Source organism: Budorcas taxicolor, chromosome 3 (assembly GCF_023091745.1).
Source record: "Budorcas taxicolor isolate Tak-1 chromosome 3, Takin1.1, whole genome shotgun sequence".
NCBI classification, from domain to species: Eukaryota; Metazoa; Chordata; class Mammalia; order Artiodactyla; family Bovidae; genus Budorcas; species Budorcas taxicolor.
Window position 1 is genome coordinate 106,016,410 of NC_068912.1, and position 144,179 is coordinate 106,160,588.

The following is a 144,179-nucleotide window of genomic DNA, read 5'->3' on the forward strand; positions in this document are numbered from 1 at the left end:
TGCACCTCTGATTGGAACTTGAATCCATGGTCTTTTCATTAGAATCACTTACCTGGTGTCTGGACTTACTGAGGATCAGGTTCTTTGTGTCTCAGAGCAGAAAGAATTCAGTGAAAGACAACGTGATAGGTAAGAAATGGATTTGTTTAGAGAGAAGCACACCCCACACACAGTGATTGGGCCATCTCAGGAAGCAAGAGACCCTGAAATATGACATGGTTATTTTTTATGGGCTGGGTAATTTCATAGGCTCATGAGTGGGAGAATTATTCCAATTATTTGGGGAAAGGGGTGAGGAGTTACAGGAATTGGGCCAATACCCACTTTTTGATCTTTGATGGTCAGTCTCAGAACTCTCATGATGCCTGTGGGTGTTCATTTAGCTTTCTGATGTGTTAAAATGAGTGTATACTGAGGCACCAGGTCTAGCGGAAGTTGACTTGTCCACCATCTTGGACCTACTTGGGTCTAATCAGTTTATGTCACGGAGAAGGCAATGGCACCCCACTCCAGTACTCTTGCCTGGAAAATCCCATGGATGGAGAAGCCTGGTAGGCTGCAGCCCATGGGGTCGCTGGGAGTCGGACACGACTGAGCGACTTCACTTTCACTTTTCCCTTTCATGCATTGGAGAAGGAAATGGCAACCCACTCCAGTGTTCTCGCCTGGAGAATCCCAGGGACAGGGGAGCCTGGTGGGCTGCTGTCCGTGGGGTCGCACAGAGTCGGACACGACTGAAGCGACTTAGCAGCAGCAGCAGCAATTTATGTCATGTCCTCGGGACATTCTTTTAAAGTTTGTGCCCTGTTTCAACATCACTCTGCCCTTCTGGGTCCTTCTTTTGATCTAGCCCAGAGCTGTAACCAAGAAAACTGGGACTTTGCAGGAAGGCGCTGAAAATTAGCACAAAAATTGAGACACTGACTTTAAAAGATTGATTGGCACTCCTTCAGCAGCACAATTAAAAACCCTCCCACCTACACTGTCAGATAATGTACGTTATTGATAACCCCCATCTGTTCTGTTCACGAATTAAAGCTGATTTGAGGATGAGGTTAGTGTGTCCTTGCCTGAAGCCAAAATCCTTCATGGTAGCTCTGGAAATAGCCAGTTCTCAGTCATCCTGAAATTCTCTTTGTCCTCCAGGTCAGCCAGCCTCTTTTGTCTATGGCTGTGTGATAACCCCACCAGTAGGAATACTTTCCATGTCATTGTCTGCCTATGTAACCCTTTATGGGATAGCTCAATGTAGCTTTCTCTGCAAAGCCTTTCCTGGCCCCCACCCTGTATTCACTAGCCAATTTTTTCATGGTCTCATCTTTATTCAGCAGTTACATTTTAATTCCTGTGCACTAGACAAAAGTTATGATCAGAATTACCTGAAGAAATCCCTTAGGAAGATGTCACTTGAGAGACTGCTCTATTGTCTCCTGTGGAGCAAGGCAGCCAGTTTTTCTCGAGTATGGCAACAAATCACTGTTTATTTGCACATAAAATATTTCATTTAGGTATCAAAGTGTTTCCATGACTGTAATCACACTTGTTGTGGCAAAAAGCACACACAAAAGCTATGACAAACATAGACAGAGACATCACCTTATCGACAAAGGTTCATATAGCCAAAGGTATGGTTTTTCCAGTAGTCGTGTACAGATGTGAGAGCTGGACCATAAAGAAAGTTGAGTGCCCAAGTATTGATACTTTTGAATTATGGTTCTAGAGAAGACTCTTGAGAGTCCCTTGGACATCAAGGAGATCAAACTAGTCAATCCTAAAGGAAATCAAGCCTGAATATTCTTTGGAAGGACTGATGCGGAAGCGCCAATACTCTGGTCACCTGATGTGAAGAGCCAATTTACTGGAAAAATCCTAATGCTGGGAAAGATTGACGGCAGGAGAAGGAGGTGACAGAGGATGAGATGGTTGGATGGCATCACTGATTCAATGGACATGAATTTGAACAAACTCCAGGAGATAGTGCAGGACAGGGAAGCCTGGCATGCTGGGATCCAGGTCTCAAAGACTAGCATACATGGGGTCTCCAAGAGTTGGACACATCTAAGTGACTGAACAAAAAACACAGTTTGTGGAATCTGAGACTCACTGAGAGGACCACCTACCACCATCTCTCCAGGAAGCTATCTATCTGTCTAATCAGGGGGACACACTCATTGAGTGGAACAGCAGGTAGGTGCCTCCTTCCCTTCTTCCCTCCCTGCTAAGCCAGGATTCACATGTGGAAAATTCACATAAGTTGAGATGATATGACCCTTGTTCAGTATTATCTGTTTTTTTTTTTTTTTTTTTGACCACACAGCTTGCAGGATCTTAGTTCCTCAACCAGGGATCTGATGCCGAAACCTCAGCCTCTCTGTACACTGCTGCCTAATTGAATCTGGGAAACAGAGTTTTGGGTGAAGCAGAAAAGGATAGCTTTATTGCCTGGTCAGATGAAGAGGGACACAGTGGGCTAATGCCCTCAAAATCATGTGTCCCACTGGGGAAGATAGCAAGAAGTTTTATAGTATTGTTCAAAGATGGCATGATCAATTCCTGGACATTCTTCTGATGGGTTGGTGGTGAGTAAGTTGGAGTCAGCATCAACAACCTGCAGGTCCAACTGGTGTGGGGTCTCCATGCTGTGGGCAGCACGCCATCATTAATCAATAACTTGTCCCACCGGGAGGGGTTTCAGTAACTGCAAAACAGCTCAAAGATCTTCTTGTGCTGTTGATGGGGAAACAGGACCTTGCCCCAAGGCTGCTCTTGACTGTTTCTCCCTAGTCTTCTATCTCCTCTATCCTTAATTATGGCCTTCCCTGGTGGCCCGGCTGATAAAGAACCTGCCTGCCTATCCAGGAGACATGGGTTCCATCTCTGGGTCAGGAAGATACCCTGGAGTAGGAAACGGCAATCCACTCTGGTATTATTGCCATGGAAATCCCATGGGCAGAGGAGCCTGGCAGGCCACCGTTCATGGGGTTGCAATGAGTCGTCGGACAAGACCAAGCACTCGTGAACGCATGCACCGCCCTTCCCTAATTAACAACGTTGAATCTACCCACTGGAGCTCAGGGAAGGTCACGGAGGCTGAACGAAGGCCATCTCCTATAATCAAAGAAATGCGGCACGCAGAAAGACCTTGTGCCTAGGAGCCCCACAGGGCCCTGCACAGTATCAGATTGAATCCATGCCCTTGGCAGTGAAAGTGTAGGCTCCTAACCATTGGGCCTCCAGGGAATTCCCTGTATTGTTTTTGTAATTCCTTGTTCTGAAATTACCCATCCAGCTACCAAAACTGAGTGCCCCAGAAGCATTCAGGACAGATTCCCAAGAATTACCATAATGCTCTTACTCTTAGCACAGAGTAAGAATTAGTAAAAGTTGGATAAATTCAAACAATCTCCTTTATGTCCAGCCCCATCCTTGCCCACCTCTGAACAATTAATGCAAGGAGATTCCAGGCCACATATTTTAGACCAAAAGCAAGCAAAAAGGTCAGCCTCCCTCTCTACAGGGCAGCCCACAGCATCGCCCGTAACAGCACTGCCCTGTTTTTATTGCATCTAATCTAACCTCTTCAGCATGGAACTCAAGGTGACATCCCTGACCATTCTCCCTTCTGTTCCCTCCGCCACGGTTCCTTTTCTATATGGCTGCTTATGGTCTCCAGCCTGCCAAGCAGGCCCCACAAACTCAGACATTTTTAACCACCATGATCCCCCATGTGATTCCACCACACACACACAAGTGGAAACGGCCCTGCTGAATAGAGAACCAGTCCTGGCCACGTAATTTCAATATAGTTCTCTGTCTTTACTGATACACCACCGCACACATGAGGAAAACAGCGCTTTTCTAGAAAAGGTTGGAGTCCATCACATTTCAGATGTGGATGTAAACCCTGACGTAAGCAAGGGACTCTGGCAGTCGGAGCAGCTGCAGTAGTGCTCAGAGGAGTAATCCCTCTTTGTGGTAGGTTTTTGGGAAATGATCATCCCTTCCAAGTCCTTCACTTTGTTTTCCACTGTCTGAAGCTTTTTCAGAATCTTCTCTTGCAGACCCAAAGACAGGAAAATATTATTGTCTTGAAGTGTGAGATCACTCCCTTCTGGGTTGACCAGCAAAGCCTGAAAAAAATCTGAGCCTTTCTTGTAAAATTTGTAGAGTGTGATTGCAAACAACAGTATTTTCTAAAATAAAACAACAGAAGTTAAACGTTACTTGTTTATTCACATGAAATGGCACAGTCTACTGTAGATGCAAAAACAAAACTCTAATAGTAATAATAACCCCTCATTCCTAACAAAACATCCTCACACCTGTTCTGTCTTTTGATCTTTACTTACCACAAAGTGGAGAGGTAGGCAGGTCAGGGATTATTATTTGCATCTAATTAATAAAGATTATAATAGTAGATAATGTTTGCTGAAAGTTGGCTTCATGCAAGGCTCAGTGCTAGAAGTTTCCTTGCCTGTGCAGGACCTATTTATGTAGGGAAAAAAAAGAACCAGATAATCATTTAGATACCTTCCAGTTGGGACCCTGTCATTGTCCAAGGTCATACACTTGGAAATGGTAGAGCCACAGCTGGAATCTAGGAATTCTGATTCCCATGTGTATTCTCTTAGGACACGGCAGTCTGAAACACTGGATTTCTTGATAATGGAAATTTTTTTTTAAAAGATGCTAGGTCAGAGTCTAACTAGGAAAAGAAAAAAAAAATCACCTTTTCCCCTTATAATAACTAGCCTTGCTTATTGAGCACTGTTACGTGCTGTTTTATACATACAATCAGATCAGTTCAGTCTCTCAGTCGTGTCCGATTCTTTGCGACCCCATGAATCGCAGCATGCCAGGCCTCCCTGTCCATTCTCACAAAAAACCCCAAGGGGGCACTGTTATCAAACCCATTTCACAGATAAGGAAACGGGTTTAGAGCCTAAGGGATTGCTCTCAGCTCACTCAGGAAGTGGCGAAACCAAGAAACCCCTGTAGTCTGACTCCAGAGTTTATTAACCACTCTGTTGTACACCTCGTTTCCTTGGATGAAGTGCCTGGAGGGCTGCAAATTCATCTGATTGAACTTAGCAAAAACCAAACAAGAGCAGAACTGAGTAGCACAGATAAGAGTTTGGTGTTTTGTCTTCTCTTCTTCTATTAGCTAGCTGAAATGCAGAATATGAATATGTAGACACACAAATCCCTGTTAGGGATTTCAATCAGTTGGACTATATTAAATGAGATTTTGGAGAATGTAATTTGGAATGCTAAAAACTGAGTTCGAATCTCAGCTTGGCCAGCATTTACAATCTATGCCACCTTGGGTAGGTGATAAGCAAATTCCCTCACCCACAAAATGGAGTCAATAATCCCTGCCCTGCCTACCATGCAAGGCAAGTTTTCAAAGGTTGGGAGAAATGCAGGTGAGTGATTTCTCAAGAGGAGTGACACGAAAATAAGTGAATGCTACAAAATAATCCAATAATAACTTCTTTCAGCATTCACCAAGTAAACCAGTCACTCCTTAACAAAGTCCTCTTTAAACCCCATCTTCTTAAATTTAGGCTGAACGTCAATGCACCTGTTTCCTTGTTTGTCACATGGAAAGAAACTCTATCCATTTCATGGAATTGTTGAAATTCTCAAAAGATTTTAATTATATTATAAATATAGCTGTTATTGGTAATTAAACAGAAGTATATAAAATCCTAAATGTTTCTTGTAATTCCAGCCAGTTATACTCCTAAATCCCCAAAAGAGCACCTGTACTTTCATTGCAATGACTAAACAGACATATACATGCTTCCTCATCAGTTACAGAGCAAAGGCGCAGTAAGAACAGAGAGGCAAAACCCAAGATGCCAGTTATACTTGTGGTGCTATTCTATAGGAAGTACTCTACATGGTGTCGGGCACGTGGTTAGACACTCAAAGATGAACACCAATACATGATCAAAGAAATCTGGAGATAAGGCTGCCTTCTCATGTTATAAGCTTCTTTAATCTGTTTTATTATAAGCAAGCCAAAGATCATTGTGAGAAAGCATTTTTATGTCAAAAAGCTAACTGAAGGAAAAATGTTAAGAATAACCTAATTTCAACCAACTACAGAGACAAAAGGTGCACTCTCGCTCATCTGCATGGTCTTAGAACTGCGTGGCAGCAATATGGGCGAGAACCGACCAAATTTCACAATGCGTAACTACTTAAATTTCTCCATAACAAAAGAGTATAACCTGAATTGACTGAACACTTCGTTTCCATAAGGCATACATTCCCACTCCCAACAAAATCAAAAAGGAAATTCCCAGGATAACTTGCACAGCCGGAGCGAGGTTATCTAGTGGCCCCCAATTTGTTTCCTGAGGCACACTAGTCTCTCCCAGAAGAGTTGCTTGTAGATAATTCCATATCGAGCTCAGAGAGAGATAATCTATGATGGCGTCCCAGATAGAAGATGAAGATGACATTTTAATATACCAGCAGCTCCAGGAACTACATGTGCAGAGGCTTCAGGAACCTGGATATGAGTTAGGAAGAGTGGTCTGGGGGTCCAGGTGTTCTGGAGCCACTGTGAGCTGTTCTTTGTGATGTCACTGTTCTGGAGGTCAGCTTGCTTCCCACCCACCCACTGAACCTTCTCACTCAAAACCAACCAGGCAATGGCCTGAGTTTTCAGTTCAATCATATCACTTTATCTGATCTTTGACCAGTCCTAGAGCTGACACGGCACTGTTCAATAGAACTTTCGGCAATGATGTATCGCTCTTTCCAACGTGGAAGCCACTGGTCACTTGAAATGTGGAGAGTGTGGCCGAGGGAGTGAATTTTACATTTTATTTATTTTTAATTAAATTTAAGTAGACACATGTGGTTACCCTCTTCGTGTATAGTGCATTTCCAACAATCCACGGGATGGAGAGCTTATTTTCACATTTCAAATAAGAAAAGTGAGGTTAAGTGGAGATTTGAGGAGACAGGATTTGAAGAGGGACTTTCTAAAGAGCTGGGCTTCCATGGTGGCTCAGTGGAAAAGAATCTGCCTGCCAGTACAGGAGACATGGGTTTGATCTCTGGGCTGGAAAGATCCCCTGGAGCAGGAAATGGCAACCCACTCCAGTATTCTTGCCTGGGAAGATGCCATGGACAGAGGAGCCTGACAGGTTACAGACTACAGGGTCGCTAAGAGTCCAACACGACTACACACACACACACCCCCCCAAGCTAACAGTGTACTTGGTAAATGTGCAGGGAGGTTATTACTGGATCATTTTGTAGCATTTCCTTTTTTGGATGTCACTATTGCTTAGAAATTGCATCTTTGGGAAAGCTTTTGACATATTTGAGCCTCATTGTGCTCACCTACTTACATCTCCTTCCTAAGATTTATATAGGAACAAATGGTATAATTGCCTAAGCACTTTGTAAAGAGTAGCATGCTGTCCCATAACCTATATGCCATGTTATCAAATCCATTATTTACTGACTAGTACCTATGTACTTGACAAGGAGGTATGAAAAGATAAAATACAAGGTCTGTTCCAAAAAGGTAGTTCACACACAAGTGAATCATATACATTGTGAGATCAGTTATGAAGACAGCAAGAATCCAACAAAGGGCTTGTACCAAGAGGAGAGGAGGGGCATGGTAAAGAGAGAAAGGGGGAATTATGCAAACTTTTAGAAAAATATCGTCTGATGCTCTTCTGGTTTGTTCATCTGGTTGACTGAAAGAAAACATGGATAGGGATGGCTGGAAAATATAACTATTTTGTTCTTTTTAAAAAGTTGTTGAGTTTTGACTGTGCTAGGTCTTCGTTGCTTCTTGGGCTTTCCTCTAGTTCTGGTGAGCGGGGACTACTCTGTTGGGGGTGTGGGCTTCTCACTTGGTGGCTTCTCTTGCTGTGGAGGTGTGCGGGCTCACTAGCTGCGGCCCTATGCTCAGCAGTTAGGGTGCATGGGCTTAGTTGCCCCGTGGCATGTGGGATCTTCCTGGACCAGGGATCAAACCTGTGTCCCTTGCATTGGCAAGCAGATTCTTAACCACTAGACCATCAGGGAAGTCCTAACTGTCTTGTTCTTGCAGGAAGGGGAGGTACGGCAAGTTGCTCAGGTGTCAATGTGTGCCGTGTGCTTAGTTGCTCAGTCGTGTCCAGCTCTTGCAACCCCACAGACTGTAGCCTGCCAGGCTTTTCTGTCCACGGGATTCTCCAGGCAAGAATACTGGAGTGGGTTGCCATTTCCTGCTCCAGGGCATCTTCCCGACCCAGGAATCGAACCTGGGTCTCCTGCAGTGCAGGCAGACTCTTTACCAACTGAGCTACCAGGGTGTCAGGGATACATCTAGAACATGGAGTCTAGAATGCTGTTGGATATATAGTATTAAAACCATGTCAGGTCAAAATGACATACTGATTTAGGCATGACTGTTAATGATGTTAAACCTATAGTCTGCTTGTGACTGATCACAATGAGAATCTTTTCTAGAAAGGAACAAAAATTACTCAGGTAATTGTTTTACCATAACAAGTTAAACATAGGCCAGAAACCATTAAAGAATGGTAACCAGAAATTTTTTGGAGAAAAATATGGTTGTGACAACAGAATCATTACCCAAGACATCCTACACTAGATCTCCATTACATGGCACCTCGTATTTTACTTTCAAAACACTTGACATGATTAAGGTTATTTGTGCGGTTTGGGGTTTGATGTGTCTTCCGTGACTACTGTGAACTGAAGGAAGACAAGGACACGTTCATTTTATTCACTACTGCATGTTCATTGTGGGCTTCCCGGGTGGCTCAGAAGGTCAAGCGTCTGCCTGCAATGCAGGAGACCTGGGTTCAATCTCTGGGTCGGGAAGATCCCCTGAAGCAGGAAATGGCAACCCACTCCAGTACTCTTACCTGGAGAATCCCATGGACTGAGGATCCTGGCAGGCTACAGTCCGTGGGGTCGCAAAGAGTTGGGCACGTTCATTGGACATGTTCATTGTATTCACTGCTTGGTACATAGCAGGCATTCGAGTATTTTTACGTAAATACAAAGTCCCCTAGAAGAATTCCAAATATTTTTATAGCCTAAACTGTTTAATCATCAAGTGCCTATTCCATTGGTGTGCTTGTTTCTATAGAAGTTTTACAGAGTAGCTGTTAAAAGAGGATAGGCGTTTAGGAGTCTAATGGATCTGGCTTCAAATTTTGGCTGTACTATTAACAAACTTTGTTACTTTGGGCAGGTTACTTGAGGCTCAGTATCTTCACTGGTAAAGCAAGAGTAATTCCCCTTATAGGACTACTGTAATGAGAATTCGGTAATTTGTGTAGAAGGTAAAGGCAACTATTATTTATAGTGATGTTTATGATCAAATGCTAGGTATTGCAGACTTCAATAGTATCAGTTCAGTTCAGTCACTCAGTTGTGTCTGACTCTTTGTGACCCCATTAATCGCAGCATGCCAGGCCTCCCTGTCCATCACCAACTCCCAGAGTTCACCCAAACTCATGTGCATCAAGTCGGTGATGCCATCCAGCCATCTCATCCTCTGTCGTCCCCTTCTCCTCCTGCCTCCAATCCCTCCCAGCATCAGAGTCTTTTCCAATGAGTCAACTCTTTGCATGAGGTAGCCAAAGTATTGGAGTTTCAGCCTCAGCATTAGTCCTTCCAATGAACACCCAGGACTGGTCTCCTTTAGGATGGACTGGTTAGATCTCCTTGCAGTCCAAGGGACTCCCAAGAGTCTTTCCCCAACACCATAGTTCAAAAGCATCAATTCTTCAGCACTCAGCCTTCTTCACAGTCCAACTCTCACATCCATACATGACCACTGGAAAAACCATATAGAGCTCCTCAAAGAGAATCTAGTCTGAAAAACCCATTTATTGTTTGACTCCTCTTGGACTTCTGAACGCTGAGGAAGAATTGATCACAATGGAAGATATATCTCAGCCCTGCTTTAGTTATCATCCATCCATCCATCCATCCATCTCTCAGACATTTCCACAGTAGTGCCCTATTGACTCTGACTTAAAACACGCGGCAACTTGTGATTTATTTGGTACACACTTTCAAACCTTCACTAGGCTCTTCATTTTCTGTCAAATACCCAAAATCTAGAACATGGTTATAGACACTGAAATACTGGCTTTCTGCTGACCTATCTCATTTTCTAACCCTTTCCCTTTCCCTTACCTCTGGCTCTACTAGACTTGTCGCTAACACACCCAGCTGTTACACCACAAAGATTTGGCACAGAATTGGATCATCCCAACTTCTCGTTTCTCCAGGTTTAAACATTGCTTTCTTTACGGAAACTTTTTCTGTCCTTTTTGATTCCCCCAGTCTGGGCATCTTTCGTAGCACTTTTAATTATTTGCAGTTTTGTTTAATGTTTGTTGAACAGGTTACCTTCCTCGAAGAGGTTCAGGCCCCCAAATGCAGGCCATTACAGAGTATATTTCTGCAAGTGTAGACCAAGCAGGCCTGTTAGCACAGTGGACCACTCTTTGCAGGCTGTTTTACATACTAGGAGGCCATGTCCCAAGTCAGGAGTATAAAGCCACATGGTCTCACAGGCTACAATGGGTATAAAGAGAGGACAGAGCAACTTCTCTTTTAGAAGTTTCTTTCAGAAAGAAACATTGAGAGGATCCCCTGGCGGTCCAGTGGTTAGGACTCTGTGCTTCCACTGCTGAGTGGAAGCACTGCTGTGCTTCAATCCCTAGTTGGGGAAACTGCAAGTGGCCTGTGGTGCGGCAATAAAAAAAAAAGAAAATCCTTTTCAAAGGTCACATGTTATTCACAGAAACAGTAATTTCTGTTTTCCATCTCTTTCTCAAATGAGGAACTGTCAACACTGGACGCATAACTGGAGTTGAACCTGCATGACTCGGAGTTGGATGTGCACGACCTGGCTTTTACCTACGCTTCCAACTTTATTTCCCACTACTCACTTTCACAGAAAGTACGGCTTAATTACAAAACTGGAATTTCTGGTACTTTAAATGCCACCTGCGACTTTCCATCTTTCATCCTTCACGTTAAGTTCCCCTTCCTGTTATTTTCCCAGTCAGATGAGACGGGAAAGAAACTTAGCTCCACTTCTTCCTAACTTTTATCAGCTAGACACTGCATCCCTATCTTTTTAAGCTGTCAAATAAGAATACTAACAGTACTGACTTCATGGAGTTATGAAAATTCAACAATTTTATGTGAAGTACTAGAAAAAGTATAATTATCCTGCAATCTCACAGCACTTTCCACTTTGTATTCTAGGCCTCTGTTTCTAGAACTTTTCTGTGCCTATGAATCATCTGGAGATGTTACTGATTTTGGTCAAGAAGGTCTGGACTTGACATTCTACATTTTGAACAAGTTCCTAGATGACATCCATGCTGCCAGCCCACAGTTATTCTTTGATTCTTTGCAACCCCATGGACCGCAGCTCACCACGCTCCTCTATCCATAGGCTTCTCCAGGCAAGAATACTGGAATGGGTTGCCATGTCCTTCTCCAGATCTTCCTGACCCAAGGATTGAACCAGTGTCACTGAAGTCTCCTGCACTGGCAGATGGGGTTTTTTTTTTTACCACTAGCGCCACCTGGAAAGCCTACCCCAGCCCTCACATTGAAGCTCCATGATGGCAGACTCCTTAACAAATTCGTTGTTTTTATCTCCCCCAAATACCTGTAATTATCTTTAAGTATGTGTGTACTTAAGTGTTTGGTTAATGACTCTGTCCTTCAATGACTGTCCTTGCCAGTGCAGCTCAGAAGCAGGCAACCTGGGACGGAAGGGATAGGTTGGGGCTGAAATCCCTAGGAAGGCTCATCAAAACCTTTCTTCTCCATCATTGCCCCATTCGCTCTTTCACATATGTGCTCACAAACATGGAGAAACACAGAAGCAGGAGAATTCTGGGTAAAGTGCAAGAATCAAAGTGTCTGGCATTCTCGATTTCTACCTATTAATTTTAGGGGGCACAAACTCAGTGCTTCCAGGTCTGGAGGACTTGGAGGACAATCCCCAAAGAGATATCAAGTAAAAATGATAGTACTAAAAGCTTCAAAAATAACACTCTGACCTTCTGTATTATCATATAACTACACATGCTGGTTTTAACAGAACCTCATCTTTAATAAAGACCAAACGCTTCCCTGGCGATCCAGTGGTCAAGATTTTGCCTTCTAGTGCAGGGAGTGCAGGTTCAGTTCCTAGTCCAGGAGCTAAGATCCCACCTGCTTCTGAGCCAAAAAACCAAAACATAAAAAGCAGCATTAAAATGGTCCATATTGAAACATCTTTTAAAAAAAAAAAGATCAAAAGGAGCAACCCACTCCAACTAGAATAGAAAATGCTTCTAGGATCATATTCAAGCCAACTTTCCACTGGATTCTAAAACTAGGGTTTGGTACTACTGTCAGTGGACTCACTTGGTCCTTCCAGGGTGTAGGAGTTAGGAGCGGTTGAATGAATAGTCTTTTTCTTTCTTTTGGCCAAACCACACAGCATGTGGGATCTCGGTTCCCCAACCAGGGATCAAATCTGTGCCCCCTGCAGCAGGAGTGCAGAGCCCTAATTAAACCACTGGACCACTGGGGACTTACCCTTTTTGGATGGATACAGTTGAGTCTTAAGATTAGCAGCTTTCTCTTGGTCTGGTCTAAAAATCTCTAGAATGAGGAATTCTTAAGATGGGGCCACTGGTTATTTCTCATGCTCAGACCACAGGTAAAGGACCTTTTGAAATGGTCACTTACACCTCAACACTTCGTAAGGCAGGAAACTGAAGCCCAGCGGGGAAATGAGCTCAAGATCCCAAAGAACTCAGTCAGTAGTGACCTTAGCCTCTAAGAAGTTCCACTGTTTCTGCCACTTTTGCTTTCAACAGAATCTTGTTTGAGAATCTTGTATCCTATTAAGATCTGAGCCAAGAAATGACTTCAGCTTGGTGGTGGTGGTGGTAGTGGTGGGGTGCTTTAAACGCTTAGGGTGAGGAGATGGTGGAATAAAATTCTTTAAGAGCTGACAAAACAAGATTTAAGGGCCAGAGAAAAGATCTTAAAATTTTAACCAGAGGCATAAGGGGATTTTAGGAGTATCTGTATCATTTCATTTTTAAATAATGATGAAGTGACTTCAAAAGAACAGAGAAGGTGCTATATAAGAAAACACTGCTTTTCTTATTATACATGGATGTCCCACAGTCCACTGAAACTTTAACAGAGACCAAACTCATCTCCTGTTTCTATTCTCATCTCCCAAACTCCTTTTTAGTCTTGCCTCACTTGCTTGCATCCATCACTACAGAACCTTAAGTTTTCCTCAAAACATTTTCTCTACCCTCCAGTGCCTAATAATCCTCTTAAATTTCTCGATTTCATCTACTCGTCCCTCTGCCACTGTTTGCCTCTCACCAAGTTTGCCTCAATTACTTTAACAGTCTTAGATCTGTTTCCATTCTCAGCCCCTTAAATCACACTCATTTCAAGCAATCTACAGATTAATACGAATGTTGTTTAAAATTCTGTAAAGGCTCTCAGCTGCCTATGGACTCAGGTCCACAGTCCTGTGTTCAGCTCAGCTGCTCCAGCGCTCCCCCAGCCTATCACATTATTTGTAGGTGCCTAGAAACATGGCTTTATTATCTCCAAATGCGTTGAGCCCTTCACATTATGCCTGGCATATCCTCTCCTTTCTACCTGAAAAACTCCTGACCATCCTCTTCCAGGAGCTACCTTGACTCCCAGAGTTAATTACTCTATTACTCTCTCTCAGAATTTTCTTTCCACAAAATTTTTAAGACAACAGTCATTCAAAAGGAAGCTTGATCTGAATGGTTTGGTTAATAACCGGGGTAAAATATAAGTGCACATTTCAGAAAATACATGCACAATTCCAAGTCATGTGTGGCATGAAAACTCATTATGAGTAAACCAAAAAAATGGGTGAAAAATTGTAATTTATTGAAACTCAACTCAAAAAATATAAGATGCTGTAGTGTACAATATATTACACAAAGCACCCTCAGGCGCACATTCAAGTCAAGTAAGAACTCCATACCCCTTTCCCCAGCCCTCCCACCCTGGGGTCTTAGTATCTGTTCCATACACAATCATGCACACTTAATTTGGAAAAGGAAGCCCCGATATATTTTGATGTATTAATTAGCACCAAACAAGAATACAGTTCCATTTTTTAATAAACAAAACAAAAAACCCAATCAATAAACCAACTGGAGAGCTAATGGACTCAGCCAATACTGCTGACATAGATATTATACATTCATGTAAATACACAGCCTATTCTACCCTAAACGACGGTGTGGCTGGTTCTCAGCCTTTGTTCAAGTTGGCAATTGTCCCCATGTTGCAGTGCTGGAGCCAGTCTGTTTCTAAAACAAAATTGCTATTTAAGAACTTCCTACACAAAGCTCATCTGTCTTTTTTGTTGGAAATAAGTCTAAAATTGGTGTGGAAAACTTAGATCTTTCAAGGACAACCACTGGCCGAAGATAATGAAGCTGTTTTAAGGCAAGTTCTCCACAGTCTGTTAATGCTTTGTCCAATACGACCCTCAGGTTTTCCAAGGAGGGAACTGTTGTCGTCTCAGCTACTATTAAAGGTGGGATTGCAGTCAGGTTCTCATGAATTGAAGAGTCACTGGAAGAATGAGGTATGTCAACTTCAGGGTCATTGTCATTCACCATATTATTTGCCATAACACTCCCTGTTAAGTCATTACAGGGTTGTGAAGAATTACTTAATGTTAAGTGCTCTGAAGGCTCCCAATCATCAAAATCATCTTCTTTCTCTTCACTTTCCTGAATAAATTTCAGAAATGAAGATTCAAATCCCATAGGTTTATAAGTCTTCAAATCAAATGACCTGGACTGTGGATGCTTCCTGAAATTCTCTTTTGGAACATGGGTTGAATTTTTTACAGTGTTTTCTTGCCCTGAACTTTGCTGCCCAGTTTCTGAGTCTTTGATCCTTGGTAAAGGCAGCTGGAAACTTGTGAAATAAGTCCCACTCTCAGTCCCATCAGGATTAGGTATAGAATTTTCTATTTTACAAGGAGGAGGCTGAACTATATTACATTGTTCCAAAGAAGTGGTTTCTGAACTGTGGTTACATTTCAGAGTTCCCCTGTAGAGCAGAGAATCCGCATCAAAAACTGGGCTGCTCTCTGTACATCCTTTCTGGCCTCCATCCCTTTCGCCTGGATGAAGGGGGTCAGCGGTCTGGACAGGCACGCTAGTGTCACCTGGGGAATGGCTGTGCTGTGTGAGCTCTGACTCACAGCTTCTATCTTCTTCCTTCTTTATATAGGGCTCTGCTTCAGAAGGGGGCTCCTCCTTAATTTTGGTACCGTACTTAACACACATGACAAGGTTTTCCATCTGTTGCTCTAGGTAGGCACTACTCATCTGATGGGTGCGTTTGTAATGCCTCACTATGCTGCTCTCCAACTTCACCACGGACAAGCATCCTTGAACCATGCAGGGGTACTGTGTGTGCTCAGAATGCTCCACACACATATGGAGGGCTTCAGCTCTCGTTTTAAAACTAATTGGAGCTTTCTTGTCTTTGATTAAGCCACACTTTTTAGCCTTGGCATTAAACGATCTTCTGGTCGTCTGATGTTCATGCCCCTGAGGATGAGCTGTTTGACACACCTTTTCACTCCGTAGTAGCCTTTCATTTGCCACTTTCTGGCTTCTAAACAGATCATCGTAATAGTCCTTATGTCGGTAATATACATGTTGAGAATAATTACTGCGATGGGTGAAAATCTGGCCACAGCCATTAAGATCACAATGAATTTCATAGTCTGAATGTATTTCTCCTTCAATGTTATGCTGTTCCATCAAGTGGTGCTTCAACTTGCTGAATGTATAAAACACAGCAGGGCACTGAGGCTGGTTACAGGAAAATCTGGCCGCTGACTCAGCTTCAGAAAGCACTTTCGGCTCTTCAATGTGGTCTAGGTTATGAGAGTCACTACAGTGCTTCGCAAGAGCTTTGGAACACAGGAAGCGTTTGTTACATTCCTTATATTTGCAGGCAAATATCTTTTTACATTTGACAAGTTCCCTTTTGGTTCTCGCTTTGTCTTTCTCTAAACATAACTGCTCTTTGTTGTACTGATGTACAGTCCTGTAATGGCGAATCAAGCCTTTGAGATTGGTGAAGGAGGAGTTGCAAGTTTTATGAATACAATGGAATGGTTTGTGGTATTTATTCAAAATGTAGCAGAGATTTCCTTTAGCAACAGTTCTCCTGCTACCTCTGCCCTCTCTTCCTTCTCCTTCTTCTCTATGGCTGCCTATTGGTGATGAGAGATCAGATATTTTACTTTCTGTTTCTTCACAGGATGACTCCAAATCTGTTTCCGAACTGCACTCATCCTTTTTAGGATGACAGTGTGGCTTCTCAGAGTTACCACTGGGATCACCTCCAAGTTCTGCAGGACAATCAACTTTCAACCTCTCTACTGAGCATGGGCCTTCATGATCACATTTTTCATTATCTAATAGTTTTTGAGTTACTCTGTCGCTGCCAATTTGATGTTTATTTTTATAATGAATCCTAAGGTGTGTTTTTCTCGTAAATGACCTTTGGCAAATATGACACTGGAACGGGGAATACCGATGTTGAAACATGGTTAACTGAAGGACTTTTTCTTTTGAATAATTATGCTTTTTAAGATAATGCATTAACAAAGCCTCTCTAGTCACAAATTCATATTTGCATCCTTGAAGCTCGCAGAAAAAAGGCTTGGCTGCCAACTGCGCCAGGTACTGACTTGGCATATTTTCATCTTGATTCTGAAAATTAAGATCTGAGATTGTAGCTGAAACTGCTTGAAGAGACTTAGCACCACTGGATGGGTACCCCTGCAATGACCCTGAGAAAGATCCATGGGTTATTGAGTTTTTCAAGCTTAAATGTTTCAAGCGTAACAGAAGTTCCAACATGGTATCCTCTGTACAGGGCCTTTTAGATGCACAGATGGAGGCTTCTGAGGAATAGCCTTGATGTTCTCGTTTACATTTAGTATGGATGTTGTGATCCAGACCTTCATCCGGGGAGTCACTGTTTGTGTCTGAGCTGGGTTTAGGTTCTGTATCAAACTTTTCAGTCGCTGGATTGTGTTCATTACCCAAACAGGGAAAGAGATCCTTTGTCTTTACCTTTTTGGGTTTGAAATGGTATGGATGAACCTTCCTTAGGTGCTTCTGCATGCCTCTTGCGTTTTTGTATGTGGAACCACAGCCATCAAAACCACAGGTAAACTTAGTCCCATCAAAACAAACTGCTACATTGGAACATTTCTCCTTTAAACTGGAGGGCACAAAAACTTTTTCATGAGATAATAATATATCCTGCATGGTTTCAGAGTGATCCAGTGCGTCAATTAACTCTTCATTCATGGAAGCTGAAGAGCTATGACTTAACTGATCACTAGAATTACTGTCACTGTTTTCCTTCAGATTTTCTGTAGTTTCTATCTGAGAACTAGCTGATCCTGCACAGAAGAGAAGATCCTCTGGTAAACGTGACTTATCAGTTTGGTCAAGCAGATGGGGCTGATCAATACAATCCTGCTTTTCACCTGCTGCCGGCTCAAGTTTCACTGTTTTCTTCACATCTCCATTTGAACTTTCAACATTATGCATTGAGAGGTGATTCTGGTATTCAATTTTGGAGTAATAGAACTTTTTACAGCCAACGAAGCTGCATGTGTAAGATGCATCCCTAAAGTGTTGTGCCTCATGGTGGTAAAGCTGTCCCAAGTCACTGAAAACAATATTACAGCCATTTAATTCACATTTATAACGCAGATCATCATGTTTCTGTTTATGGTTAAGCAGTTCGTTCACTGATCCAAACCTAGCATAGCAATCTATAGATACACACATATAAGGCTGAGGACCACAATGCACTTGTTCATGCTCTCGCAGGTGAAAAGCAGACATGAAATGTCGTCGGCAGTAAGTACACTTCTCTCTTCTATTTTTCATATCTAAGTAGTGCTTGGCATTTTCGTCATTATTTTGGTGTTCAGCTTTAAGATGCACACTTAAGTATTTGAACTGCTTAAACACACGGGAACAGTCTGTGCCAGGACATGGGTACAAATCTCTGTCTTGCAGATGGCAATCTTCTAATTTGCTGAATGTGACATATTCATGCGACTCTACTTTGGCTTGTTCATTCAGTGATTGACCTTGCTCTAGGGCTGCAGAGGGGCTCTTGGGACAAATTCCCTTTTGAGAGCCTTTCAACAGTAATTTCTTTCTAGAGCGGTCCCTTCTGCTTGGTGGCATTTTAACATGTTCCATCACATGAGGAACAAATATTTCTTTTCTCTTGAATTTTTTAATACAAACCGGACAGGTGTAAATTCCATCTTCCATATGCATCTTAGAATGATGAAGAATCCTGGCCTCTATGCATTCTCGCTTACATAACAAACAGAAGAATTTATACTGAAGCCACCTCTGGTATCTTTCAGAAGAGCCGATGGGCTTCTTGTCTCTTTTCTCCTTTTGTTGATCTGTCATCTCTCTCCTTCTATACTGCTTGTCTTCTTTACCTTCCTCATAGTCACTGAGAAATGACTCTAAAACATCTGTGTCGTTAATAGACATTTCATAGCCACTTAGATCATCATCAGAATCTGAGGCTTCTTGTCCTAGAAGTTGGTGGCAGTGTCGTTTTAAAGTTTTCCAGTCCCAAAATTCAGGATCAAAAGGCCAGTGGGCTTTTAAAGCTAGTAAAAGCTCACATCGGAGAGAATTTGGAACTGGTGCATTTTCTTCATCAAATTTTTGATCTGGTTGGGAATACAGTTCTTCCAACATGTTAAATCCATCCAAACTGGGTTCAATTAAAAATTCTGTAAGTTGACAGGCTCGTCTAACTTCTAAATCTTCTGGCAAAAGACAAGCAATTGTTTTACAAACTGATGCCTTCATTTCTTCATCCTCACTTGTTCTGAGTTGAAGAGCTCTGACACACAGTAAAATCGACACCCCAAGACCAGCATCTTGTGCCTGTTAAGAAAAACAGGGAAGAAAAGGTTTTTTTTCCATTTGGAAAACTACATAAATTTGGAAACACTACATAAATTTCACTGATAAGATACGCACGTACACTCTTCTTAAAACTTATAAACAACAACAATGTACGTTTGTAGAGTATCCAACTTTATAAAGCACTGCATATTCTTATTATTTGGCCGCACTGTGCAGCATGCAGGATCTTAGTTCCCCAACCAGCTACAGAACCCATGTTCCCTGCAGCTGAACTGTGGAGTCTTAACCAATGGACCGCCAGGGAGTCCCAAAGCACTGCATATTAGAGCAGTCCTTAACCCTCAAGGAATCTACCCATATGCCAAATGTGTAAATTAGAAAGGCACATAAATTCAGAGGAGCTCAGAATAAATAAGGTCACTGAAAGATTAAAAAAAGAATTGTCTCAAGCTGGGTAGGAAGGATAGGGCTTAAATAAATGGGTTTAAGAGGAAATACATGTGTAAAAGGGAGTTTAAGACTGAATTCAATTTTAAAAATTCATGTATCATGAACAACTGGGTATTTTCAAAACCTCAAGGGTAAAATAAATGATTTTTCCATTTCCTCCCCCCAAAATCAGTACTTTATAGTTACAGGTGTACTGAATCTGTTTCCCACAGAAAAACAAAAGAAAATTTCTCTATAGCAGCAGGTTCTCAGAAATTAGTCAAAAATCATGAAAAAGACCTGGTTGCATATGATAAAAGGCAAGTGTATTTAAGATGATTCTTTCATGTGAGAGGCTGAAAGGATATGTGAAAATAATATGAACAAAGAAAAGCAGGATCTTATGGCAGAGTAGCTTAAAACACGGTATTGAAAAGCACAGAATTTTGAGCCAGACTCTGACTGCCTTTGAACCCCAGCTTCACAACAGTGACAAGTTCTTAACTCCTCTAAGCCTCAGTCCCCTTATCTGTAAAATGACAACTGTAGCGGCAGTATTAGATTTTCTCCTAATGTTGTTATAAAAATGAAGTAAGGTAACATAAAGTGATTAATACAATGTTGGCACATAGTACATATTCAACAGAATCCCATACAAAATACTTGAGGATAAATCCCACTGTTCAAACATCAATTTGCTAAGCAATTATTCTGTGTTGGGTACCATTCTAAATGCTGAGAACACAATGAAATAACTGCCATCAATATACAGAACCCTTATTAATCTTGGACATTATTCTGAATAAACTTTTTGCATAGATTATCCTCATTTGACTTCGCTATATCCCACGTGCCCTTGATACAATATGCCAAGTCACTTCTTCAGTTTCCTGTCTAAAACCTATCAAATTATTCATATCCATCAGTTTCTTCAAAATTCAGTTCCACATTCCACACCCTAATTCTAATTTATCCACCACTCCTTTAACAAGTAACTATCTGTTCAGAATGTATAATGGTAGTTTCGTGGGGTTTCTTTTGGAAAAGTATTCTTAGTGATTTCACAAATTTTACCATTTCAACTAGATGGGGCTGTTTAAGAAAGAACAGATCTGGATTCTTTGCTGTTTACCTCAGAGTCTTGAGAAAGGGGTTGAGTAACCTGTTAAGAACCTATGAAAGATTTTAAAACTTAATGGACTTTTTCTCCAAGTCCTCTGTGCTCTGACTTACAAATGATAACCATTGTATCTGACTTACAAATGATAACCATTATGCCATTTGTCAAGATACCCAGGGTCTAGATCCTTACAAGTCACACATTTCTAATCTTCAGCTTCTTCATTACTAAAGAGAAGGGAATAAAACTAGGCAAAATTTTGCAACATTATTTTAACTTGTATGTTCCACCAAAAAGAGCTCAATGGTCAAATAAACTGGCTTCAAGATTATCCCTCTTCTTATACCTTCCACTTCAAAGATAACCAACATCTATATCCATTCTTCTGTCATACTACTTTTAAAGCCTTGAGAGAAACTCCAGATTCTCTAAAGTCATCCCTTCCAATATGAGTTTCTCAAGTCACAGAATCAAAGTTTAACAACTCTTGAGCGCCTTTAATTGATTATCTGCTTTAAGCTCTTTATTTAGAGAAAACTAAAACCCAGAAAATAGGAGGCACTATACAAGGCCTGTCTTCTGAAGAGACCCAATGCCCACAAAAGCTTTTCAGCATCATTAATCTTTTCCTTCCCAAGGGCTATATAACTGGTTTCTATGCACTAAGATCATTTCACATCTTTCACAAAAACCAAATGCCTGATTGTATCTGGTTACAAAGTCACCCAGAATCATCAGTGTATCTCCAAGCTCCCCTTGCAGCTAGGTGACCGCATTTGTGAATGTGTTAGAAGTAACAGGGGAAAAGCTGTGTCACAGTGTGGTCTGCTCCCCGCTCTACTCGCTATCTGGAATGAAGACATTATAGCTGGGACTGGAATAGTTGGATCTTGGAACATGAGATGGAAGCTATGTGTTAACAGCAGATAAAAGGAGCCTGGGTTTCTGATATGTGGAGCTATAAGAGGATCCTTGGCCTGTCTAGCTGGGTTATCGATCTGTATAAGAGAGGGAAAAACTTTTTTCTTTTTTACATCACTATCATCTGGGATATCTCCATTCACAGTACAACCAGATCCCAAATGATAGAGGTCAGATCACCTCTCACTTTTAAAAACCTAAAGGTGTCTCCCTCAATTTGAAAGGAATTCCATCTCACTCCCGTTTCACCTACCAGGCCATAGCTTTTCTACCCTTTAGGACAAATATCGTAAGTAAAGACTACAGGGGGAAAATATCCTAGAGCAGGATGAAAACAAACGGGTTCTGGTTACACAAATGCACAGCAAGTTCCTTGGCACGTGTCAGAAACCCACCTTTTCCAATCCTCTAACATTTTCCCATTTTTGTGGTTCCCCGAGGTAAAAAGAAATCTAAAATGACCCCCTGACCTTCACTTTTGTATAATCTCCTCACTTTGAGTATAAGCAGAACCTATAAATACGGAATTATTCTTATGATTACGCTATGTTATATGGCAAAAGAGACCCTGCAGATGTAATTAAAGCCCCAAACCCACTGATCTTAAGACAAGTGGATTATCTGACCCAATCACTCAAGCTCTTTAAATCTAAGTCTAGAAGTCAGAGGTGAAGGAGGTCACATTTGAAGAGTTCCTTGTGCCTTTGCTGGCTTCAAAATGAAAGCATGAAAATGACAGTGGCTTCCAGGAGCTAAAAGCAGGCTGTGGCTGACAGCCAGCAAGAGAATGAAGATTTTAGCCCCACAACTGCAAGGAACTGAATTCTATTAACAATACGAATGAGCTTAGAAGTGGATTGTCTACAGAGCCTCCAGATAAAAACTCAGCTTGGCCAACACCTCAATTTTGGCCTTGTGATACTGAGCCGTGAGCCATGCCACACTGCGCTGGACTTCTGCCCTACACAACTGTGAGCTATTAAATGGGTGTTGACTTTAGGGCTAAGCTGTGATAATCTCTTATGCAGCAAGTAAAAAATCAGCCCTTCCTTAAAGATTAAACAAGCAAACCCTAAAGCCAAAACTTATAAAAGGCCAGTTGTACCACTGATTATTTTAAACAGGCAAGTTCTGTAATTACTTGAACATGCTCCAATGATAGGGACACAACTTCATTTGTAGTGATGAGAAATAATAATCGCCTAGCTTGTCTAAGTATGAATTTGCTTCTGAAAACTGTCTTACATTTTCCTGTCTTCACCAGAGAAGACTAGATACACAGTATTAAAACAGGATACGGATAGTACTAAAATAGGATACAGATAGTACTAAAACAGGGTACATTAAAGGAGATAGAACATATCAGTGATACAACCGTGCCTTGACTTTAGTATAAACAATCCTTGGATGTTGTCAAAGAAGCAACCCATAAAACATACCCATAAACCATCATAGATAGGGGTATACAGGGCTCTCTGTCTTTGAATAGACACTAAAAACAGAAACCAAGCGTAGCATAAGGCTCATCTAAATCTCCAGTCTTAGCATTAATTTATGGGGCCGAATTCAAAAAACAAGATTTTATACATAGCACTTCAGTTTAGGAAATATTTATTTCTTAAAAAACAAGACAAAACTTGCTTCCTAATTTGCACAGAAGCTTGCAATCTGTGTACAGTCCATTCCTCTAAAACGTAGAGAATCTATCACTCCATCATCAAGGAGTTAGTCATTCCATTATCAAGGAGCTGGAAAATACAATTATACTTTCTTCACTAATAATTATTATCCTAATTTGCCAACAAACATGTCTGTATATAATACAGAACACTATTCTAGGAAAACCAGACCTAGGTTAGGGTGACTGAGGGGACAATCAAGAAACAATCTTTCCTTCCTCCAGTGGTCTGTAATGTCAATCACTATTTTCCACGAAGAAAAACTGTAGATTCCTAGGAAATAAATCTGCAGAAACAGCTAGCTATGTCCAGTTCCATAATCTTACTAAACCCCATTATTTCTCATTTTCCCTTATTTAAAAAGAGTTGCCTGAGAAGTTGTCTCCCCACTTATTTCTTCCCTCCATAAACAATCAGCACAAAAAGCATAAATTACTCACTTCAGTTTGTATAACTCTAATCAGGCAAAATAAATGCTGCTGTGTTTTAGCTATGACACCAAACTGACGACAGCGCTCCAAAAAAGTATCTACAGAAGGGTCGATTCTTCTTTGCAGTTTACTCCAAAAGAGAGTCAATTCCCTATTTTAAAAAAAAAAGAGAGATTACGATAAAACATTTAAAGGAAGTGTATTGCTACCCCAGTTTTTCAGTTTGTGAAAGTAAGCTGATAGTAGTGTAACAAAATCTAGAAGAACAAACTATCTATATTCCCTATTTTTGCTGTTTAGTGGCCAAGTTATGTCCGACTCCCTTGTGACCCCATGAACTGTAGATTGCCAAGCAGCCCCGTCCATGGGATCTTCCAGGCAAGAACACTAGAATGGGTTGCCACCTCCCTTTCCGTATTCCCTATTGCTTCCTCTCAAACTGGTTAAATTGTTAAGAAGAATCCTCCTTGAAAATTTCCCCACTTTCTTCTTTGTGCCTGGGGAAAAATAAAAACAACAGGAGACTACTTCCTTTATGCTGACATTTTCAAAGACTTCTTTAGATCCCACCTTATCCTAAAAGGTTTTACTCCTTACGCTGGTAATTCTACTGACTGAATCAAGCCCTGTTCTAGTGGGCAGGGATCATCAGACAACACTATGCTGCTAACAAAGTGCATACAGCTATGACATAGTCTAATGGTATACTTCTCCACATTAATCTCATGAGAAATCCTTTTCCATCTCTAAAATGTCATAATGCTACTTAGGCCTGTATCTTGGAATGCTTAAATATTACTAATAAAATTAGTAAAATAACACTTTTGGAAATGGCTACAATAGAAGAATCCCACAAATATACAAAGAAAAGCTTGAAAAGGATAAGTTACATAAAAGCACTGAATGGGTTCAGAGAAAACTCTCAAGAAAAAGCACTAGAAACTCAAAATCATCCAGCACAGAAATGAGTTATAACGTGAATATGAAATGTGAATGCAAGGAAAGTTACTTAGCAAAACAGAAGAGAAATGTTATCATTTTCTCATATTTTTAAGGAGGTAACTGGCATTTGGATATGGTAAAATTCTTACATGGATACAAGATAGGCCAGCTATGAAAATAGCTACCAGGCAAGTAATTGGGATGACTGTTCATTTTTAAACTTACAAGACTTACACATATGTTTATCTTACTAACAAAACTTTAGAAAATGGAGAATTACATATGCTCAGAGATAAAAAGGAGTACCTACTGAAATATATGTACATGAAATCTATGCTATTTGAAAAGAAAAAATCATCAAAGCTAGTGAAATCTGATTATAAAGATAAAAGGGTAAAGAATATCTACTATCTAAAATTCATCAACTAGCTAGAAGTTTAAAGTTAGGCAAATTTGATAAAGTGATAAAAGGCACATTGAGAATTAAAAAGTCTCAAAATATTTTTTTAATAAGTAAGAATGCATGGGGTCTGATTTATTCCAAATTAAGTATTTCAAACTCTGGTTATCTTAACTCCAAATAACCATGATCAAAAAAGAGAATTTCTATCATGTATTTTATATCTGTATACATATTTCCACAGTTTCAATTCAACAATTTAAAACTTCTATTGCCGTCCCAAACATAAAACCATGCCTGAAACCATGACAACTAGTGGATTACTTACTAGTGAGAAAGTCACGATGTCGCTTTAACCATCCATTCAAACCTACATACCAGAATAATTAACTACTACCAGCAAATTATAGTCTCCTGGATCATACATGTACTAGGATAATACTTCTTTAACCACTATAATGATGTGATCTTTTAAAAGAGACAATCATTAAAGAATATACTGAAAATGATTCTACTTTATGGATACTTCCAGTGTTCAGATGATTTACTTCACCTTCAAATTAGGTCACTGCCTACCTCAAGATAACAAATTACATACAAATTTATAAAAAGGAAAGGAAATTTAAAGGAAAAACTGGCAGACATCTATCTACCAAGTAAGAACTTTAAACTATGTTTCTGCAAAGCAGGAGGCCCACGATGTCACATTGTGATCCAGAATTTAGACATTTTAGAAGCAAGGCAAAGATAACTGTGGAATTAAGGAATGACCATCCCCTAAAAAGGGCTCCTGGAAAGGCTGATTCTCATGACCTTTTTTCATCAAAAATTTCAGTTAAATATTAATAAAACATATGGATATCCTGGATCTCATCTTTGCCAGGTGCTAGGGACTGACTTGTAAATTGGACAACATACATAAAGACCCTGGTATATCCATCACAGTCTAGTTGAGAGAGAACAGACATGAAATTACATCTGAAGAAACATAGATACATAACACACAAGATTTAAGCTCAGAGATGCTACAAAAAAAGAGGTCAATGTATCAAACACTGACTGAAAGTTTAGAGTGGAGATTAAAGTTCAACTGTATGATTTTACTTTCAAAGTAGCAGTGGTAATTACCTATCTGTATGTACACTGTCTCATTCAAAACGGTTCCCTTTCTCACTCGCATGGCTACTCTAATTACATTACCACTGCCAAACATCTACAGGGAACTCAGCCCTTCCTTGACTTTTGTAGACAGCCAAAAATCTTTTGTGGTCAAGCTTAATGAATAAGCTAAGTGATATACCTTTTGAGATCAATAATATGGTAACTGCTATAAAGTAGTAAGATTTACTGCAATTTGTTAAGCCTCTCTGAAGGAAGTTTCTAAAAGAATAAAAAGTTTGGGCGACAGTTACATAGTTTACCTTTCAACTATCTTCAATGGTAACCAAGCTCAAGAATGACACTTTATAAATTCTAGTATATGTATTTAAAAATAAATGACTTTTTATTATCATATTCCAACTTTATTGTTGCCAATAAAATGCCAATTAATTTTTTTTTTCTTTTCTAGACAAATACTCCCATATAGCCTACTATCTTCAACACAGGAACATCTCGATCACAACAAAAGAATGTAATCTGTTTGAACAGAATTCCTGGGATTTATCTTCCTTAGTAAAATTCAGTTTTTATGTCATGGCTATTCTAACTCTACTATCTACTACCTTACCACTCGCTCCCCTCTCTCCAAATAGAAGGGTGAAAGACTACTTCAAAATTCTAAAATTTTATATTCTATTTCCCTCTGAAATGCTTGGAAGAAGCTTACTTTTAACAAAGTGTGAAGTGATTTAAGATTTTATTTCCTTTCCTTTACTCATTACAGCTCCTCAGGAGGCCAACAAGTGGGAAATCCCTGTTAATCCCTTCCTGCTGCAGGAGAAGAGCATTAATCCTAGACCCATTACGGAAACAAGGGAAGCTGTATCAAGAATATTACAAGAACCATGTGACTACAGTTTTAAAAACTCTTTATAATCTGTAACACATCCCCTACGTGATTTAATGTGATTTCTTTGCACTAAAAACCTAGCTGCAGCTAGCTGATATTACTCCTTATAGGCAAAGAAAGTAACTATAAAAGAAAAAAATGCCTATATTCATTATAGGCAAAGAAAATAACTATAACAAGAAAAAATGGGGGTTGCTCCACCAGCAGTAAATAAATACATCTGCTTTACTGAGGTTAAATCTCCAATTTCTTATGCATGAAAAGCAAACAAATTCCTCCACTTGATAGTGATCAAAAATCTCACTGCTCTGCTAAAATTTCTTTTTACATACATCATTTCTTTTGGTTGGCTAATAAAATGCCCACAATGATTATTACAAAATATAGTTAAGTCCTGCCCCACTATCTCCTCCCTCATGGGAGATGTAACTCTAGCATAGAGGAAGTGGCAGCAGAAGATTGCCATTTGAATTCTGGCCCTGTGTCAAGAAAACAACTCTATGAGGAGCCAAAACCCTGTGCTCCACTCTATGACTTTAGCCCTGAGACCGTGTGCAGATGAAGACTTCTAGAATTCCTTTGATCCTCCACTCCCTTATCTGCACAATGATTATTACGAGGACTGGGTGAGATAACCTATGGAACACAAATAATATTTCTATACAAATTAGTAAATAAAAAGAAATACAGTAACAATAAAAAATGCTAACAGCTATAAAACTTTACAAATATATACAGATGCTCCAGAGGGAGATCAATAAGGGCTGCTGCTGCTGCTGTTGCTGCTGCTGAGTCGCTTCAGTTGTGTCCAACTCTGTGCGACCCCATAGACGGCAGCCCACCAGGCTCCTCTGTCCCTGGGATTCTCCAGGCAAGAATACTGGAGTGGGTTGCCATTTCCTTCTCCAATGGATGAAAGTGAAAAGTGAAAGTGAAGTCGCTCAGTCGTGCCCGACTCTTAGCGACCCCATGGACTGGAGCCTACTAGGCTCCTCCATCCACGGGATTTTCCAGGCAAGAGTACTGGAGTGGGGTGCCATTGCCTTCTCCATAAGGGCTGAAGTTTACATATAAAAGGCTTTACTAGGTTTTCCTATAAACAAAATGCTTATTTCCAACTTCAAGCCATCCTTAAAAGCTCTTGTAATCAAGATGATGCAAATCCAACCAATCCATTCTTTGAATACTACTTCCTCTCTTAACACCCTGCTTAAATTCTGGTATACAGTGAGCATCCTCCTCTAATACCTTATAGTGTTATCCATACCACTAATCTGATACTTACTGACAGAGTGTTACATTTTAGAGGTTTGTCCTGCTGTCCTAAATAGCTTCAGTACAGTTAGGATGAAAGAACCATGGGCTACATTTATTGTTTCCTTTTTAGCAACTAAGTACTCTGTATGCAAACAAGACATAAACTGAATTAAAACCAAATAATGCAATTTTGCTGAACAGTACTAAAGTTGCAAAAAAGATTACTATTCAAAATGATTTCCCTCTCTAGTGCAAGTTTGACCTAGGAACCTAGATAATTAGTGTGTTTCCAAATATGAGGGTGAAAGTGACTACCAGAAGATGTGAAATAAATGTAAAGGATAACAAACTCACACCTATTTGGTTCATACTGCCATAATTTTATCTTCAAAGAAGAAGATTTATATAGAAGTTAACAAACAACCCTCCATGAAATAATCAAGAGGAGCTCAGACTTTTCACTCTGTCTTTATTTTTGGACTCAATATTTTTAATTAAATGGTTTAGCCTGTAAGTGAGATTTGATTGTCATGTCATCATTTAATCCACTTAAGACTTTAAGTTTAAAACAAACCAAAGTTTTACATAAACCCTAAATGCTATACTATGTACTAACAAATAAAGGGAATAAAAACTAAATATACTTACCAAGAACAATATACACTTGCAGTTTGGAGCTGCTGGGTAAGGTAAGTCGTACAAAGAACAAATGCTGTGTTATCCTGACCCTCAGATTCCAGATTACATATGATGTCTAGTATTTCCTTGCAGTCGACCTTTGCAATCTATCAAAAATGAGATGACTAAGTCAAAAAGAAAATGGTGACTTTTCTATAAACTTTGTTATATAACATGAAGCTTCTTTATGTAACGTTTTCTATCTTTGATAATTCATGAGGCAAGAATTAGAGGTGTTATCATTTTCTTCTACTAATGCCTGAGTCTGCTGGAATATTTCATACAAGAAATTATTAAACAGAAGAAAACAGACACTATGAGGAAGTTCCACTGCAGTCCCAACACAGATAAAAACATTTTTGTAGAGCTAAAAAAAAAAAAATTACTCATGAACACTGTTATTATATAAAAGAATCAAATTATGCAAAACTTCAGGTTATTTTCACCTGAAGTACCATCATCTTTTTTTTTCCTCTTGTTTTTTGTTTCTTTCTTGTTCAATTTTATTCAAGTCACTCAAGTTACAGAAAGAAAAATACCATGCTTACCCTTACTCCCAGTAGGGCTAAAGGAGGCCTGCTGAGAAACTATTTTAAATATAAATGCTATGGTAACATACAGTTTTCTCATATAATTAAGGAAAAAATATTTTGTATAAATAAGTTTTTCACACAACTAAAACACTTTCAGAAACACGTCTTTTATATTTATACTATTTATAGGAATCTTAAGACAAAAAACCAATCTCAGAGCAAATAAGTAGAATTTTCTGGGGGTCTTTTTGTATAGTGGTAAAACAGGAGATTAAGACTTCTAAAGAACCTTTCTCAGTCTATTTTATCCTCTTCCTGTCTTAACAAACAGGATATGAAGAACATAATCTATTTCATGACTGTGTCAGCACTATAAATGTCAATTATACTAGGCACCAACCACACAAAACAATGATACTTTCAGGACAAATGAGGTGTATTATCAAGGCAAATGAAGCATATAGTTTAGCTCATGTCTGGTGTTTCTAAGTCTCTTATTTCATGAGTTCAGGATTATGTACATCTTGTTCAAAATTCAGCATTTATCAGTGTCCAAAACATAAAGACACCTAGTAAATATGTGCTAAATGGAATAAATGAAATCCAGTCTAACCAGGGTAAACAGTTTATGTTTACCAAGTGAATCTTATTTCTGTGTTTTTTTAATGTTTTCAAGGACAATCCAATGACATAATAAGCAATGTAGTACAGTGGTTAAAAGCAATTATTGTAGAGCCAGACTGTATACATTCTCTCCCCAGGTCATAGCTACTAGCTGTGTGATCCTAGGTAAGTTATATAACCTCTCAGTAACTTACTGCCTCTTTCCTCATCTATCAAATGGGAATAATAGAGCCTCTCTCATAGTTATTGCAAGAAGTGTATGTTTCAGTACAGCATAGTGACTACAGTTAATAATACCATACTGCTTATACGAAATCTGCTAAGAGTGTATGTCAATTATATCTCAGTTTTTAAAGCTATGGTTCATGTGCCTATTAAAGTCAGAGTTAAAGCTTTTCATTAAAAGTAAATTATAAAAAATTGTTTTCATAAAACACATAAATTTTAAAAAGAAAAAAGAAAGTGAACCTTGGGATACTAGAAAGTAATTAAAAAGATCATTCTCAGATGCAAAAATCACTTGATGCAAATTTATATCTATTAAGTTTTGGAAGGAAAAGTTTAGTTGTTAAAGCCTAAAGATAATTAAATTCAGGTTGCAAGGAAAAAAATAAAATCATACATTATGAAAATGGAATTCCATGTCCTCTACCATAGCTGAATCAATCAGAAGGGTCATCCAGAGACGAAATGCCCAGAACAGAGCCCCTTAAAATTGCGCTGGCTGAAGGATCAAAATAAGGATTCCACAGCAAGTAACAAGAGTTGCTCCAGAGCCACCACCACCACCTACCCTCCACACCATGTTAAAGCTCATGTTGAAAACCAAGAACTCTAACATTCAATTTCTGCAGCAGTATAACATCTCCAAGCTGAAAAATAGCTCAAGAAGCTCTCTACTGCCAGGCATATACATTAGAATGGAAATAAATACAAGCTGCATTTCTAGAATATTTTTATTCGTTTCAAATAATTTTACTGTAATATCTCATTTTATCAACATGGTAAGATCTGTAAGATTGGCAAGGCAGGTGGTATTCTTACTCCACACAAAAAATGAGCCTAAGACAGACTGTTTCTTGTCTCAAGCCAACTGCGGTAAACAAAGTGAAAAACTAATCTCATGTCATTTTACTCCTAAAGGGAAATCCTTAAATTTTGAAAAGGTACATTTCAGAGATGTACAGGCTTTCATCCTTTGGAACCAAAGTGTTTAGAACAGTAACAGTGTCTAATAGGCCAGAACAGTCCCTCCTCTTCTCGCCTAACCAATCCTTCTCCTCCTCCAACATCCAACTGAAACTCTTTTTCCATTATCAAGTCTCCATTCATAGATTACTCTAGCATCCAGTGATCTGTTGCCTTGCCCTGAGTTCATAGCATGTTGTCAACACTTTTAATCGGGCTATTTTTAATTCTACTTTGAGTCAACCATTAAACTAGTGATTCATGTTGGCCTTCATCATTTGTTATTTCACCTTTTCGTATGATTTTACTTTGGCCCTCCAACTAGATGATGAACACTTTGAGGAGAAGAGCAGTCTTATAACTGATATCTAAAATCCTCTGTGCACTAAATCTGGTCAGAAGGAAAACGTATGTAACCTTCAGTCAAAGTACTGCTATTTACTAAATACTTACGTACTGTGCTACGTATTGGGGATACAAGTCATTTATGCCCTCATGTAACTCACAGTCAGGGATAATAAATAAGCAAGATTATAATTTATGTTAAAGACTACACTGGAGGTGTACAGCGTATTTTTCAAATACCTTTTGTCAGAAAAATCTAACTGAAATTTGGGGGGAGGGATTTGAAAACAACTTCTTGGATGAAGTCACAACTGATATGTGAATTAAAAGAATGAATAGGAATAAGCCATGAGAAAGAGTAGAGAGAAATAAGAAAACTGTTCCAGACAGGAAGAAAAAGACATGCAAGGGCCTAAAAGTGAGCATGGTACCGAAGGAACAGAAATATTTCAACATAGCAGAGTAACAGAGCAGCACTGCTGGAACATCAAAGGAGCAATTCCCAGGAAGAGAAGCACTTCTGTTCTTCCAGCGCTGCCGTGCCTTCTGAGTCTGCCACAGGCCACTGTGGCTGCCATGCCCCTGGCACTGCACTACCCTCTAGCAGTCTCTCAAACTGACTTCCAACTTTTCTCCAAAAGCTATACATTTCTTCAGTTGCTCAGCTGTGTCCAACATTTCTAGTAAATTTTAAATACTAACATTCTTTTAGTTTGTGTTCACTATTGCCATTTACCTTACATTTTAGAATATGCCTGATAATGACGTTTCTAACACAAGGTCCATAACACCCAAGCACACCCAAGCCTGTTAAGCCGCTTCAGTTGTGTCCGACTCTTTGTGACCCTATGGACTGTAGCCTGCCAGGCTTCTCTGTCCATGGGATTCTCCAGGCAAGAATACTGGAGTGGGTTGCCATTTCCTCCTCTGGGGACCTTCCCAACCAGGGATCGAACTTGCATCTCTTATGTTTCCTGCATTGGCAGGTTAAGTTCTTTACCACTAGCGCCACCTGGGAAGCCAAGCACATAATTTTAACACTTTTTTTTTTTTTTTTTTAATTAACTTGATAGTTTTACTTCCATTAAGGTTTTTATTGAGAAAGTAGCACTATTTTATGGTGGGCCTATTTAATAGTAGAATTATTTTAACCTTCTGATTAAGAACTCATTTGCCTCACACACACCTATCTAGGTTATTAACACTGGAACATTCCTCTAGTCTTACTTTCCACTTTCATTTTACTAAGTAATAAACAAATCTGATTGTGTCTGTTACCTGTCCCTCCTTACAGGCTCTAAATCCCCCAAAAGCAATACCATACCCTCATTTTGTACTTTTACCCACCCCCCCACCCCCCGCCAAATGCCTGCTTCAGCATCACTGTTTAACAAATAAACACCAGTTAACTTTTTTTCTTGGGGTGGAGGTAAAGAGAATCTTATTAGTATTTTGCCCAAAATAACTGCATTTTTTTGAATGTAGAGGAAATGTGGAAATATGACACAAAAATTAAGATGACATACTTTTTAACACCTCATTAGTAATATAGTTATATTACTTGTCCCAGCTACTGCAATAAAAAGCTTAAAAGCACACTAAAAACAAAATACACGCCACAAAATACTTATCAGCTAAAGTAAATTAAAACAAAGGTCACTGACAAGATTTTGAGAATTTCAATCAGTATCTAGAAATACTTTGTACCTGGAAAGGTACTGAAATAACTTTTTTATTCTTAAATATGAATCTTATTTCTGGGTTTACATTTTATAGCTATTAAGACAAGTATAACACATGCATCAAATAATAATTAAATCTTTGTTTACTATTTTTCTTATCCACCAGAATACATGCTTCAGGAGGGCAAAACTTTATTTCACTCACTACTGTATCTTCAGCGTACAACAGTGCCAGGCACATGAAGGAATATCAATAAATATTTGTTGGAATGAAAGATAACTACAAGCTAAACAAGTAAGTGACCACAAAATGGCAGGATAAGTGAGAAAGACTGAAAACAAGAAGTATAATGTACACTGGAGTAAGCAAGAAGGGTTTAAGAAAAATAGCTCTTCAGGGGATACCAGTGTCTAGATGAACAAACGTGTAAACGACCCCTCAAACGTTGCCAGAATGAGCAGACAAACAAATGTGAGAGTAGTCAATGGCATATGAGGGGAGGAGGATTATCTGATAAAACTGTAAAGAGTGATATTTACACTTAGCTGGCACTCAGTGAAACAAAGGCTGAATTAATAAGTAAGATTAGAGACTTAGGGTGGGCTTCCCTGGTAGCTCAGCTGGTAAAGAATCTGCCTGCAAAGAGGAGACCCTGGTTTGATTCCTGGGTTGGGAATCGAACCCAGTACTACCCACTCCAGTATTCTTGCCCTGGAAAATCCCCACGGACAATCCGCTGGCAGGCTACAGTCCATAGGGTTGCAGAGAGTCGGACACAGTTGAGCACACAGCACACAGAGACTTAGGACAGAGCTCGACTGCACACCAGAAGGTGTCATGAATGAGGCCATGCCGTAGAGTTGTGCAGTTTCACATTACACGAAGGTAACTAGCTAAGGAGGTTAACAGGGGCTAAAATTTAGTCAGCTTGCCAAGCCCTAAGTTCCAACATGTGGCACTTCCTCTTAGAAGCGAGACCTCTGAAAGGCAATCATGTGAGACAGGGGGACAGTGGAGCATGGTATATCTTGCTGATTTCCATGAAAGTACCTGTAGGCTAATGCTAGTGGAGACTCTAGGACATGGAATTTATCCTTTGTGTTTTATGGGGAATCAGAGGTTTTGCTGTTACTGTTTCTTCTGGATATATACCTGAAAGGGATGACTGGAATTCAGCATAGTTTTTAGTTTGATTAACTTATATTTATTAGATTTCTCCTGATTATAAAAATATTTATATTAGAAAACCTGAAAAACATAAAAATTAGCCTTAGACCTTACAACTAAATAATAACTAATATAAAAATATAGTGAATTTTAATCGAGTATTGTCTATATCACTAACTACATAGCATGGGTTCAATAGCTGACTACTGCAAATATGTACCTATTCTAGAGAAAGGTTGGATTATGCTGATTGTATATTTGTTCTTTTATCCTAATGTTCTGTTGTGACTTAAGAGGTTTTTAAAATCAGTCCACTAGACAGGAGAATGTAGAGACTGTCAAGGCAGAGACAGAGAAGTAAGATGTGAAGAAAAAAAAGCATTGTAAAAGTAATAATAATGATGATGATATTTCTAAACCTTATACAGCAAGACGTATGTCACGTTCCGCTCTACAATTTATATAAACTAAATTATTACATCTACACAACAGTCCTACAATGTAGAAAAACTACTGTTATCCCTATTGATAGATTACAAAACTTGAAGCACAGAGAGATTAAGTAACTTGACAAAAGTTTTATAGGTAGTACACATCCCTAGATCTACCCCAGATGATCTGGCTCTAGAGTCCATACTCTTGGCCACTTATGCTCTATTGAGATGGTTTAAGGGTAGAACTGACACTACACTATCACCAAATAGAAAGGAAACTATATTCCCAACTGTTTGCTCTTTGAAGGCAAGGAATATGGTGATTGTTTTATGTCTAGACATTTACTGAATTGAAATGAACTGACAGTGTGCAAAACCAGCTAAGAACTTAGAAGCATCTGAAAGACTACTCAGGCTCATTCATTATACACCATGTTTTCACCTTAAGCTTCTTCCAAACCCTGAATAGTCTCTTCAGATTTTTCCTTATCAAGATTTATGTCATAAAGTCTGATAAATTGTGCAGAAACATTATTAATGACATTTAAATATACCAGAATCAAAATTTTGTGGATAAAGGCTAATGCTGGAAACTGAGGTGAAAAAGACAAAAAAAAAAAAAAAAACACATAAGACTTTACCGTATGAATTTTATATATAATGGTTATATGCTTCCCTGCCAGCCCTGCTGCTGAATAAGGAATAAAAACGAAGAGTTGGACTTGACAACAATAATGTCTGAAAATTCTCCTATGGCAAAGCACTTAGAAATCCTGGATAAAACACAATTAATATGTTTCTTAAATACACAGTTGAAAACTCAAGAAAGAAGTGTGAATGGACAATTGCCTTAACTTGCTGGGTTGTTGATAATTTCACTAAGAGGCTTGGGTTTTACAAGTTGTGCTTAGATGATAAAGCTTGAACCTGAGGACAGGAAGTTGGCATTGAGCCCTTCAACATATGGTTGGAACCCCTGAAGAGCTAAAAACTCAGAGAAAGTACAGACTAAAAAAAGGGGAGAAACAGGGATATAACAGGAAAATATGTTTGTCCATCTCACCCTGGTTCTTATAGGACCAAAAAGTTTTTGGGAATTTTAATCTGTCCTCATTCAAACTAGAAGTCTGATACAATACTATTCTGTTTGTCTAAAAAAACCCAAACTGAGAAAAACAAAATAAAAAGAAGATTCTGGCTGGTAATATCTTTGAATCACCTGGTAGAAGCAAATGTAAAAATGATTTAAGAGATACATGCTAACCAGGGCCTATGAAAATTTTCAGACATAAAGCATTCCCTACCCCCCAACTATCCCACCAAAACTGATGCTCACAATCCCAAACTATAAAAAGCACAAATAAACAAACCACTCCAGAAATGTCACCACACACAATAAATGGCAGATTTAGACTCCTGAGAATTTCAGATAACAGAATACACAGCACAAAGACTGAAACCTAACATGGACTTTGGTTGGCTTTAAAAATGAAATAAGGAACTACGAATAAAACCACCATATGACCCAGCAATCCCACTCCTAGGCATATACCCTGAGGAAACCAAAACTGGAAGACACACACGTATCCCATTGTTCACTGCAGCACTATTTACAATAGCTAGAACATAGAAGCAACCTAGATGTCCACTGACAGATGAATGGATAAAGTTGTATATACACACAATGGAATATTACTCAGCCATAAAAAGGAACACATCTGAGTCAGTTCTAATGAGGTAGATGAACCTAGAACCTATTATACAGAGTGAAGTGAATCAGAAAGAGGAAGATAAATACCGTATTCTAACACATATATACAGAATCTAGAAAAATGGTACTGAAGAATTTATTTACAGGACAGGGGGACAGGGGAGGAGTAGGGTGAGATGTATGGAAAGAGTAACATGGAAGCTTACATTACCATATGTAAAACAGATAGCCAAGGGGAATTTGCTATATATCTCAGGAAACTCAAACAGGGGCTCTGTATCAATCTAGAGGGGTGGGATGGAAATGAGGGAGTTTCAAAAGGAAGGGGATACATGTATACCTATGGCTGACTCATGCTGAGGTTTGACAGAAAACAGCAAAATTCTATAAAGCAATTATCCTTCAATAAAAAATAATTTTTAAAATTAAATAAGGGCAATATGAGTTTGATAATAATTTGGGGAAAAGAGACAGAGACAAAAACACGTAGGAACCTTAAATGCACACTGTTAAGTGAAGGAAGTCAATCTGAAAAGGCTACATAATGTATGATTCCAACTACATGATATTCCAGAAAAGGTGAAACTATGGAGGCAGTAAAACGATCAGTGACTGTCAGGGGCATGAGAGGAAAGTGAGGGATGAATAGGCAGAGTACTTTAGGGCAGTGACACTATGCTGTATGACAATGCAATGGTAGATACAAGTCATTATAGGTTTGTCAAAACCCATAGAAGGTACAACACCAAGAGCGGGACCTAATATAAACTATGGATTTTAGTAAATAATAATGTATTGGCTCACCTATTGTTAACAAATTTAAGACATCAATGGCAAGATGTCAACAGGTGACTCTAGGGTTGAGGGAGTACATATGGGAACTCTGTACTTTCCACTCAATTCTTCTGTAAATCTAAAACTGCTCAAAAAAAAAATCTAATGATTAAAAACAATTTGATCATTTTAATAATTATTTGTCTTTTTAGTACTGATCTTCAAGAGTTCTATATATATTCAGGATTTAAGAATTCAGTTCAATTCTACATATATTCAATCCTATATATATTCTTGGGGCTGGTAAAAAAAAAATATATGGTTAGCAAATATTTTCTCCCATTCTGCAGATCAACTTTTCATGTTGTTGACTTGGACATACAAAGTTAGATAAAGTCCTACTTGTTTTTCCTTTTGTTACCTGTGTTATTGGTGTTGGATATAAGAAACAACAGCATGATCAAGGGTCTTAAAGATTAATTCTTGTATTTTCTTTGAAGATGATACAGTTTCAGCTAGTACATTTAAGTCTGTGATTCATTCTGAGTTAAATTCTGCACATGGTATTAAGGGTCAAACTTCATTCTGCTGCCAAGTAGATATCCATTTGTTAAAGAACCAACTATTGAAGACTATTTTTCCCCCCACTGAATCATCTTGGCAGCCATGTAGAAAATCAACTGGCCGTTAAGTGTGAAGGCTTATTTCTGGACTTTCAATTTCAGTCTATTGATTTTTTTTCCCCCTACACTTTTGCCAGGAAAACACTGTCTTGATTACTGACATTTTTAGTGACCTTTGAAATAAAGAAGAATGAGCCCTCCAACTGTTCTTTTACAAGACTGTTTGGGCTATCCAGGGCCCCCTGAATTTCCACATGAATTTTAGGATCATCTTGTCAATTTCTGCAAGAGAGAAAAACAGAATTTTGATAGAGGCAGCAGTGAATCTAAGGATCAATTTGGGGAGTACTGCCATCTTCAAACTATTCTTTTCTGGTCCATGAACATGGGATGTTGCTCCATTTACTTCTTTCAACAAATTTTTGAAGTCTTTAGTATACAAATGAGTCTTGTACTTTCTAAAAGATTTATTTCTAGATTTTTTATTCTTTTTGATGCTATTGTACATGGAATTGTTTTCCTAATTATATTTTCGTGTTTTTCATTGTTAGATGTATATAAATAAAAATCATTTTTGTATATTGATCTCAGAATCATTTATATATAGGATCGTGATACATGCAATCAGAAATACTTATACACCCTCCTTTTCAATCGAGATGCCTTTTAGCTATTCCCCTGCCTAACTGCTCCAGCTAAACTTCCCATACAATATTGAATAGAAGTAGCAAAAGCAGACATTCTTATTTTGTGCCTGATCTTATGGAAAACCACTCAATCTTTCATCATTCAGTATAAAGTTGGCCAAGGGTTTCCACAAATGCTCTTTATTGGGGCGAGGAAGTTTTCAGTGTATTCCTAGATTGCTGAATGTTTTTAACACTAAAGTGTGCAGGATCTTGTTAAATGCTTTTTCTGTCTCTTATGACAGAGACAAACATACCTCTTGTCCTTTATTCTATGGCACAGTATTTACATATAACCTACGGACATATAACCTTCCATATACTTTAAATCACCCCTAGATTGTTCATAATACCATCATGTCTGTCTCTCTGTGACCCTATGGACCGTAGCCCGGCAGGCTCCTCTGTCCAGGGGATTCTCCAGGCAAGAATACTGGAGTGGCTTGCCATTTCCTCCTCCAGGGGATCTTCCCCACCCAGGGATCAAACCAGTATCTCCTCAACTGCAGGTGAATTCTTTACCCTTGAGCCATCGTGGAAGCCCAACACAATGTAAAGGTTATGTGAACAGTTGTTGGAGCGCCTAGATTCAAGTTTTGCTTTTTGGAACTTTCTGGAAAATATCCCCCTGAATATTTTTAATCCATAGTTGGAGGCAGAACCTAAAGATACAGAGGGCAGACAGCAGTCCTTTATTTTACATTGCTGGGTTTTGTTGAGGATTTTTGCATCCATACTCATTACAGATATTGATCTATCTTTCTTCATCTGGTTTTAGTTGTCAGGATGATAATGGCCTCAGTGTATGAGTTTGGAAGCACCCCCTCCTCTTTTATTTTCTAGAAGACTTTGTGAAGGACTGGTGTAAATTCTTCTGTATGTGTTTTGTACAACTCACCAGTGAAGGCGTGGGTTTTTCTTTATGGGAAGTTTTAAAATTACCTTTTCAATCTCTTTACTAGTCATAAATATATATATTCAGTTTTTTTGTTGTTGTTGTTAGTTTTAGTAGCTTGTTTCATTCTAAGATCTGTCCATTTCATCTTAGCAGATCCAACGTCTTGGCGTACAGTCATTCAAGGACTACTCTTATAATCTTTATTCCTGCAATGTCAGTCGTCATGTCCTCTCGTTTGTTCCTGACTTTCGTAGTTTGAGTATTCTTTTTTCATGTTCAGTCTAACTAAAACTTTATCAATTTTGTTGATCTTTAAAAACAAAAGCAACTTTTATTGCTTTTTCGATTGATTTTATTTCATTTATTTACATTCTAATCACTGTCTAGTATTCTTGCCTGGAAAATCTCATGGGTGGAGTAGCCTGGTAGGCTGTAGTCCATGGGGTCGTGACAAGTGGGACACGACTGAGCGACTCACTTTCACTTTCATGCATTGGAGAAGGAAACGGCAACCCACTCCAGTGTTCTTGCCTGGAGAATCCCAGGGACGGGGGAGCCTGGTGGGCTGCGGTCTACGGGGTCGCACAGAGTCGAACATGACTGAAGTGACTTAGCGGCAGCAGCAGCAATCATTACCATCCTCCTTCCTTCTGCTTGCTTTGGGTTTAGTCTGCTCTTCTTTCCTGTCTTTTAGGGCAGATGGTTAAGTTATTAATTTGAGGTCTCTCTCTCTCTTTTTTTATTTTGGCCACACTATGTGGCTTGCAGGATCTCAGTTCCCCAACCAGGGAGTGAACCCGGGCCACAGCAGTGAAAGCCCAGAATCTCAACCACTAAGCCATCAGGGAACTCCCAGGATCTTTCTTCCTTTTTAAGACTGACATTTTACAACCATAAATTTCCCCTAAGTGCTGTTCAAGCTGCATCCCATAAATTTCAGTGTATTGTGTTTTTATCATTCATCCCAAACTGTTTTCTGATTTACCACTTTTTCCCTTCGATCAACCGCCTATTTTGAGGTGGTGTTTAATTTTCACATTATTTGTGAATTTCCCAAATTTCCTTCTGTTACTGATTTCTAATTTCATTCTTTTGTGGCCAGAGAACACACTGTATGACTTCAATCCTTTTAAATTTACCAAGGTTGTTTTATGGCCTAACATATTTCTATCCTAGAGAATGTTTCATGAGCAATTGAGAAAAATGTATATTCTGCTGCTCTTGGATATAGTATTCCACAGATGTCTGCTTGGTCTAGTTGGTTTACAGTAGTGCTCAAGCCTTCCATATCTGTGTTTAGTTGGTTTACCCGCTACTCAAAGTGGGGTATTAAAGTCTCCAACCTTTGTATTTACATTGTCTGTTTCACCCTCGACTCTGCTAGTTCATGTATTTTGGGCTCTTTTGTTCCTCACGGGCTCAGACAGTAAAGAATCCGCCTGCAATGTGGGAGACCTGGGTTCAATCCCTGGGTTGGGAAAAGGACATCTTTTTTGGATGTTAGTTCTACAAGGTCTTATAGGTCTTCATAGAACTGTTCAACTTGAGCTTCTTCAGTATTATTTGGTTGGGGCATAGCCTTGGGTTACTGTGATACTGAATGGTTTACCTTGGAAACGAAGAGAGATCATTCTGTTGTTTTTGAGACTGCACCCAAGAACTGCATTTCAGACTCTCTTGTTGACTATGAGGGCCACTACATTTCTTCCAAAGGATTCCTGCTCACCGTAGTAGATATAATGGTTATCTGAGTTAAATTCACCCATTCCAGTCCACTTTAGTTCACTGATTCCTAAAATGTCTATGTTCACTCTTGCCATCTCCTATTTGACCACTTCTAATTTACCTTCATTCATGGAGCTAACATTCCAGGCTCCTATGCAATACTGTTCTTTACAGCATCAGACTTTACCTCCATCACCAGTCACATTAACAATTGGGAGTTGTTTTTGCTTTGGCTGTCTCTTCATTCTTTCTGGAGTTATTTCTCCACTCTTCTCCAGCAGCATACTGGGTACCCTTAGAGGGCTTCCCTCATAGCTCAGTCGAATCTGCCTGCAATGCAGGAGACCCGAGTTCGATTCCTGGATCAGGAAGATCCTCTGGAGAAGGAAATGGCAACTCACTCCAGCATTCTTGCCTGGAGAATCCCATGGACAAAGGAGCCTGGCAGGCTACAGTCCATGGGATCACAAGAGTCAGACACGGCTTTACCACCAACCTGGGGAGTTCATCTTTCAGTTTCATATCTTTTTGCCTTTTCATACTGTTTCCCTGTGTATGGGCTACTTTTTTTAAAAAATAAGTAAATATTTAAAAAAATATATTGTGGCAACTCGAGAAATCAGAATCTTCCACCTCTTTAGGGTTTACTATTTGCTTAGTGATTTTCTTGGAATTCTGTAAAGCCTATATTCTGTCCTATGTGGTCTCTGCTTCATTAGCTTAATTCAACAAGCTAAATATGTTGCCTAAATGCCGTGAAAAGGTAAGTCTACTTCTTTTAAAAACACTGCTTTTGTTCACCGCTGCACTGCGTGCAGGCTTTCTCTAACTGTGGCAAGCTATTTTCCCTAGTTGCAGTGCATGGGCTTCTTACTGCAGTGGCTTCTCTTGTTGCGGAACATGGTCTCTAGAGCATGAAGGCTTCAGCTGTTGTGGTGTCTGGGCTTAGCTGCCCCAAGGTATGCGGAATCTTCCCAGACCAAGGAGTGAACCAGTGTCCCCCTACACTGGCAGGTGGATTCTTTACTACTGGACTACCAGTAGTCTTTCTGTTCTTGCCAAACAGCTGTGTGTGTGTGCTGGGGCATCCTTTCAGTATTACAGTAGGAAGTTAATAGCTCTGCCTTGCCCTTCATCTCCTACTTGTATGCAGCCTCTCAGTAAACAAGAGTGAGGGATTATAGCCTTCTCAAGTCATTCCTTGGCAGACACATAGCACTATACATTCGTGTTACCTTCCAGAGTACTAGGAATACATCAGAGGTTTTCAAAGTCCTCTATGGATATCCTTTATCTCAGCTTTTCTTTTTAAATTTGTCAGCCTTTTGTTACCTGAACTGGTAATTCCTCCTCAGACAAATGTCATGTTAAACAATTCCCAATGAATATTTCTGATAAGTGCCCTGGAACAGACCTTTTAGCAGAGTGGGCTCTGAATCAAATAAAAACAAATGCTGAGAGCAGAGGTTTTCAGAATGTTGCCAAATAGGTCAAAGAGTGACAATTCTGTGGAGACTGGCTTTTGCCGAGTTCCACATCATCTCATGCAAAGAGTTGACTCATTGGAAAAGACTCTGATGCTGGGAGGGATTGGGGGCAGGAGGAGAAGGGGACGACCGAGGATGAGATGGCTGGATGGCATCACGGACTCGATGGACACGAGTCTGAGTGAACTCCGGGAGTTGGTGATGGACAGGGAGGTCTGGTGTGCTGCAATTCATGGGGTCGCAAAGAGTCGGACACGACTGAGCGACTGAACTGAACTGAACAACCATTCTGCTTCCTCAGGTGGCTGCTAGGAAGCTTACTGGTTCAAGGTTCAAATGCCACCAAGCTCACTGTTCTGACATTCATGTGTTTTTCTTGAATAAAACTTTCTAGGATTATGGTAAGCCTTTAATTTCCAGAGGTCTAAAAAAGTGAATGCCCTCCACTCTCTGGTTTCTTATGCTAATAACTTGGAACTCAATTTCCAGCACCAGCCTTTCCCCAAATCTCACACTGTGTGAACACTGTCTGCTGTTGGTTCTCCCTTGTGTCTTGTTCATCTCTGTATTCCCAGTGCCTAGCACAGTCCCCAATGAATATATATTAAATGACTGGAAGGTATGCCTGTATTATTTCTTATAGTAACAAAGAGAATGTACTATTATCTCAAAATAAAATGTTTTAATAAAAAAAAAAAAGATCACCTCGGTTGTTGCAGAAAATAAATTCTGGGGCAAGAACAGATGTTAATAGAAGGCTTTCATGATAATCAGTGAATTAAACACCAATGGTACAAGAGGTAGTCACTGGCATAAAGAATGTGCATTTAGATGACTTATTTGTCTTGTTTAGTTATCGCCATGTTTAGGCTACCAAGGTAAACAGTATTCTGGCCAGTGACATTACTGTAATATTTTAACATTTACCTTCCTCAAGAATAATGGTTTTCAATCTAGTATTCTCCTGATCAGTTCTGGGGTATAAGGCAAGCAATTTGTTCCTAATGAAGTGAAGCGAAGTGAAGTCACTCAGTCGTGTCCAACTTTTCGAGACCCCATGGACTGTAGCCTACCAGGCTCCTCAGTCCATGGAATCTTTCAGGCAAGAGTATTGGAGTGGGTTGCCATTTTCTTCTCCATTGTTCCTAATAGGAGATCTTAAAAAACAAGCTGGTAAATATTTCTTTCAAAACAGAGACAAAGTGGATTTAAGGTTATCCATATAATGAGATTTCTCTCACTGGCATCCCTGAGTAGGAAAAAGGGAGGAGTTACTCTCAGCAAGTCTTCATGTCTAATAACCCTGAGTCTACTTTGGGAAAATTATTCATCAGGTTCATAGACATCACCTGAAAAAAAGGCTGTGCTTCTAAAAACCAGGTTTCTTTTAAACTGCAGCAATACCACAGACCAACACTATGCTATTGAGTTGGTCACTTGGATGTTTCTTGAAGAAATAAATGGTCACTGGTGCTTCTGATTAAATCCTATGGCTTAATCCTATGAGTATGTGACAGACACCTGAACTGTCCTACTGAATTCTTGAAAATGACTGTGTCTGACTAACCCTCCATAATGATCCCTACACTATAATCAAGTGTCAACCAAAATACCCACATGTACCCCATAAAAGTGGCTTCCCAAGTGGCTGAGTTGGTAAAGAATCTGCCTGCAATGCAGGAGATGTGGGTTCAATTCCTGGGTCGGGAAGATCCCTTGGAGAAAGAAATGGCACCCCACGCCAGTATTTTCGCCTGGAGAACCCCATGGGCAGAGGAGCCCGGCAGGCTACAGTCCATAGAGTCATAAGGAGTCAGACACGCCTGAAGCAACTGAGCACAACCATGAAAGTGACAGTAAAAGTGAGATCCAGATGCGCACTGAGTTCCAGGAAGAAGTTTCCTCAAAGTTATTCAAAAGAACTCTGGGGACTTCCCTGGCGATCAGTGCTAAGAATCCACCCTGAAACGTAGGGGACATGGGTTCGATCTCTGATGGGGAAGCTAAGATTCCACACACTGCAGAACAAAGAAAGATCCTGCATGTCACAACTAAGACCCACTGCAGCCAAGTAAATAAAATAGTTAAAAAGTAAATTAATAAAAGAACTCTGCTTTAGGGGATAAATATTTAAATTGGCAAATCTTCCACTTCTTCATACAATCTACCTTTAGTGTATTTTCTGAGTGTACATCTTATTCACCATATGACCATAAGGTTACATGAAGTAAATTATCCAGATTTTAATTACACACGTTATTATTCCTCATTCAGGATCCATCTTAATCTTATTTAAGCTACACCTGGAATTTCTATGCTCTTGTTTACTGTTTCTTCTATTCCCAAACTGAATTCCCAGTGGGTCCTGTTTAAATGTATTTGCTCTGTTTATCATTTATATACCTAGTGACTATGTTAATTCCCAACAGTGTTAGACCAGTGAGTAAATCAGGTCCTGTTTGTCTCTGTCTTTTCCTTTTCTCATCAAGAGAAGAAACAAGCCTCGTAACCACATCAGACACTGAAGATGTAGTTCATTCAAGGATCAAGACTGAACCCATACCTCATCTGTGCCAACAACTCTGCAGACAGATATCTTGCTCTTCATAGAAACAGAAGTGCTTCATGTTTAAAACAGCTTTATCCTTTATACTATATGTGGAAAACTTGATCTTTGCAAAGATTCTCTTTCTCAGTAATAAAAATATACAAATTCTGGCTTTGAAGCTGACTCCATCAATTAATCTTAATTGTGCCTGGCTAAATCTTCCCCAGCAGAGGTTTCCCATTACACACACCCATTATTGTGATACCCACAGGTGCCAACACGTAAGTACTTTTATTCCCAGCTGTTGCTGAAGTTAATTTGACTCTCCTCCTGAATCAGAAGATGGCAAACGTGTATGTAACTTTGTTGCCTTAGAACATATGCTGATTTTAAACTCCAATTAATGAACATCAAGTGATTCACTGGTCTTTTTCCAAAGCAAACTTTAAAGATTTATTTAATTGTGCTCTCACTTGCAAAAAATAGCATCACTGGATAAAAGACTAATTATGATGGTACCAGTGTTCCTTTAAAAATAATTTTATGAAGCGTGCCAAATGTTTTCACATCAACATACTTAACAAATTAACCCCAAACATTATAAAAATATTTAAAGTTGCACCTATACATAAATGTATAAACATGAATGAAATGAAATACCACCAAAACGTTTCCTATGAAAACATGACTCATCAGTGTTTACCAACTAGTAATAAGTTGTACGGTGTAAAAACAGCTGGCCAGACAGTCAGGAGATCTGAGTTCTAGCCTGGGCTTGGACTTAATAATTAGCTTAATGAAGGTAGGGCCTTGGAAACACTACCTCTTGGCCTCAGTCTCACCATTGATAAAACATGGAAGGTTAAACTAAATGATATTTAATGGTTGTAATACACTAGGAAATCTGAATCTTGCATAACAAAGGTCAGCAAACATTTTTTGTAAAGGGTGAGAGAAAGTATTTTCAATGCTGCTGGTCAAATGGTCTTGGTAACAGCTATTCAGCTCTGCTTCTGTGGAGCAAAGCTAGTCACAGATAATAAACCAATGGGTGTGACTGTGTTCCAGTAAAACAAAACAAACAGCAAGGTGGATCTGGTCCACAGGCCATAGTTTGCCAGTCCCTGTTGTAGAAAAACCAATTCATACTTCCAATAACCCAGTTCCTCATATTCTCAACAAATTTGTTGATATTTGTATAACCTCAGGAAGAAATCCTATTTTCTTTCCTTGTTATTAATAAACCAGGAAAGATTCGGCACAAAGTGTCCCATATTCTCCCTTCTTTGCCATCTTTGTCAGCAGCAGAACACTCTCTTTCTTCCAGACTCTCAAGGTCTCATGAATCTCTTGAAGGGATCTCTGTACGTTATCCTCTATTTTGGACCTGTCAGCAAGTCCCATTCTTTTTTCTCTTGCTAACTCCAATCTCTTCTCCTAAATCTATTTCTGTCTATGCTTCCTAAAACACTGTTTCAGTCATTTTACTTCCTATGTTCAAAACCATCCTAATTTCTACTGCATCAAAAGTTTGAATGCACTGCCGTTTCCGAGGCCTCACTTTTCCCTATCCAACAGGTCCTATTACTTCTCATAAGACCTCAACATCCACGCTTTTCCCCAGGCAAGGTGTTCTCTAGTGGTTCCCTACAAAGTGCACATTCATTTCTGTACCTTCACTATCACAGTTATCCCTAAACCATTCTTTTCACCTACATAAACCCCACCATTATTTCAAGGTCCAACTCAAGGACCAATTTTTATAAAGCCTTATAAAAGGCTCTACATCTCTCTACCAAGTTACTTCTACATAATCTCAAGGGAACTATCATATAGCTAAGTATCTTACTACTGTTTCTGGAAACCAAACAAGGCCATACACACACTTTTGTATTTGCCAATACCTAATACAATGCTAAAAACAAAACAGGTTTCAAATAAACAAAGTCTGAGAGATTACAGGAAAAGTTGTTATTATAGAAGAAGAATAAAATCCAAGGTCTAGCTATTTTGCTTCTTCTGAGTTCTTTTGGCATATATCAGGTGCTGAGACTAACCATTATTCCACCTTACTCTGATTAAGCTTCCCAACACATAATATTGCAGCTGTTATTAGAGGCAAGCAATCTTCCATCTCCTTACCCTTCCCAACATTTCAGTGACTCTGTAGTACAGTCTGAAGTCAGGGAACATGATACCTCCAGCTTTGTTGTTCTTTCTCAAGACTTTTTGCTACTTGAGATTTTTCATGTTTCCATACAATTTTAGAATTCTTTGTTCTAATTTATGAAAAGTGCCACTGGCACTTGATAGGGTTTGCACTGAAATCTGTAGACTGCCATGAGTATGGTCGTTTTAACAGTAGTAATTCTTCCAATCCAGGAACACAGTGTATCTTTCCATCTGTGTCACCTTCCATTTCTTTCATGAGTGTCTTATAGTTTTCCTTTTTTTTTTTTTTTTTGAATAAAACACTTTATTTCTTTAGGTCCATTTTAGATTCACAGCAAACTTGAGAGAAAGGTACAGAGATTTCCCACGTAGCCCCTATCACTGCCTCCCCGATTATCAGCGTTCCCCTACTGGAGCAATGACATTTGTTACAACTGATGAGACTACTTGACCAATCACAAGCACCCAGAGTCCATAGTTTACATTACAGTTCACTCTTGGTGTTGCCCATTCTACAGGTTTGCACAAAGACACAGTGACATGTTTTATACATTATGTTATAGTACTGTGGTATTACACATATATTACAGTATAATTATGATATATTATATTATCACACAGAGTAGTTTAATGCCCTAAAATTCCCACTTGCTCCACCTAATCTTCCCTCCCTTCCTTTTCAGACTGGGTTCTTCAATTGGTAATATGCATTTAAACTTCCTCCAAGTGTTTTTATGGCTCAAGAGTTCATGTATTTTTAACACTGAACAATATTCTATTTTTACCACAGTTTAATTATCCATTCACCTGTGTGCTTAGTCGCTCAGTCGTGTCCAACTCTTTGCAACCCCATGAACTGTAGCCCACCAGGCTCCTCTGTTCCTGGGATTCTCCAGGCAAGAATACTAGAGTGGGTTGCCATTGCCTACTCCAGGGGGGTCTTATATTTTTCTGAATACAGGTATTTTCCTCCATACTTAAACTCATTCCAAGGTACTTTATTCTTTTTCATGAGACTATAAATGAGATTGTTTCAATTTATCTGACAGTGTTACTATATAGAAAGTGCAAGAGATTTCTGTATATTTATTTTGTATCCTAAACTCATGATGAACTTTACTGAACTCACTGATGAGCTCTAGTAGTTTTTTGGTGGTGTCTTTGGAACTTTCTATGTAAAACATCATGTCATCTGCAGACAGTGACAATTTTACTTCTTCCTTTTCAATTTGGATTCTTTTTTTTGTCTGACTACTCTGCAATGTGGGAGACTTGGGTTCAATCCCTGGGTTGGGAAGATCCCCTGGAGAAGGGAAAGGCTACCCACTCCAGTATTCTGGCCTGGAGAATTCCATGGACTCTACAGTCCATGGGGCCGCAAAGAGTCAGACATGTCTGAGTGACTTTCACTTCCACTCTGGCTAGAACTTCCAATACTATGTTGAATCAAAGTGGTAAAAGTGAACATCCTCATTGTATTCCTGATCTTAGAAGAAATGTTTTCAGTTTTTCACCATTGAGTATGACGTTAGCTGTGGGCTTGTCAGATATGGCCTTTGTTATGTTGAGGCATGTACCCTCTATTCACACTTTTTGAGTTTTTTATTTTTTTTTAATCACAAACAGATTTTGAATTTTGTCAAAGCCTTTTTTGCATCTACTGAGATTAACGTAATTCTTATTCAATTTAATGTGCTGAGTTACACTGACCAATTTGCAGATGTGTGCGTGCTTAGTCGCTCAGTTATTCCTGACTCTCTGCGACCCCATGGACTGTAGCCCACCAGGCTCCTCTGTCCATGGAATTCTCCAGGCAAGAATACTGGAGTAGGTTGCCATGCCCTCCTCCAGGAGATCTTCTCAACCCAGGGATCAACCCCGGGGTCTCCTGCATTGCAGGTGGATTCTTTACCAGCTGAGCTAACAGGGAAGCCCAGATATCAAACCATAATCACATCCCTGGGATAAATCCCACTTGATCATAGTACATGATCCTTTATTGTTGAATTCACTTTGCTAATATTTCACTGGGAAGTTTTACATCTATGTTCATCAATAATATTAACCCATAATTTTCTTTTTTCATGGTATCTTTGTCTGGTTTTAGTATCAGGGTGATGCTGGCCTTGTGTAATGAATTTGAAGTATTTTTTCTTCTTAATTGTATTTATGTATTATTCTTGGCTGTGCCTAGGTTTTGTTGCTACACATGGGCTTCTCATTGTGGTGGCTTCTCTGTTGCAGAGCACAGGCTAAAGGGGACTGGGCTTCAGCAGTTGATGTATGCAGGCTTAGCTGCCCCAAGGTGTGTGCAATCTTCCCAGACCAGGGATCAAACCAGTGTCTTCTGCATTGCCAGGTGGATTCTTAACCACTGGACCACCAGGGAAGTCCTGAAGTATCCCTTCCTCTACAAGATTTTAGAATAGTTTGAGGACAGTTATTAAGTCTTCTCTAACGTTTGGAACATTCACCTGTGAAGCCATCTTGACCTGGAGTTTTGTTTTTTAGGAGTTTTAAAAACTACTGACAATTTCATTACTGGTAATTGGTCTGTTCCTATTTTCTATTTCTTCCTGGTTCAGTGTAGGGAGAGGTAAATTTCTAGGAATTTGTCCATTTTTTCCAGGTTATCCATTTATTGGCATATAGCTGTCTGCAGTAATTTCTTATGATCTTTTGTATTTCCCTGGTGCCAGCTGTGAGCTCTCTTCATTTCTGAAATGATTTGGGCCCCTATTTTTTCTTGATGAGTCTGGCTAAAAGACATCAAATTTTGTTTATCTTTTCAAAGAACCAGCTTGTTGAAAGTTTCAATGATCTTTCCTATTTTTTTTTTTCTCTTTCATTTATTCCTGCTCTGATTCCTTATGATTTCTTACCTTCTACACTTTGGGTTTTGTTTGCCAAGTTCCTTTAGGTGTAAAGTTAGGTTGTTTATTCGATATTTTTCTTGTTTCCTGAGGTAGGCTTGTATTGCTATAAAACTCCCCCTTAGAAGTGCTTTTGTAGTTGGCTTTAGTGATGTGGTAGGCAGGCACAAGGCACCAACCATAGCAGAATATGTTCAAGGAGAAAAACATTAAACAGCAAATTCAGAAAATTCATTTGAGAAATTATACTCAAAGGTGGGAGGAGAGAAACGAGGTGATAGCTGAAAGAAGCATTTCTTCCTAAAAAATGGAAGAAATAACAGCATAAGTGCTGCGAAGATGGTTACAAGCAGAGGGGAATTGATAACGCAGTAGAGAAAGGAGAGCTGCTGCAGCATCAGCCTTAGGGGACAAGAGCAGACGGGGTCTGACACAGAAGTCTAGGAGACTGCTGGCCTTTGTGGGGGGAAAGCATATATAGTTTATCCTCAGAACAGAAGAGAAGGTGTAAATACATAAATGCAGGTAGGTCAATAGATGCCATGGAAATTCTCTTCCAACATTCCCAATTTCCTCAGGGAAAGAGGAAGAAAGCTCATCAGTGGGGACAGAGATGGGACAGAAGGTACTGTAGTATAGGTTAAAAGAAAAAGTTAAGAGTATGAAATAGTAACCTCACAGAGAGTGGGAGAGTGAATAGACTAAAGAAACATAGTGTGACTCAAAGTAAATCAGTTGGCAGGTTTTTCCCCATCCAAACCACTAATGCAGGTAAAGATATAAAGGAGGTGGAGATGTAGGGATAATGAGGATACAGGTTAGTCAAATAAGTATAATTAAGGAAGAGACCAGCAGAGGAGTTGAGGGTATATGCAAAGGAGTGATAATAGTGACTGACTATGGAAAAGCAGGGTAAGGAGGGAAGTGAGTACATGAGAAGAGTGAAGGAGAGTGAAAAGCGGATAGGACCAATAGATTTATTGGTCCTGGCGGAGTCTTTATATTAAAGTCTAAAGATAGGGGCTTCCTTTGTAGCTCAATGGTAGAGAATTCACCTGCCAGTGCAAGAGACATGGGTTCCACCCCTGACCTGGGAGGGTCTCACGTGCCAAGGAACAGCTAAGCCTCACTCTTGAGCCCGTGTTCTAGAGGCTGGGAGGCGCAACTGCTGGAACCCGCGCGTCCTTCAGCCCCAGCTCTGCAACAAGAGAGGCCACCGCAACGAGAAACCCGAGGACCACAACTAGAGTAGCCCCCACTCTCAGCAACTAGAAAAATGCCCATGTAGCAACGAAGACCCAGCACAGCCAGAAAGAAACAAATAAACAAAACGATTAAACTGGAAAGACAGTTTCACTTGGAAAATAAGATATTTATAGCTGAAACTGTCATAAAAGTTTAAGAATCACTACAGCATAGAACCAGATCCTCGTGATTCCTTCATTTAACAAGAAAGTTCGGTGTAGAGGTAAAATGAGAATCCATATTAAGACCTGAATGGCAGGTAAGAGAATTAAAGGCAGATGATGAAATATCTATTATTTTTCTCTGTATAATTTATCAAAAGACTAATTCCAACTTTTCTAAGGAAAACAATAATTTAGGCCAAAAACAACAACAAAAAAAAACCGTTTGTCTGCTTAATTATTGTTCAAAGTGTACCCATAAGTTCTAAAGTCCTATACTTCTCTGCTTACAGAGTTAAATGTATAAAGTAACTTAAGCTAACTGCCATTATCTTTAGTTTATCTCTTGACGCCACTATTAATGTCTACATTTCCCAGAGAAATTTAGTTTAAGAAGAAAAAGTGACTTTCACATTTAAACATTTCAAAACAAACCATCAGCCAAATTTATAGGCATTTATCTGCATATTTTTAATTATCTACTTTTCAAATACACCTAAAAGACACAATTTTATATTCAATGTGCTGAACAGTTAAATATACAATTAAAATGGTACTTATCAGTAGCCTGACCAAAAAAAAGTCTTGGTTTTCATCTTGTCATGCAACAATTATTAAAATCTAATAAATTCATTGTATGAATGACAACAGCAGTTACTTGCTTTACCTACCTCCTTAATAGCATCTTCATTAGGAAGAATGGAACATAAGCATGTGATATAGGCTTGCTGAAAAGATGACACATTTGAAATTTCTTTAGATTCTGCACACAGTTTTGATAAAGCAGTAGCCTGGGGGATGCAGTTAGATTTCAACAAATGTTTTATTCGCATTTGCAGAAAGAAAGGTCCTTCTTGTGCAATCAATTTATTGACTAGAAAAAAGGAAAAATAAAACAGTTTGATAACACGCCACATAACATATCAAGGTTGTGAAGATGAAAGTTTGATATCTTTTGTTGTTGTTTGTTTTCAGCAGATAAAAGGTCAGTTGACATTACTGGAAGTTTATTCTGATCTCTGTACTCATTTAACAGAGCAAAGAGCAAAATAACGTTGCTAATTATTCCCATATTACTTAGCAATTTTATTTTGAACATCAAACCATTAAAAAAAAATTTTTTAACTCTATTTTTTAGCCATACCAAACGGCATGTGGGATCCCAGTTCCCTGGCCAAGGATTGAACCCGCGTCCCCCTGCATTGGAAGCATAGAGCCCCAAACACTGGACCACCAGGGAAATCCCACAAACACCAAACCTTTTAATAAAGCTACTACTAACATTTCACCAAAATTCATTCTTTCACTTTCTCCTCCCTCACATCCTGATAAGGATAGTAAGGAACAGTGAAATGAACTATAAACATAAGAACATGGAAAAATGAAGTATCCTGTGTAATATTAACAACTACCACTTAAACACTCATGAGGTACCAAGCTTTGAGTGTTTTCACACACCTCTCATTTATTCTTCACACCACCACCAAGGCAAGTATTGTTATCCCCGGTTTAAGGTTAGGAAAATCAATACTCAGAGAAATTAGGTAACTTGCCAAGGATTCCAAAGCCAGTGGTGGTCTTTCCTCTAAACCAGGCATTTCTCAAAGTGTGTTCCACCGAGCAAAAGACCTGAGAGATAGTCCTAGAAAAAAAAGGGATTCCTTGGTCAAATCTCTGAACAGTCCTGCAATGAAGAAAACTGTTCACTCTTACTGAAACCCAATGTTACCCAAACTGATTTGACCAGAGAACCCTTTTACACATATCATTAACACGACATAAAGTCCATGTTCCTGGTTCAGTACACACTTTGGAAAATGCTGCTCGGAGCGGTACTCACATTGATTTGTACAGTGTTGTGAACAAGCCCTTGATTTATAAATAGTAAACATTCAACATGTGTGTGGCACTGTTACACAGTATTATTTAAAGAACAGAGGTGGGAATGTGCATGTTAAGGTGAGTGGCAAGCGAGATGGTTCACCTAACACAGTGTTTCTGCAACTTGAAAGTGCTTCTGAATCACCAGGGAAATCCTATTAAAATGCAGATTCTAATTCAGCAGGTCTGGAATGGGATCTGAGATTGTGCTTTTCTAATAAGCCTCACAGATAATATCCCTGCTACTAGGCCTACAGGCCACATGTTGAACAGAAATCGTTAAAATTAATGATAAACCACCAGGGTTGGGGGAACCATTGGCCCAATCTTAACTATGTATGAGAATTAACTGCAGAGATTTTAAAATTTTCTCTTTTTAAAAAAAAAGGTAACATTATACATGCAAATGACACAAAAGTCAAAAGGCACACAAAAAGATGTATAGTTAAAAGTTGTCTCCCTTCTACTCTGACTCCAGTCTCTTAGTCTCCTTCCTCAAGAAACAATAATCATTTTTGTTTATCCTTCCAGTACAGTTCGGAAAAGGCAATGACACCGCACTGCAGTACTCTTGCCTGGAAAATCCCAGGGACAGGGGAGCCTGTGGGCTGCCGTCTATGGGGTCGCACAGAGTCAAACACGACTGAAGCGACTTAGCAGCAGCAGCCAGTACAGTTTGTTCATCCTTCTGAGTACAGAAGACCTATTTCTTTTCCTATTTAATATATCATACAGGTCATTCTATCACATCACTGTACACTGAGAGCTCAATACTTTTAACAAGTGTGTTTATTCCACTGTACAGATCAAATATAACTAATTTAACCAATCCCCTCCTGATAAACTTTCAAGTTGTTTCCAATCTTTGGCAACTGTCAATAATGCTACAATTTACATCCCTGTACAGAGACCATTTCACAATGCAAGGCTGTATCTATAGAAAAAATTCCTAGAAGTGAAACTGTTGCCAGGTGGATGTGCAGAGATTGTACCAATTTATACTCCCAGCACACATCGGTGGAAGGGGCTTGTTTCCTGTGGCACTTCAGAAAGGTCAGTATTCAGAGCTTCAACTCTGGAGATTCTGATTTAGTAGATGGAGCCTGGACCTGGGATATGTGTCTGTGTGTTCTGGCTTTAAATTCCACAGATACTTTAATACACAGTCAAGGTCAAAAGGCATGGACAGAAAATAGATCACTTGCATTTGGACTTCTTTTAGTCCCACAAGCACTAAATTCCACAAAACGAACTCACAATCATATCTCAAAGAGCTCCTCATTCCTTACTTCTATTTTCAGTAATGGTATTCTCTCAATTTTTTAAAAAAGTGAAATTCTGGCATTACCCTTCCTTGCCAACTCCTTTCCTAAGAAAATCAACTTAGTTACCGTGTCCTAGCAATTCTTTTAAAAATTCTCTCCAACCTAATTACTTCATGTTATTTCTTGCCACATCTGTCCCCTCCATCCTAAACCCCCTAATATCAGATTATGCTCCATTTATCTACTTTATCAAGTATATGCATTTTCACAAATCTCACACCTGAAAACAGGTATGTTAGCTATACCACTCAACCACTCTAAATTCCTGTAACATTTTACTTATTTTACCACACTTATTTTTCTCTTTACATATAGTAATAAATGATCAGAGTATATAAAGGTCAAGATCTTAGATTTTGGAATCAATTAACTGAGGCCAAATCATGACTCTCATACATACTAGTTGTGAGGCCCTTGGACAAATTAGACCTTCCTGAGTCTCAAGTTTCTTTAACTATGAAAAGACTGCCTCACAGAGATGAGGGATCATAAACGAAACACCAGAATGCAAGTAAGACATGGAACACAGTGGCCAGGCAGAATGAATGCTCAATACTACTTGCTTTTCTTTGACTCTGATATCTACATTATACTATCAGCAATTTGAGGACAAATACTGTGTCGTGTTAACTTTTGGATAAAACCATGTATTTAGAAACCAAATGGTTATCACTTTTAATCAATCAAAACCCTTTAAATATTTCCTCACCTGGGCTCAAATTCTGTCTCCACAATTTTAACTATATGGCCTTGCCCATGTGTAATCTCTTGCCTGTTGAACGGATTAAATGAGACGGAAAACACAGTGCCCATCACATAACGGGCACGCTATAAATCACAGCTATTACTTCTATGAGGTAAAACTACTTTACTCAATATATTACAGTCACAGTTAAACCACTATATCAATTTTTAACAGAGATCAAAGCTGCATTTTAAAAACACTTTGTTATGTTAAAAATCAATCCTTACTTAACTGTACTTTTAAAAAGGAATCCATCCATACACTTCAATATTTAAAACGACACAATAAAGTGTACACTAAGAAGTCTCACTCCCAATTGTGTTCCCTTCTGTGTTCATTTTTCAAACATTTTAATACAAAAAATGTTTAACCATATAGCCTCTCCTCCAGCTAGATTCAACAACTGAACCATTTTGCCATATTTCTTTGTCTAGTTTTTCTTTTTCTGAGCCCCTTAAAAGTAAGTTGTAAACATCATGACGGTTTACCTCCTATATACTTCAACATGTAATAAATTGTAACATTTAAGGTCCAGTGAAAAATTATCTTTGCCTTTTTTAACAGAAGAGTGCTGTTTGTTTGCTTATTTTACAGAAGGCTCAGGTGACACATGACAAGTCATACAATGGCTTTAGAGGTATGTGGTAGAAGGGAAACAACAGACTGGGGTGGGAAGAAAAACAACCAGGAAGAAGTAAGAGCTGGCGGGTTCCTTCTCTACTAGATTGAGGGGAGGAAGTTACTGCCTCTGAACAATTAGGATGGCTCTCTTCCCTCAACCCTTAGTAGGGAGAAAAATAAAAGAGCAAAAGCCTATTGATTTGGCCCTCCTGAGTCTCAAGAAAAATAAGGAAAAGCCAGTGTTTTGATGTCATGAATTAAGAGGGGAGGAGGATGCTGGGGAAGGCACAAGTCAGTTGGAAAAACTGACAGATACCAGATGGCAGCTCTGGGTTTCCTCTAGCACAGTGAAAGGGGGTCTCCAAGGTTGATGGGCCTGAGGACTTTTGAGCTGTGGGTTGCTGCCATCACCACTGGAAGTATGGGTAGTTTGTGGGCACTGAGGCTCAGGCCAAGAACCACTAGGGGGACCTTGGCTGGGCTTGGTCTTGCCATCTCTACATTTTGTGGTAGGCTGCTAGGGTGGCCTGGGGTAAAAGCCCAGGCCATACCTGGGTGGGAGGACTTGTTCATTTCCCTGCCCATCAGGCCAGGCAAAAGTGTTAACAACTGGTACATATTACATGCTTCAGTAAAAAACGTCTTTTTTTTGGCGGCGGGGGGGGGAGGTGCGGGGGTGTGAAAGTGAAAGCCACTCAGTCCTGTCAGACTCTTAGTGACCCCATGGACTATACAGTCCATGGAATTCTCTAGGACAGAATACTGGAGTGGGTAGCCTTTCCCTTTTCCAGGGCATCTTCCCAATCCAGGGATCAAACCCAGGTCTCGCACATTGCAGGCAGATTCTTTACCAGCTGAGCCACAAAGGAAACCCTTTTTTTTGAGGGGCAGGAGAGGGGGCAGTAGTAAATTTGAGACTTCATGGCAGGAAAAATAAAAATCTAATGCACCTTTTTTTTTAATTCAAAAAACTAAACCAAAAGGCATTTACTCAGTTACTTGGAAGTTAAAAAATTTATTTTTAATGTTTCTGATTAGTACACTACTGAAAAACAGCAATTAATGAAATGATAGTCACTGCTCTCAACCATCAAATGTGTTAGTATCTGGGCTGCAAGGGCAATGAAGCTACACAGGAGGCTTTCTAAATCTGTTGATCTGAAATTAGTAAGGGCCAGTTGCAAAAGCAAGCAGGTCACAGGCTGCTCACCACTTACATTGTGGTTCTCAGAAAAATTCCTTACATATGTAGGTATCCTATACCCATTCAGAATTTTACAGAATATACAGGATACCATAGGATATTAGGCAAACAGTGCTTCTCCCCATTTCGTTTTTTTCTATGTAAAAAAAAAGAAACAAAAACTGAGTACTATTAATTCCAGAGGTAGGAGGGTGAAATATTTGATTAGTTACATCAGGAAAAATAAATGAGGGACATTTAATGCAATTCCATCTCTTCCCTCTGGGGCTTGAACCTGTCTACAAAGGTCATGCACTCTTCACTCCTGGATCCTTATCTGGGAATCTGCTAATTCTAGGATCCTTTTGCAACTATTTGGTGTTGTCCTCTAATTTTTTTTTTTTTTAACTTCCCAGGTGGCAGTAGTGGTAAACATCCCACCTGCCAATGCAATTTTTAATAATGATAAAGGCAAACACTGAGCGTCTACCTGCCTATATTTACAAAAGGATGCCATGTATCAAGAATCTCAACATAAAACATATATACAAATCTATTTTCTATTTAACAGGTCTTTTTTTCCTTATCAGTATAACTGATAAGCAGTAGAATTATCAGAGATAAGGAACCAAGAGAAAATCTAAGCGCTCTTATTATCAATCATCTCACTATAAAGAAAAACCCAAATAACATGCATACAATAGGTTATCAAACTTGGGGAATGAATAAGTTAACTGAAATATTTTAAGACATGTCTCCATGCTAAATAGCTTCAGTTCAGTTCAGTTCAGTCACTCAGTCGTGTCTGACTCTTTGCGACCCCATGAATCGCAGCATGCCAGGCCTCCCTGTCCATCACCAACTCCCGGAGTTTACTCAGACTCACGTCCATCGAGTCCGTGATGCCATCCAGCCATCTCATCCTCTGTCCTCCCCTTCTCCTCCTGCCCCCAATCCCTCCCAGCATCAGAGTCTTTTCCAATGAGTCAACTCTTCACATGAGGTGGCCAAAGTACTGGAGGTTTCAGCTTTAGCATCATTCCTTCCAAAGAAATCCCAGGGTTGATCTCCTTCAGAATGGACTGGTTGGATCTCCTTGCAGTCCAAGGGACTCTCAAGAGTCTTCTCCAACACCACAGTTCAAACTCATCAATTCTTCGGTGCTCAGCCTCCTTCACAGCCCAATTCTCACATCCATACATGACCACTGGAAAAACCACAGCCTTGACTAGACAGACCTTAGTCGGCAAAGTAATATCTCTGCTTTTGAATATACTATCTAGGTTGGTCATAAATTTTCTTCCAAGGAGTAAGCGTCTTTTAATTTCATGGCTGCAGTCACCATCTGCAGTGATTTTGGAGCCCCAAAAAATAAAGTTTGACACTGTTTCCACTGTTTTCCCATCTATTTCCCATGAAGTGATGGGACTGGATGCCATGATCTTCGTTTTCTGAATGCTGAGCTTTAAGCCAACTTTTTCACTCTCCTCTTTTACTTTCATTGAGAGGCTTTTTAGCTCCTCTTCACTTTCTGCCATAAGGGTGGTGTCATCTGCATATCTGAGGTGATTGATATTTCTCCCGGCACTCTTGATTCCAGCTTGTGTTTCTTCCAGTCCAGCGTTTCTCTTGATATACTCCTCATATAAGTTAAATAAGCAGGGTGACAATACACAGCCTTGACGTACTCCTTTTCCTATCTGGAACCAGTCTGTTGTTCCATGTCCAGATCTAACTGTTGCTTCCTGACCTGCATATAGATTTCTCAAGAGGCAGGTTAGGTGGTCTGGTATTCCCATCTCTTTCAGAATTTTCCACAGTGTGCCCATTTCTTTGTGACCTTAGGGACTGTAGCCCACCAGGCTCCTGTGACCATGGGATTCTCTAGCAAGGAATATTGGAGTTGGTTGCCATGGGGGATCTTCCTGACCCAGGATCAAACCCTTGTCTCTTACGTCTCCTGCGCTGGCAGGTTCTTTATCATTAGTGCCACCAGGGAGGCCCATATTTTAAGACATCAACATACAAAAGGCCTGAGACTTGAACTAAAGATATATCAAAAGCGTAAATAAAAACTGTTTTGAAACTCATTCTTATTCCAGAAACATACTTAACAAACATGTGATCCTTGTTAATTTTCTACTAACTTAAAGCAAACAAAATCATAAATGTTGGACATGTAAAATGAGATATTTTGTGCATCTAAATGGAAACATCAACCCAAATCCACAAATCTGTTGGTCTTCAACTGATAATTTTAAATGAAAATTTTCTTCTTTGTGTATCTCTATAAAATGCTAAATTCCAATGTTTCTTAAATCTAAAATAAAGAGTAATTTTCTGTCATAGTCCTCAGCTCTAGTAACCAGTAAACAAAATATAAGCAAAGCTCTACTATATACCAAGGACTAGAAGCAGAGTATTAATTTCTATCACAGGAGCTCTGTATAAACATTGTTATTCAAAGCAGTATTTAAAAACAAGTACAAAGGGATACTTTTAAAACTCTAGGTTAAAATTCAAGAATCTTTAAACAAAACATTAAGTGCTAATGGTTAGTTTTTACTATTCAAAGGAGACCAGAATGACTGGTTATTTCACACAGGTGACATCCACAAAATTTTAACCCATAAAATTTTTAATTCTCTTAGAACTAAATCCTCCTTCAGTAGTCAGTATAGTTTTAAGCTTACCTTCTTCTGTTTCTACTGGCTGTTGAGACAAAATTTTAAGAAGAACAGGATTTTTCCACACCCCTTCCTTGGTAACATGAACCAGTATTTGTAGGTTATTATTCCCAAATTCCAATAATGCATCATGTGACTCCTAAAAAAAAAAAAAAGGCATATCCAGAAAACAGGCAATATAAAGTCTTTTTGCCTTCTCAATATATCTGAAAGTCTATGACAAGTCTTGTATCTTGGATTTCCTAAAAATAAATAAGCAAGAGGAAAAAAAATAGCTATCCTCAAAGTTTTATGGAATTCTGTTGCTGCGTTTAAATAATGAAACTAGGGCATTTTCACTAAGTTAAAGAGTACCTTTAAAATGTTTTCTTGAATTCTCCTATGTAAAATTATCACAATTCAATTTACATCCTTGAATTACTAAATTATTTTAAGGTCACTGGCACAGCTTTGTTTTAAAAGATTCTGCAGTATTCACACAGGCAACCTATTCCTTCTAACATAAGCATGACAACGATATCTATTGTTATATATCTTTTTAATTGTTTAAATTCTTCTATCAAAAGACTTTAAACGACAGATGGCTCCAGGGACTTTCAATGCAGGGACCACAGGTTCAATCTCTGGTTGGGAAACTAAGATTCCACAAGCTGAGCAGCATGACCAAATAAACAAATAAAGACAAAAAATTCTAAATAACCTCAAATAGAGTCTTCAAAAACTATGGTGGAATTTTAAAAATAATTTCTTGTTTAAGGTAAAACTATCCAAAGTCCACATCTTGAAATCTACAATATAGAAATACAAGTGCAAGATGTTCACTCTAGCATTATTTACAATAAACAGCAGAGAGATCTGGCCAAATAATTTATGGTGCAGCCACATAACAGAATCCCAGGCAATCATCAAGGAAGATGCAATCCTAGACATACGCAATCCTAGACATATGTCCATGATAAGATCATTAAGTTAAAAAGGTTGCAAAACATAGGATCTCATTTTTGTTTATTTAAAACTCCATTTCAGAATGTATTTTTATATCCATGAAGAAAAGGTCTGGAAGGGTTACACAAGCTGTAAATAGTGGTTGAGAATGCTCTCTGTGGCCTGCCTGGTAAAACTATTCTCTTCCCAAAGGTATCCTCAAAACATATCCTGATGCCTTACCCATTTTTACCTAAAGTAAGAAAACTTCCATTGTTCAAGCTTTATGTTTCTACAGGGATTGTGTCAGATTTATCTGTACCTCTACTGTATTTATTTTATTGAGCACATATCAGAAATGTGACTATATATATCCTAAATTGTCTGATAAATATTTTAACAAAGTTGTACAGGCAGGCAGGAAGGCCATTATAGGGATTAGAACATGCCAAGAACATGACAAAGAATTCTTCTTAAACAGAAAATCTAAACAGTAACAATTATGCAGGAGTTGGCGATGGACAGGGAAGCCTGGCATGCTGCAGTTCACGGGGTCAAAAGAGTCAGACACGACTGAACTGAACTGAACATTATATCATTTTGTTTCGGATTATACAGTCAAGAAGAAAGAAATTTTCAAATAATGAGGTGTGTCTGTTAACACACAAACCTTGGCTTATGCCTGCATGAAACAGGTCTAGGCTACTATGGCGTTTGTGTCCTTGAGAAAACAGTTAAACAAAGCAAGTTCTAGGTATAAATCTAGGTGTTAACTTTAGGCAAGTTAATTCACCTCTCTATGCCTGCCTCCCTATTTATAAATTGTGGTTCAAATGATCTCTATGTTATATAAGGTTTGCAATTTGATTAAAACATACAAAATATAAAAACAATGTAGAGCACTGACTGCCACATAATTAATGATAATAACTGAATAATAGCTTTTTTACTGTTTTCTTTAAACAGTTTTTCTATCTCTACTGCTAACAGGCAAATTTGCTTTCTATTGCTGGCAGTACACTTGCTTTTTTTCTCCTACCTTACTCTCCTCTCCCCAACTTGCTATTTTCTGATCTGCTCATCTGAGAATGCTTATTATCAAGCCAACAGATGAACTAACACAGCTCTCCTGTAAGTAAGATGCATGAACAGAATCCCTGATGACTACTTTTAATTGTTAGCATTATAAATCCCTGAAATTTTAGGGGAAATTATTAGATAAATGTACCATGAATGAACCAAATAATATTACATAATAAACATATATAATTTTATATTTTAATAGATTTATTCTAAAATTTTGTTTCTGAAGAATGAAAAACTTTTTGTTGCCTTTTAAGCTATGTAAAGACTAACAAAACCAAATGAAAGGAAAAAACCCAATAATTTTTAGGATACTCTCTTCATCTGGAAGGCCTCTTTCTCATTCCATGAACTAAATACAATAGATAATGAACTTGTTTTTGTTGTAAGTTTCCAATTTCAGTTTGCTGGGAGAAATTAACTAGGTGTCTTGGATATCCAAACAGAGACCTTTTTTGAGGCCAAATCAACCCACCTGTAAAGACTGAAGGAAGAGTACCCAGGCTTCACATGGCAGTTCACTTTCAGACACTGAAAGCAGTAATTCAAAACAACTCCTAGAATATGAAAAACTAAGTCAGTATATAACACTGGTTATAGTCATAATCAAGTACAGTATGACAGTGACTCAATATACATTTTAGATTTATTTAGACTATTTCAAATTTGTTTTTTACTCTTCAAAACTTTATTCAACATTGTTATATTATTAACTTTACAACTTTAAAAAAGAGAAAAAAGAAAAACTATGAAGCTTTAGAGAAGGAATAACAGGATTGTAAAACAAGGAATGTTTCTGTTCCAAAAAAAGTATGATGTTAGAGGTCTGGGATTTTGGAAAATAGCAAAGAAAAGTTAAGACCACAGAAAAGTAAAATCGATCACCCAGACTAAAATTTATCCTACCAACAATCTGTAAACTGAATCAAGATGATTCCAGAACCAAACACTAACAGCTGTTATATTTTTCACTCTGCAGATAAAATACATTAAAGGTGTAATTCTGTCTGCTTTAGGCAGTCAGGTATTAAAATATCAACTCAGTCATTACGGGTTCTCAGGGTGGTAATTTTATACTGTGCCCTGAGACTTTCTGCTAGTAAAATGCAAATAATACAACTGCGGTGCAGAATTTCACAGTAATTCCCTAAAAGACCACTACACCTTCCAGATACTCTGTCGCTTCAGTTGATCTATACCTAAGGACAGAAAGAAAAGGACAGTTATCAATCTAAGCCTGAGTAGAAAAAGAGACTCTAGGGGCAGTTAAATATTACGCTGCTTGGCTGCAGTTTCACGTATACTTGTCTCCTGAAAATGGGAATATAAAGGGGTCAGAGCAAAGGAAATTTCATTCAAAGGTATGACTCTTTAAACAATGTGATGCCATAGTAAAGAGAAGTCAGGCAAACATTACAACCAAAAATACTCAATTTTAAAAGTGATTTAAGTTCTCAAACTTACAGGACTAATCTGCCAAGCACTAAGAGGACATCTTCACACTCAGTAGTTAAATATGGGCGAGCACTGGCAAAGCTTTGGATGGCAAGTCGATATACCTCCAGGAGATACACAATATGTTCTGATGCATTCTTGTTGCTTGCATACTGCAACAAGGTCTAAAAAATAAAGTTTTAATTATTTAACAAATAAAGACAATGAAACAAACAAGACTATCTTTGTTCTCAAATGTACTACCCCTTCCCTTTTTTCTAACAGATGCATACACCTTTTATTTGGCACTAGTCTGTGGAGAGAATTCTATTTTCATCGCTTAATGAATTATTTCTGTTGAATTAAAGAATAGGCAGAACTGCTCTTTTGACATGAGAATAAATCTACGAATAGAGCCATAAAATGCCGATAGTTGTTCTCAACAGAGGTCTGGAGTTATCATCTCTGAAATTTAGTAATTAGTTTCATTAATACAACACTAAATTGAGCACCAACCATGTACCAAGACAATGGTTATACAAGATTATGATTCCTGCCGTATACAAAAGACATTGCTGTGTGTGGCCCTTAGCTCTTTACTCTTTTTTCCCACACAGAACTGATTAGGCTTAATTTACACTTACCAATTTATAAAAGGTTATGGTTATATTTCAGAAAAGGCAATGGCACCCCACTCCAGTACTCTTGCCTGGAGAATCCCATGGACGGAGGAGCTTGGTGGGCTGCAGTCCATGGGGTCGCTGAGTCAGACACGACTGAGCAACTTCACTTTCACTTTTCACTTTCATGCACTGGAGAAGGAAATGGCAACCGACTCCAGTGCTCTTGCCTGAAGAGTCCCAGGGACGGGAGAGCCTGGTGGGCTGCCGTCTCTGGGGTTGCACAGAGTCAGACATGACTGGAGCGACTTAGTGTGGTTATATTTAATGAAGTTATTTCAAAAACTAACATACATGCCAGATGCTCCAAAATCACTGCGGACAGTGACAGTAGCCACAAAATTAAAAGACGCGAGCTATGACAAACCTAGACAGCATATTAAAAAGACATCACTGCCTACAAAGGTCCTATAGTCAAAGCTATGGTTATTCCAAGAGTCAGGTAGGGATATGAGAGCTGGACCACAAAGAAGCCCGAGCGCCAAAGAAATAATGCTTTCAAACTGTCGTGCTGGAGAAGACCCTCGAGAGTCCTCTGGACAGTAAGGAAGGTAAACCATTCAATCCTAAAGGAAATCAACCCTGAATATTCATTGGAAGGACTGATGCTGAAGCTGAAGCTCCAGTACTTTGGCCCCCTGATGCAAAGAGCCGACTCATTAGAAAAGACCCTGATGCTGGAAAGACTCAGGGCAGGAGGAGCAGGGGGTGACAGAGGATGAGATGGTTGGTTGGCATCACTGATTCAATGGAGAGGAGTTTGAGCAAACTCTGGGAGATAGTGAAAGACAGGGAAGCCTGGCGTGCTGCAGGTCTTGCAGCTGCAAAAAGCCAGACACGACTTAGCGACCGAACAACAATGCCAGATGCCAGGTTATTTGTTTACAAAGGGGACAGTCATATTAACACCTAGAGTACCTCATTCCCCATATTTTGATATAATAGGTTTTCTGGTGAATTAAAAATCTAAAACAAAGGAAAACCAGAACCACAATAAGGCCTGAAAAATTACATGTTCAAATCACAATGGAAAGCTGGCTTCTATTCTCTTTGGACAGTGTGGAAAATAGGCTAAGTTCTTGTTTGGAGTCTCTCTAGGTTCCACAAAGTTGCTCTCCCTTCTACCAATATACTTCTTTCCTCTAACAACTGAATAGGTTTTGCTTATGCTTAACTGATACATGCTTAATTAACAGGTTAAGACTTGAATTTTTCTCACCCCCTAGAACACACATTCTGACTGCGTAGCTAGGCAGTTAAGGCTACTTCAGTAATAATCTCTTCAAGGATTCCTAACTTCCTATATTCTGATCCTTCCGCCTAGCAAACTACAAATAGCTTGGTGGTATTGCAGGATTCCACTGATTTTCTGTAGTTTTTTTTCTGTAGTTTTCACAATAACAGTCCTTGTATCAGTTCTGATAATTAAGAACTGTCTTGATTATTGAAAAAAAAACAACAGGGAAATGAATGATAAACTGTTAAATCATATACTTCAATAAAGGCCGGCGGCCGAGAGGAGCTACCCCACATCCGAGGTCAAGGGCAGAAGCTGGGAGGACCCCATGCCCGAAGGGTGGTGGCCAAGAGGAGTTACCCCACACCCGAGGTCAGGGGCAGCGGCCGAGAGTGCCAGGCTGCGACGGCGCAGGAATGGCCAGGAGGAGCTACCCTGCGTCGGAGGTCAGGGGCGGCGGCCGGGAGGAGCAACCCCACGTCCAAGGAGTGGTGGCTGCGCGGGTGCAGGAGGGCCTAGAGGAGCCATCCCACGTTGAAGGTCAGGAAGGGCAGTGGTGAGGAGACACCCTTCATCCAAGGTAAGGAGCAGCGGCTGTGCTGTGCTGGAGCAGCCGTGAAGAGATACCCCACGCCCAAGGTAAGAGAAACCCAAGTAAGATGGTAGGTGTTGCAAGAGGGCATCAGAGGGCAGACACACTGAAACCATACTCACAGGAAACTAGTCAATCTAATCACACTAGGACCACAGCCTTGTCTAACTCAAAGAAACTAAGCCATGCCAGTGGGGCAACCCAAGACGGGCAGGTCATGGTGGAGAGGTCTGACAGAATGTGGTCCACTGGAGAAGGGGATGGCAAACCACTTCAGTATTCTTGCCTTGAGAACCCCATGAACAGTATGAAAAGGCAAAATGATAGGATACTGAAAGAGGAACTCCCCAGGTCAGTAGGTGCCCAATATGCTACTGGAGATCAGTGGAGAAATAAAACTAGAAAGAATGAAGGGATGGAGCCAAAGCAAAAACAATACCCAGGTGTGGATGTGACTGGTAATAGAAGCAAGGTCCGATGCTGTATAGGAACCTGGAATGTCAGGTCCATGAATCAAGGCAAATTGGAAGTGGTCAAACAAGAGATGGCAAGAGAGAACGTCGACATTCTAGGAATCAGCGAACTAAAATGGACTGGAATGGGTGAATTTAACTCCGATGACCATTATATCTACTACTGTGGGCAGGAATCCCTCAGAAGAAATGGAGTAGCCATCATGGTCAACAAAAGAGGCTGAAATGCAGTACCTGGATGCACTCTCAAAAATGACAGAATGATCTCTGCTCGTCTCCAAGGCAAACCATTCAATATCACAGTTATCCAAGTCTATGCCCCAACCAGTAACACTGAAGAAACTGAAATTGAACGGTTGTATGAAGACCTACAAGACCTTTTAGAACTAACACCCAAAAGAGATGTCCTTTTCATTATAGGGGACTGGAATGCAAAAGTAGGAAGTCAAGAAACACCTGGAGTAACAGGCACATTTGGCCCCAGATTGCGGAATGAAGCAGGGCAAAGACTAATAGAGTTTTGCCAAGAAAATGCACTGGTCATAGCAAACACCCTCTTCCAACAACACAAGAGAAGACTCTACACATGGACATCACCAGATGGTCAACACCGAAATCAGACTGATTATATTCTTTGCAGCCAAAGATGGAGAAGCTCAATACAGTCAACAAAAACAAGACCAGGAGCTGACTGTGGCTCAGATCATGAACTCCTTATTACCAAATTCAGACTCAAATTGAAGAAAGTAGGGAAAACCACTAGACCATTCAGGTATGACCTAAATCAAAGACCTTATGATTATACAGTGGAAGTGAGAAATAGATTTAAGGGCCTAGATCTGATAGATAGAGTGCCTGATGAACTACGGAATGAGGTTTGTGACACTGTACAGGAGATAGGGATCGAGACCAAACCCAAGGAAAAGAAATGCAAAAAAGCAAAATGGCTGTCTGGGGAGGCCTTACAAATAGCTGTGAAAAGAAGAGAAGCAAAAAACAAAGGAGAAAAGGAAAGATATAAGCATCTGAATGCAGAGTTCCAAAGAATAACAAGAAGAGATAAGAAAGCCTTCTTCAGCGATCAGTGCAAAGAAATAGAGGAAAAGAACAAAATGGGAAAGACTAGAGATCCCCTCAAGAAAATTAGAGATACCAAGGGAACATTTCATGCAAAGATGGGCTCGATAAAGGACAGAAATGGTATGGACCTAACAGAAGCAGAAGACATTAAGAGGAGGTGGCAAGAATACACAGGAGAACTGTACAAAAAAGATCTTCACGACCCAGATAATCATGATGGTGTGATCACCCATCTAGAGCCAGACATTCTGGAATGTGAAGTCAAGTGGGCCTTAGAAAGCATCACTATGAACAAAGCTAGTGGAGGTGATGGAATTCCATTTGAGCTATTTCAAATCGTGAAAGATGATGCTGTGAAAGTGCTGCACTCAATATGCCAGCAAATTTGGAAAACTCGAGCAGTGGCCACAGGACTGGAAAAGGTCAGTTTTCATTTTAACCCCAAAGAAAGGCAATGCAAAAGATTGCTCAAACTACCCCACAATTGCACTCATCTCACATGCTAGTAAAGTAATGCTCAAAATTCTCCAAGCCAGGCTTCAGCAATACGTGAACCGTGAACTCCCTGATGTTCAAGCTGGTTTTAGAAAGGGCAGAGGAACCAGAGATCAAATTGCCAACATCCGCTGGATCATGGAAAAAGCAAGAGAGTTCCAGAAAAACATCTATTTCTGCTTTATTGACTATGCCAAAGCCTTTGACTGTGTGGATCACAATCAACTGTGGACAATTCTGAAAGAGATGGGAATACCAGACCACCTGACCTGCCTCTTGAGAAATCTGTATGCAGGTCAGAAAGCAACAGTTAGAACTGGACATGGAACAACAGACTGGTTCCAAATAGGAAAAGGAGTACGTCAAGGCTGTATATTGTCACCCTGCTTTTTTAACTTATATGAGGAGTACATCATGAGAAACGCTGGACTGGAAGAAGCAACAAGCTGGAATCAAGAGTGCCGGGAGAAATATCAATCACCTCAGATATGCAGATGACACCACCCTTATGGCAGAAAGTGCAGAGGAGCTAAAAAGCCTCTTGATGAAAGTGAAAGAGGAGAGTGAAAAAGTTGGCTTCAAGCTCAACATTCAGAAAACGAAGATCATGGCATCCAGTCCCATCACTTCATGGGAAATAGATGGGGAAACAGTGGAAACAGTGTCAGACTTTATTTTTTGAGCTCCAAAATCACTGCAGATGGTGACTGCAGCCATGAAATTAAAAGACGCTTACTCCTTGGAAGAAAAGTTATGACCAACCTAGATAATATATTCAAAAGCAGAGACATTACTTTGCCGACTAAGGTCCGCCTAGTCAAGGCTACGGTTTTCCAGTGGTCATGTATGGATATGAGAGCCGGACTGTGAAGAAGGCTGAACGCCGAAGAATTGATGCTTTTGAACTGTGGTGCTGGAGGAAACTCTTGAGGGTCCCTTGGACTGCAAGGAGATCCAACCAGTCCATTCTGAAAGAGATCAACCCTGGGATTCCTTTGGAAGGAATGATGCTAAAGCTGAAGCTCCAGTACTTTGGCCACCTCATGCGAAGAGTTGACTCACTGGAAAAGACTCTGATGCTGGGAGGGATTGGGGGCAGGAGGAGAAGGGGACGACAGAGGATGAGATGGCTGGATGACATCACAGACTCGATGGACGTGAGTCTGAGTGAACTCTGGAAGTTGGTGATGGACAGGCAGGCCTGGCGTGCTGCGATTCATGGGGTTGCGACGAGTTAGACATGACTGAGCGACTGAACTGAACTAACTTACACACTGAATGTTCTGATTATTGCATACTTGAATGATCAAGATACTTAAGCTATTAAGTTGGTAAGAAAAGTAATTGTGGTTTCGCACTGTGAATTTGAAATCATTATAGCTAGGCTCAAACACATCTTCATTAATCAAAATAGGAACCATTACAATCAATGCATTTTTGCCAACAAGAAGTAAGTCTGTTTATTCCTGTAGCATAAAAATCCGTGCCTGGGGATTTGACAGACTCTTGGAAAACATTTTCTGCCTCCTGCTGATTGTGGAAGCATTCTCCCTGCAAAAAGTTGTTGAAATGCTTGAACAAGTGGTAGTCCGTTGGCAAGAGGTCAGATGGAAAAAGCAAAACTTCATAGACCAATTCATTCAACTTTTGAACCATTTGTTGTGTACGTGTGGTCGAGCATTGTCCTGGAGAAGAATTGGGCCCATTCTATTGACCAATGCCACCTGCAGGCATTGCAGTTCGGGTGAATCTCCTAGATTTGCTGAGCACACTTCCCACAATATAATGGTTTTGCTGGGATTCAGAAAGGTGTAGTGGATCGGGCCATCAGAGACCATGACCTTTTTTGGTGGAAGTTTGGCTTTGGGAAGAGTTTTGGAGCTTCTTCTCAGTCCAACCACTGAGCTGGTCATCACCAGCTGTAATAAAAAATTCACCTTTTGTTGCACATCACAGTCCAATCAAGAAATGGTTCACTGGGGACTTCCCTGGTGGCTAAGATGCCGTGCTCTCAAAGCAGGAGGTCTTGGTTCAAGCCCTGGTCAGGGAGCTAGAACCCACAGGCCACATCGAAGATCCCATGTTCTGCAACTAAGACCAGGCACAGCCAAATAAACAAACGAAATAAATTTTTTTTTTTTAAAGAAACGTTCATTGTTGTTGTGCAGACTAATAGAAGACAACACTTCAAAAAGACGATTTTTTTTTTTTGCAGTCAAACACCCACTAACTGAGCTTTTTCCAATTTGCTTCAAATGCCAAACAACCGTAGAATGGGAGAGTTGAGTTCTTCGGCAACTTTGCATGTAGTTGTAAGAGGATCGGCTTTGATGATCCTCTCCATTGGGCACTGTCAACTTAAGAGAAAGTGAAGGACAGGGAATCCAGGCACGGTGCAGTCCATGGGGTTGCAAAAGAGTCAGACATGACTGAGAGACTGAACAGTTTCTGACGGTCGGCCACTATGCCCCTCATCTTCAAGGCTCTTGTCTCCTCTGCAAGACTTCTTGAACCACAACTGCACTGTGTGTACATGAGGGGTTCCTGGGCCAAATGTGTGGTTGATGTTGAGTTGTCTCTGCTGCTTTACAACCCATTTTAAACTCGAACAAGAAAACTGCTCTAATCTGCTTTTTGTCTAACATCATTTCCACAGTCTAAAACAAATATAAAATATATAGCAAGCAAGAAGTCATTAGCAAAACCCATAAAGTGAGAAAAGTGCATGAAAATGATGTATAACATAACCACATTAAGAATACATTACAACTTCAAACAGCAAAGTTCAACAATGCAAAACCACAATTACTTCTGCACCAACCTAATATTTCAGTACATCCATTCAATTAAGTATCTTGCTGCTTTACCACAGTTACTTTAGAGAAGTGGACTCCTACATTTTCAGAAGAGCATTATGTCCCCATCTAATCAAATCCCAAACTTAAATAAAATAAGAAAAAAACTGAATGATAACAGAGGATCATAAAAACTGATCCCATAATAATCCTTTCTAGCTAAATGAGCGAAGAGAAGGAATGCAGAATTGTGTGCTTATTAGTTACATAAATAAGATTTCACACTTGCTGTTCAGTCACTAAGTCATGTCTGACTCTTTGCAAACCCATGAACTGCAGGCTTCCCCGTCCTTCACTATCTCTTGGAGTTTGCTCAAGCTCATGTCCATTGAATTGGTGATGACATCCAACTATCTCATCCTCTATCGCCTCCTTCTCTTCCTGCCCTCATTCTTTCCCAACATTGGGGTCTTTTCGAATGAATCAGCTCTTTACATCAGGGGGCCAAAGTACTGGAGCTTCAGCTTCAGCATCAGTCCTTCCAGTGAATATTCAGGGTTGATTTCCTTTAGGACTGACAGGTTTGATCTCCTTGCTGTCCAAGAGACTCTCAAGAGAGTCTTCTCCAACACCACAGTTCGAAAGCATCAATTCTCTGGCACTCAGCCTTCTTTATGGTTCAACTCTCACATCCATACATGACTACTAGAAAAAAATCAAAGCTTTGACGGAGAAGGCAATGGCACCCCATTCCAGTACTCTTGCCTGGAAAATTCCATGGACGGAGGAGCCTGGAAGGCTGCAGTCCTTGGTATCGCTAAGAGTCAGGCACGACTGAGCGACTTCACTTTCGCTTTTCACTTTCATGCATTGGAGAAGGAAATGGCAACCCACTCCAGTACTCTTGCCTGGAGAATCCCAGGGATGGGGGAGCCTGGTGGGCTGCCGTCTATGGGGTCGCACAGAGTCGGACACGACTGAAGTGACTTAGCAGCAGCAGCAGCAGCATATAGACCTTTATAGGCAAAGTGACGTCTCTGCTTTTTAAAGTGATGTCTCTGTTTTTTAATACTCTGTCTAGGTTTGTCATTGCTTTTCTTCCAAGGAACAAGCATCTTTTAGTTTCATGACTGCAGTCACCATCCACAGTGATTTTGAATTATTTCACATAACATCTCTTAACAAATCTCTTAAAATCTATGTCAGAAAGAAACTGTTTTAGGTCAGAAAATTACTTATTTTCTGCATTGGTTAATCTGAAAACCAGAAGACTTTACAAATTTATATTCAGTATCAGAATTTATGTTCCTTAAGGTCAGATAATATCTTATCAACCTTAGTAGGCCAAACACTCCTCCACTCACTTCCATCTCCACAGGACATTCAAGTCTCATTAAATGTTTACTGAATAAATTTACCATTTTACTGAATAAATTCATCATTCTATTCATTTGCCATATATTTTTTCATAGCCTACTCCAGTAAGGAGCTAGGTACTAGGGGGAAAGACACAGGGGCCTATTCTGGAGCTTTCAGAATGAGTCAACACAATCTGACAGTTGAAACCACATGTGCAAATTAACCCACTGCTGGCTCATGTATGCAAAGAGCAGCATGGAGGGAACAGAGATGAGGCTGTTCTTTCCACAGTCCCCCTTCCCACTCAGAAGCTCCCGCCACCAATCTAATATCTTCTGACACAGACGTCCAATTAAGCCTCCCAAGTCACACAAGATTCAATACCCTGGGAGTACTTACGTTTACAGTTTCCCCTATACTTATTTATATATATTTTATATTCCTAAATCTATTCCCCCTTATATGTTAATCACATTAAAGAAGTGTCCTTCAGTGCTATATTTAAAATGGATAACCAGTGAGGTCCTACTGTATACAGCACAGGGAACTCTGATCATTGTTATGTGGCAGGCTGGGTGAAAGGAGAGTTTGCGGGAGAATGGCTGTCCCTTTGCTGTTCACTTGAAACTGTTACAACGTTGTTAATTGGCTATATTTCAATATAAAACAAAAAGTTAAAATGGTTAAAAAAATTTTTTTTTACAACGGAGGCGTTCTTAACATATCCACTATGTGCGTACTCTGGACACTGAAAGAACCACTGGAACAATCTTCTTCACCATCATCGTTTTTAAGAACGCCAAGATTAAACTGAATGAATTACAGCCATCCAAATAACATTACTTTGCCAACAAAGGTCCGTCTAGTCAAGGCTATGGTTTTTCCAGTGGTCAAGTATGGATGTGAGAGTTGGACTGTGAAGAAAGCTGAGCGTCGAAGAATTGATGCTTTTGAACTGTGGTGTTGGAGAAGACTCTTAAGAGTGCCTTGGACTGCAAGGAGATCCAACCAGTCCATTCTGAAGGAGATCAACCCTGGGTGTTCACCGGAAGGACTGATGCTAAAACTGAAACTCCAATACTGTGGCCACCTGATGCGAAGAGCTGACTCATTGGAAAAGTCCCTGATGCTGGGAGGAATTGGGGGCAGGAGGAGAAGGGGACGACAGAGGATGAGATGGCTGGATGGCATCACCGATCCGATGCACATGAGTTTCGGTGGACTCCGGTAGTTGGTGACAGACAGGGAGGCCTGGCGTGCTGCGATTCATGGGGTCACAAAGAGTTGGACATGACTGAGCGACTGAACTGAACTGAAATAACATTTTTAAGTAACTCATGTAAACAAAATTCCATCAAAATCAGAAAAGAAAAATGGGAGTCTTTTATTTCTCTTTAGAAATTTAAATTTTAGACACCAACAAAACTAAGAAAGGGGCAGTAAATGATAATTATGACTCCCTCAAGTTCATTGGCATTCTTCAGAAACCAAATTAATGACCAAATTAATGGCCTCTTCTCTTTGTTTCAGTAAACTTATTTATTCCACTAAAGTTTACTATGTAGCAATAATGTGGAGGGTAACAGAGATGAAGACTCCATTCCTGCCCTTAAAGAACTAAGTACACTTAGCCCGATCAGGTACCATCTTTATTTTAAATATTCTCACAGGAGGTTCTCATTCATATCTCAGGCAGATTATCTCTCAAGGCCTTGCTATATACCTCAAATGCCTGTTAGATATTTCCATCTGGATGTCCTATTCAAATCTAAAATTCAACATGGTGAAAACAAACATCTTCCCCAGCAAATATGCTCTTCCTCCTATGTTCCATCTGTCTCTTTTCAGGAGCCAGAGCTAAAAAAACTATCTCTGAAATCACCACTCCAAAGTTTATTGACTCAATGGCAAAAACATTAATACCTTTGTCAATGATCTTATGCTTTATTTCCATAGCCAGTGACCTAGACCAGGCTCTGAACATCCTTCATCTGGAACGCCACAACAGTTTACTTCTCTAGGTTAAATACTCTTCAGTTCTGTGTATGTGTTATAATCATAACTTACTTGTACATAAAAAATTGATGCACAGGGGGAAAAATTAGAAGGAATTCAGCCATATTAATGTTAGGAAGAACTACTGGAAGGACTGATGCTGAAGCTTCAGTATTTTGGTCATTTGATGCGAACAGATGACTCAGTGGAAAAGTCCCTGGTGCTGGGAAACGTTGAGGGCACAAGGAGAAGCAGGTGTCACAGGTGGCTGGATGGCATCACCGATGCAATGAATATGAACTTGGGCAAACTCCAGGAGATTGTGAGGGACAGGGAGGCCTGGCGTGCTGCAGTTCATGGGGTTGCAAAGAGTCAGACACAACTGGGCAACTGAACAACAGTAGTAGGATTATAAACAATTTTGTATCATTTTTATGTTTTTCTGAAATTCTTTCCAAATTTTCTTTATTAAGCATTATCATATTTACAGGAAGAAGGAAAGATTATCTCCCCTTATCCCAATTCTATCTACATTCCTCACTATATGGTTTCAAACAGGTTGGTTAGCATCTGGACTATTCTCCGAAAACTACCTTGGAAGGAGAAATTTTTTTCATAATGGTCACTTTTTATGCAGGGATGCATTCCAATTTAAGACTCAAATGGTTTGAGACTAACTTTTCCAGTAGAATAATCATAGTTAATATTTTTGAGCACATACTATACACTAGGTATTTTCCTAAGAGCGTCACATGGTACTAACATTTAATACAATAACCCAAAGAGGTAAGTGATTTATCATCAGCCGATTTTTAAAATGAGGAAACAAAAGCACAGAGAGATTATTTTCTGAAAGTCACCATTGTAGTAAATGCTGGATTTAGGATTTGAACTGTGGTCATCTGATTCCAGAGCCCACACTTAACCACTCTGCTACAAGACTTTCAAGAATGCACAATTCTACAACTATTTTACTTGTATTTTAAATTCTGCCCCTCCTGTCCCCAAGCATTAGGTTTAATCTTTTACAACAAGTAGTATCATGGGCATCACTTGATCTTCTTCCCAAGAGTTGACAACATTTAATTCCCATTTAAAATGACTGCTTCTGGGGAAAGTTTTTCAGCAATAGTGAGATTAATGCTCCACACTTTAGAATGTTGGTGGTTCACACAGAAATGATCAATGGTATCTGGTACTTGGTCCTTACTGTTAAATCTGTCTGTATGTGACTTTTAATAGAAGAGGATTTGCATTATTTCAAATTTCGGCCATTAAGTGAGAAATCTTATTTATTTTAATTTCTCAACATGAGAAATTCTCAGAATTAAATAAATTTGAGTAAAATGTGACTGTACTATGACAGACAGACTTCCAGCAGGGGTAGCACTTCAGCTGGATTTCTGAGGTATGGGTCAAGTGTGAAAATGCGAAAGTGAGGGGAAAAGAAATTCAGGTAGACAGCAACTTGAACAAAATCAGAAAAAATCAATAGAACAGATGGGGCAAAACAGTGACAAGACTTAACATCACTTGGTGAGGAAGCATGGGAGATTTCTCTCGAAGAGACTAAGCTGGGTGTGAGATGAAATGGAATGGGAAATGAACGGCTGGCTGCTTACATTCAGAAAGTGGCTAGAGTAAATTACAACTTTTAAGTCTTACAACACACATGGCTATTAGACTGCACCTCACCCTTTGTATACTGGTTATGGTTGGCTTTTTAAACCCAGAAATATGACTCCTTACTTTATCTGCCTCCTATTTATCTGTTCTGACTAGCTGTCACTGGATGCACTCCAGCATCCTAGCTGACCAAGGTCATTTTTAGGTACTGATTCTGTCATGGGATTTAACTATGCTTTCTAACTTCATTTTCAATTTTCAAAAAATATCTTTTGCTGGGCTTTCTTGGTGGCTCAGTAGTAAAGAATTTGCCTGCCAATGCAAGAGACACAGGTTCAACCCCCGATCCGGGAAGATGCCACATACTACACAGCAACTAAGCCTGTGCGCCGCAACTACTGAGCCTGTACTCCAGAGGCCAGGAGCCGCAACCACTAAAGCCTGCGATAAGAGAAACCACCACCGTGAAAGCAGCGTCAGCTCTCTGCAACTGGAGACAAGCCCTGCGGCAACGAAGACCCAGTAAGGCCAAAACTAAACACGTAAACATTTTATAAATACATCTTTTGCTTTAATAAAATAATAAATTTTTGTAATAAAATATCCTTTATTGTTTAAAAATATATAAGTGGAGAAGTAAAAATAAAAATGTCATTAATAAACACTACCACTACTCCCAAACAGACCACTGTTAGCAGATAAAATTAAGTTTGAGGGGTTTTTATGCCTAAATAGTAGCATATTAATGGACTCAAGCTATATTATTTTGTAAAACTTTCAACACCAATATTTTTATACCTCATGTGTATACTACAATTTATTACTCAAGTCCCTGTTTCTGGACATGATGGTTTCTAACTTCATTACTATGCAGAGTTAGAAATTTCTATATGCAATATTTATATAATTATTATAATATTTAGCACAATGTTCTATAAATAGAATTGCTGGGTCAAAGGATGCATAATTCTTAAGAATTTACATAGTGCTAAATTCTGGACCAGAAAATTTATTCCTATTTATATTCCTATTATTTATGTAAGATATTGACAGATTGAGAAATTATCACAATTATTGTACATTACAATCTAAATACAATCTTTTCAGGGTCACATGGATAGGGCAAATACAGTTTTGTTTATTCAACTTACAATCCTTCCATCACTACTGTAATTGAATAAAAGTTTTCATGTTTATGATATTAATCACTACAGCATCTATATGGTATCTTCATCTCAGTTATCAATAATAGTAAGGAAGAGAGCTTGAATGAGAACAGTGTCAACAGTTAAACTTCCCCCCAAAACTGAAGAGGAACAAATTCTAACTCATTCTATGAGGCCAGCATGACTTTGATATCAAAGCCAAAGACTAACAAGTAAAGAAAACTACAGACCAATATCCCTTATGATACAAAAATCATCAACAAAATATTAGCAAGCTGAATTCAATGGCATATTAAAATAAACTATACACTATGACCGAGTGGGATTTATCCCTGGAATGCAAGGATGGTTCAGCATATGAAAATCACATTAAGAGCATGAAGCGAAAAAAACCTCACATGTCACCTCAACTGATGTAGAAAGAATATTTGAAAAGTTCAATAACCTTTCATGATAAACACTCAATAAACTAGGATAAAAAAAGTACCTCAAAATATTATAGACCATGAATGAAAAATCGTAACATTATACTCAATGGTGAAAGACTTAAAGCTTTTCCTCAAAGGTCAGGAAGAAACATGTCCACATTCCCCACTTCTATTCAATACAGTACTTGAAGTCCTAGTGAGAGCAATTAGGCAAGAAAAATAAATAAACAGCATCCAAATTGGAAAGAAAAGTAGTATCACTGTTTGCAGATGACAGGATTTTATATGTAGAAAATATTGAAAATTCCACATCAAAAAAACTAACCAAATAAACAAGTTCAGAAAAGTTGCACAATATGAAATCAACACACAAAAATCAGCTGTGTTGTTTTTTTTGTTTTTGGCTGCAACACACAGCTTGCAGGATCTTAGTTCCCCAGCCAGGTATGAGAGCACAGAGTCCTAACTACTGGACCACCAGGGAATTCCCTCAGTTGTGTTTTTATACAATGACCAATCTGAAAAAGAAGTCAACCATTCCATTTATAATTGCATCAAAGATACAGGAGTAGTGACTTCCCCGTTGGTCCAGTGGTTAGGAATGTGCCTGCCAATGCGAGTGACATGGGTTTCATCTCAGGTCTGCCCACACGCCATTGGACAACTAAGCCCATGTGCTGCAATTACTGAAGCCCACCCACCCTACAGTCCGTGCTCAACAAGAGAAGCCACCAAATTGAGAACCCATGTACTGCAACGAAGAGTAGCTCCTCGTGCCACAACTAGAGAAAGCCCACATGCAACAATGAAAAGCCCATGGGTTACAACAAAGACCCAGTGCAGCCAAAAACTAACAAATTTTAAAAACAGAGGCATAAACTTAACCAAGGAAGTGAAAGACTTACACACTGAAAACTATAATATTAAAACTTAATCAAAGATGCTAAAGAAGACACAAATAAATGGCAAGACATGACACAAAAACGTTCATGGAATGGAAGACAACAGTGTAAGATGTCAATTCTACACAAAGCAATGCACAGATTCATGAAATCCCTATCAAAATCTCAATTTTTTTTTCGGGGGGGGGGGCATCTCAAGGGACCCTAAATTCCCAAAACAAACTTGAAAAGAAGGATAAAGCTGTAGATCTCACACTTTCTTTTTTTTTTTCCCCTATGTCACACTTTCTTATTTCAAAGTTTAAAACAAAGCTACAGTAATCAAAGCAGTGTGTACTGGCATAAACACACACAGACCAACAGAACAGACTAGAGAGTCCAGAAATAAATTGTCGTGTGTGTGCTAAATTGGTTCAGTCACGTCTGACTGTTACCCCATGGACTGTAGCCCACTAGGCTCCTCTGCCTATGGGATTCTCCAGGCAAGTGGGTTGCCAGGCCCGCCTTCACAAGACCTTCCAGATCCAGGGATCAAACTGGCATCTCTTATGTCTCCTGTACTGGCAGGTGAGTTCTTTACCACTAGGGCCATAAACCCTCATATATATGGTCAAATGGTTTTCCAAGGTGCCAAGACTATACAGCAGAGGAACAGAGAGTCTTTTCAACAAGTGCTACTGGAAAAACTGAATATTCATACGGAAAAGAATTTGTCTCTTACCTTATACCATACACATAAATTAACTCAAAATAGATCTAAGATCAGACTCTCAAGGAAAAAAAATAAAAACAAAAATAAACCCTAAACAAGACCTAATCAAACTTAAAAACTGTTACACAGCAAAGGAAACTATCAACAAAATGAAATGTCTTTTTTTGAAACAGGGAATGGGGGAAAACATTTGCAAATGATATGATTGACAAGGGATTAATATCCAAAACATACCAGTAACTTCTACAACTCAATATCAGAAAACCAAACAACACAACAAAAAATGGGCAGAAGACCTAAACAGGTATCTCTCCAAAAACAAAACATACAGATGATCAACAGGCACATGAAAAGATACTCCACATCACTAATTATTAGAGAAACACAAATTAAAACCACAATGAGGTATCACTTTACATCAGTCAGAATGGCTATCATCAGAAAGTATGAAAATAACAAATGCTGGAGAGGGTGTGGAGAAAAGGGAACCCTCCTACACTTTTGTTGGGAATGTAAACTGGTGCAGACACTATGGGAAACAGTATGGTTACTTCAAAAACTAAAACTAGAGTTACATGTGATCTAGTGATTCTACTCCTGGGTATAAATACTGAAAAGACAAAAACTCTAATTCAAAAAGATACATGTACCCCTATGTTCACAGCAGCACTATTTACAATACCCAAGATGGACTGAGAGACTTCACTTTCACGCATTGGAGAAGGAAATGGCAGCCCATTCCAGTGTTCTTGCCTGGAGAATCCCAGGGATGGGGCAGCCTGCTAGGCTGCCGTCTACGCGGTTGCACAGAGTCAGACACGACTGACGTGACTTAGCAGCAGCAACAGCAGCAAGATGGAAAAAATGCAAGTGCCCATCAACAGACAACTGACTTAAGAAGATGTGGTACAAGTATGTGTGGACATGTACACACACAAACACACAAAATGAAATATTACTCAGTCATAAAAAAGAATGAAATATTGCCATTTGCAGCAACACAGACGGGACCTAGAGAATATCATACTAAATGAAGTCAATCAGATAGAAAAACACGAATACCTTACAATATCACCTATACATGGAATCTAAAAACTACTACAAATGAATCTATATACAAAAAACAGACTCACAGACACAGAAAATAAATTTATGGTTACTAAAGGGGGAGGTGGGCGATAAATTAGGAGTACTATGGGATTAATAGATACAAACTTCTTCACATAAACAGATAAGCAAGAAGGAGTTACTGTATTACACAGAGACCTATATGCAGTATCTTGCAATAACCTATAATGGAAAACAATCTGAAAAAAAAAAGTAACTGAATAATTCTGCTGTACACCTGAAACTAACACATACTGTAAATCAACTATACTTCAAATTTAAAAAAAGAAAAAAAGGAAAAAAATAGATCTAAGAGCTAAAATCATAAAACTCTTAGAAGAAAACAATGGGAAAGAGCTTCATGATATTACATTTGGAAATTATTTCTTAGATATGATACCACAGCATTATGTAACAAAAGTAAAAATATATAAACTGAACTATATCAAAATAAAAACTTGTCTATCCTGAAAGCTGGACACTATCCTTGTGGTAAAAAGAAAACCTGCAGAACAGGTGAAAATATTTGCCAAATCATATACCTGTTAAAGGATTAATATCCAGTATATATAAAGAAGTTTTAAAACACAACATCAAAAAAACCCAACAATAATAGGCAAAGGACTTAGACTTCTCCAAAGAAGATACAGAAGTGGCCAATAAGCACCTGAAAAGATCAACCAGAATAACAATTGTTTGTAAAGATGTGGAAAATTTGGGACCCCTGTGCATTGTTGATGGGAATGTAAAATGGTGCAGCCACTGTGCAAAATGTATGGTTGTTTCTCCAAAAATTAAACTGAATTACCATATGATCCAGTAATTTCGCTTCTGAATATATACCCAAAAGAACTGAAAGTACAGATTTGGAGAGTTATTTGTACCCATGTTCATAGCAGCATTATTTATAATAGGTGGAAGCAATCCAAGAATACATCAAGGGATAGATGAACAAATTGTAGCATATAAACACAATGGAATATTATTCAGCCTTAAAAGGGAGACTTGACACATGCTACAAGTCAATAAATCTTAAAGTCATTATGCTAAGCGAAATAAGCAAGCCACAAAGTGACATATGTTTCCACTTATGTCAAATTCATAGACAAAAAGTATAGAATGGTGGTTACCAGAGGCAAAAAACAGGGAGGAATGGGAAATTAGCATCTGATGAGTTTAGGGGTTCAGTTTGAGAAGATGAAAATGTTCTGGAGATGAATAGTGGTGACGGATGCATAACAACAAAATATATTTAATGCCACAGAAGTGTATGCGTAACAATAGCTAAAATGGCAAATTTTATATTATGCATACTTTACCACAATGTAAAAAAATACCCAAAAAAGTTAACTTTATGTCTTGAGATTTAAGAAGTGCAATTTTCAAGAAACAGAAGTGGGTGAGCATGAACAGGAAGGTGGGGAAAGAGAGGAGGATAAGTTCAAATATTTCCCATTTCTGTTTTAGTAAGTCACTACTACTAAAGAGATCTAGGATACTTCTTGAATACGAAAATTTTAAAATCTGAGCTTTATCACTCGGGAGGATTAAAATTCTGAGGCAGCTATGTAAAATAGTTAAATAAAAATGCCTTTCAGTTGGGGAGTCAATTTGCCAGCTAACAGCGGGTCTTAATTTTTTTTAAAACATTCAACTGAAATGACTGAGTACTCATTTTGCACCAGACATTGTGCAATATAGCTTAAAAACCAAACAAACAAACAAAAAACCTGTGGCAAAACACACTAACAAAATTTACCATCTTAATCATTTTTAAGCGAACAGTTCTATGATATTAAGTATATTTACACTGCTGTGCTACCACCACCAACATCCATCCACACAACTTGTTTCATCTTACAAAACTGAAACTGAACCCATTAAACAGTAACTCCTCGGCCCTCCTTCCCTCCACCCCCTGGCAACCACCATTCTACTTCTTGTATGTGTGCAATATACTTTCATAATATTATATTTTCTGTTTGAAAAAAGCAACACAGAGTGTGGTAATGGCATCAAGGTATACAAATAGAACAATGGAACAGAATAAAGTCCTGAAATAGACCTACATACATACGGCTAATTGATTTTCAGCCAAGTGCAAAGGAGATTTCTCAGTTAAGTGGGAAAGCAGTCTTTTCAACAAATGCTGCTGGGACATTTAGATGCTCATATTTTTTTAAAAAGAACTTCCATCCATCACTCACACAACATACAAAAAGTAACTCCAAATGGATCATAGATCTAAATGTAAAACCTAAAACAGTAACATTTACAGAAGAGAACATAGAACATCTTTGTGCTCTTAGGTTAGGCAGATTTCTCAGATATAACATGAAAACTATCATCAATAAAAGAACAAGTTGATAAACTGAACTTTGTCAAAATTAAGAACATGTGTTCTTCAAAAGACACTGTTGCTGCTGCTGCTGCTAAGTCGCTTCAGTCATGTCTGACTCTGCGACCCCATAGACAGCAGCCCACCAGGCTCCGCGGTCCCTGGGATTCTCCAGGCAAGAACGCTGAAGTGGTTTGCCATTTCAGTCGCTCAGTCGTGTCCGACTCTTCACGACCCCATGGACTGCAGCCTACCAGGCTCCTCCACCCACGGGATTTTCCAGGCAAGAGTACTGGAGTGGGTTGCCATGGCCTTCTCCAAAAGACACTGTTAAGAGAGTAAAAAGACAAGCCACAGCCTAGGAAAATACATGCCAACAAGCCATGGCTTGGTTGCTCCTGGGGCCATCTAGTAATGTAGGCCTTCTCTTTCCTGTTAATGTCTCACCTAGTTTTTCCTTGAAGTTCTTGATAGTGTCTTGTTTGAGTTTACCAACAGTTGTGTCCACAATGTGTGGCTGACACTATGTTGTCCTGCCTCAGTTCATCCTTGTCATGATCTGCTCTCCCTAAGCAGATCTCTTCATGCCCACCCTCAGCACAATAGAATCTGTATCACAGTCAAGGGTGTTCCCTCCAGAGATACCAAGTGAACCAGTGACAGAATGTATGTAACTTAAAAGTGATACAAATCACCACCTCCAATCTGTCTACCCTTTGCCATCTAAGCCACAACATTTAAAAAGGCAAAAAAAAGAATTTATTAAATAAAGGGCTTGGGTCCAGAAACACACACACACTCCTCTCGAAACTCAACAATATGAAAACAATCCAATTTTTTAAAGTCAGTAAAGGAGTTGAAAAGATACATTTCCAAAGAAGATATATGGTTGGTAAATAAGCAGGTGAAAAGATACGCAACAGAAGTCACTAGGGAAATACAAATAAAGAACCACAATGAGCTGCCACTAATTTTAGGATGTCTAAAACTATAATAAAAAGACTGGCTACGCCATGTGTTGATCAGGAAGTGGAAAACTAGAACTCTCATACATTATTGTTAGGAATGTAAAACGATACTACTTTGAAAAACCTGACATGTGACCCAGCCATTCATTTACCCAAGAGAAAGAGAAAGCATTTGTTCACACAAAGACTTATACATGAATGTTCACAACAGCTTTGTTTGTATTCGCCAAAAACTGGAAACAAGCTGAATGGCCAACAGGTGAATGGACAAACAAATCATGATAAAGCCATACAAAGAATACTCAGCAATAAAAGGAATTAACTATTAATATATACAACATAAAAGAATTTCAAAATAATTATACTGGCTGAAAAAAAAAAACAAAAAGAGACTGTATAGGTTTTTTATGTAAAATTCTAAAAATGTAATGTAATCTATAATCTAATCTATATAGAAAGCAGCATAACTGAGTGAGGATAAAAAGTTATTATTGAAGGAAAGTAAGAAAGAGGAAATACAACGGGAGTAGAAAGAACGTTCTAGGAGTGATGGGTATATTCATTATTTTGACTGTGATTTCATGGGTATAAAAATATGCCAAAGCTTATCAAGTTTTAAATATGAGAGGTTTATTGTACGTCAATTATACCTTAATAAAGCTATTTTTAAGAAAAGACAATGGTCCACAAAATGTATACAACCATAAAAAAATTTCAATAAATTTTACATTTTAATTGTCAGATTTACTATTTTCAGTGCAATAAAATGTAAAAATTCTGCACATAAAGGTAATACAAAAAGTGAAAAGATAAACTGAAAAAAATATAATTCTGAAGTAATGACCAACAAAGAATTCATGTCTAGCATATACTTTCATAAAACCTGTTAAGAAAAAGACAACCCAAATGAAAAATGAGCAGGAAATGGGAAAAGATAACTCGCAAAAGAGGAAATCTGAATAGCAATAAATGTAACCAAAAAGATAAGCAACTCTCCACATCAGAAAAACAAAAACAAAAACCCACAATAAGATGGCACAGTCCACCCACCAGAATGGCTAAAATTAAACTGACGACACCAAGTATCGGCAAGAATACAGGGCAATAGTAACTTTCAAACACTGATAACTGCATAAGCTGCTACAAATACTGTGGAGAATAACTTGGCAGTATTTATTATAGTTGAAGACAGGCCTATATATGAACCCAGGAATTCCACTCAAAGCATATACCCTGAAAGAAATTCTTGCATCCACATATAAATATACAAAGAAAAGATGTCTACCCCAGCAGTTAATGTAAATGCCTCCAAATCCATTAATAAAAGAATGAACTGTGATGTGTTTACATAATGAAATACTACATATCATCAATGTATCAAAAAATGGATGTTATCAAAACTATATATACCAAAAAGTATACATGTAACTAGATAACTCTTAGAAACAGTATTCAAAAAGCTTCAGAAGAATGCATGTGCATGCCTTCGTGCTAAGTCACTTCAGTATGACTCTTTGTGACCCTATGGACTGTGCCTGCTAGGTTCCTCTGTCCATGGGATTCTCCAGGCCAAGAATACTAGTTGGTTGCCATGTCCTCCTCTAGGGGATCTTCGCAATCCAGGGACCAAACCCACATCTCTTACATCTCCTGCATTGGCAGGTGAGTTCTTTACCAATAGCGTTATATAGTAAGAAATAATACTACACATTATATTAAAATTCACAAATACAAAGTTAAAAAATGCCAGAGAAAGATTAAATAGCAAAACCAGGATGATGGTGGGAAGTAGAAAATCTCTGACACAGCATACACAGGTAGCTTCAATTATTTCTGAGGTTGTCTTCATTTTAGCATTATGTATGCACTTTACTACTTGTATGTTGGAAATATTTGTTTTGGAAAGTAGCATATCCTTCAAAGTTTTGAGCAAACTAATTTTCAACCTAGATTCCTATACCCAGCCTAACTAACCCAAAAGAGAGGTGAAACCTCCTCAGGAACTACTGAAGAGTAACTCACACCCCAAAAAGGGCAGTAAAGCAAGTCAAAGGCATGAGGGCCAGAAAACAGGATCTAACAAGGGAAAAAAGCAAAGACAAGTACTGAAACAACAGATGATAAAATGAAAATTAATTTAAAATGGTAATATAAGTACAAACCATACAAAAACACAAGAAATACAAAGGGAATGTTCCACTTACTCTTCACTGAAATGCAATAAATGATAACACTTTAGTAACTGTGTTTCAAACTTTTTTCATATATCACTGCTTTATAAAACAGTATATTAGTTTTCTAACAGTTTTTATAAAAAACAACACATCCTGGATAACCTTTCATATCAATACATACAGCACTATCTTTTTGCCTGTTTGTTTTTTTTTTTTAAGTTTTATTAAAGTATAAAGGAGACAGAGAAAGCTTCTGACATAGACATCAGAAGGGGGCAGAAAGAGTACCCCTTTTTGCCGGTTTAAATTTGAAAAAAAAATACTGAAATACACCAAAAAGGAAAATTCACACATAATCCTGCTACTTTAAAGTTCTGTTTGCAATAAAGAAAAGATCACGCCTGTGTTCCATCTAACTCTATTCCTACTTTCTACGGCCAAATAACTCTGATAAATACAATTTGGTATGTCTTGGTATGTACACCTTATATACGTAAACAAAAGCTTTCTGATTCTTTGTAATAATCTCCTGAGCTCAAACATTTTATGGCTCTGGGATGTTCAACGGGTACTTGTTTCTTTGGCATTTTCAAACCCAAAATAAAATAGCCCTCATCCATTTCAAGATGGATTTCTGGCATTCCTGCTTTCCCTTAAATTAGTGGGGTTTTTTCGCTTCTTAATCATACACTTGCTTCAAATTTTTAGTTTGGCAATGAAGCTGATTATAGAAAAGTGGCATGGAAATTCATCTCTTTATGGTCTACACCAACTGGAAGGAGAGATAATGCTGTTTACTCAAAAACATTTATGTTTTAAATTACTACATAATAGTTAGGCAAGGGAATTGTTTTACTTACATTCCTGTTACCTAAGGACAACTAGTTGGAAAGTGAAAGTTAAGTCGCTCAGTTGTGTCCAACTCTTTGCGACCCCGTGGACTGTAGCCCACCGGGCTTCTCTGTCCGTGGGATTCTCCAGGCAAGAATACTGGATGGAGTGGGTTGCCATTTCCTTCTCCAGGGGATCTTCCCAACCCAGGGATCGAACCCAGGTCTCCCACATTAGAGGCAGACGCTTTAACCTCTGAGTCACCTTATGTAACCCTAACTAGTTGGAAGGTGGATAAATACATATGACTACCAAACACTGACTACTGCTCTACTCTAACAATAAGCAAATGCAACAGGAAAAAATGTTTAATATTTATCTTCTCCACTAGACAATAAGCTCACTGTAGACCAGAACCCTGAGTAGTACGTAGCACGTATTTTACAATTACTTGCTTTTTGATTCTTTGCTAAGTTATTAAAGATCTTATTTTTTTATAATTTTTTAAAAATATTTTATTTTATATTGAAGTATCACAGATTAGCAATATTGTGATAGTTTCAGGTAGACACCAAAGAGACTCAGCCATGCATATAGATGTACCCATTCTCCCTCAAACTCCCCTCCTATCCAGGCTGCCACATAAACTGAGCAGAATTCCCTGTGGTGTACAGCAAGTCCTTGTTGGCTACTCATTTTAAATATAATTGACAACTTATTTTTGAAGTTTGATTAAGACAGCCTTTCAGATACATATCTTTGATTAATATGCCTATATACCAAAACAAATTCAAACTAAGGAGATTTAATTTCAAATTCTCACTGCATCACTTCATGGCAAATAGATGAGGAAAAAGTGGAAACCGTGTCAGATTTTATTTTCTTGGCTCCAAAATCACTGTGGATGGTGACTTCAGCCATGAAATTAAAAGACGCCTGCTCCTTGGAAGGAAAGCTATGACAAACCTAGACAGGGTATTTAAAAGCAGAGGCATCACTTTGCAGACAAAGGTTTGTATAGTCAAAGCTATGGTTTTTCCAGTAATTATGTAGTGATATGACTGTCCTCAATCTTTCCCAGCATCTGGAACTTTTTAATTACTCCCTATTTTATAGACAGGAATACAGAGGCACAGCAAAGATAAGGTCACGAGAGGATCAGAATAAGGACTTAAAATGAAACCTCTTTACTTCAAATGTACGTTCCTGTGTATGTTCTCCATTTCATTAGACGATAAAACATGACTGACCAAACATGATGTTTTACCCATACTTACTGTTAAAACTTCATGGGATAATCTGTCTTAGGTTTAACATTCTCATTTACCAAGTCCTTTAAACATCAAAGTCAAGATTTCACTATGAAGGAAGAGCCAAATAAGGATAGTGAGCATAACAACAAATGTAAACAATTTCAGCTCAAATTAGTAGAGTAGCTTCCACTGGGATGGCCATTTACCCTAGAGGGATAAATGATAACTCATCAAGGGGCAGAAATATAATACTGAAACTTTTTTTCAGTTGCACTATGTCTTTGTTGCTGCATGTGAGGTTTCTCTAGTTGCAGCAAGCAAAGGGCTGTTCTCTGTTGTGGTACGTGGACTTTTCACTGGGGTGGCTTCTCCTGCTTCAGAGTACAGGCTCTAGGTGTGCAGGCTTTGGCAGCTGTGGCACACAGCCTCAGCAGTTGTGGCTTGAAAGCTCTAGAGTCTAGGTTCAATAGTTGGGGTACACGGGCTTACTTGCTCCTCGGCATGTGAAATCTTCCCAGATCAGGGATCAAACCTGTGTCCCCTGCACTGGCAGGTGCATTCTTATACAAGCACCACCAGGGAAGTCCAATATTGAAACTTTTATTTAAATTAGTTTTTAAAACCTCACCCTTTTTATACTTCTGTGTTTGCTAGTTCTTTATATATTGGTATTGCATTAAAAATTTTAATATTCATTTATTTCAGTAAGGATGCACAAGGCAAATGTTTGGAGACGACTTAGAAAATAATCCTTGGCAAATGTTTCCCACTAGAATTATTTACTTTTGAAGGAGAATCACATCTAAAAGGTCATCTCATTTAAGTAGCAATTTGAAGCCCCATAACAAACTGATTTGGCTCAAGGTAACACGTCCATTCAGTGAAACTTTATTTAAAAATGTATAAACATAACAACACAGAGAAAAAAGCTAATCAAAAGCACGAGGGTCTTTCCATTTATTCAGCTATGAATTAGTCTCTCTAAAGATTCCCAAATCTCCCCAAAATAGGAACGATCAATAAATGTTTGTTGGAAATGAGTACACTGACAAATCTCTCATAAAAATCACTAAATTGTATCATACATTCCAACGGCCTCAGGTGAGGCCACAACTAACTCTACAGTGTGTTCTGCTTCTTGAGAACCTCAAACAGCATGGAATCCTAAGGTTACAAGGTCACACTGAATGACCAGACACAATCAAATTTTAATGACTTTTAACTGATAACATTTTCAAATAGCGGTATGTTTAAAAAGTAAAGACAAATCTCACAGGGGGAAAAAGTAAATACCTAATACACTTGAAAAAATACACAAATGTTGTTAATTTAATAGTGTAATAGCAATTATCTGCCATAACCACATGGGCAAATATTAATAAGTTCAGTAATATCAGAAATGGCAAGGCCAGTATCTATCAAAATTTTAAAAAACATTGTCTTTAGTCCAGTATTGTGATTTCAATTCCAGAAATTCATGATATGGATTTAAATAACTGGTGCTTCGTGCTTAAGGTTCTTCACTTCAATATTTGTGATAACAACAAAAAGAACACAAATGACTTAATTGTGGTATACTGATACAAAAAATTGTCCTCAATATAGTAAATTAAAATGCAAATTTAGAAGAGTGCATATTTTCATTTTTGAAAACACACGAGACACTGTTAACTTCTCTGCCAAGTGACTGGAGGAACTGAAGGCAGAAGAGGGCTTTTACTTTTCCCATAAACTTTTCTGTAACTTTATATACTCTGCCATGAGCACTGCTTTCATAGTTAAAAAAAAGTTTTCAATTAAGACTGTTGGGACTTCCCTGGTGGTCCAGTGGCTAAGACTCCACATTCCAACGCAGGGGGCCTGGGTTCGATCCCTGGTCAGGGAACGAGATCCCACATGCTACAACTAAAGATATCAAGTGTCACAACTAAGACTCAGCACAGTCAAATAAATAAATAAAATTTTTTAAAGTGTTGATGGTTTTGCTACCTGCACAATTTGAAAGATATCTACATTAAATGAAATAAGCAAGTTTTAGTATATAAACTTGACACTATTTTTTAAAGACAGTACATATCATACAGAAAAATTCTGTAAGTATATGAATGAATGATGAAAATGAAAAATATTTTAATGTACTGTAACTTTTAATTCCCAAACTGTTATCTAAGGAAAATGTAGCACTGAAATATAGAGAGTATATGATAGCTTTCATCTTTACTTTCTCTTCTTTTACATTCTAATTTTTTACAATTAGAATGTGTTTATGAGTTAAACAGTGAGACTGCATGGTACTTTCACTTTTTGCTTTATGCATTTATATGTCTTGTCTTAAACTTCTAGAAAGAGCATGCATCAGTCACAAAAAACAAAAAATAAGTATTCAGTTCTATTACCTTAAGATATCTTATATACCTTAAATATATATATATGTGTATACACATGAAAAAAGAAAATGAAATTTAATTAAAATACACCTATTTTATACAATCATTTATCATAAAAATACAATTTCCAAGCTAAGTCACTTATTCCATCATACTTGGTAATAATTCTTATAAGTGTCCATATTAAAAGGCATTACTGTTCTGGCTAATGTGGCACACTCGGGTTATCTCTTTGGGAGTAAAAATACTTTAAAACCAAATAAATGTCAGCACAATCAGCTACTAGATCCCCCCTCAAAAGGACAAGAAAAGGCCTCAAAAAACACATTGAGAAATCAGTATAGCACAAAAGTGAGGAGAAACAGATAAATACATCAGTATTAATAGTTTCCAAGCTAGCTGTGTTGCAGAAATACAGGAAAACCTAGACGAATAAACTGAAAATATGTCTGCAATGCAATTCATTCTCAATTTCCAAAAAGTTATAATACATTAAAATATTGTTCATTTGGGACAATAAGTATAATCTAAAAACTGCAAAAACTTTGGAGGGAAATTTTTTTATAAAAAGCTCACAGTCATTTAGGCTGAAACCAAGAAATCAAAACTCAGCGGTGTGCAGAAACATAAAGCAATCAACTATTCACCATAGTGATTTGCTTTACTATAATGAAAGCAAAACATGTGATTTGGGGGCTGATACAAGGTTTAGAACATGGCAAAATGTTTTATAGACACCCTTATCATAGCAAAACTTAAATGTCTTTCTAGGAGTCACAACGTGTCTTATATTTTTTTAAAAAAGCATTTCTCCAAACATCATCCCAACTTGCATGAATACAGAATCCTTATTTCAAGAAGTGTTTATGAATACATGTATTTCATGGAGCAAACATAATTTAGGAAATGCTGATTAAAAAAAAAACAGCATAGGCTCTGGAGCCAGACTTCACCACAGCTGTGTGATCTTGGGAAAGTTACATAATTTCCTTGAGTCTCAGTTTTCTATCTGTAAAAGGAAAATACCACCACTTACCCAAGTGCCTGACACACAAAAAGATGCTCAATAAATTAAATATCTATTTTTTCACATGGTTTCCATGTTGGCTTATGTCAGCAATGAAAGTTTCAGGAATCTATTTTTTTATATCAACTTGCAATCTATGTTCGGGTTTTCTAATATGGTGCCAATCATATCCAAAATAAACACTTCAATCTAAATAAACCTTGCTGAAAATTTCATTACTTTAAATGTTTGTGGAATATAAGAAACCAGGGGAAGTTCTTAGAAAATGTAAATAAAATGAGATTCTACTTTTAGTTAATCAAAATACAAGAACAGTAAGACCTGATCCCTACTGGAAGCAGCATGACCTTCTTGACAAATAAAGTTCTTATTTCTTGATTAAGATAGGTTAAAACTCACTTGTTATTCTCAAGACGTCTAGTCAAGGATTTATGGAAGGAAGGAGACAAGGGATCAACAAATACTGACTGAGTAGCTATTAAAAGCCAGAGACTAATATGGGTAGGGGTAAACAAAACAATCAACACCCTCATGCTGCTTACATTCCAGGCGGGCATACAGACAAAGAGACATATCAAACAGTAGTCAGTGATTAAAAAAACTATAAACGAGTGTTAAGGAGTCAAAAAAAGATGGAGATGAGCTGCTTCAGATAAGACAGTCAAGGGAGACCGCTGGGACACGTGTCAGGTGTCTAGAACAGAATGAAAACAAATATTTTTTGGTCTGCGAATGCCTCTGCAGTCTTGAAATAAGTGACATTTTCTATTTAGATTTTTTACTAACGTGGTTCAGAAGAGCATGATCCACTGGTAGGCACAGAAGTCACTAGAGGCTACAGTAAATGACAGCACCCAAAGCTCCCACTGCTTCACAGATCACATTTACAATAATGTTTTGGTTATATGCACTGAAAAACTAGCTTTTGTGATTATAATTAACTGTTCTCTAGTTCCTATATAGATTTCTCCCAAGAGAAGGCAGCACAAGAAGGAAAGCTAATGCATTTAATAAAAACCCTTTAAACTAAATAACTGAAAGAAGCAAAAATAAAAAGATATTGCTCACGAGTCTTCATGGCCACCAACCTCAAGGAGTTTGGAAGACTGATGATCCTTGCTATCTCAGCATCTCCAAGTCATGTGCGCTCAGTCCTGTCTGACTCTCTGCGACCCCATGGACTGCAGCCCGCCAAGCTCCTCTGTCCATGGGATTTTCCAGGCAAGAATACCAGAATGGGTTGCCGTTTCATAATTCAAGGGATCTTCCTAACCCAGGGATCGAACCTGAGTCTCCTGAGTCTCCTGCATTGGTGGGTAGATACTTTACCACTAAGCCATCTGGGAAGCCCTAGCATCTTTCTCAGTACTACATAATGTCGCCTATTTGCCCCTCTCCATCAACTCTAGCCCTCATTTCACACATGTAAATGTGTACCTTAATATGAATGTAAGCCAAATTGACAAGTAATGTCTCTAAGAAATGACCAAAATCGCCTATCCTGTTTCTTCACAGTAATTTCCTGTGGTAAAGCTGCCCTTTAACATACCAAATTTTACATTAGGTGTTCCTACAAAATTCATTCAACATATTAGTTCTGTGGGCCAGGCATTGTATTAATTTCTAGGTACTAAGAATAAAACAAAGACTTGTTGGCTTACTAGTCAATACAAGAAATAAACATGGAAAAAAAATTCAGGTACCATGCTGATGTACAAGATGCTACTGGAGTACATATTCTCAGTGGAAGAGGCACCTCATTCTATCTAATGAAATCAGAAAATGTTTGAAAAAGCTTCTTACTTGAGCCAGGTATTCAAGGATAGATAAGCAGATGAGTTAAGGGAGGACCCTGGGATTAATCAAGCAGAATGAGAGATGAACACTGGGGTGAAGATAGACAAAAAAAAAAGAGAGAGTGAGTTGGGTGTAAGGGGTGAAACAGTCCAGATCCTAAAAAGCTTTCCTTGCCAGGTTAATAAGTGTGAATTTTATCTTCCCTTTGGGGCAAAAAAAAAGAAAAAAAAGGAAGAATTTTAGTGAATAAAGTGACCAACAAGATCATGTTTATAATTTAGAAGGAACACCAAAATGGACTGTAGATAAGGTCACTTGGAAGGCAAGGAAGATTAGTGAAGAGTTGCAAAAGGACATTATGAAGCCTGAACTAAGACCATGACAAGAAAAAGAGTTAAAACCAAATAGGTATATGCAAGCCAGAATCAAGATTGCTGGGAGAAATATCAATAACCTCAGATATGCTGACGACACCACCCTTATGGCAGAAACTGAAGAGGAACTAAAGAGCTTATTGATGAAGGTAAAAAGAAGAGAGTGGAAAAGCTGGCTTAAAACTCAACATTCAAAAAACTAAGAATATGGCATCTGGTCCCATCACTTCATGGCAAATAGATGGGGAAACAAAGGAAACAGTGACAGACTTTATTTTTTTGGGCTCCAAAATCACTGCAGATGGTAACTGCAGCCACGAAATAAAGACACTTGCTCCTTGGAAGAAAAGCTAAGACGAACCTAGATAGCACATTAAAAAGCAGAGACATTACTTTGCTGACAAAAATCTGTCTAGTCAAAGCTATGGTTTTTCCAGTAGTCATGTACGGATGTGAGAGCTAGACCATAAAGAAGGCTCAGCGCAGAACTGATGCTTTCAAACTGTGGTGTTGGGGAGAGTCCCTTGGACGGCAAGGAGGTCAAACCAGTCAATTCTAAAGGAAATCAACCGTGAATATTCATTGGAAGGACTGACGCTGAAGCTGCAGCTCCAATACTTCGGCCACCTGATACAAAGAGCCAACTCATTAGAAAAGACCTGGATGCTGGGAAAGATAGAAGGGAGGAGGAGAAGGGAACGACAGAGGACGAGATGGTTGGATGGCATCACCGACTTAATGGACCTGAGTTTGAGCAAACTCCGGGAGATGGTGAAGGACAGGGAAGCCTGGTGTGCTGCAGTCTGCGGGGTTGCAAATAGTTGGACGCAACTGAATAACAGGTATATGCAAAGTGTCAAAAGAAAGCAAACAACTAAAAGGAAATCTATTAAAATCAAAGAAAGCGTCACAGATAAGGTGACATTTGCACAGGGCCCTAAAGAAGAAGTGTCAGCCACGCAGAAAATGTGAGAAAGGATGGAAAAGCACGATGAAGGGGCTTCCCTGATAGCTCAGTTGGTAAAGAACCGCCTGCAATGCAGGAGACACTGGTTTGATTCCTGGGTCGGGAAGATCCAATGGGAAGGGATAGGCTACCCATTCCAGTATTTTTAGGCTTCCCCTGTGATTTAGCTGGTAAAGGGAAAGGCTAACCACTCCAGTATTCTGGCCTGGAGAATTCCATGGACTGTATAGTCCATAGGGTCCCAAAGAGTTGGAAAGAACCAAGGGACTTTCACTTTTCACAGCACAATGAAAGGCAAAGACCTAAAAATGCTTGATGAACTGTGTTCTTGTTAAAGTAGTAATGCCTTTGTAGATCAGTCACCTGGGAAATATTTACTGAAGGCCTAATATGTGTTTTGCATCTTGATGAATCCAATGACAATTAAGATCACCTTTCCAAAATAATGCACCTAAAAACTTGTAGGCACAATTTTAGCCACAGAGTAACTGAGACCCCATACTTGGTCCATGGTATCCAAGTACAGTAATTCTGAATAAGACTAGAACTGGGGTGGTGGGACTGGCTACTTAAGAGCTAAAAATTAAGCTGGGGGCAAGGCTGTTATGACTTTTCATCCCAAGAAATCAGGAAAACTCAGTTTCAAAGCCACTGGCTTTTTACAGAGATTGTTTTATCTAGTCCACACAACAATGTATTTACATAGAGAACAATAAGTACTATTATCACATTTACAAATGAGAAACTTCGGTTTAAAGAAAATTAACATGACCCAAGGTCACACAGCTAGTTTAAATGGTAAAGATGGCATAGAATGACAATCTGACTTAGGCCTTTGGACCCAATCACTAATCTAGGGAAAACTGAAATATATTCAATACTCACCGAGTTAACATTTAAAAATCTACAAAGTCACTGTTAGTCCAAAACTGGAAGTGTCTCATAAACAAGGATTACTCATAAAGCTACTGTGCCGATACTCTCAAAGTATAATCATTCACTCAATAATGTCAATTTGGTAATGAAGTCTACTGTAAAGTCTTCAAAATCTGTGTTACAAATACACTAACCAGTTGGAAAACTTCAGGAGTCTGGGTTCCCAAAACATAGTAAGAACCTGAGAGGATATCATCAATTTTTCAGCAGAACAAAGAAAGACTGTTTTCTAGAGTTAATTTTATCCACAATGTCTGGCAGACAATGTTTTTAGAAAAGGAACAGAGGGAGGAGGGAAAGAAAAATCCACATCCAATAGTCACTGAATACAAATTTTCACTGACTACAACTTCATCTAAAGATCATTTTGTTAGTAACTGTTACTTATGAAGTTTCATTTTGATCATCTTTACAAACTTCTGAAAATTGAAAACATGCCCAGAATGAAACAAGCTTCTTTATCCTTTCATATGCTAGTTTATTTCTTGATTTGGTGCAATTCCAAAGACAGAGCCATTCTTTTAAGTGCTGCAAAAGCTAGAGGGAATATGGTCCCAGCCTATTAAACCCATGATAAAAATACCTTTTGTGGCAGTTAAGCATCCCCGAGAGCATAGATGAGGCCTTTATGATAATATAACATCACTACTTCTCTTTACACATTCCTTAGGTACTCCCTGCAGGACAGGTCCCTATTTCCTGCACTGAGTGCAATGTCAGGCACACACACAGTCAGTAGGTGAAAAAATCTGACTCTGCCTTTCCAATGTGAAACCAAACGCTATTCAACCAAATTTGGATGGTGAAATTATTCCTACTTCATCATAAAATTTTAAAAAAAAATCTGTATCTGATAAGAAAGGACACCCTAAGTTGACTGGGCTATGCGGAAAAATGTGCCAAAATAATGTGACAAATATTGTGAAGAGTTGAAGATAAACTTTCTGCTCTATTTGTATAAAGCATTACAAGCAGATAAAGGTCAGAAAACAAAACATAATCTCACAGTCATATTCTGCCCAAGGTTATTAGCTAGTAAGTGGTAGAGTCACAATTAAGACCCAAATAACTCCCAATCCAATGTGCTTTCTATTACTGCATATTGTCACTGATACTTTTATTTTATTAGTGTAAAAAACTGTTTTGGGAAAATTTCAGATTAAAAAAAGAATTCACTAAAAAAAAAAATTACAAAAATATTTTCTCTTAAAAATTCTTCTATGCCCTCACATCTAAGTGTTGCAAAGACAATACATTAAAAATCAGTCAAAATCGAAGCCGCCAGTACTAGGCTTAAAGCTCTGTATGTGTGTGTGTGTGTGTGTGTGTGTTATTCTCTGACAAGCTTCAATTTGATTGGTTATATCCATTCCTGCTATCCTTCCAAGAAGACTAGGAAAGCTTAGAAGGCTTATCCCAAACCAACAATTCTTCTGCTCTCCTCCTCACTAATCCTGGTCCAATTAGTTCCCTCTTCTCCCAAAGCACTGTTTTCCTTCTCATCTCCACCATTAACACTACAATGCCACCTCCTTTCCCAATACTTAACAAGACTCATTTTCAACCCTTCAGGCACAGGGCCTTCTCCCGCCACTCCATCTAAATTGGCCTCTCCCAGTTACTTCTAAGTATTGATACGCATTACAGTCTGCAGTTAACTTTTACATTTATTTTTACTAGTTGACTGTCTTCCCCTAAGATGTCCCATGAGCCCCGCCCCCCTTTGTACAAGGTATCCTCCTCCATCGTCACCAAAACTGCATCGGCAATACTGTTATTTCTACTACCTCCTCCAAATGGTAAACTCATCAAGGGTAAATGCTGTCTGATTCATGTTTCCTCAGCACTTGGCAAAATGTCTGGCACCATCCTATGGAGTCAGTAAAAGTTTGTAAATTTGTATAGTAAGAATGTTCATTGAGAGTGAAAATGCAGAGGACGCCTTAGTACTTCACAGTTCAGGGTAAAGGCTGCAGGTTGTAGACAAACTGGAGTGATACAATGTATGGAAAAGATTCATTAGCAAGGACAAAATCCATTCAAGAGGAAGTGCTTCTGGCTCAGCAGAGAGGAGGGAGAAAAGCAATCAATCAAGTCAATTTTTGATCCTCCTCCGGACCAACAGAGCAAATTGTCCCTCAAAATAATAACTCTGGAACACCGCAATTTATTCTGCACGCTCAACTCCTCATTAAAAGCCCAAGTGCCAAAACACTACGATTATTTTGCATTCTTTAAGGTGCACCAGGTGAGAAGCAGAGGGGCGGTTCCAAAAGCTGATTAGAACAAGCAGACGAAGAAATAATCATGGTACATCTTCAAATTTACAAAGAAAAATCGCGACGTGATCATGGAAAGAAAACTCAGCATACCAAGAAATATATAATCATAGGTTAGGACCCACTATGGCACAGAAATGGTCATAGAACTGCCAAAACAGACCACACTCCACATCTTTCCCAATCCTTTTCTACTCAAAGACCCGAATAACCATTGCAAGAATTAAGAGCCTCATTTCTGGCAGCACAATTCTCCAAAGAACATAGAAAAAGAGAAAGAACCGCTTTAATACCCCCTCCCCCCCTCCCCAAAAGGCAGCCAAAACCAACCAACCAACCAGCTCCACCATCCCTAAACAGAAAGCCCTAGACGCCTTTCAAAGCCAACTGTCATACCTTTCAGGGGCCCAAAAGACGCTGACTCCAAAGATAAGTCTCTGGCCCCAACATATATCTCCGAATTATTTAGGAAAATCCAGGCATTCCACTTTGGAGATCTGCACTCAAAAAAGGATCTCCTGGCAGAAACGAGCAATCAATCTTTCAAGAGGCAATGGCGCTCCAACCACCCGGCTGGGGGACAGGCAACGACGACAGGGCACGGCCCTTCCAGGGAGCCGCCGGCGCCCTCCCAGCTCTCAGTCTGACCCAGCGCAACCCTTCCTGGCGGTGGCCAAAGTCGGGCACTTGGCGGAGGGGGGCCAGCGGTTGGGCTTTCGAACTGGGCCTTCCCGGCCCCGGGGGCGCGGCAAGACACGGAGGTGGCGCCTTTCAGTCCAGCCCCGGCAGCAGCAACGGATCCGGGGCCTCTTCCCCTGGCTTCCCCGCCCCGCCGCCCTCAGCCAGCCAGTCCGCCCCTCACCTGGCAGAAGCTCCGACAGTAGTTCAAAGATGAGACCTCCGACACCTCCTGCTCCCTCAGTTCTGTCTCCAGCTGCCACAGACAGGGTCGCAATCCGGAGGCTACCGGCGCCGGAGATGCGGGACTATGGCCCCGAGCCATGGACTCAGTCTCGGTTCCGTCTCCGGCTCCGGCTCCCACCGGAGCCTCAGCCCCAGCCCCGGCGGTGGCGGCGGCGTCTCCCTTTCCGTCCGCCATCTTCCCACGGCCCAGCAGCGCGTAGGCAACCAAGCCACGTGACTCAAACCTGGCCCCGCCCCCGGCCGACCGCGCGTGGTGACGTACTCCGGGGCGACTCGGGCGCCCGCTGGATTCCGTCATTGGAACTCTGGACGCTCCTCCCCTCCGCGGCCTCCTCAATAGCCGCCCTGGCAACAGCCTGGCAACAACTGACCAGAAGTTCCTGTCCACTGCCGTCCTTCCATTACTTTTGGAGTTCGGGGTCACTGAGATGGGACATACATGTAGACATAATCTAGATATGAAAGAATGACTTTGAGCTGCGATCTGAAGAACGAGACAGATGTAGCCAGGAGAAGAGCCTTTTTAAAGGAAAGCATCCCCAAGTAGAAAATAATAACAAGCAAGGTTGTGGAGGTTGTGAGGTTGAAATGAAGACTACCCCATGATAAAAGGTGGTGCATGATGATAACCCAAAACTAGACAATATTGATTACATATATAACCATCAAAGGATTAATCTCCCAAGAAGTCACCAAAATCAAAAGGAAGAAAGCAAACAATCTAATAGAAAAGTAGAGAAAAGATATTAAGAGGTAGTTCACCCCGCCCAAAAAAACAGAACTGATGGCGATTAAACCCATGACAAGATACCTAACTTTACTGTAACTATCAAAGTACAAATTAAAACAGCAGTGAGATATAATTCCATACCCATCAGATTGGCAGAAGTTTTAATTTAGTACCTTGTGTTAGGAATTAGGAAAATGGAACTTACATGCTGCTGATAGAAGTATAAATTGATACATCATTAGAAGAAGAATGTGTAATAATTAAAGATGCACATGTCCTGTAAGGCAGCAATTCCTGATAATAATAGTAATCATCATCATTGATATTCACTGAGATTTGATATGTGCTAGGTAATTTTCTAAATTTAATATGTGCTAGGTAATTTTCTGTTCATTTCCAAGGCAAACTACTCAATATTATGGTAATCCAAGTCTATGCCCCAACCAGTAATTGTGAAGAAGCTGAAGTTGAATGCTTCTTTGAAGACTTAGAAGACCTTCTTGAACTAACACTCAGAAAAGATGTCCTTTTCACTGGAATGCAAAAGTAAGAAGTCAAGAAACACCTGGAGTAACAGGCAAATTTGGTCTTGGAGTACAGAGTGAAGGACAAAGGCTAATAGAGTTTTGCCAAGAGAAAACACTGGTCATAGCAAACACCCTTTTCCAACAACACAAGAGAAGACTCTACACATGGACATCACCAAATGGTCAGCACCGAAATCAGATTGATTATATTCTTTGCAGCCAAAGATGGAGAAGCTCTATACAGTCAGCAAAAACAAGACCTGGAGCTGACTGTGGCTCAGATCATGAACTCGTTATTGCCAAATTCAGACTTAAATTGAAGAAAGTAGGGAAGACCACTAGACCATTCAGGTATGACCTAAATCAAATCCCTAGCAATTATACAGTAGAAGTGAGAAATAGATTTAAGGGACTAGATCTGATAGACAGAGTGCCTGATGAAAGCAAAATGTCTGTCCAAGGAGGCCTTACAAATAGCTGTGAAAAGAGAAGCAAAAAGCAAAGGAGAAAAAGAAACTTATACCCATCTGAATGCAGAGTTGCAAAGTATAGCAAGGAGAGATAAGAAACCATTCCTCAGTGATCAGTGCAAAGAAATGGAGGAAAACAATAAAATGGGAAAGACTAGAGATCTCTCCAAGAAAATTAGGGATACCAAGGGAATATTTCACGCAAAGATGGGCTCAATAAAGGACAGAAATGGTATGGACCTAACAGAAGCAGAAGATATTAAGAAGAGGTGGCAAGAATACACTAGAAGAACTGTACAAAAAAGATCTTCATGACCCAGATAATCACGATGGTGTGATCACTCACCTAGAGCCAGACATCCTAGAATGTGAAGTCAGGAAGCATCACTACGAACAAAGCCAGTGGAGGTGATGAAATTCCCATTGAGCTATTTCAAATCCTAAAAGATGATGCTGTGAAAGTGCTACACTCAAGATGTCAGCAAATTTGGAAAACTCAGCAGCCACCACAAGACTGGAAAAGGTCAGTTTTCATTCCAATCCCAAAGAAAGGCAATGCCAAAGAATGCTCAAACTACTGCACAATTGCACTCATCTCACACACTAGTAAAGTAATGCTCAAAATTCTCCAAGCCAGGCTTCAGCAATACGTGAACCGTGAACTTCCTGATGTTCAAGCTGGTTTTAGAAAGGGCAGAGGAACCAGAGATAAAATTGCCAACGTCTGTTGGATCATCAAAAAAGGAAGAGAGTTCCAGAGAAACATCTATTTCTGCTTTATTGACTATGCCAAAGTGTTTGTGTGGATCACAACAATACCAGACCACCTGACCTGCCACCTGAGATCTGTGTTCGGGTCAGGAAGCAACAGTTAGAACTGGACATGGAACAACAGACTGGTTCCAAATAGGAAAAGGAGTACATCAAGGCTGTATATTGTCACCCTGCTTATTTAACTTATATACAGAGCACATCATGAGAAACACTGAGATGGATGAATCACAAACTGGAATCAAGATTGCTGGGAGAAATATCAATAACCTCAGATATGCTGATGACATCACCCTTATGGCAGAAAGTGAAGAGGAACTAAAGAGCCTCTTGATGAAAGTGAATGAGGAGAGTGGAAAAGCTGGCTTAAAACTCAACATTCGAAAAACTAAGATCATGGCATCTGGTCCCATCACTTCATGGCAAATAGATGGGGAAACAATGTAAACAGTGACAGACTTTATTTTCTTGGGCTCCAAAATCACTGCAGATGGTGACTGCAGCCATGAAATTAAAAGACACTTGCTCCTTGGAAGAAAAGCTATGACAAACCTAGACAGCATATTAAAAAGCAGAGACATTACTTGGCCAACAAAAGGCCATCTAATCAAAGCTATGATTTTTCCATTAGTCATGTATGGACCATAAAGAAGGCTGACTGTTGAAGAATTGATGTTTTTGAACTGTGGTGTTGGGGAAGACTCTTGAGAGTCCCTTGGACTGCAAGAAAATCAAACCAGTCAATTCTAAAGAAAATCAATCCTGAATATTCATTGGAAGGACTAATGCGGAAGCTGAAACTCTAATACTTTGGCTGCCTGATGCAAAGACCCTGATGCTGGGAAAGACTGAAGGCAGGAGGAAAAGAGGACAATAGAGGATGAGATAGTTGGATAGCATCACCGGCTCAGTGGACATGAGTATGAGCAAGCTCCGGGAGATGATGAAGGTCAGAGAAGGCTAGTGTGCTGCAGTCCATGGGGTCACAAAGAGTCAGACAGGATGGAGCGGCTGAACAACAACAGCAACAATTTATTTGCAACTTTTAAAATTTATATTCCAGTTTCATGGGTACTCGCAGTTCCCGTTGATTGAAGCTGGGTATTTTTCAATACACCATCAGCCACACATTTACAAGTGATGAAGTAGAATTGTTTCGTTTTGCAGATTCATCTATTCCAATTCAAAAAGCATTCTGGATGCCTACTATCGTAGTGATAATTTCATATAAATATATGTAAAAATGCAAATTGCTGGCTTTGAACCCCAGTTCCATTGCTTGTTAGTAGTATACCTTTAGATCATTTAATTTCTCTGAACCTCAGGTTCTTAAGACGGGCATAACTGTAGCCTGTATCTCATAGGAATGCCATAAGATCTAATAAAATGTAGCCAAAGTTTATCTTTAGGACAGACACAGAGAAATCTCCAAGTAAATATTACCATTACTTCTATGAGGTTCAGTCTCAGAGAATAGCTTTAGCTTCTCTTATTGTAGACCTTCCAGACCCACACACATATACTGACTGTAGAAAAGGTTTATTTTCAAGAATACCCTGTGGGTAATAAAATGATCAGAGAACAGACCTGTACTGTGGATTATTAAAGGAATTGATCAGGCTAGAATTTCTGACTTGCAAATTCAAGAACTTGGTTCTATGATATCAGTCAGGTGGTAATTAAACCACAAGAGCCCAATTTACTAATTTATTGTAAGAAATATAATGGAATCCCTATAGAAATGATGGCTTGGGAAACAAACAAAATTCGCACCAGAAGCTTGCTTAGGAAGGGTAAGAATCAGTGGAAAGGCAGCTAGAAGGTCTTAAGTCACCCTGGTGCCAACACCCAGGCTTCTCAGAATTATTTTCCATTCTCTCTCTTTCCTTTCCTCAAAATCTAATCAGGTGAGAAGCCAAATCCTATCAATTTGTCCTTAGGAAATTTTCTTCCACACACCTCTTCTCTAATCTAGTTCCACTTAGCCTTGCCCAGGGGCATGACAACATCTCCTCTAAAGGTCCAAGAAGAGCTTGGTGGGTGGGAGCAGTGTTTATACCCTAGAATCTCCTTTTGAGTGATTATCCACCATGACTGTCACCACTCCCTCCTAAACCCTCACCTTTGGACTTGGGATGGTCAGCTCTCTGAAACCCTGGGAACTCAGGTGTTCCTTGCTAGGAGGCTTTTTTGCTGTGTCTTGATGAAGAGTCAGGGGCCTCAAAGGTAGAGAACCCCCAAAGGAGGCGGAAACTCTGAAAACCTCACAGACTGCTTCAGCCTTTTCCCTTTGGCAGGAGATTCCCCCCAGACAACTCTTCTTTGCTCTTCCTTTTGGGGAATTTTATGTGTTGGGGTTAAGGAAGGATCAGTCCCTTCATTGCACAACCACTCATAGACAAGTCTTACTTTTCTTTTGCTTAGGCTATTGCAGGAGCCCTTCAAGGGATATTGCTATTTCGAGATCCTACCACTTACTCCCTGATTCATCTTCTAAATCTACCTCCATTGCTTAAACATGATAGCCCTTTCTTGCTTCAAATAGAATAAAAATACTCAACCTGCCTTTTAAGTTCAACTGCTTGCTACTTCTAAAAGCACAGAGTTGTTTGGTAGTTCCCCAATCATGTCCCCACTCCCTCACACATTAGTTTTCCTGCCTATGCCTTTGCTCAATCTGTCACCTCTTCCTGAAACTCCATCCCACTTTGACTAAATAGAATTGAGATATAGTATCATCTAGATTTTACTTCCTTGGGTTCCCAAATCACTGCAGACGGTGACTGCAGCCATGAAATTAAAAGATGCTTGGTCCTTGGAAGGAAAGCTATGACAGACCTAGACAGTGTATTAAAGGCAGAGACATCACTTTGCCAGCAAAGGTTCATATAGTCAAAGCTATGGTTTTTCCAGAAGTCACATATGAATGTGAGAATTGGACTATAAAGAAGGCTGAGTGCCAAATAATTGACAGTTGGTTTGTGGTGCTAGAAAAGACTCTTGAGAGTCCCTTGGACTGCAAGGAGATCAAACCAGTCAATCATAAAGGAAGGGCTGAATATTCATTAGAAGGACTGATGCTGAAGCCGCAGCTCCAATACTTTTGGCCACCTGATGCAAAGAGCCACACTACTCATTGGAAAAGACCTGGATGCTGGGGAAAGATTGAAAGCAAAAGGAGTAGGAGGCAGCAGGGATGAAATGGTTAGATAGCATCACCGACTCAATGGACATGCATTTGAGCAAACTCCGGGAGCTAGTAAAGGACAGGGAAGCCTGGAGTGCTTTGACTACACAGACCTTTCTCAGCAAAGTGATACCCCTCTTTTTAATGTTTAGGTTTGTCATAGCTTTCCTTCCAATGAGCAAGCATCCTTCAATTTCATGGCTGCAGTCACTGTCTGCAGTGATTTTGGAGTCCAAGAAAAGAAAATCTGTCACTGCTTCCACATTTTCCCCTTCTCTTTGCCATGAAGTGATGGGACCAGATGCCATGATCTTAGTTTTTTAATGTTGCATTTCAAGTTAGCTTTGCCACGCTCCTCTTTCACTCCCATCAAGAGGCTCTTTAGTTCTTCACATTTTGCCATTGGAGTAGTATCATCTGCATATCTGATCTTGATTCCAGTTTGTCATTCATCAGACCTGGTGTTTTGCATGGTGTACTCTGCATAGTAGTTAAGCAGGGTGACAATATACAGCCTTGCATATTTGGCACTACTCTCCCAATTTGGAACAAGTCAGTTGTTTCATGTCAGATTCTAGCTGTTGCTTCGTGACCTGCATACAGGTTTCTCAGGAGACAGGTAAGGTGGTCTAGTGTGTGTGTGCTAAGTTGCTTCAGTCATGTCTGGCTCTTTGTGACCCAATGGACTGTAGCCTGCAGGCTTCTCTGTCCATGGAACTCTCCAGGCAAGAATACTGGAGTGGGTAGCCATGTCCTCCTCTAAAGATTTTCCTGACTCACGGATCAAACCCTGGTCTCCTACATCTCCTGCATCGTCAGGCAGTTCTCTACCACTAGCACCACTTGGGAAGTCCAAGGTGGTCTGCCACTCCCGTCTCTAAGAATTCTCCATAGCTTGTTGTGATCCACACAAAGGTTTTTGCGTAGTCAATGAAGCAGAAGTAACTGTTTTTCTGAAATTCCCTTGCTTTCTCCATGATCCAATGAATGTTGGCAATTCGATCTCTGGTTTCTCTGCCTTCTCTAAAACCAGCTTGAATATCTGGAAGTTCATTGTTCACATATTGCTGAAGCCTGGCTTGGAGAATTTTGAGCATTACTTTGCTAGCGTGCGAGATGAGTACAGCTGTAGTTTGAGCATTCTTTGGCATTGCCTTTCTTTGGGATTGGAATGAAAACTGACCTTTTCCAGTCTTGTGGCGGCTGCTGAGTTTTCCAAATTTGCTGGCATATTGAGTGCAGCACTTTAACAGCATCATCTTTTAGGATTTGAAAGAACTCAACTGGAACTCCATCACCTCCACTAGCTTTGTTCGTAGTGATGCTTCCTGAGGCTCACTTGACTTCACATTCTAGGATGTCTGGCTCTAGATTAGTGATCACACCATCGTGATTATCTGGGTCATGAAGATCTTTTTTATATAGTTCTTCTGTGTATTCTTGCCACCTCTTCTTAATATATTCTGCTTCTGTTAGGCCATACCATTTCTGTCCTTTATTGAGCCCATCTTTGCATGAAATATTCCCTTGGTATCTCTAATTTTCTTGAAGAGATCACTAGTCTTTCCCATTCTATTGTTTTCCTGGATTTCTTTGCATTGATCAGTGAGGAGCTTTCTTATCTCTCCTTGCTATTCTTTGGAATTCTGAATTCAAATGGATATATCTTTCCTTTTCTCCTTTGCCTTTTGCTTCTATCCAAGCACACACTTGGATAAGATCAGCAATCCTGAACCACAGAATTTTTGAGAACTAGAGAGGGGACCTGGTTGAATGACTGGATTTACTATCCAACCAGTCCATCCTATAGGAAATCAGTCCTGAATATTCACTGGAAGGACTGATGCTGAAGCTGAAACTCCAGTACTTTGGCCACCTGATGCAAAGAACTGACTCACTAGAAAAGACCCTGACGATGGGAAAGATTGAAGACAGGAGGAAAAGGGGACGACAGAGGATGAGATGGCTGGATGGCATCACCGACTCAATAGAAGGGGCTTCACTGGTGGCTCAGAGGTTAAAGCGTCTGCCTACGATTCGGGAGACCTGGGTTCGATCCCTGGGTTGGGAAGATCCCCTGGAGAAGGAAATGGCAACCCACTCCAGTACTCTTGCCTGGAGAATCCCATGGACGGAGGAGCCTGGTAGGCTACAGTCCACGGGGTCGCAAAGAGTCGGACACAACTAAGCGACTTCACTTCACTTCACTTCATTTGAGTAAACTCCAGGAGTTGGTGATGGACAGGGAGGCCTGGCGTGCTGCAGTCCATGGGGTTGCAAAGAGTCAGACATGACTGAACAACTGAACTGAAACTGAAGGTAGCCATGGGTTGTTTAGAGCTTGGAATTTGGGGTATTTTAAAATTTGTGATCCATTTGTGTTAACCATAGTTAGTTGAGGTCAGGGGTACTTCTAAGCCATATGCAAAAGGAAGATAATAATGAATATTTCAGCTGTCAGGGTAGATGTGAGAATCTAATGAGAAAAGAGATTCATGTAAAGTGCAAATATGGTGCCGGATAGATATTAGATGTTCAATAAATGGCAACTGCTATTACTGCTCTTGAAAAGAAGGCAGGCTTTCTACTTTTCCTTCTTATGCTACTTAACAAATTTACTCTAATAAAGAATTTTTTTAATGACTTGAAATAAGAACATGATCAAACTATGCATTTTTGGGTGTGGGGGCAGTCTTTGCATGAAATGTTCCCTTGGTATCTTTAATTTTCTTGAAGAGATCTCTAGTCTTTCCCATTCTATTCTTTTCCTCTATTTCTTTGCATTGATCGCTGAAGAAGGCGTTCTTATCTCTTCTTGCTATTCTTTGGAACTCTGCATTCAGATGCTTATATCTTTCCTTTTCTCCTTTGCTTTTCGCCTCTCTTCTTTTCACAGCTATTTGTAAGGCCTCCCCAGAGAGCCATTTCTTTTTCTTGGGGATGGTCTCGATCCCTGTCTCCTGTACAATGTCACGAACCTCATTCCATAGTTCATCAGGCACTCTATCTATCAGATCTAGGCCCTTAAATCTATTTCTCACTTCCACTGTATAATCATAAGGTCTTTGATTTAGGTCACACCTGAATGGTCTGGTGGTTTTCCCTACTTTCTTCAATTTGAGTCTGAATTTGGTAATAAGGAGTTCATGATCTGAGCCACAGTCAGCTCCTGGTCTTGTTTTTGTTGACTGTATAGAGCTTCTCTATCTTTGGCTGCAAAGAATATAATCAATCTGATTTCGGTGTTGACCATCTGGTGATGTCCATGTGTAGAGTCTTCTCTTGTGTTGTTGGAAGAGGGTGTTTGCTATGACCAGTGCATTTTCTTGGCAAAACTCTATTAGTCTTTGCCCTGCTTCATTCCGCATTCTGGGGCCAAATGTGCCTGTTACTCCAGGTGTTTCTTGACTTCCTACTTTTGCATTCCAGTCCCCTATAATGAAAAGGACATCTTTTTTGGGTGTTAGTTGTAAAAGGTCTTGTAGGTCTTCATAGAACCGTTCAACTTCAGTTTCTTCAGCGTTACTGGTTGGGGCATACTCTTGGATAACTGTGACATTGAATGGTTTGCCTTGGAGATGAACAGAGATCATTCTGTCGTTTTTGAGACTGCATCCAAGTACTGCATTTCGGACTCTTTTTCTGCTTTATTGACTATGCCAAAGCCTTTGACTGTGTGGATCACAGTAAACTGTGGAAAATTCTGAAAGAGATGAGAATACCAGACCACCTAACCTGCCTCTTGAGAAATCTATATGCAGGTCAGGAAGCAACAGTTAGAACTGGACATGGAACAACAGACTGGTTCCAAATAGGAAAAGGAGTACGTCAAAGCTGTATATTGTCACCCTGCTTATTTAACTTATATGCAGAGTACATCATGAGAAACGCTGGACCGGAAGAAACACAAGCTGGAATCAAGATTGCCGGGAGAAATATCAGTCACCTCAGATATGCAGATGACACCACCCTTATGGCAGAAAGTGAAGAGGAGCTAAAAAGCCTCTTGATGAAAGTGAAAGAGGAGAGTGAAAAAGTTGGCTTCAAGCTCAACATTCAGAAAACGAAGATCATGGCATCCGGTCCCATCACTTAATGGCAAATAGATGGGGAAACAGTAGAAACAGTGTCAAACTTTGTTTTTTGGGGCTCCAAAATCACTGCAGATGGTGACTGCAGCCATGAAATTAAAAGATGCTTACTCCTTGGAAGAAAAGTTATGACCAACCTAGATAGTATATTCAAAAGCAGAGACATTACTTTACCGACTAAGGTCCGTCTAGTCAAGGCTATGGTTTTTCCAGTCGTCATGTATGGATGTGAGAGTTGGACTGTGAAGAAGGCTGAGGGTCGAAGAATTGATGCCTTTGAACTGTGGTGTTGGAGAAGACTCTTGAGAGTCCCTTGGACTGCAAGGAGATCCAACCAGTCCATTCTGAAAGAGATCAACCCTGGGATTTCTTTGGAAGGAATGATGCTAAAGCCGAAGCTCCAGTACTTTGGCCACCTCATGCGGAGAGTTGGCTCATTGGAAAAGGCTCTGATCCTGGGAGGGATTGGGGGCAGGAGGCGATGGGGATGACAGAGGATGAGATGGCTGGATGGCATCACGGACTCGATGGACATGAGTCTGAGTGAACTCCAGGAGATGGTGATGGACAGGGAGGCCTGGCACGCTGCGATTCATGGGACTGCAAAGAGTTGGACAAGACTGAGCGACTGAACTGAACTGAACTGGGCAGTCTTTGCTTTTTGATTTAATAGCAAAATATAAACTTTCTGTTAATAAATGTGTGTAGTTAAATTTATTTAAATTCATTAATAGGTGGCAATGTGATTATTCTGTGGTTGCCAGTGGCCAGGGGTGAGAGGTAGAGGTAGAAATTGATTGAGAAAGGACATCCAGAACTTTTTCAGGTAACAGAAATTGATTGTCTTTTGATTGCGGTCATTGCATGTGTATATACATGTGTCAAAATTCATCAAACCGATCTAAATGGGTGTTTTACTGTTTGCATACTGTACCTCAGTAGAGCTACTTTTTTTAATTCCAGTGTTTTTATAGGCCTTGTTATTTTAATAGTTATCCCCTTTAAATTAATTTAATAACTGAATTTGGCATTTATTATTTTTATTATTTGTTAATGTTTATATTTGATATTAAATAATTTAATACAGTTTAGTTTAGTTTAGACAATATCAGTAATAGCAATGGAAATGAAATGGTAGGGGACATGCTATTTTTATACACATATAAAGAACCAAAATTATGACTCTGACTTAGACACAGTGCTGGGCTCTTGGGGTATAAATCGAGATAGACATGGTCCCTGATCTCAAGCAGTAGCTTACTGTCTAAGGAGGGGCACATCCATAGAGAAAGATAATTTCGCCTTTAAAAAATTAAATATTTTTGAATAATTAAAATATGCATTTAGTTTTTAAACATTTGTACTGAATGTTTGTACTAAACATTTGTACTATCTATCAAATATCTATTGATAGATATTAAAAGTGTCCCTCCCTTCCCTGTCTCTCAGTCTCATAATTCTCCTCCTTGAAAGCAACTATCACGAAACAGAGATTACTCTATTCATATACACACGTTTATATATAGTATAGATATGATAGCTTTATATATATTAGCTTTACTTTCTCTTTTTTCTAGTTCTTCTCCTTGTTGTTGGTCTTTTAACTGAACAGTCTACTCTGGAGATAATTCCACAACAAACAAATCAAATAGGTAGTTTTCAATACAAGAAGTGATGACAAATTGAAATTATAATGGGGGTAATCACAGTTCAGGCATACCAAAATAGAGTGAGATGGCCATGGAGGATCTGGTCTCAGACACCTCTTTGCACCACTGAGAACTGGAACTTTCTTTGAACTGTAGCAGGCCCAAGGACACCACCAGCTGTATTCAGAACACCTGCCACCTGCCACTTTATGATCTCAAGTTCTGTCCTTGTAACTGTACAATCATTTCAACCCCAAGAAATCCTTACTTAGCATGCACCCTTACTTTTTGCCAGCTCCAATTACAACTCTTGATAAACAATTCACGTAACTAACTGTAACCTTGCAGCTTTTGCCTTTATAAGCCCCCCTCATTTTGTAGTCCGTTGGAACACACTTCAAGTGCTTCCTGAATTTGTGTTTCCTGGGCTGCAATCCTAACAAACCACAAATAAACACCCTTTCATTTCAATCAGTTCTTTGTTTCTCAAATTCTGGTTAACAGAAGATGAAAATAATGGTAGAGGAATGAGAAGAATTCCATGGGTGTACAAATTACTGGCTAACTAGGTAAAGGTTTCTGGAGGATTGATAAGGCTGCTTCATCTTCTTTATGTGTATTCCAAGATAAAAACACTTGAACTAATTAGTAAAATTAACTCTCTAGTGGTAGACTGTGTGCAACTGTGTGACACTGTCCCAAATTCTGATAGCTGTTTGGAGGGAACAAAAAAAGTATGTGAAGGTCAAAGGTAGAGAAACGGTGTGGTATAGAAAGTAAGCCTAGAGAGAGGCACACCTAAGAGCTAGAAGCCCAGAGGTGCAGGGAAGTCTAGAGTTATAGATGGTGTTTAGGATTAAAAGAAGCTTGTCTGTAGTTCTAACTAGGATTGCCAGATTTAGCAAAGAAAAATGCAGAGCATCCAGTTAGATTTCCAGTTGAGATAAACAATGTTTTAGTATAAGTATGTCCCAGATCCAAACTTAACAGTATTTTATATGACAAACTACATAAATGAGTCAAGCTGACCACTTGTCACCATGCACTTAAAAAAGAAAATAGGGAAATAAACATTTTTAATGGGAAGAGTATACAAAGAAGGAAATATGGGGAGCTAAGGCAAGATCCTTAGGGAGCTTATGATCCTTAAAGAGCTTTTGGCAGAAAGTAAAGAAGAACTGAAGAGCCTCTTGATGAAAATGAAAGAGGAGAGTGAAAAAGTTGGCTTAAATCTCAACATTCAGAAAACGAAGGTCATGGCATCTGGTCCCATCTCTTCATGGCAAATAGATGGGGAAACAGTGAAAACAGTGGCTGACTTTATTATTTTGGGCTCCAAAATCACTGCAGATGGTGACTGCAGCCATGAAATTAAAAGACACTTACTCCTTGGAAGGAAAATTATGACCAACCTAGATAGCATATTCAAAAGCAGAGACATTACTTTGTCAACAATGGTCTGTCTAGTCAAGGCTATGGTTTTTCCAGTAGTCATGTATGGATGTGAGAGTTGGACTATAAAGAGGGCTGAGCGCCGAAGAATTGATGCTTTTGAACTGTGGTATTGGAGAAGACTCTTGAGAGTCCCTTTGACTGCAAGGAGATCCAACCAGTCCATCCTAAAGGAGATCAGTCCTGGGTGTTCATTGATAGGACTGATTTTGAAGCTGAAATTCCAATACTTTGGCCACCTGATGGGAAGAACTGACTCATTTGAAAAGACCCTGATGCTGGGAAAGATTGAGGGCAGAGGAGAAGGGAATGACAGAGGATGAGATGATTGGATGGCATCACCGATTCAATGGACATGGGTTTGGGTGGACTCTGGGAGTTGGTGATGGACAGGGAGGGCTGGCTGGAGTTCATGGAGTCACAAAGAGTCGGACACAACTGAGTGACTGAACTGAACTTAACTGAAGGCAAGATTTTGTTGTTGAATTTAGGGCTGGGGGTCCCAGGCCAAGGAGACAACTCTGATGGTCTGGGCTGGCAGGGCTGTGGCTTAGGTCTAACTCAAAAGGTCAGGACAGAAAAAAGCCTTCATCTTCAGGGCTAAGGAGGCAGTTCTTTTGGTCGGGGTCACTAAGGACAGGGCCAATGAGATGGTTCCTATAGCCAGGAAAATGAGTAAATAAGTCAATATGTTGAGAATAATGTGAGCCAGGTTTCTGACTATTGAAGAAGATAGAAATATAGGAAGCAGGAAAGACTAGAACAAACTATGTGATGCTGGGCTAGAATTAGAAGTAGAAATGTGAGCCTACTTGGTGTACATGTGTGTGTATAATATTAACCATTATAAGTAGAGAGAGAGAGAAGGTATGTGTGTGTTATATGTAATTATATACTAGTAAAAGGGCTTTCTTATTTAAAACAAAAACTGCTTTATAATGTTTGCTGATTTCAACGGTGTAAGTATTCCCACCATAGCTGATTTCAAACTGCTGTTAGTTTAACAGTATTCCAGAATATTTAATTGTAGGCTTTTGCAAACCCTTGGAAGTTGATTCCAGATCAACCTTTCAGAGGGCACATAATATGTATCTTTGTGTGTGTGTGTGTTTGCATGTGTATGTGCGTGTGTGTGTGTAATCATACATTATTTTCCAATGGGTGTCCTATTTCCTAGTCCTAGAGAAAGGATGTACAAGAATGACACTCTAATAGCCATAAGTCCACCTAGCATCTACATTTTGACTTCCAAATACCATTCTTCATTCAAAAAAGAAGAAACATATATGGAGAAATAGCTGATCCAATGACTGGGGTAGTAAAATATGTTATTTGTTCCTTACTAAAAGAATTGGTCAAAGAATGAGGAGGTAGTAAGCTAAATATTGACCCTCATCCATATCAGGTTCTAATCCTGGGACCCATAAATGTTACTCTACATGGAAAAGGGTCTTTGCAGATGTGATGAAGTTAATTAAGGATCTTGAGGCAGGGAAATTATCTTGGGTTATCCAGGTCAACTCTAAATACAGTCACAATTGTCCTTTTAAGAAAGCTCTGAAGAAAGAGCATGGAGGAAGATGACAAAGCAGGAGGGACAGATTGGAGTGGTATAATGACAAGGCAAGAATATCAGCAGCCACCAGAAGCTGGAAGAGATAAATAAAAGATTCTCCCCTAGAGCCTCCAGCCTGATTTCTCCCTGTCCAGTGGACCTGCCATTCTTGTCAAAATCATTTGACCATATAGATAGATAGATAGATAGATAGATAGATAGATAGATAGATGCAAGGTTATTTTTTCTGGGCTTTCTATTCTTTCCCATTGAATTATATGTCTGTCTTTACATCAATACCACACTGTTTTGATTATTGTATCTTTGGATTAAGCTTTGAAACCAGGAGGAGCTTCCCAGATGGAGCTAGCTGCAAATAACCTGCCTGCCAATGCAGGAGACTTAAGAGACTCAGGTTCACACCCTGAGTCAGGAAGATCCCTGGGAGGAGAACAACCTAATCCAGTATTCTTGCCTGAAGAATCCCATGGACAGAGGAGCCTGGCAAGCTACAGTCCATAGGGTTGCAAAGAGTCAAACACAGCTGATCTATGGAGCACACACACAAGGGCAATTAATGGAATAGTTCACAATTTGTACTCTGTTGTAGCTAATCCATTATTGTTATTTAGTTGCTAAGCTGACTTGAAATCAGGAACTGTGAGAACTACAGCTTTGTCCTTTTTCAATATTATTTTTGCTGTTAGAGATCCCTTGAGATACTATATGAATTTTAGGCTGATTTTTTTTCTATAAAAATACAAACTTTTAGAAATATTTTTCTATGGAAAGAAATGGTATACTTTTTTTTTTTTCCCTCCTCCAAACCACACAGTTTGCGGGATCTTAGTTCCCTAGCCAGAAATAGAATCCAGGCCACAGCAGTAAACACACTGAGTCCTAACCACCAAACTTCCAGAGGATTCTTGGTACACATTTTTAAAATTCAAGATTCTCCTTAGAAAGCTTGTGACTAGCCACGGAGATGAAATTAGGGAACTTTTGGAGACATGCCTTAATGTCTGTACAGAGGAATCAAAACTCCTAAGACAGTATTTTATGATATCTCCAGTCCTTGTTTCTACCCATATGAGATCAGACTCTGTAACCCTCCTGGTCCTCTTTTCCCAAAGTTATTGCATCAGAAAAGAGAGCTTATCTGACCTTGGTTTATTTGTTCCAAAGACATTTTAAGAGTTATGTGGAGTTTAACATTTTTGATAGGATTGCTTTACCTTATTCATGGAGAAAAATATTCAACAAATACCATACAAACAGGAAAATTCTTAAAGTGATGGGAATACCAGACCACCTTACCTGTCTCTGAGAAACTCATATGAACGACAAGCAACAGTTAAAACCAGACAAGGGACAACGGACTGGTTCAAAACTGGAAAAGGAGTACTTTAAAACTATATTGTCACCATGCTTACTTAACTTATATGCAGAGTGGTTGTTGTTCAGTCGCTCAGTCTTGTCTGAGTCTTTGTCACCCCGTAGACTGCAGCACGCAGGGCTTCCCTGTCCTTTAAAATCTCCTGGAGCCTGCTCAAACTCATGTCCATTGAGTTGGTGATGCTATCCAACCATCCTCCTGCCCTCAATCTTTCCCAGCATCAGAGTCTTTTCCAATGAGTCAGCTCTTCACATCAGGTGGTCAAAGTGTTGGAATTCAGCTTCAACATCAGTCCTTCCAATGAACACCCAGGACTAATCTCATTTAAGATGGACTAGTTGGATCTCCTTGCAGTCCAAAGGACTCTCAAGAGTCTTCTCCAACACCACAGTTCAAAAGCATCAATTCTTCAGCACTCAGCTTTCTTCACAGTCCAATTCTCACATCCATACATGACCACTGGAAAAACCATAGCCTTGACTAGATGGACCTTTGTTGGCAAAGTAATGTCTCTGCTTTTGAATATGCTATACTACCGCACAATTGCACTCATCTCATATGCTAGTAAAGTAATGCTCAAAATTCTCCAAGCCAGGCTTCAGCAATATGTGAACCGTGAACTCCCTGATGTTTGAGCTGGTTTTAGAAGAGGCAGAGGAACCAGAGATCAAATTGCCAACATCCGCTGGATCATCGAAAAAGCAAGAGAGTTCCAGAAAAACATCTATTTCTGCTTTATTGACTATGCCAAAGCCTTTGACTGTGTGGATCACAATCAACTGTGGAAAATTCTGAAAGAGATGGGAACACCAGACCACCTGACCTACCTCTTGAGAAATCTGTATGCAGGTCAGGAAGCAACAGTTAGAACTGGACATGGAACAACAGACTGGTTCCAAATAGGGAAAGGAGTACGTCAAGGCTGTATATTGTCACCCTGCTTATTTAACTTATATGCAGAGTACATCATGACAAATGCTGGACTGGAAGAAACACAAGCTGGAATCAAGATTGCCGGGAGAAATATCAGTCACCTCAGATATGCAGATGACACCACCCTTATGGCAGAAAGTGAAGAGGAGCTAAAAAGCCTCTTGATGAAAGTGAAAGAGGAGAGTGAAAAAGTTGGCTTCAAGCTCAACATTCAGAAAACGAAGATCATGGCATCCGGCCCCATCACTTCCTGGGAAATAGATGGGGAAACAGTGGAAACAGTGTCAGACTTTACTTTGGGGGGCTCCAAAATCACTGCAGATGGTGACTGCAGCCATGAAATTAAAAGATGCTTACTCCTTGGAAGAAAAGTTATGACCAACCTAGATAGCATATTCAAAAGCAGAGACATTACTTTGCCAACAAAGGTCCGTCTAGTCAAGGCTATGGTTTTTCCTGTGGTCATGGATGGGTGTGAGAGTTGGACTGTGAAGAAGGCTGAGCGCTGAAGAATTGATGCTTTTGAACTGTGGTGTTGGGGAAGACTCTTGAGAGTCCCTTGGACTGCAAGGAGATCGAACCAGTCCATTCTGAAGGAGATCAACCCTGGGATTTCTTTGGAGGGAATGATGCTGAAGCTGAAACTCAGCTTTGGCCACCTCATGCGAAGAGTTGACTCATTGGAAAAGACTCTGATGCTGGGAGGGATTGGGGGCAGGAGGAGAAGGGGACGACCGAGGATGGGATGGCTGGATGGCATCACTGACTCGATGGACATGAGTCTGAGTGAACTCCGGGAGATGGTGATGGACAGGGAGGCCTGGCGTGCTGCAATTCATGGGGTCGCAAAGAGTCGGACACGACTGAGCGACTGAACTGAACTGAACTGAACTGATCTAGGTCGGTCATAACTTTCCTTCCAAGGAGTAAGCGTCTTTTAATTTCATGGCTGCAATCACCATCTGCAGTGATTTTGGAGCCCAGAAAAATAAAGTCTGACACTGTTTCCACTGTTTCCCCATCTATTTCCCATGAAGTGATGGGACCAGATGCCATGATCTTCGTTTTCTGAATGTTGAGGTTTAAGCCAACTTTTTCACTCTCCTCTTTCACTTTCATCAAGAGGCTCTTTAGTTCTTCACTTTCTGCCATAAGGGTGGTGTCATCTGCATATCTGAGGTTATTGATATTTCTCCCGGCAATCTTGATTCCAGCTTGTGCTTCATCCAGCCCTAGCGTTTCTCATGATGTACTCTGCATATAAGTTAAATAAGCAGGGTGACAATATACAGCCTTGACATACTCCTTGCCCGATTTGGAACCAGTCTGTGGTTCCATGTCCAGTTCCAACTGTTGCTTCCTGACCTGCATATAGGTTTCTCAAGAGGCAGGTTAGGTAGTCTCTTACGCCAATTTCTTTCAGAATTCTCCACAGTTTATTGTGATCGGCACAGTCAAAGGCTTTGGCATAGTCAATAAAGCAGAAATAGATGTTTTTCTGGAACTCTCTTGCTTTTTCGATGATCCAGCGGATGTTGGCAATTTGATCTCTGGTTTTTCTGCCTTTTCTAAATCCAGCTTGAACATCTGGAAGTTCGCAGTTCACATATTGCTGAAGTCTGGCTTGGAGAATTTTGAGCATTACTTTAATAGCGTGTGAGATGAGTGCAATCGTGCAGTAGTTTGAGCATTGTGTGGCATTGCCTTTCTTTGGGGTTGGAATGAACACTGACCTTTTTCCAATCCTGTGGCCACTGCTGAGTTTTCCAAATTTGCTGACATATTGAGTGCAGCACTTTAACAGCATCACCTTTCAGGATTTGAAATAGCTCAACTGGAATTCCATCACCTCCACTAGCTTTGTTCATAGTGATGCTTCCTAAGGACACTTGACTTCGCATTCCAGGATGTCTGCCTCTAAGTGAGTGATCACACCATCGTGTTTATCTGGGTCATGAAGATCTTTTTTGTATAGTTCTTCTGTGTATTCTTGCCACCTCTTCTTAATATCTTCTGCTTCTGTTAGGTCCATACCATTTCTGTCCTTTATTGAGCCTATCTTTCCATGAAATATTCCTTTGGTATCTCGAATTTTCTTGAAGAGATCTCTAGTCCTTCCCATTCTATTGTTTTCCTCCATTTCTTTGCATTGATCACTGAGGAAGGCTTTCTTATCTCTCCTTGCTGTTCTTTGGAACTCTGCATTCAGATGCTTATATCTTTCCTTTTCTCCTTTGCTTTTCACTTCTCTTCTTCTCACAGCTGTTTGTAAGGCCTCCTCAGACAGCCATTTTGCTTTTTTGCATTTCTTTTTCTTTGGTCTGTTAAGGTGTTTTCTAGTAGTCACATTAAAAAAAGATGCAATTAAAATTAACTTTAATGATATATTTGTTTAATCCAATACATTGAAAATATAATGATTTGAACATGTGATCAATACAAAATTATTAATGAAATTTTCATTTTTCTCATACTAAGACTTAGGAAATTTGTGTGTATTTTACAATTATAGCTCATTTTATTTTGTACAAGCCACATTTCAAGTGCTCAATAACCTTTAAGTGACAATAGGCTACCATGTTGGAAATGCAGACATAAGGCCTTAAAAATGAGTTGCTTGGTTGAAGGGTAAATGTCAAAAAAAAATCAATGCTTATTATGATAATTTATTCTTCATATGTCCAACTAAAGGGGTGAGCTTCATAGGAAATCACAGAAATCTCTATTTATAATGCTAGCCAATACTTATTGAGCACTTTCTATGTGTCAGGCACTGTATCATGAGCTTCACAGGGTTATTACCAAAAACTTGGCTTCTCTGTACACCAGTGCCAAATCAAATCCCAGAGACAGAGTTATGCGTGAAGTAGGAAAGGATACTTCTGTTGCTTTGCCAGTCAAAGGGAGGAGACACACCAAATTTCTGCCTTGAAAAACTGTGTCTCAGCTCCAGAGAACTAGATGAGAATTTTTATGACACTGGGTCAAAGATTCAGTCTCTGATAATATTAGGGTATGAGCAGGGCTTGTTTCTGCTATTATCTATTTCTGCTTTATTGTCTATGCCAAAGTCTTTTACTGTGTGGATCACAAGAAACTGTGGAAAATTCTGAAAGAGATGGGAATACCAGACTACCTGACCTGCCTCTTGAGAAACCTATATGCAGGTCAGGAAGCAACAGTTAGAACTGGACATGGAACAACAGACTGATTCCAAATAGGAAAAGGAGTACGTCAAGGCTGTATATTGTCACCCTGCTTATTTAACTTCTATGCAGAATACATCATGAGAAACGCTGGGCTGGAAGAAGCACAAGCTGGAATCAAGATTGCCGGGAGAAATATCAATCACCTCAGATATGCAGATGACACCACTCTTACGGCAGAAAGTGAAGAGGAACTAAAAAGCCTCTTGATGAAAGTGAAAGAGGAGAGTGAAAAAGTTGGCTTAAATCTCAACATTCAGAAAACAAAGATCCTGGCATCTGGTTCCATCACTTCATGGGAAGTAGATGGGGAAACAGTGTCAGACTTTATTTTTCTGGGCTCCAAAATCACTGCAGATGGTGATTGCAGCCATGAAATTAAAAGACGCTTACTCCTTGGAAGGAAAGTTATGACCAATCTAGATAGCATATTCAAAAGCAGAGATGTTACTTTGCTGACTAAGGTCCGTCTAGTCAAGGCTATGGTTTTTCCAGTGGTCATGTATGGATGTGAGAGTTGGACTATAAAGAGGGCTGAGCGCTGAAGAACTGATGCTTTTGAACTGTGGTGCTGGAGAAGACTCTTGAGAGTCCCTTGGACTGCAAGGAGATCCAACCAGTCCATTCTAAAGGAGATCAGTCCTAGGTGTTCATTGGAAGGACTGATGCTAAAGCTGAAACTCCAGTACTTTGGCCACCTCATGCAAAGAGTTGACTCATTGGAAAAGACCCTGATTCAGGGAGGGATTGGGAGCAGGAGGAGAAGGGGACGACAGAGGATGAGATGGTTGAATGGCATCACCGATTCGATGGACATGAGTTTGAGTAAACTCCGGGAGTTGGTGATGGACAGGGAGGCCTGGCGTGCTGCGGTCCATAGGGTGCAAAGCGTCGGACAGGACTGAGCGACTGAACTGAAATGAGGGCTTGTTTGTCCTTAATCTTGTCTCAGGTGATCAGTCTCCTAGTCTTGATGAGTCCGCTAGTCTCTGATCCCTTTAACCCTGCCTCAGGTGATTCCTTGCCTGTTTCTCCTTTGATTATTCTAATCTGCCTTTGGCAACTATTCTGATCTGCCGTTTGGAACTCAAGGAAGGTCATGGAGGTTGGAGTCTTGCCTACAAAAATGGGGACAGAAAAGCCTCCATGCCTGGGAGCCCCATAGAGCCCTGCTCAGTTTCAGAGTTATTTCATTAATTTTAATCTGCCAATACCCAGTAATGTAATAATAATCATTGGCAATTATATAAAAGTGTTCTTCAAAGTTTATATATATTAATGCATTTGATCCTCAGGCGACCATATGATGCTATTTCTTTCATTATTCCTTTTTTAAAAATCTGAGACACAAAGACATTTAGTAAGTGCAGATCCACAATTTGTATGCTTGTTTTAAAAATATGCATTACTTATTATTTTTTCTGGTCTTACAGGAGGGTCATGTTGAAGATCTGCTTTCAAATGTATTGTTTGAAGAAATAAATCACAGATCATTTTATACTTCTGGGTGATACTGTGTCATTAAAGATGTTGTGACTGTATGTTATTGCTGTTCAGTCACTAAGTCCTATCTGACTCTTTGCGACTCCATGGACTGCAGCACACCAGGCTTCCCTGTCCTTCACTATCTCCCTGAATTTGCTCAAACTCATGTCCATTGAGCCAGTGATGCCATCTAACCAGTTCATCCTCTGTTGCCTGCTACTTCTCTTGCCCACAATCTTTCCCAGCATCAAGGTCTTCTCCAGTGAGTCAGCTCTTTGCAGCAGGTAGCCAAAATATTGGAGCTTCAGCTTCAGCATCAGTCCTTCCTTCAGGACTGATTTCCTTTAGGATGGACTGGTTTGATCTCCTTGGTATCCAAGGGACTCAAAAGAGTCTTCTGCAGCACCACAGATCAAAAGCATCAATTCTCCAACACTCAGACTTCTTTATGTTCCAACTCTCACATCCATACAGGATTACTGGAAAAACCATACCTTTGGCTATAAGGGCCTTCTGTCAGCAAAGTAATGTCTCTGCTTTTCAATACGCTTTCTAGGTTTGTCAGCTTTTCTTCCAAGAAGCAAGCGTCTTTTAATTTCATGCCTGCAATCACCGTCTGCAGTGATTTTGGAGCCCAAGAAAATAAAATCTGTCACTGTTTCCACTTTACCCCCATCTATTTGCCATGAAGTGACTATTGCCAAATTTAGACTCAAATTGAAGAAAGCAGGGAAAACCGCTAGACCAATCAGGTATGACCTAAATCAAAGCCCTTACTATTATACAGTGGAAGTGACAAATAGATTCAAGGAATTAGAGCTGATAGAGTGCCTGAAGAATTATGGATGGAGGTTCATGACATTGTGCAGAAGGCAATGATCAAGATCATCCCCAAGAAAAAGAAACGCAAAAAGGCAAAATGGCTGTCTGAGGAGGCCTTACAAATAGCTGTGAGAAGAAGAGAAGCTAAAGGCAAAGGAGAAAAGGAAAGCTATACCCATGTGAATGCAGAGTTCCAAAGAATAACAAAGAGAGATAAGAAAGCCTTCCTCAGTAATCAATGCAAAGAAATAAAGGAAAACAATAGAATGGGAAAGACTAGAGATCTCTTCAAGAAAATTGGAGATACCAAGGGAACATTTCTTGCAAAAATGAGCTCAATAAAGGACAGAAATGGTATGGACCTAACAGAAGCAGAAGATATTAAGAAGAGGTGGCAAAAATACACATAAGAACTGCACAAAAGAGATCTTAATGACCCAGATAATCACAATGGTGGGATCACTCACCTAGGGCCAGACATCCTGGAATGTGAAGTCAAGTGGGCCTTAGGAAGCATCTGTCACTGTTTCCACTTTACCCACATCTAGTGGAGGTGATGGAATTCCAGTTGAGCTATTTCAAATCCTAAAAGGTGATGCTGTGAAAGTGCTGCACTCAATATGTCAGCAAATTTGGAAAACTCAACAGTAGCCATATGACTGGAAAAGGTCAGTTTTCATTCCAACCCCAAAGAAAGGCAATGCCAAAGAATGTTCAAACCACCACACAATTGCATTCCTCTCACTAGCAAAGTACTGCTCAAAATTCTCTAAGCCGGGCTTCAGAAGTATGTGAACCGTGAACTTCCACATGTTCAAGCTGGTTTTAGAAAAGGAAGAGGAACCAGAGATCAAGTTGCCAACATCTGTTGGACCATTGAAAAAGTGAGAGAGTTCCAGAAAAACATCTATTTCTGCTTTATTGACTATGCCAAAGCCTTTGATTGTGTGGATCACAACAAACTGTGGAAAATTCTGAAAGAGATGGGAATGCCAGACCGCCTGACCTGCCTGCTGAGAAATCTGTATGCAGGTCAAGAAGCAACAGTTAGAACTGAACATGGCACCACAGACGGGTTCCAAATCAGACAAGGAGTATGTCAGTGCTGTATATTGTCACCCTGCTTATTTAACTTATATGCAGAGTACATCATGAGAAACGCTGGGCTGGATGAAGCACAAGCTGGAATTAAGATTGCTGGGAAAAATATCAATAACCTCAGATATGCAGATGACACCACCCTTATGGCAGAAAGTGAAGAGGAACTAAAAAGCCTCTTGATGAAAGTGCAAGAAGAGAGCGAAAAAGTTGGTTTAAACTCAACATTCAGAAAACTAAGATCATAGCATCTACTTCCATCACTTCATGGCAAATAGATGGGGAAACAATGGAAACAGTGACAGACTTACTATTGGGGGGCTCCAAAATCACTGCAGATGGTGACTGCAGCCATGAAATTGAAAGACGCTTGCTCCTTGGAAGAAAAGTTATGACCAACCTAGACAGCGTATTAAAAAGCAGAGACATTACTTTGTCAACAAAGTCCATCTAGTCAAGGCTATGGTTTTTCCAGTAGTCATGTATGGATATGAGAATTGGACTATAAAGAAAGCTGAGCGCAGAAGAATTGATGCTTTTGAATTGTGGTGTTGGAGAAGACTCTTTAGAGTCCCTTGGACTGCAAGGGGATCCAGCCAGTCCATCTTAAAGGAAATCAATCCTGAATATTCATTGGAAGGACTGATGTTGAAGCTGAAACTCCAATACTTTGGCCACCTCATTCGACAAACTGAGTCATTAGAAAAGACCCTGATGCTGGGAAACATTGAAGGCAGGAGGAGAAGGGTTCGACAGAAGATGAGATGGTTGGATGGCATCACTGACTCAATGAACATGGGTTTGGGTGGACTCCGGGAGTTGATGATGGACAGGGGGCCTGGCATGCTGCGGTTCATGGGGTCGCAAGGAGTCGGACACAACTGAGTGACTGAACTGAACTGATAATGGTGAATATATGTCATTACACACTTATCAAAACCATTAGACTGAACAACACCTAGAGTGAAACTTAATGTAAACTATGGATTTTAGGTGATAATGTGTCAGTGTATGTTTATCAATTGTAATAAATGTTTCACTCTGGTGGGGTATGTTGATAATGGGGGAGGCTGTGCATATACGGGGGCCAGATGTATATGGGCAATCACCATAATTTCCCTCAAATTTGCTGTGACCTTCAGTTCAGTTCAGTCGCTCAGTCGTATCCAACTCTTTGTGACCCCATGAATTGCAGCACGCCAGGTCGCTGTCCATCACCAGCTCCCAGAGTTCACTCAAACTCACATCCATCGAGTCGGTGATGCCATTCAGCCACCTCATCCTCTGTCGTCCCGTTTTCCTCCTGCCCCCAATCCCTCCCAGCATCAGAGTCTTTTCCAATGAGTCAACTCTTCGCATGAGGTGGCCAAAGTATTGGAGCCTCAGCTTTAGCATTACTCCTTCCAAAGAACACCCAGGGTTGATCTCCTTTAGAATAGACTGGTTGGATCTACTTGCAGTCTAAGGGACTCTCAAGAGTCTTCTCCAACACCACAGTTCAAAAGCATCAATTCTTTGGCGCTCAGCTTTCTTCACAGTCCAACTCTCACATCCATACATGACTACTGGAAAAACTATAGCCTTGACTAGACGACCTTAAAACTGCTCTGAAAAATAAAGTTCACTAAAATTTTTTTTCATAAAAATAGTTACATATGTGGTTCACATTTCAACTGGACAGTGCTACCTCATAGCATAACAATTTGTGATTGTTTCAAGTTATGACCACACCTTTAAGCTGGACTTCTCATAATTTTGCTTAATCAATAACATTTCCAAATGTTTATAAAGATATGTTAATAATTTACCTCCGCTGCTGCTGCTGCCAAGTCACTTCAATCGTGTCCGACTCTGTGCGACCCCATAGACGGCAGCCCACCAGGCTCCCCCGTCTCTGGGATTCTCCAGGCAAGAACACTGGAGTGGGTTGCCATGTCCTTCTCCAATGCATGAAAGTGAAAAGTGAAAGTGAAGTCGCTCAGTCGTGTCCGACTCCTAGCAACCCCATGGACTGCAGCCTACCAGCTCCTCCGTCCATGTCATGCCATTATATTTTAACCGTACTTCATGTTTATATCTCTTTTTCCTCCATATTATCCTGAATTCAAGACATTTTCTAGATTCAACTTGTTTCAGTTAATTACAGTCATTGATTTTCAATATTTAGTTTGTCCCTGTGTGTGAAAACTTTCTTCTCAAACTGTCCTGTTTGCCTCCTCCAACAGTATACATGAACTCCCCAAAGAACTGGTGCTTCCCATCAGTAACAATATGTACTAGGTGTTTCTCTGCCTGGAGAATTGGCAGTGGCTCTCTTCCAAGAAGCCTGGGTTCCTTTTCTGTGAGGGATAAACCTGAAGGATTTAAGTATTAGAGCTACATTTGTATCATTCTCAGTGACTGTTGGGTATCAACTGGCCAAAAATAAACATTAATCATTTCACTGGCTGAATGGAAGCCTTTCAGAGTCATGAGCTCAATTCAACACTAATCTCCTTACTTTTATTTTACTCTAATGTGAATAATAATTCTAAACAGAGGTTTTAATTCTAATTATTTACCAGTGCAATTCTCCCTCTCCAATATTCCTGATCTCTCTCTCTCTCTCTTTAATGTTGCCATGTTGTTTTTGTTTTTGGCTGTGCTGGGGCTTTGCCGTTTGCACGGGCTTTCTCTCATTGCGGGGGGCTGAGGCTGTTCTTCACCGTGGTGCCCCGGCTTCTCCTTGCGGAGGCTTCTCTCCTTACGACGTGCATTCTAGGGCATTTGGGCTGCAGTGGTTGCAGCAAACGGGCTCAGTAGTTGTGCCGCACAGGCTCAGTTGTCTCGTGCCATGTGGAATCTTCCCAGACCAGGGATCGAACCAGTGTCCCCTACACTGACACGCGAACTCTTATCCAGTGTGCCACCAGGAAAGTCCCACATTCTTAATATCATTAAAAATTGAAAGCAGTCCTTGACTGTTTTCTGGAACTATCCTGGCACTCACTTCTGGGCCTGAGCTAGCCTGGGGCTCACCACTCAGCCACAGAGTTCCCCTGTTGAACACAAACAATTTTACAGGACACAAACATCAGATAAGGGCATTCTGATTATGAGAGAGGCAGACAAAACAAGACCACTCCATAATCATGTCTGAGCAGACAAAAACAAGAAGCTTGTCTAAACCACAATAACACATTCCCTTTCCCTGGGTAATATGAGTGACCACTGCTGAAAGAGGAGAGTTGAAAAAGTTGGCTTAAAACTCAACATTAAGTTCATATCCCAGCGGGACGTCAAAAAAAAAAAAAAAAGATCAACATTAAAAAACTAAGGTAATGGCATCTAGTCTCATCACTTCATGGCAAATAGAAGGGGGAAAAGTGGAAGCAGTGACAGATTTTCTTTTCTTGGGCTCCAAAATCACAATGGATGGTGACTGCATCCATGAAATTAAAAGACATTTGCTTCTTGGGAGAAAAGCTATGACAAGTGTTTTAAAAAGCAGAGACATCACCTTGCTGACAAAGGTCTGTATAGTCAAAGCTATGGGTTTTCCAATAGTCATGTGTAGATGTGAGTGTTGAACCATAAAGAAGGTTGAGTGCCGAAGAACTGACGCTTTTGAATTGTGGTGCTAGAAAAAACTCTTGAGAGTCCCTTGAACTGCAAGGAGATCCAACCAGTCAATCCTAAAGGAAATCAACCCTGAATACTCATTGGAAGGACTGATGCTGAAGCTGAAGCCCTAGAACTTTAGCCAAATGATGTGAAGAGCCAACTCACTGGAAAAGACCCTGAAGCTGAGAAAGACTGAAGGCAAAAGGAGGAAGTGGCAGAGAATGAGATGGTTAGATAGCATCACCGACTCAATCACCTGAATTGGATCAAACTTCAGGAGACAGTGAAGGACAGAGGAGACTGGTGTGCTGCAGTCCATGCGAAAGCATCAGTTCTTTGGCGCTCAACCTTCTTTATGGTCCAACACTCACAAAGAGTCAGACACACTTAATGCCTGAATAACAGCAAGAGCAACTGCTGCTTTACCAAGCACAGCTCTAACTCTGCTTTATTCCTCTTGCCTTCTGTATAAAAACCACAAGAAATTTATATAAATTAGCAGTTATTATTTCTCTTTGCTTTGAATGATAATTACATAGAACAACAGAAGTTCTCTGCTGTTGATTTCCACTTTAAGAATCAACCTATAGACAAAGCACAGCACAGAAGACTGGATGTAAATATTTCCCATCTTGATCATGTAAAAATAAAGAAGACAGACGTTCTGGAGGTAAAAGTGGGGAAGATGCTGAAAGATAGAATTTCCTGACCAGGGTCAGAAGGGAAGAGGATTTGTTTCACGGGACATTTGACATTGGCTGGGGACATTTTGACTTGTCTCACTGGCAGGATGCTAGTGGCACCTAGTGGGGAGAAGCCAAGGATGCTGCGTAGCATCCTAAAATACATTGGGCAGTCCTCCCCACGAGAGAAATGTTCAGCTCCAAATCTCTGCAGTGCCATGGCTGAGCCATCTTGATCTAGAGTAAAAAGCAAGGTCCTTACCAAGGCTGATACAGCTCCACCTGATCTGGTGCTGTCTGCCTCTATTGTCAGCTCCTCCCACTCTCCATCAATCACACTGATCTATTCTTTCTCAGACTCACCCGGCACATTTCTGCCTTGGGGGCTTTGCATATGTAGGTTCCTTTAGTTAGGAGCCTCTTCCCCCAATAACCACACAGCTCAATCCCCGCTCTTTCTACAAGTTTTGGAAGAAATGTCCCTTCTCAATGAGAGCTATGTTGACCACGTTACATAAAATTACAATACCTGCACAGGCACTAGCAATCCTTGCTCAGTTCTTTTTTTTTTTTAATTCTATTTTACTTATCACTTACTAACATTTTTTTACTTTGCTTATTTATTGTATTTATTGCTGTTGTCTGTTATCCCTGTGATAAGCACCACAAGAAATTTTGTGCAGTTTGCTCACTGACCTACCCCTAGTGCCTGGAATACTTCCTGAAGTGAAGTGAAAGCTGCTCAGCCATGTCCAACTCTTTGCAACCCCATGAAGTATACATTCCATGGAATTCTCCAGGCCAGAATACTGGAGTGGGTAGCCTTTCCCTTCTCCAGGGGATCTTCCCAACCCAGGGATTGAATCCAGGTCTCCCGCATTGCAGGCTGATTCCTTACCAGCTGAACCACAAGGGATGTCCAAGGAACACTGTCTGGCATATCTTTACGATCCCAAGGACTGTAGCCCACCACACTCCAATGTGCATGGGATTTCCCGGGCAAGAATACTGGTGGGTTGCCCTTTCCTTCTCCAGGGGATCTTCCCAGCCCAGCGATTGGACTCCCGTCTCCTGTGCCTCCGGCATTGCAGGTGGATTAGGGAAGCCCACCAGTAACTGTCAATAAATATTAATTGCATGAGTTAAATGGATGAACTTGACAATTTCCAAAGCTTTTTAAAGTATTTAGGTATTTTCAGTGTCATTTTCAGCAAGATGGATGGACCTAGAGATTATCGTACTAAGTCAAGTAAGTCACAGAGAGGCAAATACCATATGATATCACTTATATGTGGAATCTAAAATATGACATAAATGAACTGATCTATGAAAGAGAAACAAATTTCAGACATGGAGAACAAACTTGTTGTTGACAAGGGGGAGGGGCCAAGGAGGGATGGATTGGAAGTTTGAGATTAGTATATGCAAACCATTATATATAGAATGGATAAACAAGGTCCTACTGTGTATAGCACAGGGAATTCAACATCTTGTGATAAACCATAATGAAAAAGAATAATAAAAAGTATGTTGTATCTATATATATACATATATGTATATGTATGTATAACTAAATCATTTTGCTGTACAATAGAAATTAACACATTGTAAATCAATTATACTTCAATAGATTTTTGAAAAAGCATATATATCTTCTCTATTCACTACCAATTTCAAAATTCCAAAAGACTTTTAAAAATCAAGAATTTTCTAAAAATCCACATTACCTATTAATAAATTATACCTAACAATACATTCTCACCTGCAAACAAGATTTTCTTTTTGAGAGTCTATGGATTGAATTAGGAAACTATCAAACTATCTGTGCTGGTCTCCAGGAAATAAATTGCGTAGCCAGTTAAACACCAACTGGGTTCCCAGAATCTCATCGCTTCCATATTGAATATTCAAGATAAAATTGCATTCTCATAAAGCACTGGTCAGCTTACTCTAGCTCTGTTCATTGTATTTTGAAAATACACTACATTTAGATATTAACAAAATTAAGTCAATCACTGTTCATTTTTTTGCCCATAGATTTTCCAAATAACTGCAAATAGAGAAAACACTTTCCCTGTAAAAACATACGGGCTTCCCGGGTGGCTCAGCTGGTAAAGAATCTGCCTGCAATGTGGGAGACCTGGGTTGGGAAGATCCCTTGGAAAAGGGAACAGCTACCCACTCTAGTATTCGGGCCTGGAGAATTCCATGGACTGTATAGTATAAACATACACACATGTGCACACAAATTACAGGAAAAATTATCCTTAAAAGCAATAGTTTACTTTTGTTCATAAAGATTTGGAAAACTCCCAAATTATTTCCATGAGTCAGGCAGCTTTTATTTGGCAGTCAACAACCCCACCACACAGAGTCAAATAATTCTTCATTTTCACCCACAGTAACTTAAAAATTAGTCAGGAAGACAACTTTTGCTTGTTTTTCACTTTGTAATATATCTGGTCAACAAATATATAATTTTTAAATTGATATGTTGATAAATTATGAATCTTCTTAATTAAGATGAAATAAGTAGTGTGTGTCAATTGTTAAACTGGAAAAAGTTTAAATTTATCTCTGTGTATCATAAATATAATTTAAACAAAGTTAACAATGAACTTTATAGTGATAATATGTTTAGAAACATGCTAAACTAAGTTTTGTTATAGTATAAGTTACCCTGAAAGGGGTTCAAAAATCAAGAAGATGTATTAAATATTGATCTCTAGTATGAGTATTTTAATATATTTTAACGTTACTATATTCTATGCTTTGCTCAGTACATGGTTCATAGTTAATAAACTAGCATGGTACATTTGTATTGTCTTGAGCTCTAAGAGTATTTTGTTTTCAGTATCTAAACACGCACCTGTTGCCTACCACTTTACATTCTGAAATATGGTATGATTATTCCTTGCTCTCCTCTTAAAAAAAAAAAAAAACAGTAGGAAAATATTAAGGTCTACTGATAAATCTGACGCCATAGAAGCCCAGAATCTTGGAACCAAAAGGATTGAACAATAACTTAGCTTGTTGTACCCCACTTCCAATTGTCTTTTTTTCAAACTTTAAACTTTCTGTTTTGTATTGTGGTATAGCCAATTAACAATGTTGTGGTAGTTTCAGGTGAACAGCAAAGGGACTCAGCCATACATAGACATATATCCATTCTCCCCCATCCACGCTGGCACATAACGTTGCCACTCCCAGTTTTATAAGTGAAAAAACTCTGGTCAGAGATGTTGTAGAATGATCTGACTCCTTCTCTTGATCTCTTTATACCACATCCACCTCTCATAAGTAAAAGACGAGTTTCTGTACCAACAATATATGGCTTATTAGATTTATTTATGTTCAAGCTTATATAAAAAATATTTGAAGCAACTCACAGCCAGAGCACATAAACTATAAATTGAAATGTAGGACCATATCAACTGAAAAAGCTAGGCACCTAACTTTTTTTTTTTAGCACATGCAGGCTCATACCACATAAAATCCTTTATAAAAGTTGACTCCTAAAAAAAAAAAAAAAAATGTTGACTCCTCAGAATTGTGGCTCCAGGTTGCCTTTGTGTCTTGTGAGTTCAGAAGTCTCATAAGAATTTGTAAGTCATAGGTAGCAGTGAGATTAGCTACTTGGTTCTCTGGAGTAAAGACTGTTGGCTTCAAATTCTGTTTCCTACCTGCCCTTCACCTTGACAGCTTCATTGTCCTGGATTCTTCCTCTGAAAATTGAGGCTGATTGGGCTCACTTCACAGGGCTGTTGTTGGCTTCATTACGTAATCTTCATAAACTTCTGTGAAATAGAAAAGATGCATGTTGTTCTCTGCCCCCAGTTCCTGGTAGAGAACTCCTAAAACCTTTGTAATTTCTCAAGTGACAAGAGCACTAGGAACATCTTTTGCTCTAATATTTGGTCTTTGTCTCTGGTTCCTGACACAGAACTCCTAAATCTCTTGAACTTTTGAGGGCAACAGGAGTGTTTTTGTTTTAACGAGACAACTCTTGGGAGTCTCCTGCGGAGGGCTGGTCACCAGAAAGACCAAGCCATGATTAGATGCTTGCAAATTTCAACCCCACCCACCTCCATCCTTTGGGAAGAGAACTGTAAACTGAGTTAAGATCAATCATGCCTATACAATGAAGCTTCCTTAAAAACCCCAAATGTGGAGGGTTTGGAGAGCTTCTGGGTTAGTGAACACATTTATATACCAGGAATGTGGCATAGTCCACCTCCACGGACCTGACCGTATATGTTTTTTCATCTCTCTATTCATGTGTATCCTTTATTATAATCTTTACAATAAATTTTATAATAAACCAGTACGCAAAAGTGTTTCCCTGTGTTCTGTGAGCCATTCTAGCAAGCTATTGAACTCAAGGAGGGAGTCCTGGGAACTCAGATTTACACCCGGTTGGTCAGAAGTACAGATAACAACCTGGGACTTATGATTAGCATCTGAAGAGGGCAGCCAGGCATGTGAGATTGAGCCCCTTTACTTTGGCGATCTGACAAGATAGCGTCAGAATTGAGTTTAAACCATAGGATGATGATGGTTTAAACTCCTTGACATCATCCAGGTGATGTCATGGAATCACTTGATGTGTGGAAAACCCACACATCTGGTGTCAGAAGCAGTGTTAAAGTAGTGTGAGAGTAAAAGAGAAAGATACAGGAGGAGTGTAGATTTTTCTTTATGACTTCTAACAAAATTCACAGCTCCTGGGACTTCCCTACTAGTCCAATGGTTGAGAATCCACCTGCCAATGCAAGGAACACAGGTTTGATCCCCGGTCTGGAAAGATTCCACATACCGTGGAGCCACAGCCAGCTAAGCCTGTGTGCCACAACTACTGAAGCCCAAGCCCTAGAACCTGGGTTCTGCAACAACAGAAACCACTACAATGAGAAGCCCTCACACAGCAACGAAGAATAGTACCTGCTCTCTGCAACTAGAGAAAGTCTGTACACAGCAATGAAGACCCAGCACAGGCAAAAAAACAAACAAAAAATTGATGGCTCATAGTAAGTGCTCAATAAATATCAGTGATGTTGACCTTAAAAATAAAATAGTTATTTCACCAGCAAAAATGGGTTTATTCAGGAATAGCTGGGGAATTGCAATTTGGACAAACAAGCTATAGCAAAAGCCATAGGCAAACCCAATAACAAAATGAGAGCAATGTTGCTTTACAGAGAAAAAGGAGGAAGTTGGAAGGGATTGTTTGCAATGAAAATCTATTGGAGAAAAGTGAGAGTTCAGGGTGACAAAGATTTCTCATTGACTGAGCTGCTGGTGTAGTCAGTTTCTTGTAGGAGATGCAGTGCACATCTTTTCCTGTTCAGTTCAGTCGCTCAGTCATGTCCGACTCTTTGCCACCCCATGGACTGCAGCATGCCATTCTTCCCCATCCATCACCAACTCCTGGAGCTTGTCTGACTCAAGCCCACTGAGTCGGTGATACCATCCAGCCATCTCATCCTCTTTCATTCCCTTCTCCTCCTGCCTTCAATCTTTCCCAGCATCAGGGTCTTTTCCAATGAGTCAGTTCTTCACATCAGGTAGTCAAAGTATTGGAGTTTCAGCTTCAGCATCAGTCCTTCCAATGAATATTCAGGACTGATTTCCTTCAGGATTGACTGGTTTGATCTTGCAGTCCAAGGGACTCTTAAGAGTCTTCAACACCACGGTTCAAAAGCATCAGTTCTTCTGTGCTCAGCTTTCTTTATAGTCCAACTCTCACATCCGTATATGACTATTGGAAAAACCATAGCTTTGATTAGATGGACCTTTGTCAGCAGAGTAATGTCTCTGCTTTTTAACATGCTGTCTATGTTGGTCATAAATTTCTTCCAATGAGCAAGCGTCTTTTAATTTCATGGCTGCAGTCACCATCTGCAGTGATTTTGGAGCCCAAAAAAATAAAGTCCGTCACTGTTCCATTGTTCCCCATCTATCTTTCCTGTTGGAGCCTATAACTGATGGTTGTTTCCTGTGGATTCTTTCATCGAGGTCTGTAATTGACAGCTCTTCGTGTAAACCACGTGGAGTGCTACTGCAGTGAGAGCGCGCCTTCCTGGCCTATTGACTCCACTTTAGTGAGATTTCCATTTATTAATTTTCACAGTGATAGTGATCTGTCTTTGTCCTTACTCTGGGCCTCCAGGGAAGTTACAGATACCAACAAACACTAACAAGCAAATACATAGCTTTCAGGTGGTTTTGATCCAACCCTTAGGTGGCGTTAAGAGCACCTACATGAGGGACAGATTCTGCACTCACTCCTTCTGCAGGGCCTCCTTCTTCTGCCTGAAATGTCCTGTTCATCGTCAACTCCAATTCTGCAGAGTAAACATATCTTTCATATTGCAGGCCAAGAGTGACTTCCAAAAGAAAACTTTCACTGACCTCCCAGTCTAGGTCAAGTCCCCTTTCTAGAACTGATAGAACTAATCAGAAGTGTAATGTCATAATTTTTTCACAGATATTCCATTTGTATCTGCCTCCCCACCAAACTACAGGTCCCATGACGGGCAAGGCCTACTCCTTTTTGCTCATCTGTTTCCCCAGGACCCAACTTAGTGCCTGGAATACAGTAGGCATTCAAAAAACACATTTTATGAATGTGTGTCCCTCATGTTATCATCCATACATTTAAGTTCTTTTTGTTAGAATTTAATTTTTAAGTTAATTTTGTAGTTGAAAAATACTTTTTGCACTTATTATAATAGACTTCTGGAAAAAATATCATTTTTATTTATTTATTTGGCTGCACTGGGTCTCAGTTGCATGACAAGGAATTTTCTATTTTCATTGGTATTTTTGGGATTTTTAATTGGAGCAAATGGGATCTAGCTCTCCAACCAGGAACTGAAGGGGCTCCCTGCAGTGGGAGTTTGGAGTCAGCCACTGGACCACCAGGGAGGTCCCTACAATAGACTTTAATGGGTGTTGGTAGCATAGAACTGAACCTTGCACTCTCTGGTAAAATCCAGGCACACTGATTTGCTGGCAGAGGTGCCCTTAAAACAAGTTCCAAATAGAAGATCTATATAAGACAAGCTACATTCGCCAAAGTTTCTGTACTGTGGTGTTTCTGCATCAGTTCAGTTCAGTTCAGTCACTCAGTCTTGTCCGACTCTTTGCGACCCCATGAACCGCAGCACGCCAGGCCTCCCTGTCCATTACCAATTCCCAGAGTCCACCCAAATCCAAGTCCATTGAGTCTGTGATGCCATCCAGCCATCTCATCCTCTGTCGTCCCCTTCTCCTCCTGCCCCCAATCCCTCCCAGCATCAGGGACTTTTCCAATGAGTCAGCTCTTCACATCAGGTGGCCAAAGTATTGGAGTTTCATCTTCAACATCAGTCCTTCCAATGAACACCCAGAACTGATCTCATTTAGAATGGACTGGTTGGACCTCCTTGCAGTCCAAGGGACTCTCAAGAGTCTTCTCCAACACCACAGTTCAAAAGCATCAATTCCTTGACGCTCAGCTTTCTTTCGGAGAAGGCAATAGCACCCCACTCCAGTACTCTTGCCTGAAAAATCCCATGGATGGAGGAGCCTGGTTGGCTGCAGTCCGTGCGGTTGCGAAGAGTCAGACATGACTGAGCGACTTCACTTTGACTTTTCACTTTCATGCATTGGAGAAGGAAATGGCAACCCACTCCAGTGTTCTTGCCTGGAGAATCCCAAGGACGGGGGAGCCTGGTGAGCTGCCGTCTCTGTGGTCGCAGAGTCGGACACGACTGAAGTGACTTAGCAGGAGTAGCAGCAGCATCTTTCTTTCTAGTCCAACTCTCACATCCATACACAACCACTGAAAAAACCGTAGCCTTGACTAGACGGACCTTTGTTGGCAAACTAATGTCTCTGCTTTTTAATATGCTGTCTAGGTTGATCATAACTTTTCTTCCAAGGAGTAAGCGTCTTCTAATTTCATGGCTGCAATCACCATCTGCAGTGATTTTGGAGCCCAGAAAAATAAAGTCAGCCACTGTTTCTACTAGCAAGATTAAAAACTCAGTGCACTCATCCAATTCGTTCTTATCTGTAGATTTTTTCCTAATGGCCACAATCATATTATTCTATTAAGGCCCATTGATCATTGTAACTCAGTTTATCTATTTATTATAAGTTTCCATTCAACTATTACTAACAGTTGAGTTATCACATTTTGATAGATGGTATCAAAAAGCTCTGAGGCTAACCAGCAGTCAGGGATTGCTGATCTCTGCATAGGTCAATTAATGTTGTATAGTCTGCAAGTTTTGGTAATTGCTCTTATGATGAAATAATCATATGTGCATTTAAAATTTCACTTTGATAAGAATTTTTCTTTGTTTTAAGCAAATAAATGACCATGTCCGCTTGAATAGACCCTGTCTACCCTGTTGGCTTAGTGTTTCTGGCAAATATCCATTAAAGCTGAGTTTCAAGCATCCCAGTGCTTTCCAGGGCTAAACTGCTGCCTTTTATTTTGTTTCTCAGCAGAAAAGAGCACCTCCTCAAAGAAAATATGAATAAATGGGCCTCTCTTTTGTTCTGAATGGTTCTCAAGTGAGCTAGGAGAGTTGAGAGTAGAAGAAATTCCAATTCTTCCTCCACAAGAGGCAATTGAAAGGATCTCTCTTAATAGGAGGGTATTAATAGAAATAGAAAGGCAGAGATATACCCAAATGAACAGTTTCAACGAATAGCAAGGAAAGATAAGAAGGCCTTCTTAAATGATCAATGCAAAGAAATAGAGGAAAACAATAGAATGGGAAAGGCTAGAGATCTCTTCAAGAAAATTGGAGATATCAAGGGAACATTTCATGTAAAAATGGGAACAGTAAAGGACAGAAACGGAAAGGACCTAACAGAAGTAGACGAGACTAAGAAGAGGTAGCAAGAACACGCAGAAGAACTGTACGAAAAAGGTCTTATGACCTAGATAACCACAATGGTAGGGTCACTCATCTAGAGTTAGACATCCTGGAGTTAGGAAACATTACTTACCAACAAACCATTACTTAGGAAGCGTTACTACCAACAAAGCTAGTGGAGGTGATGGAATTCCAGCTAAGCTATTTCAAATCCTAAAAGATGATGCTGTTAAAGTGTTATACTCAATATGTCAGCAAATTTGGAAAACTCAGCAGTTTTCCACAGGACTGGCCACAGGACTGACATTTTCGGGTCAGTTTTCATTTCAATCCCAAAGAAGGGCAATGACAAAGAATGGTCAATGTACTTTACAATTGTTCTCATTTCGTATGCTAGCAAGGTAATGCTCAAAATCCTTCAGCAGTATGTGAACCAAGAATTTCCAGATGTTCAAAGGGGGTTTAGGAAAGACAGAGGAACCAGAGATCAAATTGCCAACATTCATTGGATCATAGAAAAAGCAAAGGAATTCCAGAAAAATATCTACTACTTCATTGACTATGCAAAAGCCTTCGATTGCGTGGGTCACAGCAAACTGTGGAAAATTCTTAAAGAGAAGGGAGTACCAGACCACCTTATCTGTCTCCTGAGAAACCTGTATGCAAGTCAAGAAGCAATACTTAGATCCAGACATGGAACAACTGACTGGTTCCAAATTGGGAAAGGAGTACAACAAAGCTGTATATTGTCACACCACTTATTTAACTTATATGCAGAATACATCTTGTGGAATGCCAGCCTAGATGAATCACAAGCTGGAATCAAGATTGCTGGGAGAAAAACCAACAACCTCAGATATGCAAATGATACCACTCTAATGGGAGAAAGTAAAGAGGAACTAAAGAGCCTCTTGATAAGGGTGAAAGAGGAGAGTGAAAAAGCTGGCTTGAAACTCAAAGTTCAAAAAATGAAGATCATGGCATAGGGTCCCATTACGTCATGGCAAATAGAAGGGGAAAAAGTGAAAGTGGACCTTGGGCTCCAAAATCACTGTGCATGGTGACTGCAGTCATGAGATTAAAAGCTTCTTGCTCTTTTCCAGTAGTCATGTATGGATGTGAGAATTGGACCAAAAAGAAGGCTGAATGCCAAAGAAGTGATGCTTTTAACTGTGATGCTGGAGAAGACTCTTGAGAGTCCCTTGGACAGCAAAGAGATCAAGCCAGTCAATCCTAAAGGAAATCAGTCCTGAATATTCGCTGGACAGACTGATGCTGAAGCTGAAGCTCCAATACTTTGGCCACCTGATGCGAAAGGTTGACTCACTGGAAAAGACCCTGATACTGGGAAAGATGGAAGGCAAAATGAAGCAGCAAAAGATGAAATGGTTAGATAGCATCACCGATTTAATGGACATGAATTTGAAAATACTCTGGGAGATTGTGAAGGACAGAGGAACCTGGTGTGCTGCAATCCATGGGGCTCACGTAGAGTGTCAGATACAACTCAACAACAATGACAAATTACTAGAAAGGAGAAAGGTATTTGTTTATTGGGTGCAAACAGAGAGAAAAGAAAGCATGGCACCAACAGCCTCATTCTCCCTAATTGCTCTTCTTTCTGCCAACCATGTTCTCTCTGGAGATGGAGGTATCTGGAAGGGCTGCTCATGGGCCCTCCTGAACCAAGACCATTCCTGTGCTAAGTAAGGATAAGGTATGTAATCAGAAAGAGAAACCCACTGAGTTATCTGTGGTCCCAGGGTATCATGTGAGTGAGCAGGTTGTACCCAGCAGGAGGCCTATTCCCTGAACACTCAGCCCGCTTAGAGCATTTCCAATCCTCTCTGCCACTGCACTTTCTCCCACTTTCCTATGTGAACAGACTAACCCATGTACTCCTTTCCTCAGTTCTCAGGGTGTGACCATCACAAGCAGAATTTTCACAACTCCTTTATGAAGGCTTAGACTCTGGCGTCAGGCTCCATCTGACTTAAACAGACTTAGCTGACTCTACTCGAAGTACAAACCTTTGGATGTTCAAGGGATACAGTTTTATCAGTTCAAGTGATCATGGGAGAAGCTGGGAGTGAGGAAGGGAGAGTTACCTCTCATTCTAGAGTGTTCAAAAACAGAGCTGTCTTTAACCCTTATCTAAGACCCACTCATTAATCATTCATTCACTCAGTGTTGGTTATTGACTTATACTATGTAGACTATGAACTATTTTGTATGTTAGGAACATAGTAGTAAACAAGACAAAAGTTCTTGCTCTTAGGTTGATTACAAAGCAAGTCATAAAATAATGGATATAAAACAGGTGGAAAAATAAACAGGAAGAGAGAAATAAATAATTATATATGTATATTTAACATATATTATTTGCTAAAAACTCCCAGAAGGCGCTAGTGGTAAAGAACCTTCCTGGCGATGCAGTTAGATATAAGAGAAATGGGTTCGGTTCCCTTTCCTCCTGGGAAGATCCCATGGAGGAGGAAATGGCAACCCACTCCAGCATTCTTGCGTGGAAAATCCCAGGGACAGAGGAGCCTCACAGACCACAGTCCATAGGGTTGCACAGACACAACTGAAGTAACTTAGCGCCACTGCCTCTCTGCATAGGTGACCACTGAATGGAGATGAGGACGAAGTGAGGTTGTCAGCCACGCAAATACTTGGGGGAAGAGCATTTCAGGCAGAAAGAATAGCAGGCATCTTAAGGTGAGAGTCTGCTCGGTGGGCTCATGGAGTAGCTGAAGGCCTGTGCGCTAGAGCTCAGCGATGATAATGACGGGGGAAGAGATGCAGCCAGGGACGTGAGGCTGGAGGCTAGGGACAGGTCATGTAGGGTCTTGCAGGCATCGTAAGGATATTGGGTTTTATTCTAAGTGCAATTGGACCTTACTGGAAAGTTGAGGAGTAGCATCATCTGATTCACATTTTCAAAGAATCAGTCTGGTTGCTTGTGGAGAACAAATTGTAGGGGCCAAAGTGGAAGCAAGGAGACTTGTTTCAAGGCCTTTGCAGGAGCTCAGGAGAGAAATAACAGGCAAGGATGGTAGCCGTAGAGGTAGTGAGATGTTGCCAGATGCCGAATATGTTTTGCTGATAGGATTGGATGGGGTTATAAGAGAAAGAGAAATGTGAAGGGTGACTCCAGAGGTTTTGATCTGAGCAACTGGGTGAATATAGTGTCACTTACAGAGACAGGAAACCATGGAAGAGAAATAGGGTTTGGGCGGGGGGCGGGGGGGGGGGGGTTGTGTAGGGAGGGTTGCAGTAAAGAGGAAGGGTAGCCCAGAGTTCATTTTAGACATGTTGAGTTTGAGATGACTGTTAAACAATCAAGTAAAAATGCTGACTAGGCAATTGAAAATACTTATCTGAAGTTCAAGGGGAAAAAGTCAGGGCTAGAGGCATAAATACAGAAGAGTTCAGTATATAGATGTTATTTATTTATTTGTATTATGAAACAACTTCTAAACATATACAAAAGTAGAGAGAATAACATACCTATCATGTACATACCCATCGCCTAGCTTCACCAGTTACTAATATTTTGCTAGTCTTGGCCCATCTTCCCCTGCTCCTCCCAGGGCTGGAGCATTTTAAAACAAATTCTGGATATTTATTGCTTTCCCCATAAATATTTCAGTATATAATGGATTGTTTTTAAACAAATGACATTACCCACAGAGTGTGTATAAATAGAGACGAGGTCAGAGACTTGATCTACGACTCTGCCTTAGAGATTAGGATTAGGAACCACTTGAGGGGGCTGAGAAGGAACAACAAGTGAGGGAAAGGGTAGGGAATGTGGGATCTTGAAAGCAATGTGAAAAATGGGTTTCAAGAAAGAGGGAGGATTTGGACTTCTCTGGTGGTCCAGTGGGTAAGAATCCGCCTGCCAATGCAGGGGACGCGGGTTCAGTCCCTGGTCCAGGAAGATCTCACATGCTGTGGAGCAACTAAAGCTATGCACCGCAACTACTAAAGCCTCACTCCAGAGCCCACACTCCACAAGAGACGCCACTTCAATGAGAAGCCTGTGCACCATAACGAAGAGCAGCCCTCGCTCGCCACAGCCAGAGAAAGTCCACAGAAAGCAATGAAGACCCCGTAGAGCCAAAAAAATTAATTCATGAATTAAAATACTAGGAGAAAAAAAAGAAGGAGGAGGAGGGAAGGATCAATTGTGCTGAATGCTGCTGAGAAGCTGAGAAAGATGAGGACTGAAAAAAAAACCCTTGCATTTAAGGAAGTTGTGATCACCAGCGACCTCGATGAGAGCAGGTTAGCACAAGAGCTTGATTAAAATGGATTTAAGAGAAAATGAGAGGAGAGGCAATAGAGACTCCTAGTACACAAAGCTTTTAAAAGGGATCTATTTTTTTCCCGTAAAGAGAAGGTGGGAAATGGAGTCATTACCAGAGGATGGTGTGAGGCTCAAGGGAGGCATCTTTTAAAGAGAGGAGAAATGACAGCATGTTGGTAGGCTCATGGAAGCAATAAAATAGGGAAATTCTGATGATGTAAAGTGAGACAGAACAAATTCATGAGCTAATTCCTGGAGTAGGCAAGAGGAAGTGGGATTTAGGGTTTTAGATCACTCATTTCAGTAGCTACAGGAAATTCTGAAGACCCAGGCCTTGCCTCTTATAGGTCAGGTCTTAGGGTAGAGACCCTTCTTTATCAGCACTAGTTCTGGAGAATGAGCATCCTTGTCCAAAGAATGATTGGGCTTGTCATCAAGATAGATGGGATCCTCTCTCCCTAAGTGGAATCAGTTGGTTGTGTCTTACTCATTGTCAAATCTCCATGGATCTAGTGATTCCCACAGCAAGCCCAGTCCCAGTTATGCAGAGATATGAATCACTCCCTCCAATAAATAGCAATAAAGTTGAGTAGATCAGATATTAAGAATAGAAAGCTTAAAAAACTTAAAAAAAATCTCCCTTCATATTATTCATTTTGTCTGGAGAAGCTGACTCTAACTCAGGGGTGGAGTGGATCAGTGCACACGTGACCACAGTCAGAGGTCCAGGGGTGGACTTCTGATCTAATCCAATCCAATTGTACCTTTTTTAGAAACCCTAGGCTAAAGATTCCTGATGCCAAACCCTGGAGCTTTCGGCATCGATCAGTTAACAAAAGCAGTCAATATTACAGATGTAGGAAAAAAAATGCATGGACATCAAGAGGGGAACGAGCATGGGGTGAAACGGGAGGTTGGGACTGACATACATACACTATTATGTATAAAACAGATAACTAATGAGAACCTACTGCATAGCACAGGGAACTTAACTCAGTGCTCTGTGGTGATCTAAACGGGAAGGAAATCCAAAAAAGAGGGGCTACATGAATACATTTAGCTGATTCACTTTGCTGCACAGCAGAAACTAACACAGCATTGTAAAGTAACTATACTCCAGTAAAAAAATTTTTTTAATACAACTGGATAATCATACCAGCCAGATACATTGAATGATATATTTCACCAGTAAAATGAAGGTCAAGGTAAGAAAGTGTTTATGTTTGCTGTATCCTCATTATTACACCTGGAATGATATTGTAAAATAGAATAATGAATTCCTTGTGTCACTCAATAAACATATAACTCATAAAAAAAGAAGTCAGTTTTACGACTGACTTTTATGCCAACATTTCAGAAGGCAGAGATAAGGGATGAAAATATATTACATCCTTGTTGAGCTGTTGGATTAGTGTATTACCTGAAGTTCTGATACCAAGTTTTAGCACAGTTCTGAAAATTTTTCAATTATGCGAATAATATATTTCCCTTTATTGCTTATAGGAATATTGCTTAAACGGAATATATTCCCTTTAGGGCTTCCCTAGCGCCCCCAACAATAAAGCGTCTGCCTGCAATGCAGGAGACCTGGGTTCAATCCCTGGGTCAGGAAGATTCCCCTGGAGAAGGAAACGGCAACCTACTCCAGTATTCTTGCCTGGAAAATTCCATGCACGGAGGAGCCTGGTAGGCTACAGTCCATGGGGTCACAAAGAGTTGGACACAACTGAATGATTTCACTTTATTGCTTAAGCCAGTTTGTGTTGGGATTTCTATTATTTGCAGCCAAATCATTATAACTGAAGCACAACGAAAGGCACTGTTCTCTACTAGGTTATACATTTATTAGACATGTTTATCATAGACTAGTTCTGTGTCAAGCATGTGCTATGTACCAGGGAGACAGTAGTAAACAAGGATGTGTCTTCACAATTTAAAAGCAACCCCCCAGGCGCTTTCTTCTGGAGGATTGTTGGGCCCTTTGTTCTTTGCTATGAGCCCCTGACATTCAATCCTTGCTTCTCTCTTCTCAGAGCTGACACCTCCTGCCTTCACCACGTGGGATCTTCTCTAACCAATTTTGTCTTTAAGCATATTTGTCTTCTCAGCCCTCCTTGTCATGTCACTGTTTCAGTTGGAAGTCAGTCAGGGAAACAGAAACTATTTTAGATATTTCAAGCAGGAAGGAATTTATTTCGGGGAAATAGTTTTTTTTTCTCAAACCATTAGAAGAGCTGGAGGGTTGAAGCTCAGAGTAAGTCGTCCTTTGTTCTCAGACCTGTCACTAGCTTTCAATGAGTCAGAAGTTTTAGGAACTGCCATGATTACTCCTGCAAGCGGCACGGAGGCGTGGGGAACGACTTGGAGACTACTGCAAAACCTGTTGTCTTCCTGCTGCTGGTCAAGAAGCAACAATATATAGCTTCCACTTCTCGTTTGCTTTCCAAATCTCATCTGAATGACTCATTGGCTGGCAGTAACCTGAACTCCACTGGTGAATTTCCAACAGACAGTCCAACACAGCCATTCATCAAAGGAAGAACCTAACCACTTTCTTTTAAGGAATTGTCTGCTAATCACAGTATACCTGCTCTTTGAAGGCAGCGGGGATTTGACTGGAGCAGGTTCTGAGAGAGAATAGTTTACCCAACAAAAAGTAGATCTTGTATAAAAGGAACCAAGGGGTGGGGAGTGGGAAAGCAACTTCAGTTGGAAACAATTCAGTAATTTTTGTTATTTTGCTGTTGTTCAGTCTCTAGGTCATGTCTGACTCTTTGTGGCCTGGTGGACTGCAGCACACCAGGCTCCTCTGTCCTTCACTGTCTGTCTCCCAGAGTTGGCTCAAACTCTTGTCCAATTTACCTTCATTCACGCACCTAACTTTCCAGGTTCCTGTGCAATAATGTTCTTTATAGCATCGGACTGTCACCACCAGACACATCCACAACTGAGGTCATTTCCACTTCGGCGCAGCCACTTCATTCTTTCTGGAGTTATTCGTAATTGCCCTCTGCTCTTCCCCAGTAGCATATTGGACACCTTCTTACCTGGGGGGGGCTCATCTTCTGGTGTCATATCTTTTGGACTTTCCATACTGAGCATGGTGTTCTTGCAGCAAGATTACTGGAGTGGTTAATATTGCCTCCCCTAGTGGACCATGTTTTGTTAGAACTCTTCCCTATGACCCACCCATCTTGAGTGGCCCTGCACGGTGTGGCTCATAGCTTCATTGAGTTATGCAAGCCCCTTCACCACAAGGATCTGATCTGAAGGGGGAATTAGAGATCACCTACATCCCAGGCACCTGCGAAGAAGACTGCATGATGATTTGATCTTCACTTCTTGTTCACTTAGAGCCCAAAGTTAAGGGATAGGTCTCCTGGGAAAACACACACACACACACACACACACACACACACACACACACACACACACACACACACAAACACGCGCGCGCGCGCGCGCAGAGGAAATTCAAGCTAACTCCCTATATAAGAATGTGCATGGGCAACCAGGTATCTAAAGAGGCCTAGAAGCAAGCAAACAAAACAAGTTATTGTATAAAGAAATAAGACTTGTCATCATTAGCAATGAATGTCATTATGAAGGAATAATTGTTTGAACCTAGAATTGTTAAGAAATTGAGCCAGATACTAGTTACTGCTACTGCTAAGTCGCTTCAGTCATGTCCGACTCTGTGCAGCCACACAGACGGCAGCCCACCAGGCTCCTCTGTCCCTGGGATTCTCCAGGCAAGAACACTGGAGTGGGTTGCCATTTCCTTCTCCAGTGCATGAAAGTGAAAGTGAAGACGCTCAGTCGTGTCCGACTCTTAGTGACCCCATGGACTGCAGCCTACCGGGCTCCTCCATCCATGGGATTTTCCAGGCTAGAGTACTGGAGTGGGGTGCCATTGCTTTCTCCAGATACTAGTTAAAGGCTGTATAAAGACAGATTTTATTTAGTACCATTGCAACATGGCAGTGAAACTAAATTTAACTGAAACTCATTTTTGAATACAACAAAGACAGCTGGAAGGGCAGAGTGAGGGGGTCAGTGAATGGAAGTTACTAAGGGAAGAGACGGGAAACGTAGAGGGATTCTTGATAAACGTGTGTAACAAGATTCTACGGCTCAGCGGGTAAAGAACCCACCTGCCAATGCAGGTAATGTAAGAGATGTGAGTTCAATCTCTGGATCAGGAAGATCCCCTGGAGAAGGACATGGCAACCTGCTCCAGTATTCTTGCCTGGAGAATCCCATGGACAGAGGAGCCTGGCGGGCTACAGTCCATATGGTTGCAAAGAGTTGGACATGACTGAAGCGACATAGCATCCATAGCACGCAACAGAATTTTTGTTTGTTTGTTTTACTTACTTGGCTGTGCTGGATCTTAGTTACAACATGTGGGATCTAGTTCCCTGACTAGGGATTGAACCCAGGCCTCCTGCAAAGGGAACTCAGAGTCCTAGCCACCGGACCGCCAGGGAAGTCCCACAACAGGATTTTTGCTAAGAACAGGCCAAGGACTTGGATATTAAGGGTAGGGAATCAGTAACTTCATGAGGTATCAATGGTGATGAGATACTACGAATGGGGCAAGTCTTGCTAAACTAACTCGGCAGGATTCTTGCTAAAACTGGGCTAGGCAAGAGCCCAAGGATGAAGAAAAGTCAAAAAGAGGACTCACAGCAGCCTGTCTAAAATTTGGTCAAGGAGTCTTTGTCAGAATTCTGTACACAGTCAAACTGCCA

At 39.8% G+C, this 144,179-nt stretch overlaps 2 protein-coding genes across 2 annotated transcripts; both read right to left on the minus strand.

Annotated features, from left to right (window-relative positions):
- Nucleotides 1-3,878: 3,878 nt before the first annotated feature.
- Nucleotides 3,879-6,473, minus strand: TMCO2 (transmembrane and coiled-coil domains 2). Its single transcript, XM_052637335.1, has 2 exons — nucleotides 6,240-6,473; nucleotides 3,879-4,193 (listed from the first exon to the last, which is right to left on the minus strand). Exons 1-2 carry the CDS (start codon nucleotides 6,471-6,473, stop codon nucleotides 3,879-3,881), a joined length of 549 nt encoding a protein of 182 aa, XP_052493295.1.
- A 7,634-nt stretch (nucleotides 6,474-14,107) lies between these two features.
- RLF (RLF zinc finger) lies at nucleotides 14,108-98,754 on the minus strand. The gene is made up of 8 exons (XM_052637333.1): nucleotides 98,518-98,754; nucleotides 63,708-63,862; nucleotides 62,719-62,800; nucleotides 60,243-60,375; nucleotides 52,466-52,668; nucleotides 28,888-29,024; nucleotides 23,639-23,780; nucleotides 14,108-19,067 (listed from the first exon to the last, which is right to left on the minus strand). The coding sequence occupies exons 1-8, from the start codon at nucleotides 98,752-98,754 to the stop codon at nucleotides 14,418-14,420; spliced, it is 5,739 nt and encodes a 1,912-aa protein (XP_052493293.1). The 3' UTR covers nucleotides 14,108-14,417.
- Nucleotides 98,755-144,179: the final 45,425 nt, after the last annotated feature.

Coding starts and splice junctions, on each gene's coding strand:
- RLF (XM_052637333.1), bottom strand. CDS start 98,754: ATGGCGGACGGAAAGGGAGACGCCGCCGCCACCGCCGGGGCTGGGGCT. Junction 63,863..98,517: donor ACTGTCGGAGCTTCTGCCAG/GTGAGGGGCGGA, acceptor TTTATTTTTTAG/ACCTTGTTGCAGTATGCAAG. Junction 23,781..28,887: donor GCAAGTGTATATTGTTCTTG/GTAAGTATATTT, acceptor TTTTTAAAATAG/GGAATTGACTCTCTTTTGGA.
- TMCO2 (XM_052637335.1), bottom strand. CDS start 6,473: ATGTCATCTTCATCTTCTATCTGGGACGCCATCATAGATTATCTCTCT. Junction 4,194..6,239: donor GAAGTGTTCAGTCAATTCAG/GTTATACTCTTT, acceptor GTTTTATTTTAG/AAAATACTGTTGTTTGCAAT.